The sequence below is a fragment of the Aplidium turbinatum genome, chromosome 4 (genome assembly GCF_918807975.1).
Source record: "Aplidium turbinatum chromosome 4, kaAplTurb1.1, whole genome shotgun sequence".
Taxonomy (NCBI): domain Eukaryota; kingdom Metazoa; phylum Chordata; class Ascidiacea; order Aplousobranchia; family Polyclinidae; genus Aplidium; species Aplidium turbinatum.
The window spans coordinates 20,204,882-20,349,060 of NC_137475.1; positions in this window are offsets into that span (position 1 = coordinate 20,204,882).

The following is a 144,179-nucleotide window of genomic DNA, read 5'->3' on the forward strand; positions in this document are numbered from 1 at the left end:
TAGACAATTTTTAATGACGTTAGTTCTAAACTAAAAGAATTAGATAGTTTCGCAAAAAAAATTATTTTTCACTGTATGAAATGTCTTAGAAAAAAATTTTTGAAAAATTTCGTTAAAAAGACATTTTTTTTCAATAATATTCACTTTTAGTACGTAAATAAACTTTCTTAGACAATTTTTAATGACGTTAGTTCCAAACTAAAAGAATTAGATAGTTTCGCAAAAAAAAATTATTTTTCACTGCATGAAATGTCTTGGAAAATTTTTGAAAACTTTTGAAAAAGACAATTTTTTTCAACAATGTTCACTTTTAGCACGTAAAAAAACTTTCTTAGACAATTTTTAATGACGTTAGTTCCAAACTAAAAGAATTAGATAGTTTCGCAAAAAAAAATTATTTTTCACTGTATGAATTGTCTTAGAAAAATTTTTGAAAAATTTTTTTTAAAACAAAATTTTTTTTCAATAATGTTCACTTTTAGTACGTAAAAAAACTTTCTTAGACAATTTTTAATGACGTTAGTTCCAAACTAAAAGAATTAGATAGTTTCGCAAAAAAAAATTATTTTCACTGTATGAAATGTTTTTGAAAATTTTTTTGAAAAGACAATTTTTTTTCAATAATGTTCACTTTTAGTACGTAAATAAACTTTCTTAGACAATTTTTAATGACGTTAGTTCCAAACTAAAAGAAGTAGATAGTTTCGCAAAAAAAAATTATTTTTCACAGTATGAAATGTCTTGGAAAAATGTTTTTGAAAAGACAATTTTTTTCAATAATGTTTACTTTTAGTACGTAAATAAACTTTCTTAGACAATTTTTAATGACGTTAGTTCCAAACTAAAAGAATTAGATAGTTTCGCAAAAAAAAATTATTTTTCACAGTATGAAATGTCTTGGAAAAATGTTTTTGAAATAACAATTTTTTTCAATAATGTTTACTTTTAGTACGTAAATAAACTTTCTTAGACAATTTTTAATGACGTTAGTTCCAAACTAAAAAAATTAGATAGTTTCGCAAAAAAAATTATTTTCACGGTATGAAATGTCTTAGAAAAACTTTTGAAAATTTTTTTGAAAAGACAATTTTTTTTCAATAATGTTCACTTTTAGTACATAAATAAACTTTCTTAGACAATTTTTAATGACGTTAGTTCCAAACTAAAAGAATTAGAGAGTTTTGCAAAAAAAAATTATTTTTTACTGCTTGAAATATCTTGGAAAAGTTTTTGAAAAACTTTTGAAAAAGACAATTTTTTTCAATAATGTTCACTTTTAGTACGTATAAAAACTTTCTTAGACAATTTTTAATGACGTTAGTTCCAAACTAAAAGAATTAGATAGTTTCGCAAAAAAAAAAAGTTTTTCACTGTATGAAATGTCTTGGAAAAATTTTTTTGAAAAAACAATTTGTTTTCAATAATGTTCACTTTTAGTACGTAAATAAACTTTCTTAGACAATTTTTAATGACGTTAGTTCCAAACTAAAAGAATTAGATAGTTTTGCAAAAAAAAATTATTTTTCACTGCATGAAATGTCTTGGAAAAGTTTTTGAATAACTTTTGAAAAAGACAATTGTTTTCAATAGTGTTCACTTTTAGTACGTAAAAAAACTTTCTTAGACAATTTTTAATGACGTTAGTTCCAAACTAAAAGAATTAGATAGTCTCGCAAAAAAAAAATATTTTTCACTGAATGAATTGTCTTGGAAAAGTTTTTGAAAAATTTGTTTGAAAACACAATTTTTTTTCAATAACGTTCACTTTTAGTACGTAAATAAACTTTCTTAGACAATTTTTAATGACGTTAGTTCCAAACTAAAAGAATTAGATAGTTTCGCAAAAAAAAATTATTTTTCACTGTATGAAATGTCTTAGAAAAATTTTTGAAAAATTTGTTTGAAAACACAATTTTTTTTCAATAATGTTCACTTTTAGTACGTAAATAAACTTTCTTAGACAATTTTTAATGACGTTAGTTCCAAACTAAAAGAATTAGATAGTTTCGCAAAAAAAAATTATTTTCACTGTATGAAATGTTTTTGAAAATTTTTTTGAAAAGACAATTTTTTTTCAATAATGTTCACTTTTAGTACGTAAAAAAACTTTCTTAGACAATTTTTAATGACGTTAGTTCCAAAATAAAAGAAGTAGATAGTTTCGCAAAAAAAAATTATTTTTCACAGTATGAAATGTCTTGGAAAAATGTTTTTGAAAAGACAATTTTTTTCAATAATGTTTACTTTTAGTACGTAAATAAACTTTCTTAGACAATTTTTAATGACGTTAGTTCCAAACTAAAAGAATTAGATAGTTTTGCAAAAAAAAATTATTTTTCACTGTATGAAATGTCTTAGAAAAATGTTTGAAAAATTTGTTTGAAAACAAAATTTTTTTTCAATAATGTTCACTTTTAGTACGTAAAAAAACTTTCTTAGACAATTTTTAATGACGTTAGTTCCAAACTAAAAGAATTAGATAGTTTTGCAAAAAAAAATTATTTTTCACTGTATGAAATGTCTTAGAAAAATGTTTGAAAAATTTGTTTGAAAACACAATTTTTTTTCAATAATGTTCACTTTTAGTACGTAAAAAAACTTTCTTAGACAATTTTTAATGACGTTAGTTCCAAACTATAAGAATTAGATAGTTTCGCAAAAAAAAATTATTTTTCACTGTATGAAATGTCTTGGAAAAATGTTTTTGAAAAGACAATTTGTTTTCAATAATGTTCACTTTTAGTACGTAAATAAACTTTCTTAGACAATTTTTAATGACGTTAGTTCTAAACTAAAAGAATTAGATAGTTTCGCAAAAAAAATTATTTTTCACTGTATGAAATGTCTTAGAAAAAAATTTTTGAAAAATTTCGTTAAAAAGACATTTTTTTTCAATAATATTCACTTTTAGTACGTAAATAAACTTTCTTAGACAATTTTTAATGACGTTAGTTCCAAACTAAAAGAATTAGATAGTTTCGCAAAAAAAAATTATTTTTCACTGCATGAAATGTCTTGGAAAATTTTTGAAAACTTTTGAAAAAGACAATTTTTTTCAACAATGTTCACTTTTAGCACGTAAAAAAACTTTCTTAGACAATTTTTAATGACGTTAGTTCCAAACTAAAAGAATTAGATAGTTTCGCAAAAAAAAATTATTTTTCACTGTATGAATTGTCTTAGAAAAATTTTTGAAAAATTTGTTTGAAAACAAAATTTTTTTTCAATAATGTTCACTTTTAGTACGTAAAAAAACTTTCTTAGACAATTTTTAATGACGTTAGTTCCAAACTAAAAGAATTAGATAGTTTCGCAAAAAAAAATTATTTTCACTGTATGAAATGTTTTTGAAAATTTTTTTGAAAAGACAATTTTTTTTCAATAATGTTCACTTTTAGTACGTAAATAAACTTTCTTAGACAATTTTTAATGACGTTAGTTCCAAACTAAAAGAAGTAGATAGTTTCGCAAAAAAAAATTATTTTTCACAGTATGAAATGTCTTGGAAAAATGTTTTTGAAAAGACAATTTTTTTCAATAATGTTTACTTTTAGTACGTAAATAAACTTTCTTAGACAATTTTTAATGACGTTAGTTCCAAACTAAAAGAATTAGATAGTTTCGCAAAAAAAAATTATTTTTCACAGTATGAAATGTCTTGGAAAAATGTTTTTGAAATAACAATTTTTTTCAATAATGTTTACTTTTAGTACGTAAATAAACTTTCTTAGACAATTTTTAATGACGTTAGTTCCAAACTAAAAAAATTAGATAGTTTCGCAAAAAAAAAAAGTTTTTCACTGTATGAAATGTCTTGGAAAAATTTTTTTGAAAAAACAATTTGTTTTCAATAATGTTCACTTTTAGTACGTAAATAAACTTTCTTAGACAATTTTTAATGACGTTAGTTCCAAACTAAAAGAATTAGATAGTTTTGCAAAAAAAAATTATTTTTCACTGCATGAAATGTCTTGGAAAAGTTTTTGAATAACTTTTGAAAAAGACAATTGTTTTCAATAGTGTTCACTTTTAGTACGTAAAAAAACTTTCTTAGACAATTTTTAATGACGTTAGTTCCAAACTAAAAGAATTAGATAGTCTCGCAAAAAAAAAATATTTTTCACTGTATGAATTGTCTTAGAAAAGTTTTTGAAAAATTTGTTTGAAAACACAATTTTTTTTCAATAACGTTCACTTTTAGTACGTAAATAAACTTTCTTAGACAATTTTTAATGACGTTAGTTCCAAACTAAAAGAATTAGATAGTTTCGCAAAAAAAAATTATTTTTCACTGTATGAAATGTCTTAGAAAAATTTTTGAAAAATTTGTTTGAAAACACAATTTTTTTTCAATAATGTTCACTTTTAGTACGTAAATAAACTTTCTTAGACAATTTTTAATGACGTTAGTTCCAAACTAAAAGAATTAGATAGTTTCGCAAAAAAAAATTATTTTCACTGTATGAAATGTTTTTGAAAATTTTTTTGAAAAGACAATTTTTTTTCAATAATGTTCACTTTTAGTACGTAAAAAAACTTTCTTAGACAATTTTTAATGACGTTAGTTCCAAAATAAAAGAAGTAGATAGTTTCGCAAAAAAAAATTATTTTTCACAGTATGAAATGTCTTGGAAAAATGTTTTTGAAAAGACAATTTTTTTCAATAATGTTTACTTTTAGTACGTAAATAAACTTTCTTAGACAATTTTTAATGACGTTAGTTCCAAACTAAAAGAATTAGATAGTTTCGCAAAAAAAAATTATTTTCACGGTATGAAATGTCTTAGAAAAACTTTTGAAAATTTTTTTTAAAAAGACAATTTTTTTTCAATAATGTTCACTTTTAGTACATAAATAAACTTTCTTAGACAATTTTTAATGACGTTAGTTCCAAACTAAAAGAATTAGATAGTTTTGCAAAAAAAATTATTTTTCACTGTATGAAATGTCTTAGAAAAGTTTTTGAAAAATTTTTTTGAAAAGACAATTTTTTTTCAATAATGTTCACTTTTGGTACGTAAAAAAACTTTCTTAGACAATTTTTAATGACATTAGTTCCAAACTAAAAGAATTAGATAGTTTCGCAAAAAAAAAAATTATTTTTTACTGTATGAAATGTCTTGGAAAAATTTTTTTGAAAAGACAATTTTTTTTCAATAATGTTCACTTTTAGTACGTAAAAAAACTTTCTTAGACAATTTTTAATGACGTTAGTTCCAAACTAAAAGAATTAGATAGTTTCGCAAAAAAAATTATTTTTCACGGTATGAAATGTCTTGGAAAAAGTTTTTTGAAAAGACAAGTTTTTTTCAATGATGTTCACTTTTAGTACGTAACAAAACTTTCTTAGACAATTTTTAATGACGTTAGTTCCAAACTAAAAGAATTAGATAGTTTCCTAAAAAAAAATTATTTTTTACTGTATGAAATGTCTTAGAAAAATTTTTGAAAAATTTTTTTGAAAAGACAATTTTTTTTCAATAATGTTCACTTTTAGTTCGTAAATAAACTTTCTTAGACAATTTTTAATGACGTTAGTTCCAAACTAAAAGAATTAGAGAGTTTTGCAAAAAAAATTATTTTTTACTGCATGAAATGTCTTGAAAAAGTTTTTGAGAAACTTTTGAAAAAGACAATTTTTTTCAATAATGTTCACTTTAGTACGTAAAAAAACTTTCTTAGACAATTTTTAATGACGTTAGTTTCAAACTAAAAGAATCAGATTGTTTCGCAGAAAAAAATTATTTTTCACTGTATGAAATGTCTTAGAAAAGTTTTTGAAAAATTTTTTTGAAAAGGCAATTTTTTTTTAATAATGTTCACTTTTAGTACGTAACAAAACTTCCTTAGATGATTTTTAATGACGTTAGTTCCAAACTAAAAGAATTAGATAGTTTCGCAAAAAAAAATTATTTTTCACTGTATGAAATGTCTTAGAAAAAACTTTGAAAAATTTGTTTGAAAACACAATTTTTTTTCGATAATGTTCACTTTTAGTACGTAAAAAAACTTTCTTAGACAATTTTTATTGACGTTAGTTCCAAACAAAAAGAATTAGATAGTTTCGCAAAAAAAAATTATTTTTCACTGCATGAAATGTCTTGGAAAAATTTTTTTAAAAAGACATTTTTTTTTTTTAATAATGTTCACTTTTAGTACGTAAAAAAACTTTCTTAGACAATTTTTAATGACGTCAATTCCAAACTAAAAGAATTAGATAGTTTCGCAAAAAAAATTAATTTTCACTGTATGAAATGTCTTAGAAAAATTTCTGAAAAATTTCTTTGATAAGACAACTTTTTTTCAATAATGTTCACTTTTAGTACGTAAAAAAACTTTCTTAGACAATTTTTAATGACGTTAGTTCCAAACTAAAAGAATTAGATAGTTTTCCAAAAAAAAAAAGTTTTTCACTGTATGAAATGGTTTTGAAAAATTTTTTTAAAAAGACAATTTTTTTTCAATAATGTTCACTTTTAGTACGTAACAAAACTTTCTTAGACAATTTTTAATGACGTTCGTTCCAAACTAAAAGAATTAGATAGTTTCGCAAAAAAAAATTATTTTTTACTGTATGAAATGTTTTTGAAAAATTTTTAAAAAATTTTTTTGAAAAGACAATTTTTTTTCAATAATGTTCACTTTTAGTACGTAAATAAACTTTCTTAGACAATTTTTAATGACGTTAGTTCCAAACTAAAAGAATTAGATAGTTTCGCAAAAAAAAATTATTTTTCACTGTATGAAATGTCTTAGAAAAACTTCTGAAAAATATCTTTGAAAAGACAATTTTTTTTCAATAATGTTCACTTTTAGTACGTAAATAAACTTTCTTAGACAATTTTTAATGACGTTAGTTCCAAACTAAAAGAATTAGATAGTTTCGCAAAAAAAAATTATTTTTCACTGTATGAAATGTCTTAGAAAAATTTCTGAAAAATTTCTTTGAAAAGACAATTTTTTTTCAATAATGTTCACTTTTAGTACGTAAATAAACTTTCTTAGACAATTTTTAATGACGTTAGTTCCAAACTAAACGAATTAGATAGATTCGCAAAAAAAAATTATTTTTCACTGTATGAAATGTCTTAGAAAAATTTCTGAAAAATTTCTTTGAAAAGACAATTTTTTTTCAATAATGTTCACTTTTAGTACGTTACAAGACTTCCTTAGACAATTTTTAATGACGTTAGTTCCAAACTAAAAGAATTAGATAGTTTCGCAAAAAAAAATTAATTTTCACTGTATGAAATGTCTTAGAAAAATTTCTGAAAAATTTCTTTGATAAGACAATTTTTTTTCAATAATGTTCACTTTTAGTACGTAAAAAAACTTTCTTAGACAATTTTTAATGACGTTAGTTCCAAACTAAAAGAATTAGATAGTTTTCCAAAAAAAAAAAGTTTTTCACTGTATGAAATGGTTTTGAAAAATTTTTTTAAAAAGACAATTTTTTTTCAATAATGTTCACTTTTAGTACGTAACAAAACTTTCTTAGACAATTTTTAATGACGTTCGTTCCAAACTAAAAGAATTAGATAGTTTCGCAAAAAAAAATTATTTTTTACTGTATGAAATGTTTTTGAAAAATTTTTGAAAATTTTTTTTGAAAAGACAATTTTTTTTCAATAATGTTCACTTTTAGTACGTAAATAAACTTTCTTAGACAATTTTTAATGACGTTAGTTCCAAACTAAAAGAATTAGATAGTTTCGCAAAAAAAAATTATTTTTCACTGTATGAAATGTCTTAGAAAAACTTCTGAAAAATTTCTTTGAAAAGACAATTTTTTTTCAATAATGTTCACTTTTAGTACGTAAATAAACTTTCTTAGACAATTTTTAATGACGTTAGTTCCAAACTAAAAGAATTAGATAGTTTCCCAAAAAAAAATTATTTTTCACGGTATGAAATGTCTTGGAAAAAGTTTTTTGAAAAGACAAGTTTTTTTCAATGATGTTCACTTTTAGTACGTAACAAAACTTTCTTAGACAATTTTTAATGACGTTAGTTCCAAACTAAAAGAATTAGATAGTTTCGCAAAAAAAAATTATTTTTCACTGTATGAAATGTCTTAGAAAAACTTCTGAAAAATTTCTTTGAAAAGACAATTTTTTTTCAATAATGTTCACTTTTAGTACGTAAATAAACTTTCTTAGACAATTTTTAATGACGTTAGTTCCAAACTAAAAGAATTAGATAGTTTCCCAAAAAAAAATTATTTTTCACTGTATGAAATGTCTTGGAAAAAGTTTTTTGAAAAGACAAGTTTTTTTCAATGATGTTCACTTTTAGTACGTAACAAAACTTTCTTAGACAATTTTTAATGACGTTAGTTCCAAACTAAAAGAATTAGATAGTTTCGCAAAAAAAAATTATTTTTCACTGTATGAAATGTCTTGGAAAAAGTTTTTTGAAAAGACAAGTTTTTTTCAATGATGTTCACTTTTAGTACGTAACAAAACTTTCTTAGACAATTTTTAATGACGTTAGTTCCAAACTAAAAGAATTAGATAGTTTCCTAAAAAAAAATTATTTTTTACTGTATGAAATGTCTTAGAAAAATTTTTGAAAAATTTTTTTGAAAAGACAATTTTTTTTCAATAATGTTCACTTTTAGTTCGTAAATAAACTTTCTTAGACAATTTTTAATGACGTTAGTTCCAAACTAAAAGAATTAGATAGTTTCGCAAAAAAAAATTATTTTTCACTGTATGAAATGTCTTAGAAAAATTTCTGAAAAATTTCTTTGAAAAGACAATTTTTTTTCAATAATGTTCACTTTTAGTACGTAAATAAACTTTCTTAGACAATTTTTAATGACGTTAGTTCCAAACTAAACGAATTAGATAGATTCGCAAAAAAAAATTATTTTTCACTGTATGAAATGTCTTAGAAAAATTTCTGAAAAATTTCTTTGAAAAGACAATTTTTTTTCAATAATGTTCACTTTTAGTACGTTACAAGACTTCCTTAGACAATTTTTAATGACGTTAGTTCCAAACTAAAAGAATTAGATAGTTTCGCAAAAAAAAATTAATTTTCACTGTATGAAATGTCTTAGAAAAATTTCTGAAAAATTTCTTTGATAAGACAATTTTTTTTCAATAATGTTCACTTTTAGTACGTAAAAAAACTTTCTTAGACAATTTTTAATGACGTTAGTTCCAAACTAAAAGAATTAGATAGTTTTCCAAAAAAAAAAAGTTTTTCACTGTATGAAATGGTTTTTAAAAATTTTTTTAAAAAGACAATTTTTTTTCAATAATGTTCACTTTTAGTACGTAACAAAACTTTCTTAGACAATTTTTAATGACGTTCGTTCCAAACTAAAAGAATTAGATAGTTTCGCAAAAAAAAATTATTTTTTACTGTATGAAATGTTTTTGAAAAATTTTTGAAAATTTTTTTTGAAAAGACAATTTTTTTTCAATAATGTTCACTTTTAGTACGTAAATAAACTTTCTTAGACAATTTTTAATGACGTTAGTTCCAAACTAAAAGAATTAGATAGTTTCGCAAAAAAAAATTATTTTTCACTGTATGAAATGTCTTAGAAAAACTTCTGAAAAATTTCTTTGAAAAGACAATTTTTTTTCAATAATGTTCACTTTTAGTACGTAAATAAACTTTCTTAGACAATTTTTAATGACGTTAGTTCCAAACTAAAAGAATTAGATAGTTTCCCAAAAAAAAATTATTTTTCACGGTATGAAATGTCTTGGAAAAAGTTTTTTGAAAAGACAAGTTTTTTTCAATGATGTTCACTTTTAGTACGTAACAAAACTTTCTTAGACAATTTTTAATGACGTTAGTTCCAAACTAAAAGAATTAGATAGTTTCGCAAAAAAAAATTATTTTTCACTGTATGAAATGTCTTAGAAAAACTTCTGAAAAATTTCTTTGAAAAGACAATTTTTTTTCAATAATGTTCACTTTTAGTACGTAAATAAACTTTCTTAGACAATTTTTAATGACGTTAGTTCCAAACTAAAAGAATTAGATAGTTTCCCAAAAAAAAATTATTTTTCACTGTATGAAATGTCTTGGAAAAAGTTTTTTGAAAAGACAAGTTTTTTTCAATGATGTTCACTTTTAGTACGTAACAAAACTTTCTTAGACAATTTTTAATGACGTTAGTTCCAAACTAAAAGAATTAGATAGTTTCGCAAAAAAAAATTATTTTTCACTGTATGAAATGTCTTGGAAAAAGTTTTTTGAAAAGACAAGTTTTTTTCAATGATGTTCACTTTTAGTACGTAACAAAACTTTCTTAGACAATTTTTAATGACGTTAGTTCCAAACTAAAAGAATTAGATAGTTTCCTAAAAAAAAATTATTTTTTACTGTATGAAATGTCTTAGAAAAATTTTTGAAAAATTTTTTTGAAAAGACAATTTTTTTTCAATAATGTTCACTTTTAGTTCGTAAATAAACTTTCTTAGACAATTTTTAATGACGTTAGTTCCAAACTAAAAGAATTAGATAGTTTCGCAAAAAAAAATTATTTTTCACTGTATGAAATGTCTTAGAAAAATTTCTGAAAAATTTCTTTGAAAAGACAATTTTTTTTCAATAATGTTCACTTTTAGTACGTAAATAAACTTTCTTAGACAATTTTTAATGACGTTAGTTCCAAACTAAAAGAATTAGATAGATTCGCAAAAAAAAATTATTTTTCACTGTATGAAATGTCTTGGAAAAATTTCTGAAAAATTTCTTTGAAAAGACAATTTTTTTTCAATAATGTTCACTTTTAGTACGTTACAAGACTTCCTTAGACAATTTTTAATGACGTTAGTTCCAAACTAAAAGAATTAGATAGTTTCGCAAAAAAAAATTAATTTTCACTGTATGAAATGTCTTAGAAAAATTTCTGAAAAATTTCTTTGATAAGACATTTTTTTTTCAATAATGTTCACTTTTAGTACGTAAAAAAACTTTCTTAGACAATTTTTAATGACGTTAGTTCCAAACTAAAAGAATTAGATAGATTCGCAAAAAAAAATTATTTTTCACTGTATGAAATGTCTTGGAAAAATTTCTGAAAAATTTCTTTGAAAAGACAATTTTTTTTCAATAATGTTCACTTTTAGTACGTTACAAGACTTCCTTAGACAATTTTTAATGACGTTAGTTCCAAACTAAAAGAATTAGATAGTTTCGCAAAAAAAAATTAATTTTCACTGTATGAAATGTCTTAGAAAAATTTCTGAAAAATTTCTTTGATAAGACATTTTTTTTTCAATAATGTTCACTTTTAGTACGTAAAAAAACTTTCTTAGACAATTTTTAATGACGTTAGTTCCAAACTAAAAGAATTAGATAGTTTTCCAAAAAAAAAAAGTTTTTCACTGTATGAAATGGTTTTGAAAAATTTTTTTAAAAAGACAATTTTTTTCAATAATGTTCACTTTTAGTACGTAAATAAACTTTCTTAGACAATTTTTAATGACGTTAGTTCCAAACTAAAAGAATTAGATAGTTTCCCAAAAAAAAATTATTTTTCACGGTATGAAATGTCTTGGAAAAAGTTTTTTGAAAAGACAAGTTTTTTTCAATGATGTTCACTTTTAGTACGTAACAAAACTTTCTTAGACAATTTTTAATGACGTTAGTTCCAAACTAAAAGAATTAGATAGTTTCCTAAAAAAAAATTATTCTTTACTGTATGAAATGTCTTAGAAAAATTTTTGAAAAATTTTTTTGAAAAGACAATTTTTTTTCAATAATGTTCACTTTTAGTTCGTAAATAAACTTTCTTAGACAATTTTTAATGACGTTAGTTCCAAACTAAAAGAATTAGAGAGTTTTGCAAAAAAAATTATTTTTTACTGCATGAAATGTCTTGAAAAAGTTTTTGAGAAACTTTTGAAAAAGACAATTTTTTTCAATAATGTTCACTTTTAGTACGTAAAAAAACTTTCTTAGACAATTTTTAATGACGTTAGTTCCAAACTAAAAGAATTAGATAGTTTCGCAAAAAAAAATTATTTTGCACAGTATGAAATGTCTTGGAAAAATTTTTTTGAAAAGACAATTTTTTTTCAATAATGTTCACTTTTAGTACGTAACAAAACTTCCTTAGATGATTTTTAATGACGTTAGTTCCAAACTAAAAGAATTAGATAGTTTCGCAAAAAAAAATTATTTTTCACTGTATGAAATGTTTTTGAAAAATTTTTGACAATTTTTTGACAAAAAAGACAATTTTTTTTCAATAATGTTCACTTTTAGTACGTAAATAAACTTTCTTAGACAATTTTTAATGACGTTAGTTCCAAACTAAAAGAATTAGATAGTTTCGCAAAAAAAAATTATTTTTCACTGTATGAAATGTCTTAGAAAAACTTCTGAAAAATATCTTTGAAAAGACAATTTTTTTTCAATAATGTTCACTTTTAGTACGTAAATAAACTTTCTTAGACAATTTTTAATGACGTTAGTTCCAAACTAAAAGAATTAGATAGTTTCGCAAAAAAAAATTTTTTTTCACTGTATGAAATGTCTTAGAAAAATTTCTGAAAAATTTCTTTGAAAAGACAATTTTTTTTCAATAATGTTCACTTTTAGTACGTTACAAGACTTCCTTAGACAATTTTTAATGACGTTAGTTCCAAACTAAAAAAATTAGATAGTTTCGCAAAAAAAAATTAATTTTCACTGTATGAAATGTCTTAGAAAAATTTCTGAAAAATTTCTTTGATAAGACAATTTTTTTTCAATAATGTTCACTTTTAGTACGTAAAAAAACTTTCTTAGACAACTTTTAATGACGTTAGTTCCAAACTAAAAGAATTAGATAGTTTTCCAAAAAAAAAAAGTTTTTCACTGTATGAAATGGTTTTGAAAAATTTTTTTAAAAAGACAATTTTTTTTCAATAATGTTCACTTTTAGTACGTAACAAAACTTTCTTAGACAATTTTTAATGACGTTCGTTCCAAACTAAAAGAATTAGATAGTTTCGCAAAAAAAAATTATTTTTTACTGTATGAAATGTTTTTGAAAAATTTTTGAAAAATTTTTTTGAAAAGACAATTTTTTTTCAATAATGTTCACTTTTAGTACGTAAATAAACTTTCTTAGACAATTTTTAATGACGTTAGTTCCAAACTAAAAGAATTAGATAGTTTCGCAAAAAAAAATTATTTTTCACTGTATGAAATGTCTTAGAAAAACTTCTGAAAAATTTCTTTGAAAAGACAATTTTTTTCAATAATGTTCACTTTTAGTACGTAAATAAACTTTCTTAGACAATTTTTAATGACGTTAGTTCCAAACTAAAAGAATTAGATAGTTTCCCAAAAAAAAAATTATTTTTCACGGTATGAAAAGTCTTAGAAAAACTTCTGAAAAATTTCTTTGAAAAGACAATTTTTTTTCAATAATGTTCACTTTTAGTACGTAAAAAAACTTTCTTAGACAATTTTTAATGACGTTAGTTCCAAACTAAAAGAATTAGATAGTTTTCCAAAAAAAAAAAGTTTTTCACTGTATGAAATGGTTTTGAAAAATTTTTTTAAAAAGACAATTTTTTTTCAATAATGTTCACTTTTAGTACGTAACAAAACTTTCTTAGACAATTTTTAATGACGTTCGTTCCAAACTAAAGGAATTAGATAGTTTCGCAAAAAAAAATTATTTTTTACTGTATGAAATGTTTTTGAAAAATTTTTGAAAAATTTTTTTGAAAAGACAATTTTTTTTCAATAATGTTCACTTTTAGTACGTAAATAAACTTTCTTAGACAATTTTTAATGACGTTAGTTCCAAACTAAAAGAATTAGATAGTTTCGCAAAAAAAAATTATTTTTCACTGTATGAAATGTCTTAGAAAAACTTCTGAAAATTTCTTTGAAAAGACAATTTTTTTTCAATAATGTTCACTTTTAGGACGTAAATAAACTTTCTTAGACAATTTTTAATGACGTTAGTTCCAAACTAAAAGAATTAGATAGTTTCCCAAAAAAAAATTATTTTTCACGGTATGAAATGTCTTGGAAAAAGTTTTTTGAAAAGACAAGTTTTTTTCAATGATGTTCACTTTTAGTACGTAACAAAACTTTCTTAGACAATTTTTAATGACGTTAGTTCCAAACTAAAAGAATTAGATAGTTTCCTAAAAAAAAATTATTTTTTACTGTATGAAATGTCTTAGAAAAATTTTTGAAAAATTTTTTGAAAAGACAATTTTTTTTCAATAATGTTCACTTTTAGTTCGTAAATAAACTTTCTTAGACAATTTTTAATGACGTTAGTTCCAAACTAAAAGAATTAGAGAGTTTTGCAAAAAAAATTATTTTTTACTGCATGAAATGTCTTGAAAAAGTTTTTGAGAAACTTTTGAAAAAGACAATTTTTTTCAATAATGTTCACTTTAGTACGTAAAAAAACTTTCTTAGACAATTTTTAATGACGTTAGTTTCAAACTAAAAGAATTAGATTGTTTCGCAAAAAAAAATTATTTTTTCACTGTATGAAATGTCTTAGAAAAGTTTTTGAAAAATTTTTTTGAAAAGTCAATTTTTTTTCAATAATGTTCACTTTTTGTACGTAAAAAAACTTTCTTAGACAATTTTTAATGACGTTAGTTCCAAACTAAAAGAATTAGATAGTTTCGCAAAAAAAATTATTTTGCACAGTATGAAATGTCTTGGAAAAATTTTTTGAAAAGACAATTTTTTTTCAATAATGTTCACTTTTAGTACGTAACAAAACTTCCTTAGATGATTTTTAATGACGTTAGTTCCAAACTAAAAGAATTAGATAGTTTCGCAAAAAAAAATTATTTTTCACTGTATGAAATGTTTTTTGAAAAATTTTTTGAAAAATTTTTTTGAAAAGACAATTTTTTTTTCAATAATGTTCACTTTTAGTACGTAAATAAACTTTCTTAGACAATTTTTAATGACGTTAGTCCCAAACTAAAAGAATTAGATAGTTTCGCAAAAAAAATTATTTTTCACTCTATGAAATATCTTAGAAAAACTTCTGAAAAATATCTTTGAAAAGACAATTTTTTTTCAATAATGTTCACTTTTAGTACGTAAATAAACTTTCTTAGACAATTTTTAATGACGTTAGTTCCAAACTAAAAGAATTAGATAGTTTCGCAAAAAAAAATTATTTTTCACTGTATGAAATGTCTTAGAAAAATTTCTGAAAAATTTCTTTGAAAAGACAATTTTTTTTTCAATAATGTTCACTTTTAGTACGTAAATAAACTTTCTTAGACAATTTTTAATGACGTTAGTTCCAAACTAAAAGAATTAGATAGATTCGCAAAAAAAAATTATTTTTCACTGTATGAAATGTCTTAGAAAAATTTCTGAAAAATTTCTTTGAAAAGACAATTTTTTTTCAATAATGTTCACTTTTAGTACGTTACAAGACTTCCTTAGACAATTTTTAATGACGTTAGTTCCAAACTAAAAGAATTAGATAGTTTCGCAAAAAAAATTATTTTTCACTGTATGAAATGTCTTAGAAAAATTTCTGAAAAATTTCTTTGATAAGACAATTTTTTTTCAATAATGTTCACTTTTAGTACGTAAAAAAACTTTCTTAGACAATTTTTAATGACGTTAGTTCCAAACTAAAAGAATTATATAGTTTTCCAAAAAAAAAAAGTTTTTCACTGTATGAAATGGTTTTGAAAAATTTTTTTAAAAAGACAATTTTTTTTCAATAATGTTCACTTTTAGTACGTAACAAAACTTTCTTAGACAATTTTTAATGACGTTCGTTCCAAACTAAAAGAATTAGATAGTTTCGCAAAAAAAAATTATTTTTTACTGTATGAAATGTTTTTGAAAAATTTTTGAAAAATTTTTTTGAAAAGACAATTTTTTTTCAATAATGTTCACTTTTAGTACGTAAATAAACTTTCTTAGACAATTTTTAATGACGTTAGTTCCAAACTAAAAGAATTAGATAGTTTCGCAAAAAAAAATTATTTTTCACTGTATGAAATGTATTAGAAAAACTTCTGAAAATTTCTTTGAAAAGACAATTTTATTTCAATAATGTTCACTTTTAGTACGTAAATAAACTTTCTTAGACAATTTTTAATGACGTTAGTTCCAAACTAAAAGAATTAGATAGTTTCCCAAAAAAAAATTATTTTTCACGGTATGAAATGTCTTGGAAAAAGTTTTTTGAAAAGACAAGTTTTTTTCAATGATGTTCACTTTTAGTACGTAACAAATCTTTCTTAGACAATTTTTAATGACGTTAGTTCCAAACTAAAAGAATTAGATAGTTTCCTAAAAAAAAATTATTTTTTACTGTATGAAATGTCTTAGAAAAATTTTTGAAAAATTTTTTTGAAAAGACAATTTTTTTTCAATAATGTTCACTTTTAGTTCGTAAATAAACTTTCTTAGACAATTTTTAATGACGTTAGTTCCAAACTAAAAGAATTAGAGAGTTTTGCAAAAAAAAATTATTTTTTACTGCATGAAATGTCTTGAAAAAGTTTTTGAGAAACTTTTGAAAAAGACAATTTTTTTCAATAATGTTCACTTTAGTACGTAAAAAAACTTTCTTAGACAATTTTTAATGACGTTAGTTTCAAACTAAAAGAATTAGATAGTTTCGCAAAAAAAAATTATTTTTCACTGTATGAAATGTCTTAGAAAAGTTTTTGAAAAATTTTTTTTGAAAAGGCAATTTTTTTTCAATAATGTTCACTTTTAGTACGTAAAAAAACTTTCTTAGACAATTTTTAATGACGTTAGTTCCAAACTAAAAGAATTAGATAGTTTCGCAAAAAAAAATTATTTTGCACAGTATGAAATGTCTTGGAAAAATTTTTTTGAAAAGACAATTTTTTTTCAATAATGTTCACTTTTAGTACGTAACAAAACTTCCTTAGATGATTTTTAATGACGTTAGTTCCAAACTAAAAGAATTAGATAGTTTCGCAAAAAAAAATTATTTTTCACTGTATGAAATGTTTTTGAAAAATTTTTGAAAAATTTTTTTGAAAAGACAATTTTTTTTCAATAATGTTCACTTTTAGTACGTAAATAAACTTTCTTAGACAATTTTTAATGACGTTAGTTCCAAACTAAAAGAATTAGATAGTTTCGCAAAAAAAAATTATTTTTCACTGTATGAAATGTCTTAGAAAAACTTCTGAAAAATATCTTTGAAAAGACAATTTTTTTTCAATAATGTTCACTTTTAGTACGTAAATAAACTTTCTTAGACAATTTTTAATGACGTTAGTTCCAAACTAAAAGAATTAGATAGTTTCGCAAAAAAAAATTATTTTTCACTGTATGAAATGTCTTAGAAGAATTTCTGAAAAATTTCTTTGAAAAGACAATTTTTTTTCAATAATGTTCACTTTTAGTACGTAAATAAACTTTCTTAGACAATTTTTAATGACGTTAGTTCCAAACTAAAAGAATTAGATAGATTCGCAAAAAAAAATTATTTTTCACTATATGAAATGTCTTAGAAAAATTTCTGAAAAATTTCTTTGAAAAGACAATTTTTTTTCAATAATGTTCACTTTTAGTACGTTACAAAACTTCCTTAGACAATTTTTAATGACGTTAGTTCCAAACTAAAAGAATTAGATAGTTTCGCAAAAAAAAATTAATTTTCACTGTATGAAATGTCTTAGAAAAATTTCTGAAAAATTTCTTTGATAAGACAATTTTTTTTCAATAATGTTCACTTTTAGTACGTAAAAAAACTTTCTTAGACAATTTTTAATGACGTTAGTTCCAAACTAAAAGAATTAGATAGTTTTCCAAAAAAAAAAAGTTTTTCACTGTATGAAATGGTTTTGAAAAATTTTTTTAAAAAGACAATTTTTTTTCAATAATGTTCACTTTTAGTACGTAACAAAACTTTCTTAGACAATTTTTAATGACGTTCGTTCCAAACTAAAAGAATTAGATAGTTTCGCAAAAAAAAATTATTTTTTACTGTATGAAATGTTTTTGAAAAATTTTTGAAAAATTTTTTTGAAAAGACAATTTTTTTTCAATAATGTTCACTTTTAGTACGTAAATAAACTTTCTTAGACAATTTTTAATGACATTAGTTTCAAACTAAAAGAATTAGATAGTTTCGCAAAAAAAAAATTATTTTTCACTGTATGAAATGTCTTAGAATAACTTCTGAAAAATTTCTTTGAAAAGACAATTTTTTTTCAATAATGTTCACTTTTAGTACGTAAATAAACTTTCTTAGACAATTTTTAATGACGTTAGTTCCAAACTAAAAGAATTAGATAGTTTCCCAAAAAAAAATTATTTTTCACGGTATGAAATGTCTTGGAAAAAGTTTTTTGAAAAGACAAGTTTTTTTCAATGATGTTCACTTTTAGTACGTAACAAAACTTTCTTAGACAATTTTTAATGACGTTTGTTCCAAACTAAAAGAATTAGATAGTTTCCTAAAAAAAAATTATTTTTTACTGTATGAAATGTCTTAGAAAAATTTTTGAAAAATTTTTTTGAAAAGACAATTTTTTTTCAATAATGTTCACTTTTAGTTCGTAAATAAACTTTCTTAGACAATTTTTAATGACGTTAGTTCCAAACTAAAAGAATTAGAGAGTTTTGCAAAAAAAATTATTTTTTACTGCATGAAATGTCTTGAAAAAGTTTTTGAGAAACTTTTGAAAAAGACAATTTTTTTCAATAATGTTCACTTTAGTACGTAAAAAAACTTTCTTAGACAATTTTTAATGACGTTAGTTTCAAACTAAAAGAATTAAATTGTTTCGCAAAAAAAAATTATTTTTCACTGTATGAAATGTCTTAGAAAAGTGTTTGAAAAATTTTTTTGAAAAGGCAATTTTTTTTCAATAATGTTCACTTTTAGTACGTAAAAAAACTTTCTTAGACAATTTTTAATGACGTTAGTTCCAAACTAAAAGAATTAGATAGTTTCGCAAAAAAAAATTATTTTGCACAGTATGAAATGTCTTGGAAAAATTTTTTTGAAAAGACAATTTTTTTTCAATAATGTTCACTTTTAGTACGTAACAAAACTTCCTTAGATGATTTTTAATGACGTTAGTTCCAAACTAAAAGAATTAGATAGTTTCGCAAAAAAAAATTATTTTTCACTGTATGAAATGTCTTAGAAAAAATTTTGAAAAATTTGTTTGAAAACACAATTTTTTTTCGATAATGTTCACTTTTAGTACGTAAAAAAACTTTCTTAGACAATTTTTAATGACGTTAGTTCCAAACAAAAAGAATTAGATAGTTTCGCAAAAAAAAATTATTTTTCACTGTATGAAATGTCTTAGAAAAAATTTTGAAAAATTTGTTTGAAAACACAATTTTTTTTCGATAATGTTCACTTTTAGTACGTAAAAAAACTTTCTTAGACAATTTTTAATGACGTTAGTTCCAAACAAAAAGAATTAGATAGTTTCGCAAAAAAAATTATTTTTCACTGTATGAAATGTCTTGGAAAAATTTTTTTAAAAAGACATTTTTTTTTTCAATAATGTTCACTTTTAGTACGTAAAAAAACTTTCTTAGACAATTTTTAATGACGTTAGTTCCAAACTAAAAGAATTAGATAGTTTTCCAAAAAAAAAAAGTTTTTCACTGTATGAAATGGTTTTGAAAAATTTTTTTAAAAAGACAATTTTTTTTCAATAATGTTCACTTTTAGTACGTAACAAAACTTTCTTAGACAATTTTTAATGACGTTCGTTCCAAACTAAAAGAATTAGATAGTTTCACAAAAAAAAATTATTTTTTACTGTATGAAATGTTTTTGAAAAATTTTTGAAAAATTTTTTTGAAAAGACAATTTTTTTTCAATAATGTTCAATTTTAGTACGTAAATAAACTTTCTTAGACAATTTTTAATGACGTTAGTTCCAAACTAAAAGAATGAGATAGTTTCGCAAAAAAAAGATTATTTTTCACTGTATGAAATGTCTTAGAAAAACTTCTGAAAAATTTCTTTGAAAAGACAATTTTTTTTCAATAATGTTCACTTTTAGTACGTAAATAAACTTTCTTAGACAATTTTTAATGACGTTAGTTCCAAACTAAAAGAATTAGATAGTTTCGCAAAAAAAAATTATTTTTCACTGTATGAAATGTCTTAGAAAAATTTCTGAAAAATTTCTTTGAAAAGACAATTTTTTTTCAATAATGTTCACTTTTAGTACGTAAATAAACTTTCTTAGACAATTTTTAATGACGTTAGTTCCAAACTAAAAGAATTAGATAGATTCGCAAAAAAAAATTATTTTTCACTGTATGAAATGTCTTAGAAAAATTTCTGAAAAATTTCTTTAAAAAGACAATTTTTTTTCAATAATGTTCACTTTTAGTACGTAAATAAACTTTCTTAGACAATTTTTAATGAGGTTAGTTCCAAACTAAAAGAATTAGATAGTTTCGCAAAAAAAAATTATTTTTCACTGTATGAAATGTCTTAGAAAAACTTTTGAAAAATGTTTTTGAAAACACAATTTTTTTTCGATAATGTTCACTTTTAGTACGTAAAAAAACTTTCTTAGACAATTTTTAATGACGTTAGTTCCAAACTAAAAGAATTACATAGTTTTGCAAAAAAAAAAAGTTTTTCACTGTATGAAATGTTTTTAAAAAATTTTTTTGAAAAGACAATTTTTTTTCAATAATGTTCACTTTTAGTACGTTACAAAACTTCCTTAGACAATTTTTAATGACGTTAGTTCCAAACTAAAAGAATTAGATAGTTTCGCAAAAAAAAATTATTTTTCACTGTATGAAATGTCCTTGAAAAATTTTTGAAAAATTTTTTTGAAAAGACAATTTTTTTTCAATAATGTTCACTTTTAGTACGTAAATAAACTTTCTTAGACACTTTTTAATGACGTTAGTTCCAAACTAAAAGAATTAGATAGTTTCGCAAAAAAAAATTAATTTTCACTGTATGAAATGTCTTAGAAAAATTTCTGAAAAATTTCTTTGATAAGACAATTTTTTTTCATTTAATGACGTTAGTTCTAAACTAAAAGAATTAGATAGTTTCGCAAAAAAAATTATTTTTCACTGTATGAAATGTCTTAGAAAAAAATTTTGAAAAATTTCGTTAAAAAGACAATTTTTTTTCAATAATGTTCACTTTTAGTACGTAAATAAACTTTCTTAGACAATTTTTAATGACGTTAGTTCCAAACTAAAAGAATTAGATAGTTTCGCAAAAAAAAATTATTTTTCACTGTATGAAATGTTTTACAAAAGTTTTTGAAAACTTTTGAAAAAGACAATTTTTTTCAATAATGTTCACTTTTAGTACGTAAAAAAACTTTCTTAGACAATTTTTAATGACGTTAGTTCCAAACTAAAAGAATTAGATAGTTTCGCAAAAAAAAATTATTTTTCACTGTATGAATTGTCTTAGAAAAATTTTTGAAAAATTTGTTGGAAAACACAATTTTTTTTCAATAATGTTCACTTTTAGTACGTAAAAAAACTTTCTTAGACAATTTTTAATGACGTTAGTTCCAAACTAAAAGAATTAGATAGTTTTGCAAAACAAAAAAGTTTTTCACTGTATGAAATGTTTTTGAAAAATTTTTTTGAAAAGACAATTTTTTTTCAATAATGTTCACTTTTAGTACGTAAATAAACTTCCTTAGACAATTTTTAATGACGTTAGTTCCAAACTAAAAGAATTAGATAGTTTTGCAAAAAAAAAAAGTTTTTCACTGTATGAAATGTTTTTGAAAAATTTTTTTGAAAAGACAATTTTTTTTCAATAATGTTCACTTTTAGTACGTAAATAAACTTCCTTAGACAATTTTTAATGACGTTAGTTCCAAACTAAAAGAATTAGATAGTTTTGCAAAAAAAAAAAGTTTTTCATTGTATGAAATGTTTTTGAAAAGTTTTTTTGAAAAGACAATTTTTTTTCAATAATGTTCACTTTTAGTACGTAAATAAACTTTCTTAGACAATTTTTAATGACGTTAGTTCCAAACTAAAAGAATTAGATAGTTTCGCAAAAAAAAATTATTTTTCACTGTATGAAATGTCTTGGAAAAATTTTTATGAAAAGACAATTTTTTTTCAATAATGTTCACTTTTAGTACGTAAATAAACTTTCTTAGACAATTTTTAATGACGTTAGTTCCAAACAAAAAGAATTGGATAGTTTCGCAAAAAAAAATTATTTTTCACTGTATGAAATGTCTTGGAAAAATTTTTTTAAAAAGACATTTTTTTTTTCAATAATGTTCACTTTTAGTACGTAAAAAAACTTTCTTAGACAATTTTTAATGACGTTAGTTCCAAACTAAAAGAATTAGATAGTTTTCCAAAAAAAAAAAGTTTTTCACTGTATGAAATGGTTTTGAAAAATTTTTTTAAAAAGACAATTTTTTTTCAATAATGTTCACTTTTAGTACGTAACAAAACTTTCTTAGACAATTTTTAATGACGTTCGTTCCAAACTAAAAGAATTAGATAGTTTCACAAAAAAAAATTATTTTTTACTGTATGAAATGTTTTTGAAAAATTTTTGAAAAATTTTTTTGAAAAGACAATTTTTTTTCAATAATGTTCAATTTTAGTACGTAAATAAACTTTCTTAGACAATTTTTAATGACGTTAGTTCCAAACTAAAAGAATTAGATAGTTTCGCAAAAAAAAATTATTTTTCACTGTATGAAATGTATTAGAAAAACTTCTGAAAAATTTCTTTGAAAAGACAATTTTATTTCAATAATGTTCACTTTTAGTACGTAAATAAACTTTCTTAGACAATTTTTAATGACGTTAGTTCCAAACTAAAAGAATTAGATAGTTTCCCAAAAAAAAATTATTTTTCACGGTATGAAATGTCTTGGAAAAAGTTTTTTGAAAAGACAAGTTTTTTTCAATGATGTTCACTTTTAGTACGTAACAAAACTTTCTTAGACAATTTTTAATGACGTTAGTTCCAAACTAAAAGAATTAGATAGTTTCCTAAAAAAAAATTATTTTTTACTGTATGAAATGTCTTAGAAAAATTTTTGAAAAATTTTTTTGAAAAGACAATTTTTTTTCAATAATGTTCACTTTTAGTTCGTAAATAAACTTTCTTAGACAATTTTTAATGACGTTAGTTCCAAACTAAAAGAATTAGAGAGTTTTGCAAAAAAAATTATTTTTTACTGCATGAAATGTCTTGAAAAAGTTTTTGAGAAACTTTTGAAAAAGACAATTTTTTTCAATAATGTTCACTTTAGTACGTAAAAAAACTTTCTTAGACAATTTTTAATGACGTTAGTTTCAAACTAAAAGAATTAGATAGTTTCGCAAAAAAAAATTATTTTTCACTGTATGAAATGTCTTAGAAAAGTTTTTGAAAAATTTTTTTGAAAAGGCAATTTTTTTTCAATAATGTTCACTTTTAGTACGTAAAAAAACTTTCTTAGACAATTTTTAATGACGTTAGTTCCAAACTAAAAGAATTAGATAGTTTCGCAAAAAAAAATTATTTTGCACAGTATGAAATGTCTTGGAAAAATTTTTTTGAAAAGACAATTTTTTTTCAATAATGTTCACTTTTAGTACGTAACAAAACTTCCTTAGATGATTTTTAATGACGTTAGTTCCAAACTAAAAGAATTAGATAGTTTCGCAAAAAAAAATTATTTTTCACTGTATGAAATGTTTTTGAAAAATTTTTGAAAAATTTTTTTGAAAAGACAATTTTTTTTCAATAATGTTCACTTTTAGTACGTAAATAAACTTTCTTAGACAATTTTTAATGACGTTAGTTCCAAACTAAAAGAATTAGATAGTTTCGCAAAAAAAAATTATTTTTCACTGTATGAAATGTCTTAGAAAAACTTCTGAAAAATATCTTTGAAAAGACAATTTTTTTTCAATAATGTTCACTTTTAGTACGTAAATAAACTTTCTTAGACAATTTTTAATGACGTTAGTTCCAAACTAAAAGAATTAGATAGTTTCGCAAAAAAAAATTATTTTTCACTGTATGAAATGTCTTAGAAGAATTTCTGAAAAATTTCTTTGAAAAGACAATTTTTTTTCAATAATGTTCACTTTTAGTACGTAAATAAACTTTCTTAGACAATTTTTAATGACGTTAGTTCCAAACTAAAAGAATTAGATAGATTCGCAAAAAAAAATTATTTTTCACTATATGAAATGTCTTAGAAAAATTTCTGAAAAATTTCTTTGAAAAGACAATTTTTTTTCAATAATGTTCACTTTTAGTACGTTACAAAACTTCCTTAGACAATTTTTAATGACGTTAGTTCCAAACTAAAAGAATTAGATAGTTTCGCAAAAAAAAATTAATTTTCACTGTATGAAATGTCTTAGAAAAATTTCTGAAAAATTTCTTTGATAAGACAATTTTTTTTCAATAATGTTCACTTTTAGTACGTAAAAAAACTTTCTTAGACAATTTTTAATGACGTTAGTTCCAAACTAAAAGAATTAGATAGTTTTCCAAAAAAAAAAAGTTTTTCACTGTATGAAATGGTTTTGAAAAATTTTTTTAAAAAGACAATTTTTTTTCAATAATGTTCACTTTTAGTACGTAACAAAACTTTCTTAGACAATTTTTAATGACGTTCGTTCCAAACTAAAAGAATTAGATAGTTTCGCAAAAAAAAATTATTTTTTACTGTATGAAATGTTTTTGAAAAATTTTTGAAAAATTTTTTTGAAAAGACAATTTTTTTTCAATAATGTTCACTTTTAGTACGTAAATAAACTTTCTTAGACAATTTTTAATGACATTAGTTCCAAACTAAAAGAATTAGATAGTTTCGCAAAAAAAAATTATTTTTCACTGTATGAAATGTCTTAGAAAAACTTCTGAAAAATTTCTTTGAAAAGACAATTTTTTTTCAATAATGTTCACTTTTAGTACGTAAATAAACTTTCTTAGACAATTTTTAATGACGTTAGTTCCAAACTAAAAGAATTAGATAGTTTCCCAAAAAAAAATTATTTTTCACGGTATGAAATGTCTTGGAAAAAGTTTTTTGAAAAGACAAGTTTTTTTCAATGATGTTCACTTTTAGTACGTAACAAAACTTTCTTAGACAATTTTTAATGACGTTAGTTCCAAACTAAAAGAATTAGATAGTTTCCTAAAAAAAAATTATTTTTTACTGTATGAAATGTCTTAGAAAAATTTTTGAAAAATTTTTTTGAAAAGACAATTTTTTTTCAATAATGTTCACTTTTAGTTCGTAAATAAACTTTCTTAGACAATTTTTAATGACGTTAGTTCCAAACTAAAAGAATTAGAGAGTTTTGCAAAAAAAATTATTTTTTACTGCATGAAATGTCTTGAAAAAGTTTTTGAGAAACTTTTGAAAAAGACAATTTTTTTCAATAATGTTCACTTTAGTGCGTAAAAAAACTTTCTTAGACAATTTTTAATGACGTTAGTTTCAAACTAAAAGAATTAGATTGTTTCGCAAAAAAAAATTATTTTTCACTGTATGAAATGTCTTAGAAAAGTTTTTGAAAAATTTTTTTGAAAAGGCAATTTTTTTTCAATAATGTTCACTTTTAGTACGTAAAAAAACTTTCTTAGACAATTTTTAATGACGTTAGTTCCAAACTAAAAGAATTAGATAGTTTCGCAAAAAAAAATTATTTTGCACAGTATGAAATGTCTTGGAAAAATTTTTTTGAAAAGACAATTTTTTTTCAATAATGTTCACTTTTAGTACGTAACAAAACTTCCTTAGATGATTTTTAATGACGTTAGTTCCAAACTAAAAGAATTAGATAGTTTCGCAAAAAAAAATTATTTTTCACTGTATGAAATGTCTTAGAAAAAATTTTGAAAAATTTGTTTGAAAACACAATTTTTTTTCGATAATGTTCACTTTTAGTACGTAAAAAAACTTTCTTAGACAATTTTTAATGACGTTAGTTCCAAACAAAAAGAATTAGATAGTTTCGCAAAAAAAAATTATTTTTCACTGTATGAAATGTCTTAGAAAAAATTTTGAAAAATTTGTTTGAAAACACAATTTTTTTTCGATAATGTTCACTTTTAGTACGTAAAAAAACTTTCTTAGACAATTTTTAATGACGTTAGTTCCAAACAAAAAGAATTAGATAGTTTCGCAAAAAAAATTATTTTTCACTGTATGAAATGTCTTGGAAAAATTTTTTTAAAAAGACATTTTTTTTTTCAATAATGTTCACTTTTAGTACGTAAAAAAACTTTCTTAGACAATTTTTAATGACGTTAGTTCCAAACTAAAAGAATTAGATAGTTTTCCAAAAAAAAAAAGTTTTTCACTGTATGAAATGGTTTTGAAAAATTTTTTTAAAAAGACAATTTTTTTTCAATAATGTTCACTTTTAGTACGTAACAAAACTTTCTTAGACAATTTTTAATGACGTTCGTTCCAAACTAAAAGAATTAGATAGTTTCACAAAAAAAAATTATTTTTTACTGTATGAAATGTTTTTGAAAAATTTTTGAAAATTTTTTTTGAAAAGACAATTTTTTTTCAATAATGTTCAATTTTAGTACGTAAATAAACTTTCTTAGACAATTTTTAATGAAGTTAGTTCCAAACTAAAAGAATGAGATAGTTTCGCAAAAAAAAGATTATTTTTCACTGTATGAAATGTCTTAGAAAAACTTCTGAAAAATTTCTTTGAAAAGACAATTTTTTTTCAATAATGTTCACTTTTAGTACGTAAATAAACTTTCTTAGACAATTTTTAATGACGTTAGTTCCAAACTAAAAGAATTAGATAGTTTCGCAAAAAAAAATTATTTTTCACTGTATGAAATGTCTTAGAAAAATTTCTGAAAAATTTCTTTGAAAAGACAATTTTTTTTCAATAATGTTCACTTTTAGTACGTAAATAAACTTTCTTAGACAATTTTTAATGACGTTAGTTCCAAACTAAAAGAATTAGATAGATTCGCAAAAAAAAATTATTTTTCACTGTATGAAATGTCTTAGAAAAATTTCTGAAAAATTTCTTTAAAAAGACAATTTTTTTTCAATAATGTTCACTTTTAGTACGTAAATAAACTTTCTTAGACAATTTTTAATGAGGTTAGTTCCAAACTAAAAGAATTAGATAGTTTCGCAAAAAAAAATTATTTTTCACTGTATGAAATGTCTTAGAAAAACTTTTGAAAAATGTTTTTGAAAACACAATTTTTTTTCGATAATGTTCACTTTTAGTACGTAAAAAAACTTTCTTAGACAATTTTTAATGACGTTAGTTCCAAACTAAAAGAATTACATAGTTTTGCAAAAAAAAAAAGTTTTTCACTGTATGAAATGTTTTTAAAAAATTTTTTTGAAAAGACAATTTTTTTTCAATAATGTTCACTTTTAGTACGTTACAAAACTTCCTTAGACAATTTTTAATGACGTTAGTTCCAAACTAAAAGAATTAGATAGTTTCGCAAAAAAAAATTATTTTTCACTGTATGAAATGTCCTTGAAAAATTTTTGAAAAATTTTTTTGAAAAGACAATTTTTTTTCAATAATGTTCACTTTTAGTACGTAAATAAACTTTCTTAGACAATTTTTAATGACGTTAGTTCCAAACTAAAAGAATTAGATAGTTTCGCAAAAAAAAATTAATTTTCACTGTATGAAATGTCTTAGAAAAATTTCTGAAAAATTTCTTTGATAAGACAATTTTTTTTCATTTAATGACGTTAGTTCTAAACTAAAAGAATTAGATAGTTTCGCAAAAAAAATTATTTTTCACTGTATGAAATGTCTTAGAAAAAAATTTTTGAAAAATTTCGTTAAAAAGACAATTTTTTTTCAATAATGTTCACTTTTAGTACGTAAATAAACTTTCTTAGACAATTTTTAATGACGTTAGTTCCAAACTAAAAGAATTAGATAGTTTCGCAAAAAAAAATTATTTTTCACTGTATGAAATGTTTTACAAAAGTTTTTGAAAACTTTTGAAAAAGACAATTTTTTTCAATAATGTTCACTTTTAGTACGTAAATAAACTTTCTTAGACAATTTTTAATGACGTTAGTTCCAAACTAAAAGAATTAGATAGTTTCGCAAAAAAAAATTATTTTTCACTGTATGAATTGTCTTGGAAAAATTTTTGAAAAATTTGTTGGAAAACACAATTTTTTTTCAATAATGTTCACTTTTAGTACGTAAAAAAACTTTCTTAGACAATTTTTAATGACGTTAGTTCCAAACTAAAAGAATTAGATAGTTTTGCAAAACAAAAAAGTTTTTCACTGTATGAAATGTTTTTGAAAAATTTTTTTGAAAAGACAATTTTTTTTCAATAATGTTCACTTTTAGTACGTAAATAAACTTCCTTAGACAATTTTTAATGACGTTAGTTCCAAACTAAAAGAATTAGATAGTTTTGCAAAAAAAAAAAGTTTTTCACTGTATGAAATGTTTTTGAAAAATTTTTTTGAAAAGACAATTTTTTTTCAATAATGTTCACTTTTAGTACGTAAATAAACTTCCTTAGACAATTTTTAATGACGTTAGTTCCAAACTAAAAGAATTAGATAGTTTTGCAAAAAAAAAAAGTTTTTCATTGTATGAAATGTTTTTGAAAAGTTTTTTTGAAAAGACAATTTTTTTTCAATAATGTTCACTTTTAGTACGTAAATAAACTTTCTTAGACAATTTTTAATGACGTTAGTTCCAAACTAAAAGAATTAGATAGTTTCGCAAAAAAAAATTATTTTTCACTGTATGAAATGTCTTGGAAAAATTTTTATGAAAAGACAATTTTTTTTCAATAATGTTCACTTTTAGTACGTAAATAAACTTTCTTAGACAATTTTTAATGACGTTAGTTCCAAACAAAAAGAATTGGATAGTTTCGCAAAAAAAAATTATTTTTCACTGTATGAAATGTCTTGGAAAAATTTTTTTAAAAAGACATTTTTTTTTTCAATAATGTTCACTTTTAGTACGTAAAAAAACTTTCTTAGACAATTTTTAATGACGTTAGTTCCAAACTAAAAGAATTAGATAGTTTTCCAAAAAAAAAAAGTTTTTCACTGTATGAAATGGTTTTGAAAATTTTTTTTAAAAAGACAATTTTTTTTCAATAATGTTCACTTTTAGTACGTAACAAAACTTTCTTAGACAATTTTTAATGACGTTCGTTCCAAACTAAAAGAATTAGATAGTTTCACAAAAAAAAATTATTTTTTACTGTATGAAATGTTTTTGAAAAATTTTTGAAAAATTTTTTTGAAAAGACAATTTTTTTTCAATAATGTTCAATTTTAGTACGTAAATAAACTTTCTTAGACAATTTTTAATGACGTTAGTTCCAAACTAAAAGAATGAGATAGTTTCGCAAAAAAAAGATTATTTTTCACTGTATGAAATGTCTTAGAAAAACATCTGAAAAATTTCTTTGAAAAGACAATTTTTTTTCAATAATGTTCACTTTTAGTACGTAAATAAACTTTCTTAGACAATTTTTAATGACGTTAGTTCCAAACTAAAAGAATTAGATAGTTTCGCAAAAAAAAATTATTTTTCACTGTATGAAATGTCTTAGAAAAAAATTTTTGAAAAATTTCGTTAAAAAGACAATTTTTTTTCAATAATGTTCACTTTTAGTACGTAAATAAACTTTCTTAGACAATTTTTAATGAAGTTAGTTCCAAACTAAAAGAATTAGATAGTTTCGCAAAAAAAAATTATTTTTCACTGAATGAAATGTCTTGGAAAAGTTTTTGAATAACTTTTGAAAAAGACAATTTTTTTCAATAATGTTCACTTTTAGTACGTAAAATAAATTTCTTAGACAATTTTTAATAACGTTAGTTCCAAACTAAAAGAATTAGATAGTTTCGTAAAAAAAAATTATTTTTCACTGTATGAATTGTCTTAGAAAAATTTTTGAAAAATTTGTTTGAAAACACAATTTTTTTTCAATAATGTTCACTTTTAGTACGTAAAAAAACTTTCTTAGACAATTTTTAATGACGTTAGTTCCAAACTAAAAGAATTAGATAGTTTCGCAAAAAAAAAGTTTTTCACTGTATGAAATGTTTTTGATAAATTTTTTTGAAAACACAATTTTTTTTCAATAATGTTCACTTTTAGTACGTAAATAAACTTTCTTAGACAATTTTTAATGACGTTAGTTCCAAACTAAAAGAATTAGATAGTTTCGCAAAAAAAAATTATTTTCACTGTATGAAATGTCTTGGAAAAATTTTTATGAAAAGACATTTTTTTTTCAATAATGTTCACTTTTAGTACGTAAATAAACTTTCTTAGACAATTTTTAATGACGTTAGTTCCAAACTAAAAGAATTAGATAGTTTCGCAAAAAAAATTATTTTTCACTGTATGAAATGTCTTTGAAAAAAATTTTTGAAAAATTTCGTTAAAAAGACAATTTTTTTTCAATAATGTTCACTTTTAGTACGTAAATAAACTTTCTTAGACAATTTTTAATGACGTTAGTTCCAAACTAAAAGAATTAGATAGTTTCGCAAAAAAAAATTATTTTTCACTGTATGAAATGTCTTAGAAAAATTTTTGAAAAATTTGTTTGAAAACACAATTTTTTTTCAATAATGTTCACTTTTAGTACGTAAATAAACTTTCTTAGACAATTTTTAATGACGTTAGTTCCAAACTAAAAGAATTAGATAGTTTTGTAAAAAAAAAAGTTTTTCACTGTATGAAAAATTTTTGAAAAATTTTTTTGAAAAGACAATTTTTTTTCAATAATGTTCACTTTTAGTACGTAAATAAACTTTCTTAGACAATTTTTAATGACGTTAGTTCCAAACTAAAAGAATTAGATAGTTTCGCAAAAAAAAATTATTTTTCACTGCATGAAATGTTTTGGAAAAGTTTTTGAAAACTTTTGAAAAAGACAATTTTTTTCAATAATGTTCACTTTTAGTACGTAAAAAAACTTTCTTTGACAATTTTTAATGACGTTAGTTCCAAACTAAAAGAATTAGATAGTTTCGCAAAAAAAAATTATTTTTCACTGTATGAATTGTCTTAGAAAAATTTTTGAAAAATTTGTTTGAAAACACAATTTTTTTTCAATAATGTTCACTTTTAGTACGTAAAATAACTTTCTTAGACAATTTTTAATGACGTTAGTTCCAAACTAAAAGAATTAGATAGTTTTGCAAAACAAAAAAGTTTTTCACTGTATGAAATGTTTTTGAAAAATTTTTTTGAAAAGACAATTTTTTTTCAATAATGTTCACTTTTAGTACGTAAATAAACTTCCTTAGACAATTTTTAATGACGTTAGTTCCAAACTAAAAGAATTAGATAGTTTTGCAAAAAAAAAAAGTTTTTCACTGTATGAAATGTTTTTGAAAAATTTTTTTGAAAAGACAATTTTTTTTCAATAATGTTCACTTTTAGTACGTAAATAAACTTCCTTAGACAATTTTTAATGACGTTAGTTCCAAACTAAAAGAATTAGATAGTTTTGCAAAAAAAAAAAGTTTTTCACTGTATGAAATGTTTTTGAAAAGTTTTTTTGAAAAGACAATTTTTTTTCAATAATGTTCACTTTTAGTACGTAAATAAACTTTCTTAGACAATTTTTAATGACGTTAGTTCCAAACTAAAAGAATTAGATAGTTTCGCAAAAAAAAATTATTTTTCACTGTATGAAATGTCTTGGAAAAATTTTTATGAAAAGACAATTTTTTTTCAATAATGTTCACTTTTAGTACGTAAATAAACTTTCTTAGACAATTTTTAATGACGTTAGTTCCAAACTAAAAGAATTAGATAGTTTCGCAAAAAAAAATTATTTTTCACTGTATGAAAAGTCTTAGAAAAAAATTTTTGAAAAATTTCGTTAAAAAGACAATTTTTTTTCAATAATGTTCACTTTTAGTACGTAAATAAACTTTCTTAGACAATTTTTAATGACGTTAGTTCCAAACTAAAAGAATTAGATAGTTTCGCAAAAAAAAATTATTTTTCACTGTATGAAATGTCCTGGAAAAGTTTTTGAAAACTTTTGAAAAAGACAATTTTTTTCAATAATGTTCACTTTTAGTACGTAAAATAACTTTCTTAGACAATTTTTAATAACGTTAGTTCCAAACTAAAAGAATTAGATAGTTTCGCAAAAAAAAATTATTTTTCACAGTATGAATTGTCTTAGAAAAATTTTTGAAAAATTTGTTTGAAAACACAATTTTTTTTCAATAATGTTCACTTTTGGTACGTAAATAAACTTTCTTAAACAATTTTTAATGACATTAGTTCCAAACTAAAAGAATTAGATAGTTTCGCAAAAAAAAATTATTTTCACTGTATGAAATGTCTTGGAAAAATTTTTATGAAAAGACAATTTTTTTTCAATAATGTTCACTTTTAGTACGTAAATAAACTTTCTTAGACAATTTTTAATGACGTTAGTTCCAAACTAAAAGAATTAGATAGTTTCGCAAAAAAAATTATTTTTCACTGTATGAAATGTCTTTGAAAAAAATTTTTGAAAAATTTCGTTAAAAAGACAATTTTTTTTCAATAATGTTCACTTTTAGTACGTAAATAAACTTTCTTAGACAATTTTTAATGACGTTAGTTCCAAACTAAAAGAATTAGATAGTTTCGCAAAAAAAAATTATTTTTCACTGTATGAAATGTCTTAGAAAAATTTTTGAAAAATTTGTTTGAAAACACAATTTTTTTTCAATAATGTTCACTTTTAGTACGTAAATAAACTTTCTTAGACAATTTTTAATGACGTTAGTTCCAAACTAAAAGAATTAGATAGTTTTGTAAAAAAAAAAGTTTTTCACTGTATGAAATGTTTTTGAAAAATTTTTTTGAAAAGACAATTTTTTTTCAATAATGTTCACTTTTAGTACGTAAATAAACTTTCTTAGACAATTTTTAATGACGTTAGTTCCAAACTAAAAGAATTGGATAGTTTTGCAAAAAAAAAAGTTTTTCACTGTATGAAAAATTTTTGAAAAATTTTTTTGAAAAGACAATTTTTTTTCAATAATGTTCACTTTTAGTACGTAAATAAACTTTCTTAGACAATTTTTAATGACGTTAGTTCCAAACTAAAAGAATTAGATAGTTTCGCAAAAAAAAATTATTTTCACTGTATGAAATGTCTTGGAAAAATTTTTATGAAAAGACAATTTTTTTTCAATAATGTTCACTTTTAGTACGTAAATAAACTTTCTTAGACAATTTTTAATGACGTTAGTTCCAAACTAAAAGAATTAGATAGTTTCGCAAAAAAAATTATTTTTCACTGTATGAAATGTCTTAGAAAAAAATTTTTGAAAAATTTCGTTAAAAAGACAATTTTTTTTCAATAATGTTCACTTTTAGTACGTAAATAAACTTTCTTAGACAATTTTTAATGAAGTTAGTTCCAAACTAAAAGAATTAGATAGTTTCGCAAAAAAAAATTATTTTTCACTGAATGAAATGTCTTGGAAAAGTTTTTGAATAACTTTTGAAAAAGACAATTTTTTTCAATAATGTTCACTTTTAGTACGTAAAATAAATTTCTTAGACAATTTTTAATAACGTTAGTTCCAAACTAAAAGAATTAGATAGTTTCGTAAAAAAAAATTATTTTTCACTGTATGAATTGTCTTAGAAAAATTTTTGAAAAATTTGTTTGAAAACACAATTTTTTTTCAATAATGTTCACTTTTAGTACGTAAAAAAACTTTCTTAGACAATTTTTAATGACGTTAGTTCCAAACTAAAAGAATTAGATAGTTTCGCAAAAAAAAAGTTTTTCACTGTATGAAATGTTTTTGATAAATTTTTTTGAAAACACAATTTTTTTTCAATAATGTTCACTTTTAGTACGTAAATAAACTTTCTTAGACAATTTTTAATGACGTTAGTTCCAAACTAAAAGAATTAGATAGTTTTGCAAAAAAAAAAGTTTTTCACTGTATGAAATGTTTTTGAAAAATTTTTTTGAAAAGACAATTTTTTTTCAATAATGTTCACTTTTAGTACGTAAATAAACTTTCTTAGACAATTTTTAATGACGTTAGTTCCAAACTAAAAGAATTAGATAGCTTCGCAAAAAAAAATTATTTTTCACTGTATGAATTGTCTTAGAAAAATTTTTGAAAAATTTGTTTGAAAACACAATTTTTTTTCAATAATGTTCACTTTTAGTACGTAAACAAACTTTCTTAGACAATTTTTAATGACGTTAGTTCCAAACTAAAAGAATTAGATAGTTTCGCAAAAAAAATTATTTTTCACTGTATGAAATGTCTTAGAAAAAAAATTTTTGAAAAATTTCGTTAAAAAGACAATTTTTTTTCAATAATGTTCACTTTTAGTACGTAAATAAACTTTCTTAGACAATTTTTAATGACGTTAGTTCCAAACTAAAAGAATTAGATAGTTTCGAAAAAACAATTATTTTTCACTGTAAGAAATGTCTTGGAAAAGTTTTTGAAAAACTTTTGAAAAAGACAATTGTTTTCAATAATGTTCACTTTTAGTACGTAAAAAAACTTTTTAGACAATTTTTAATGACGTTAGTTCCAAACTAAAAGAATTAGATAGTTTCGCAAAAAAAAATTATTTTTCACTGCATGAAATGTCTTGGAAAAGTTTTTGAATAACTTTTGAAAAAGACAAATTTTTTCAATAATGTTCACTTTTAGTACGTAAAAAAACTTTCTTAGACAATTTTTAATGACGTTAGTTCCAAACTTCTTCTTCTTCGTTTGAACCTTCTTCGCCATTCCAAGGGTCGAGGGGCTCTGCCTTTTACCACCCTTGGGCAGTGGCGGCGACGCGGTCTAGATGTTTGGGCAGGTATCGAGCAGCCATTCAATTGATTTGTCATCCAGTTCACGCAGACCACGCACACCATTTGGCGCATGGTAGATGGCGCAATTACAAATGGTGTGGTCTACGGTTTGTTCCTCCTTGCCACACTCACAAATCGCGGATGGAGCCATCCCCCATTTGTGCATGTTCGAGCGGAATAGTCCGACGCCAGTACGCAGGCGGTTGAGCCGCACCCAGGCCTTCCTTGGCAAATGCATTCCGGTTGGGTGGTTGCCGGTGTCGGAGATGAAACTTTGGAGTCTTGAAGAGTTCTTCTTCCACTCCGAGCTCCATTGGTGGTCCGCCCAGGTAGCCGCACTGATGGATTGGTCTTCAGCAGTTTTCATCAGGAGTTGTGCGGCACGTACAAATGGGTGTCTCGATTTCAGTCGCTGAGGTTTCTCGTTCACAGACTCATAGAGACTTGAGTAGAGCAAGTGGTTGGGGTTCGCAGCGCGACGAGAAAGAGACAGGATAGCTTCTTCGCGACGAAGCTCAGCTGGTTGGATGCCTGCAAGGACAGGGAGATTTTCCGATGGTGTAGGTCGCAGGCATCCTGTCACGATACGCAAGGCGTCATTTATGGCAGTGTCAATTTGATGGCAGTGGGCACTGCGACTCCAGACAGGTGCACAGTATTCTGCTGGAGCGTGAACTAGCGCGATGGTGGCAATGCGCAGGGTATCGACTCCGGCTCCCCAGCCTGAGCCGGCCAGACGCCTTAGCAAAGCTGTGCGTGTTGAGATCTTTTTGCGTAGTGACTCCAAATGTTGACGGTAAGTGAGCGACCTGTCCAGGACTACCCCTAGATATTTAGGGTTTGGGCAGAAGGGCAGGGTTTTTCCATCGGTGTTGATCTTGAGCTCACGCTTCGCTTCCCGGTTGTTTAAGTGGAAGGCTGTCGTCACTGTTTTGGTTTCGCTGAGCTTCAGTCTCCATCTCTGGAGGTATGCCGAAAGTGTCGACATGTCCTGGTTTAGAGTCTCTTCCAATGTATCCCATTGATTCGACAAGTGTAAAATTGCCAAATCATCGGCGTAGGCGGATTTTGCGGATACCGTGATTGGCAAGTCGTGGATGTAGATGTTAAACAGAAGGGGGGCCAGGACAGATCCCTGAGGGACGCCATTTTTAAGGCGTCGTAACCTGCTTGGTTTACCACTTCCGGTGGTGAGGGTAAAGCTTCTGTTGTAAACGAGCTCCATGATCATGCGGACCATGTGCCTGTCCGGGAGCAGGCGGAGAAGTTTGCAGGTGAGGCCTTGGTGCCATACGGTGTCGTATGCGGCTGTGAGGTCAAGGAACACAGCACCAGCCTTCTTCTTTGCCTCAAAGCAGTCTTCGATGTCTTGAGTCATGAGAGTGACTTGGTCTACAGTAGATCTTCCACGTCGAAAACCAGCTTGTTCCCGGGGCAAGAGTGGGTCTATAATTGGTTCGACTCTAGTGTAGATAAGACGTTCGAAGATTTTAAAAGGGATACAGAGAAGAGATATAGGTCGATAGCTCTTCGGATCCTCTTGTGGCTTATGAGGCTTAGGGATCGCGACTACTTTGGCTCGTCTCCAAATTTTGGGGACTTTGAGTTGGCATAAGCAGGAAGACAGAAATTTGCGCAGCCAAGACTTCATGGCGGTGCCAGCATGGAGTACAAGTTCGGGGCAGATGTTATCGGGACCAGGGGCCTTACGGGTCTTAGTTGATTGTAGGGCAGCGGTGAACTCATCGGACGTAAATTCACCAGAAATGCTTTCCTCATCTGGTGTTGGGATTTTCCAGAGATTTTAAACAGAGTTTTTAAGAGATTTTAAGAGATTTTTAAGAGATTTTAAGAGATTTTAAGAGATTTTCAGAGATTTTAAACAGAGTTCCAAACTAAAAGAATTAGATAGTTTCGCAAAAAAAAATTATTTTTCACTGTATGAATTGTCTTAGAAAAGTTTTTGAAAAATTTGTTTGAAAACACAATTTTTTTTCAATAACGTTCACTTTTAGTACGTAAAAAAACTTTCTTAGACAATTTTTAATGACGTTAGTTCCAAACTAAAAGAATTAGATAGTTTCGCAAAAAAAAATTATTTTTCACTGTATGAATTGTCTTAGAAAAGTTTATGAAAAATTTGTTTGAAAACACAATTTTTTTTCAATAACGTTCACTTTTAGTACGTAAAAAAACTTTCTTAGACAATTTTTAATGACGTTAGTTCCAAACTAAAAGAATTAGATAGTTTCGCAAAAAAAAATTATTTTTCATTGTATGAAATGTCTTAGAAAAGTTTTTGAAAAATTTGTTTGAAAACACAATTTTTTTTCAATAATGTTCACTTTTAGTACGTAAATAAACTTTCTTAGACAATTTTTAATGACGTTAGTTCCAAACTAAAAGAATTAGATAGTTTTGCAAAAAAAAAAGTTTTTCACTGTATGAAATGTTTTTGAAAAATTTTTTTGAAAAAGACAATTTTTTTTCAATAATGTTCACTTTTAGTACGTAAATAAACTTTCTTAGACAATTTTTAATGACGTTAGTTCCAAACTAAAAGAATTAGATAGTTTCGCAAAAAAAAATTATTTTTTACTGCATGAAATGTCTTGGAAAAGTTTTTGAAAAACTTTTGAAAAAGACAATTTTTTTCAATAATGTTCACTTTTAGTACGTAAATAAACTTTCTTAGACAATTTTTAATGACGTTAGTTCCAAACTAAAAGAATTAGATAGTTTCGCAAAAAAAAATTATTTTTCACTGTATGAATTGTCTTAGAAAAATTTTTGAAAAATTTGTTTGAAAACACAATCTTTTTTCAATAATGTTCACTTTTAGTACGTAAATAAACTTTCTTAGACAATTTTTAATGACGTTAGTTCCAAACTAAAAGAATTAGATAGTTTCGAAAAAAAAATTATTTTTCACTGTAAGAAATGTCTTGGAAAAGTTTTTGAAAAACTTTTGAAAAAGACAATTGTTTTCAATAATGTTCACTTTTAGTACGTAAAAAAACTTTTTAGACAATTTTTAATGACGTTAGTTCCAAACTAAAAGAATTAGATAGTTTCGCAAAAAAAAATTATTTTTCACTGTATGAAATGTCTTGGAAAAATGTTTTTGAAAAGACAATTTTTTTTCAATAATGTTCACTTTTGGTACGTAAATAAACTTTCTTAGACAACTTTTAATGACGTTAGTTCCAAACTAAAAGAATTAGATAGTTTCGCAAAAAAAAATTATTTTCACTGTATGAAATGTCTTGGAAAAATTTTTATGAAAAGACAATTTTTTTTCAATAATGTTCACTTTTAGTACGTAAATAAACTTTCTTAGACAATTTTTAATGACGTTAGTTCCAAACTAAAAGAATAAGATAGTTTCGCAAAAAAAATTATTTTTCACTGTATGAAATGTCTTTGAAAAAAAATTTTGAAAAATTTCGTTAAAAAGACAATTTTTTTTCAATAATGTTCAATTTTAGTACGTAAATAAACTTTCTTAGACAATTTTTAATGACGTTAGTTCCAAACTAAAAAAATTAGATAGTTTCGCAAAAAAAAATTATTTTTCACTGTATGAAAAGTCTTAGAAAAAAATTTTTGAAAAATTTGTTAAAAAGACAATTTTTTTTCAATAATGTTCACTTTTAGTACGTAAATAAACTTTCTTAGACAATTTTTAATGACGTTAGTTCCAAACTAAAAGAATTAGATAGTTTCGCAAAAAAAAATTATTTTTCACTGTATGAAATGTCCTGGAAAAGTTTTTGAAAACTTTTGAAAAAGACAATTTTTTTCAATAATGTTCACTTTTAGTACGTAAAATAACTTTCTTAGACAATTTTTAATAACGTTAGTTCCAAACTAAAAGAATTAGATAGTTTCGCAAAAAAAAATTATTTTTCACAGTATGAATTGTCTTAGAAAATTTTTTGAAAAATTTGTTTGAAAACACAATTTTTTTTCAATAATGTTCACTTTTGGTACGTAAATAAACTTTCTTAAACAATTTTTAATGACATTAGTTCCAAACTAAAAGAATTAGATAGTTTCGCAAAAAAAAATTATTTTCACTGTATGAAATGTCTTGGAAAAATTTTTATGAAAAGACAATTTTTTTTCAATAATGTTCACTTTTAGTACGTAAATAAACTTTCTTAGACAATTTTTAATGACGTTAGTTCCAAACTAAAAGAATTAGATAGTTTCGCAAAAAAAATTATTTTTCACTGTATGAAATGTCTTTGAAAAAAATTTTTGAAAAATTTCGTTAAAAAGACAATTTTTTTTCAATAATGTTCACTTTTAGTACGTAAATAAACTTTCTTAGACAATTTTTAATGACGTTAGTTCCAAACTAAAAGAATTAGATAGTTTCGCAAAAAAAAATTATTTTTCACTGTATGAAATGTCTTAGAAAAATTTTTGAAAAATTTGTTTGAAAACACAATTTTTTTTCAATAATGTTCACTTTTAGTACGTAAATAAACTTTCTTAGACAATTTTTAATGACGTTAGTTCCAAACTAAAAGAATTAGATAGTTTTGTAAAAAAAAAAGTTTTTCACTGTATGAAATGTTTTTGAAAAATTTTTTTGAAAAGACAATTTTTTTTCAATAATGTTCACTTTTAGTACGTAAATAAACTTTCTTAGACAATTTTTAATGACGTTAGTTCCAAACTAAAAGAATTGGATAGTTTTGCAAAAAAAAAAGTTTTTCACTGTATGAAAAATTTTTGAAAAATTTTTTTGAAAAGACAATTTTTTTTCAATAATGTTCACTTTTAGTACGTAAATAAACTTTCTTAGACAATTTTTAATGACGTTAGTTCCAAACTAAAAGAATTAGATAGTTTCGCAAAAAAAAATTATTTTCACTGTATGAAATGTCTTGGAAAAATTTTTATGAAAAGACAATTTTTTTTCAATAATGTTCACTTTTAGTACGTAAATAAACTTTCTTAGACAATTTTTAATGACGTTAGTTCCAAACTAAAAGAATTAGATAGTTTCGCAAAAAAAATTATTTTTCACTGTATGAAATGTCTTAGAAAAAAATTTTTGAAAAATTTCGTTAAAAAGACAATTTTTTTTCAATAATGTTCACTTTTAGTACGTAAATAAACTTTCTTAGACAATTTTTAATGAAGTTAGTTCCAAACTAAAAGAATTAGATAGTTTCGCAAAAAAAAATTATTTTTCATTGAATGAAATGTCTTGGAAAAGTTTTTGAATAACTTTTGAAAAAGACAATTTTTTTCAATAATGTTCACTTTTAGTACGTAAAATAAATTTCTTAGACAATTTTTAATAACGTTAGTTCCAAACTAAAAGAATTAGATAGTTTCGCAAAAAAAAATTATTTTTCACTGTATGAATTGTCTTAGAAAAATTTTTGAAAAATTTGTTTGAAAACACAATTTTTTTTCAATAATGTTCACTTTTAGTACGTAAAAAAACTTTCTTAGACAATTTTTAATGACGTTAGTTCCAAACTAAAAGAATTAGATAGTTTCGCAAAAAAAAAGTTTTTCACTGTATGAAATGTTTTTGATAAATTTTTTTGAAAACACAATTTTTTTTCAATAATGTTCACTTTTAGTACGTAAATAAACTTTCTTAGACAATTTTTAATGACGTTAGTTCCAAACTAAAAGAATTAGATAGTTTTGCAAAAAAAAAAGTTTTTCACTGTATGAAATGTTTTTGAAAAATTTTTTTGAAAAGACAATTTTTTTTCAATAATGTTCACTTTTAGTACGTAAATAAACTTTCTTAGACAATTTTTAATGACGTTAGTTCCAAACTAAAAGAATTAGATAGTTTCGCAAAAAAAAATTATTTTTTACTGCATGAAATGTCTTGTAAAAGTTTTTGAAAAACTTTTGAAAAACACAATTTTTTTCAATAATGTTCACTTTTAGTACGTAAAAAAACTTTCTTAGACAATTTTTAATGACGTTAGTTCCAAACTAAAAGAATTAGATAGCTTCGCAAAAAAAAATTGTTTTTCACTGTATGAATTGTCTTAGAAAAATTTTTGAAAAATTTGTTTGAAAACACAATTTTTTTTCAATAATGTTCACTTTTAGTACGTAAACAAACTTTCTTAGACAATTTTTAATGACGTTAGTTCCAAACTAAAAGAATTAGATAGTTTCGCAAAAAAAATTATTTTTCACTGTATGAAATGTCTTAGAAAAAAAATTTTTGAAAAATTTTGTTAAAAAGACAATTTTTTTTCAATAATGTTCACTTTTAGTACGTAAATAAACTTTCTTAGACAATTTTTAATGACGTTAGTTCCAAACTAAAAGAATTAGATAGTTTCGAAAAAACAATTATTTTTCACTGTAAGAAATGTCTTGGAAAAGTTTTTGAAAAACTTTTGAAAAAGACAATTGTTTTCAATAATGTTCACTTTTAGTACGTAAAAAAACTTTTTAGACAATTTTTAATGACGTTAGTTCCAAACTAAAAGAATTAGATAGTTTCGCAAAGAAAAATTATTTTTCACTGCATGAAATGTCTTGGAAAAGTTTTTGAATAACTTTTGAAAAAGACAAATTTTTTCAATAATGTTCACTTTTAGTACGTAAAAAAACTTTCTTAGACAATTTTTAATGACGTTAGTTCCAAACTAAAAGAATTAGATAGTTTCGCAAAAAAAAATTATTTTTCACTGTATGAATTGTCTTAGAAAAGTTTTTGAAAAATTTGTTTGAAAACACAATTTTTTTTCAATAACGTTCACTTTTAGTGCGTAAAAAAACTTTCTTAGACAATTTTTAATGACGTTAGTTCCAAACTAAAAGAATTAGATAGTTTCGCAAAAAAAAATTATTTTTCACTGTATGAAATGTCTTAGAAAAGTTTTTGAAAAATTTGTTTGAAAACACAATTTTTTTTCAATAATGTTCACTTTTAGTACGTAAATAAACTTTCTTAGACAATTTTTAATGACGTTAGTTCCAAACTAAAAGAATTAGATAGTTTTGCAAAAAAAAAAAGTTTTTCACTGTATGAAATGTTTTTGAAAAATTTTTTTGAAAAAGACAATTTTTTTTCAATAATGTTCACTTTTAGTACGTAAATAAACTTTCTTAGACAATTTTTAATGACGTTAGTTCCAAACTAAAAGAATTAGATAGTTTCGCAAAAAAAAATTATTTTTTACTGCATGAAATGTCTTGGAAAAGTTTTTGAAAAACTTTTGAAAAAGACAATTTTTTTCAATAATGTTCACTTTTAGTACGTAAATAAACTTTCTTAGACAATTTTTAATGACGTTAGTTCCAAACTAAAAGAATTAGATAGTTTCGCAAAAAAAAATTATTTTTCACTGTATGAATTGTCTTAGAAAAATTTTTGAAAAATTTGTTTGAAAACACAATCTTTTTTCAATAATGTTCACTTTTAGTACGTAAATAAACTTTCTTAGACAATTTTTAATGACGTTAGTTCCAAACTAAAAGAATTAGATAGTTTCGAAAAAAAAATTATTTTTCACTGTAAGAAATGTCTTGGAAAAGTTTTTGAAAAACTTTTGAAAAAGACAATTGTTTTCAATAATGTTCACTTTTAGTACGTAAAAAAACTTTTTAGACAATTTTTAATGACGTTAGTTCCAAACTAAAAGAATTAGATAGTTTCGCAAAAAAAAATTATTTTTCACTGTATGAAATGTCTTGGAAAAATGTTTTTGAAAAGACAATTTTTTTTCAATAATGTTCACTTTTGGTACGTAAATAAACTTTCTTAGACAATTTTTAATGACGTTAGTTCCAAACTAAAAGAATTAGATAGTTTCGCAAAAAAAAATTATTTTTACTGTATGAAATGTCTTGGAAAAATTTTTATGAAAAGACAATTTTTTTTCAATAATGTTCACTTTTAGTACGTAAATAAACTTTCTTAGACAATTTTTAATGACGTTAGTTCCAAACTAAAAGAATTAGATAGTTTCGCAAAAAAAATTATTTTTCACTGCATGAAATGTCTTTGAAAAAAATTTTTGAAAAATTTCGTTAAAAAGACAATTTTTTTTCAATAATGTTCACTTTTAGTACGTAAATAAACTTTCTTAGACAATTTTTAATGACGTTAGTTCCAAACTAAAAGAATTAGATAGTTTCGCAAAAAAAAATTATTTTTCACTGTATGAATTGTCTTAGAAAAGTTTTTGAAAAATTTGTTTGAAAACACAATTTTTTTTCAATAACGTTCACTTTTAGTACGTAAAAAAACTTTCTTAGACAATTTTTAATGACGTTAGTTCCAAACTAAAAGAATTAGATAGTTTCGCAAAAAAAAATTATTTTTCACTGTATGAAATGTCTTAGAAAAATTTTTGAAAAATTTGTTTGAAAACACAATTTTTTTTCAATAATGTTCACTTTTAGTACGTAAATAAACTTTCTTAGACAATTTTTAATGACGTTAGTTCCAAACTAAAAGAATTAGATAGTTTTGCAAAAAAAAATAGTTTTTCACTGTATGAAATGTTTTTGCAAAATTTTTTTGAAAAGACAATTTTTTTTCAATAATGTTCACTTTTAGTACGTAAATAAACTTTCTTAGACAATTTTTAATGACGTTAGTTCCAAACTAAAAGAATTAGATAGTTTCGCAAAAAAAATTATTTTTCACTGTATGAAATGTCTTAGAAAAAACTTTTTGAAATATTTCTTTAAAAAGACAATTTTTTTCAATAATGTTCACTTTTAGTACGTAAATAAACTTTCTTAGACAATTTTTAATGACGTTAGTTCCAAACTAAAAGAATTAGATAGTTTTGCAAAAAAAAGAGTTTTTTACTGTATGAAATGTTTTTGAAAAATTTTTTTGAAAAAACAATTTTTTTTCAATAATGTTCACTTTTAGTACATAAATAAACTTTCATAGACAATTTTTAATGACGTTAGTTCCAAACTAAAAGAATTAGATAGTTTCGCAAAAAAAATTATTTTTCACTGTATGAAATGTCTTAGAAAAAAAACTTTTGAAAAATTTCGTTAAAAAGACAATTTTTTTTCAATAATGTTCACTTTTAGTACGTAAATAAACTTTCTTAGACAATTTTTAATGACGTTAGTTCCAAACTAAAAGAATTAGATAGTTTCGCAAAAAAAAATTATTTTTCACTGCATGAAATGTCTTGGAAAAGTTTTTGAAAAACTTTTGAAAAAGACAATTTTTTTCAATAATGTTCACTTTTAGTACGTATAAAAACTTTCTTAGACAATTTTTAATGACGTTAGTTCCAAACTAAAAGAATTAGATAGTTTCGCAAAAAAAAAATTATTTTTCACTGTATGAAATGTCTTGGAAAAATTTTTTTGAAAAGGCAATTTTTTTTCAATAATGTTCAGTTTTAGTACGTAAATAAACTTTCTTAGACAATTTTTAATGACGTTAGTTCCAAACTAAAAGAATTAGATAGCTTCGCAAAAAAAAAAAATTATTTTCACTGTATGAAATATCTTGGAAAAGTTTTTATGAAAAGACAATTTTTTTTCAATAATGTTCACTTTTAGTACGTAAATAAACTTTCTTAGACAATTTTTAATGACGTTAGTTCTAAACTAAAAGAATTAGATTGTTTCGCAAAAAAAAATTATTTTTCACTGTATGAAATGTCTTGGAAAAATGTTTTTGAAAAGACAATTTTTTTTCAATAATGTTCACTTTTGGTACGTAAATAAACTTTCTTAGACAATTTTTAATGACGTTAGTTCCAAACTAAAAGAATTAGATAGTTTCGCAAAAAAAAATTATTTTTCACTGTATGAAATGTCTTAGAAAAAAAACTTTTGAAAAATTTCGTTAAAAAGACAATTTTTTTTCAATAATGTTCACTTTTAGTACGTAAATAAACTTTCTTAGACAATTTTTAATGGCGTTAGTTCCAAACTAAAAGAATTAGATAGTTTCGCAAAAAAAAATTATTTTTCACTGCATGAAATGTCTTGGAAAATTTTTGAAAAACTTTTGAAAAAGACAATTTTTTTCAATAATGTTCACTTTTAGTACGTAAAAAAACTTTCTTAGACAATTTTTAATGACGTTAGTTCCAAACTAAAAGAATTAGATAGTTTCGCAAAAAAAAATTATTTTTCACTGTATGAAATGTCTTGGAAAAATGTTTTTGAAAAGACAATTTTTTTTCAATAATGTTCACTTTTAGTACGTAAATAAACTTTCTTAGACAATTTTTAATGACGTTAGTTCCAAACTAAAAGAATTAGATAGCTTCGCAAAAAAATATTATTTTCACTGTATGAAATGTCTTGGAAAAATTTTTATGAAAAGACAATTTTTTTTCAATAATGTTCACTTTTAGTACGTAAGTAAACTTTCTTAGACAATTTTTAATGACGTTAGTTCTAAACTAAAAGAATTAGATAGTTTTGCAAAAAAAAATTATTTTTCACTGTATGAAATGTCTTGGAAAAATGTTTTTGAAAAGACAATTTTTTTTCAATAATGTTCAGTTTTGGTACGTAAATAAACTTTCTTAGACAATTTTTAATGACGTTAGTTCCAAACTAAAAGAATTAGATAGTTTCGCAAAAAAAAATTATTTTCACTGTATGAAATGTCTTGGAAAAATTTTTATGAAAAGACAATTTTTTTTCAATAATGTTCACTTTTAGTACGTAAATAAACTTTCTTAGACAATGTTTAATGACGTTAGTTCCAAACTAAAAGAATTAGATAGTTTCGCAAAAAAAAATTATTTTTCACTGTATGAAATGTCTTTGAAAAGAATTTTTGAAAAATTTCGTTAAAAAGACAATTTTTTTTCAATAATGTTCACTTTTAGTACGTAAATAAACTTTCTTAGACAATTTTTAATGACGTTAGTTCCAAACTAAAAGAATTAGATAGTTTCGCAAAAAAAAATTATTTTTTACTGCATGAAATGTCTTGGAAAAGTTTTTGAAAAACTTTTGAAAAAGACAATTTTTTTCAATAATGTTCACTTTTAGTACGTAAATAAACTTTCTTAGACAATTTTTAATGACGTTAGTTCCAAACTAAAAGAATTAGATAGTTTCGCAAAAAAAAATTATTTTTCACTGTATGAATTGTCTTAGAAAAATTTTTGAAAAATTTGTTTGAAAACACAATCTTTTTTCAATAATGTTCACTTTTAGTACGTAAATAAACTTTCTTAGACAATTTTTAATGACGTTAGTTCCAAACTAAAAGAATTAGATAGTTTCGAAAAAAAAATTATTTTTCACTGTAAGAAATGTCTTGGAAAAGTTTTTGAAAAACTTTTGAAAAAGACAATTGTTTTCAATAATGTTCACTTTTAGTACGTAAAAAAACTTTTTAGACAATTTTTAATGACGTTAGTTCCAAACTAAAAGAATTAGATAGTTTCGCAAAAAAAAATTATTTTTCACTGTATGAAATGTCTTGGAAAAATGTTTTTGAAAAGACAATTTTTTTTCAATAATGTTCACTTTTGGTACGTAAATAAACTTTCTTAGACAATTTTTAATGACGTTAGTTCCAAACTAAAAGAATTAGATAGTTTCGCAAAAAAAAATTATTTTTACTGTATGAAATGTCTTGGAAGAATTTTTATGAAAAGACAATTTTTTTTCAATAATGTTCACTTTTAGTACGTAAATAAACTTTCTTAGACAATTTTTAATGACGTTAGTTCCAAACTAAAAGAATTAGATAGTTTCGCAAAAAAAATTATTTTTCACTGCATGAAATGTCTTTGAAAAAAATTTTTGAAAAATTTCGTTAAAAAGACAATTTTTTTTCAATAATGTTCACTTTTAGTACGTAAATAAACTTTCTTAGACAATTTTTAATGACGTTAGTTCCAAACTAAAAGAATTAGATAGTTTCGCAAAAAAAAATTATTTTTCACTGTATGAATTGTCTTAGAAAAGTTTTTGAAAAATTTGTTTGAAAACACAATTTTTTTTCAATAACGTTCACTTTTAGTACGTAAAAAAACTTTCTTAGACAATTTTTAATGACGTTAGTTCCAAACTAAAAGAATTAGATAGTTTCGCAAAAAAAAATTATTTTTCACTGTATGAAATGTCTTAGAAAAATTTTTGAAAAATTTGTTTGAAAACACAATTTTTTTTCAATAATGTTCACTTTTAGTACGTAAATAAACTTTCTTAGACAATTTTTAATGACGTTAGTTCCAAACTAAAAGAATTAGATTGTTTTGCAAAAAAAAATAGTTTTTCACTGTATGAAATGTTTTTGCAAAATTTTTTTGAAAAGACAATTTTTTTCAATAATGTTCACTTTTAGTACGTAAATAAACTTTCTTAGACAATTTTTAATGACGTTAGTTCCAAACTAAAAGAATTAGATAGTTTCGCAAAAAAAATTATTTTTCACTGTATGAAATGTCTTAGAAAAAACTTTTTGAAATATTTCTTTAAAAAGACAATTTTTTTCAATAATGTTCACTTTTAGTACGTAAATAAACTTTCTTAGACAATTTTTAATGACGTTAGTTCCAAACTAAAAGAATTAGATAGTTTTGCAAAAAAAAGAGTTTTTTACTGTATGAAATGTTTTTGAAAAATTTTTTTGAAAAAACAATTTTTTTTCAATAATGTTCACTTTTAGTACATAAATAAACTTTCATAGACAATTTTTAATGACGTTAGTTCCAAACTAAAAGAATTAGATAGTTTCGCAAAAAAAATTATTTTTCACTGTATGAAATGTCTTAGAAAAAAAACTTTTGAAAAATTTCGTTAAAAAGACAATTTTTTTTCAATAATGTTCACTTTTAGTACGTAAATAAACTTTCTTAGACAATTTTTAATGACGTTAGTTCCAAACTAAAAGAATTAGATAGTTTCGCAAAAAAAAATTATTTTTCACTGCATGAAATGTCTTGGAAAAGTTTTTGAAAAACTTTTGAAAAAGACAATTTTTTTCAATAATGTTCACTTTTAGTACGTATAAAAACTTTCTTAGACAATTTTTAATGACGTTAGTTCCAAACTAAAAGAATTAGATAGTTTCGCAAAAAAAAATTATTTTTCACTGCATGAAATGTCTTGGAAAAGTTTTTGAAAAACTTTTGAAAAAGACAATTTTTTTCAATAATGTTCACTTTTAGTACGTATAAAAACTTTCTTAGACAATTTTTAATGACGTTAGTTCCAAACTAAAAGAATTAGATAGTTTCGCAAAAAAAAAATTATTTTTCACTGTATGAAATGTCTTGGAAAAATTTTTTTGAAAAGGCAATTTTTTTTCAATAATGTTCAGTTTTAGTACGTAAATAAACTTTCTTAGACAATTTTTAATGACGTTAGTTCCAATTTAAAAGAATTAGATAGCTTCGCAAAAAAAAATTATTTTCACTGTATGAAATATCTTGGAAAAGTTTTTATGAAAAGACAATTTTTTTTCAATAATGTTCACTTTTAGTACGTAAATAAACTTTCTTAGACAATTTTTAATGACGTTAGTTCTAAACTAAAAGAATTAGATTGTTTCGCAAAAAAAAATTATTTTTCACTGTATGAAATGTCTTGGAAAAATGTTTTTGAAAAGACAATTTTTTTTCAATAATGTTCACTTTTGGTACGTAAATAAACTTTCTTAGACAATTTTTAATGACGTTAGTTCCAAACTAAAAGAATTAGATAGTTTCGCAAAAAAAAATTATTTTTCACTGTATGAAATGTCTTAGAAAAAAAACTTTTGAAAAATTTCGTTAAAAAGACAATTTTTTTTCAATAATGTTCACTTTTAGTACGTAAATAAACTTTCTTAGACAATTTTTAATGGCGTTAGTTCCAAACTAAAAGAATTAGATAGTTTCGCAAAAAAAAATTATTTTTCACTGCATGAAATAACTTGGAAAAGTTTTTGAAAAACTTTTGAAAAAGACAATTTTTTTCAATAATGTTCACTTTTAGTACGTAAAAAAACTTTCTTAGACAATTTTTAATGACGTTAGTTCCAAACTAAAAGAATTAGATAGTTTCGCAAAAAAAAATTATTTTTCACTGTATGAAATGTCTTGGAAAAATGTTTTTGAAAAGACAATTTTTTTTCAATAATGTTCACTTTTAGTACGTAAATAAACTTTCTTAGACAATTTTTAATGACGTTAGTTCCAAACTAAAAGAATTAGATAGCTTCGCAAAAAAAAAATATTATTTTCACTGTATGAAATGTCTTGGAAAAATTTTTATGAAAAGACAATTTTTTTTCAATAATGTTCACTTTTAGTACGTAAGTAAACTTTCTTAGACAATTTTTAATGACGTTAGTTCTAAACTAAAAGAATTAGATAGTTTTGCAAAAAAAAATTATTTTTCACTGTATGAAATGTCTTGGAAAAATGTTTTTGAAAAGACAATTTTTTTTCAATAATGTTCAGTTTTGGTACGTAAATAAACTTTCTTAGACAATTTTTAATGACGTTAGTTCCAAACTAAAAGAATTAGATAGTTTCGCAAAAAAAAATTATTTTCACTGTATGAAATGTCTTGGAAAAATTTTTATGAAAAGACAATTTTTTTTCAATAATGTTCACTTTTAGTACGTAAATAAACTTTCTTAGACAATGTTTAATGACGTTAGTTCCAAACTAAAAGAATTAGATAGTTTCGCAAAAAAAAATTATTTTTCACTGTATGAAATGTCTTTGAAAAAAATTTTTGAAAAATTTCGTTAAAAAGACAATTTTTTTTCAATAATGTTCACTTTTAGTACGTAAATAAACTTTCTTAGACAATTTTTAATGACGTTAGTTCCAAACTAAAAGAATTAGATAGTTTCGCAAAAAAAAATTATTTTTTACTGCATGAAATGTCTTGGAAAAGTTTTTGAAAAACTTTTGAAAAAGACAATTTTTTTCAATAATGTTCACTTTTAGTACGTAAATAAACTTTCTTAGACAATTTTTAATGACGTTAGTTCCAAACTAAAAGAATTAGATAGTTTCGCAAAAAAAAATTATTTTTCACTGTATGAATTGTCTTAGAAAAATTTTTGAAAAATTTGTTTGAAAACACAATCTTTTTTCAATAATGTTCACTTTTAGTACGTAAATAAACTTTCTTAGACAATTTTTAATGACGTTAGTTCCAAACTAAAAGAATTAGATAGTTTCGAAAAAAAAATTATTTTTCACTGTAAGAAATGTCTTGGAAAAGTTTTTGAAAAACTTTTGAAAAAGACAATTGTTTTCAATAATGTTCACTTTTAGTACGTAAAAAAACTTTTTAGACAATTTTTAATGACGTTAGTTCCAAACTAAAAGAATTAGATAGTTTCGCAAAAAAAAATTATTTTTCACTGTATGAAATGTCTTGGAAAAATGTTTTTGAAAAGACAATTTTTTTTCAATAATGTTCACTTTTGGTACGTAAATAAACTTTCTTAGACAATTTTTAATGACGTTAGTTCCAAACTAAAAGAATTAGATAGTTTCGCAAAAAAAAATTATTTTTACTGTATGAAATGTCTTGGAAAAATTTTTATGAAAAGACAATTTTTTTTCAATAATGTTCACTTTTAGTACGTAAATAAACTTTCTTAGACAATTTTTAATGACGTTAGTTCCAAACTAAAAGAATTAGATAGTTTCGCAAAAAAAATTATTTTTCACTGCATGAAATGTCTTTGAAAAAAATTTTTGAAAAATTTCGTTAAAAAGACAATTTTTTTTCAATAATGTTCACTTTTAGTACGTAAATAAACTTTCTTAGACAATTTTTAATGACGTTAGTTCCAAACTAAAAGAATTAGATAGTTTCGCAAAAAAAAATTATTTTTCACTGTATGAATTGTCTTAGAAAAGTTTTTGAAAAATTTGTTTGAAAACACAATTTTTTTTCAATAACGTTCACTTTTAGTACGTAAAAAAACTTTCTTAGACAATTTTTAATGACGTTAGTTCCAAACTAAAAGAATTAGATAGTTTCGCAAAAAAAAATTATTTTTCACTGTATGAAATGTCTTAGAAAAATTTTTGAAAAATTTGTTTGAAAACACAATTTTTTTTCAATAATGTTCACTTTTAGTACGTAAATAAACTTTCTTAGACAATTTTTAATGACGTTAGTTCCAAACTAAAAGAATTAGATAGTTTTGCAAAAAAAAATAGTTTTTCACTGTATGAAATGTTTTTGCAAAATTTTTTTGAAAAGACAATTTTTTTTCAATAATGTTCACTTTTAGTACGTAAATAAACTTTCTTAGACAATTTTTAATGACGTTAGTTCCAAACTAAAAGAATTAGATAGTTTCGCAAAAAAAATTATTTTTCACTGTATGAAATGTCTTAGAAAAAACTTTTTGAAATATTTCTTTAAAAAGACAATTTTTTTCAATAATGTTCACTTTTAGTACGTAAATAAACTTTCTTAGACAATTTTTAATGACGTTAGTTCCAAACTAAAAGAATTAGATAGTTTTGCAAAAAAAAGAGTTTTTTACTGTATGAAATGTTTTTGAAAAATTTTTTTGAAAAAACAATTTTTTTTCAATAATGTTCACTTTTAGTACATAAATAAACTTTCATAGACAATTTTTAATGACGTTAGTTCCAAACTAAAAGAATTAGATAGTTTCGCAAAAAAAATTATTTTTCACTGTATGAAATGTCTTAGAAAAAAAACTTTTGAAAAATTTCGTTAAAAAGACAATTTTTTTTCAATAATGTTCACTTTTAGTACGTAAATAAACTTTCTTAGACAATTTTTAATGACGTTAGTTCCAAACTAAAAGAATTAGATAGTTTCGCAAAAAAAAATTATTTTTCACTGCATGAAATGTCTTGGAAAAGTTTTTGAAAAACTTTTGAAAAAGACAATTTTTTTCAATAATGTTCACTTTTAGTACGTATAAAAACTTTCTTAGACAATTTTTAATGACGTTAGTTCCAAACTAAAAGAATTAGATAGTTTCGCAAAAAAAAAATTATTTTTCACTGTATGAAATGTCTTGGAAAAATTTTTTTGAAAAGGCAATTTTTTTTCAATAATGTTCAGTTTTAGTACGTAAATAAACTTTCTTAGACAATTTTTAATGACGTTAGTTCCAAACTAAAAGAATTAGATAGCTTCGCAAAAAAAAATTATTTTCACTGTATGAAATATCTTGGAAAAGTTTTTATGAAAAGACAATTTTTTTTCAATAATGTTCACTTTTAGTACGTAAATAAACTTTCTTAGACAATTTTTAATGACGTTAGTTCTAAACTAAAAGAATTAGATTGTTTCGCAAAAAAAAATTATTTTTCACTGTATGAAATGTCTTGGAAAAATGTTTTTGAAAAGACAATTTTTTTTCAATAATGTTCACTTTTGGTACGTAAATAAACTTTCTTAGACAATTTTTAATGACGTTAGTTCCAAACTAAAAGAATTAGATAGTTTCGCAAAAAAAAATTATTTTTCACTGTATGAAATGTCTTAGAAAAAAAACTTTTGAAAAATTTCGTTAAAAAGACAATTTTTTTTCAATAATGTTCACTTTTAGTACGTAAATAAACTTTCTTAGACAATTTTTAATGGCGTTAGTTCCAAACTAAAAGAATTAGATAGTTTCGCAAAAAAAAATTATTTTTCACTGCATGAAATGTCTTGGAAAAGTTTTTGAAAAACTTTTGAAAAAGACAATTTTTTTCAATAATGTTCACTTTTAGTACGTAAAAAAACTTTCTTAGACAATTTTTAATGACGTTAGTTCCAAACTAAAAGAATTAGATAGTTTCGCAAAAAAAAATTATTTTTCACTGTATGAAATGTCTTGGAAAAATGTTTTTGAAAAGACAATTTTTTTTCAATAATGTTCACTTTTAGTACGTAAATAAACTTTCTTAGACAATTTTTAATGACGTTAGTTCCAAACTAAAAGAATTAGATAGCTTCGCAAAAAAATATTATTTTCACTGTATGAAATGTCTTGGAAAAATTTTTATGAAAAGACAATTTTTTTTCAATAATGTTCACTTTTAGTACGTAAGTAAACTTTCTTAGACAATTTTTAATGACGTTAGTTCTAAACTAAAAGAATTAGATAGTTTTGCAAAAAAAAATTATTTTTCACTGTATGAAATGTCTTGGAAAAATGTTTTTGAAAAGACAATTTTTTTTCAATAATGTTCAGTTTTGGTACGTAAATAAACTTTCTTAGACAATTTTTAATGACGTTAGTTCTAAACTAAAAGAATTAGATAGTTTCGCAAAAAAAAATTATTTTCACTGTATGAAATGTCTTGGAAAAATTTTTATGAAAAGACAATTTTTTTTCAATAATGTTCACTTTTAGTACGTAAATAAACTTTCTTAGACAATGTTTAATGACGTTAGTTCCAAACTAAAAGAATTAGATAGTTTCGCAAAAAAAAATTATTTTTCACTGTATGAAATGTCTTTGAAAAAAATTTTTGAAAAATTTCGTTAAAAAGACAATTTTTTTTCAATAATGTTCACTTTTAGTACGTAAAAAAACTTTCTTAGACAATTTTTAATGACGTTAGTTCCAAACTAAAAGAATTAGATAGTTTCGCAAAAAAAATTATTTTTCACTGTATGAAATGTCTTAGAAAAAACTTTTTGAAATATTTCTTTAAAAAGACAATTTTTTTCAATAATGTTCACTTTTAGTACGTAAATAAACTTTCTTAGACAATTTTTAATGACGTTAGTTCCAAACTAAAAGAATTAGATAGTTTTGCAAAAAAAAGAGTTTTTTACTGTATGAAATGTTTTTGAAAAATTTTTTTGAAAAAACAATTTTTTTTCAATAATGTTCACTTTTAGTACATAAATAAACTTTCTTAGACAATTTTTAATGACGTTAGTTCCAAACTAAAAGAATTAGATAGTTTCGCAAAAAAAATTATTTTTCACTGTATGAAATGTCTTAGAAAAAAAACTTTTGAAAAATTTCGTTAAAAAGACAATTTTTTTTCAATAATGTTCACTTTTAGTACGTAAATAAACTTTCTTAGACAATTTTTAATGACGTTAGTTCCAAACTAAAAGAATTAGATAGTTTCGCAAAAAAAAATTATTTTTCACTGCATGAAATGTCTTGGAAATGTTTTTGAAAAACTTTTGAAAAAGACAATTTTTTTCAATAATGTTCACTTTTAGTACGTATAAAAACTTTCTTAGACAATTTTTAATGACGTTAGTTCCAAACTAAAAGAATTAGATAGTTTCGCAAAAAAAAAATTATTTTTCACTGTATGAAATGTCTTGGAAAAATTTTTTTGAAAAGGCAATTTTTTTTCAATAATGTTCAGTTTTAGTACGTAAATAAACTTTCTTAGACAATTTTTAATGACGTTAGTTCCAAACTAAAAGAATTAGATAGCTTCGCAAAAAAAAATTATTTTCACTGTATGAAATATCTTGGAAAAGTTTTTATGAAAAGACAATTTTTTTTCAATAATGTTCACTTTTAGTACGTAAATAAACTTTCTTAGACAATTTTTAATGACGTTAGTTCTAAACTAAAAGAATTAGATTGTTTCGCAAAAAAAAATTATTTTTCACTGTATGAAATGTCTTGGAAAAATGTTTTTGAAAAGACAATTTTTTTTCAATAATGTTCACTTTTGGTACGTAAATAAACTTTCTTAGACAATTTTTAATGACGTTAGTTCCAAACTAAAAGAATTAGATAGTTTCGCAAAAAAAAATTATTTTTCACTGTATGAAATGTCTTAGAAAAAAAACTTTTGAAAAATTTCGTTAAAAAGACAATTTTTTTTCAATAATGTTCACTTTTAGTACGTAAATAAACTTTCTTAGACAATTTTTAATGGCGTTAGTTCCAAACTAAAAGAATTAGATAGTTTCGCAAAAAAAAATTATTTTTCACTGCATGAAATGTCTTGGAAAAGTTTTTGAAAAACTTTTGAAAAAGACAATTTTTTTCAATAATGTTCACTTTTAGTACGTAAAAAAACTTTCTTAGACAATTTTTAATGACGTTAGTTCCAAACTAAAAGAATTAGATAGTTTCGCAAAAAAAAATTATTTTTCACTGTATGAAATGTCTTGGAAAAATGTTTTTGAAAAGACAATTTTTTTTCAATAATGTTCACTTTTAGTACGTAAATAAACTTTCTTAGACAATTTTTAATGACGTTAGTTCCAAACTAAAAGAATTAGATAGCTTCGCAAAAAAATATTATTTTCACTGTATGAAATGTCTTGGAAAAATTTTTATGAAAAGACAATTTTTTTTCAATAATGTTCACTTTTAGTACGTAAGTAAACTTTCTTAGACAATTTTTAATGACGTTAGTTCTAAACTAAAAGAATTAGATAGTTTTGCAAAAAAAAATTATTTTTCACTGTATGAAATGTCTTGGAAAAATGTTTTTGAAAAGACAATTTTTTTTCAATAATGTTCAGTTTTGGTACGTAAATAAACTTTCTTAGACAATTTTTAATGACGTTAGTTCCAAACTAAAAGAATTAGATAGTTTCGCAAAAAAAAATAATTTTCACTGTATGAAATGTCTTGGAAAAATTTTTATGAAAAGACAATTTTTTTTCAATAATGTTCACTTTTAGTACGTAAATAAACTTTCTTAGACAATGTTTAATGACGTTAGTTCCAAACTAAAAGAATTAGATAGTTTCGCAAAAAAAAATTATTTTTCACTGTATGAAATGTCTTTGAAAAAAATTTTTGAAAAATTTCGTTAAAAAGACAATTTTTTTTCAATAATGTTCACTTTTAGTACGTAAATAAACTTTCTTAGACAATTTTTAATGACGTTAGTTCCAAACTAAAAGAATTAGATAGTTTCGCAAAAAAAAATTATTTTTCACTGCATGAAATGTCTTGGAAAAGCTTTTGAATAACTTTTGAAAACGACAATTTTTTTTCAATAATGTTCACTTTTAGTACGTAAAAAAACTTTCTTAGACAATTTTTAATGACGTTAGTTCCAAACTAAAAGAATTAGATAGTTTCGCAAAAAAAAATTATTTTTCACTGTATGAATTGTCTTAGAAAAGTTTTTGAAAAATTTGTTTGAAAACACAATTTTTTTTCAATAATGTTCACTTTTAGTACGTAAAAAAACTTTCTTAGACAATTTTTAATGACGTTAGTTCCAAACTAAAAGAATTAGATAGTTTCGCAAAAAAAAATTATTTTTCACTGTATGAAATGTCTTAGAAAAATTTTTGAAAAATTTGTTTGAAAACACAATTTTTTTTCAATAATGTTCACTTTTAGTACGTAAATAAACTTTCTTAGACAATTTTTAATGACGTTAGTTCCAAACTAAAAGAATTAGATAGTTTTGCAAAAAAAAAAAGTTTTTCACTGTATGAAATGTTTTTGAAAATTTTTTTGAAAAGACAATTTTTTTTCAATAATGTTCACTTTTAGTACGTAAAAAAACTTTCTTAGACAATTTTTAATGACGTTAGCTCCAAACTAAAAGATTTAGATAGTTTCGCAAAAAAAAATTATTTTTCACTGTATGAAATGTCTTAGAAAAATTTTTGAAAAATTTTTTTGAAAAGACAATTTTTTTTCAATAATGTTCACTTTTAGTACATAAATAAACTTTCTTAGACAATTTTTAATGACGTTAGTTCCAAACTAAAAGAATTAGAGAGTTTTGCAAAAAAAAATTATTTCTTACTGCATGAAATGTCTTGGAAAAGTTTTTGAAAAACTTTTGAAAAAGACAATTTTTTTCAATAATGTTCACTTTTAGTACGTAAAAAAACTTTCTTAGACAATTTTTAATGACGTTAGTTCCAAACTAAAAGAATTAGATTGCTTTGCAAAAAAAAATTATTTTTTACTCCATGAAATATCTTGGAAAAGTTTTTGAAAAACTTTTGAAAAAGACAATTTTTTTCAATAATGTTCACTTTTAGTACGTAAAAAAACTTTCTTAGACAATTTTTAATGACGTTAGTTCCAAACTAAAAGATTTAGATAGTTTCGCAAAAAAAAAAGTTTTTCACTGTATGAAATGTCTTGGAAAAATTTTTTTGAAAAGACAATTTTTTTTCAATGATGTTCACTTTTAGTACGTAAATAAACTTTCTTAGACAATTTTTAATGACGTTAGTTCCAAACTAAAAGAATTAGATAGTTTCCCAAAAAAATTATTTTTCACTGTATGAAATGTCTTGGAAAAATGTTTTTGAAAAGACAATTTTTTTTCAATAATGTTCACTTTTAGTACGTAAATAAACTTTCTTAGACAATTTTTAATGACGTTAGTTCCAAACTAAAAGAATTAGATAGTTTCGCAAAAAAAATTATTTTTCACTGTATGAAATGTCTTGGAAAAATTTTTATGAAAAGACAATTTTTTTTCAAGAATGTTCACTTTTAGTACGTAAATAAACTTTATTAGACAATTTTTAATGACGTTAGTTCCAAACTAAAAGAATTAGATAGTTTCGCAAAAAAAATTATTTTTCACTGTATGAAATGTCTTAGAAAAAAAACTTTTGAAAAATTTCGTTAAAAAGACAATTTTTTTTCAATAATGTTCACTTTTAGTACGTAAATAAACTTTCTTAGACAATTTTTAATGACGTTAGTTCCAAACTAAAAGAATTAGATAGTTTCGCAAAAAAAAATTATTTTTCACTGTATGAAATGTCTTCGAAAAATTTTTGAAAAATTTGTTTGAAAACACAATTTTTTTTCAATAATGTTCACTTTTAGTACGTAAATAAACTTTCTTAGACAATTTTTAATGACGTTAGTTCCAAACTAAAAGAATTAGATAGTTTTGCAAAAAAAAAAAGTTTTTCACTGTATGAAATGTTTTTGAAAATTTTTTTGAAAAGACAATTTTTTTTCAATAATGTTCACTTTTAGTACGTAAAAAAACTTTCTTAGACAATTTTTAATGACGTTAGCTCCAAACTAAAAGATTTAGATAGTTTCGCAAAAAAAAATTATTTTTCACTGTATGAAATGTCTTAGAAAAATTTTTGAAAAATTTTTTTGAAAAGACAATTTTTTTTCAATAATGTTCACTTTTAGTACATAAATAAACTTTCTTAGACAATTTTTAATGACGTTAGTTCCAAACTAAAAGAATTAGAGAGTTTTGCAAAAAAAAATTATTTCTTACTGCATGAAATGTCTTGGAAAAGTTTTTGAAAAACTTTTGAAAAAGACAATTTTTTTCAATAATGTTCACTTTTAGTACGTAAATAAACTTTCTTAGACAATTTTTAATGACGTTAGTTCCAAACTAAAAGAATTAGATTGCTTTGCAAAAAAAAATTATTTTTTACTCCATGAAATATCTTGGAAAAGTTTTTGAAAAACTTTTGAAAAAGACAATTTTTTTCAATAATGTTCACTTTTAGTACGTAAAAAAACTTTCTTAGACAATTTTTAATGACGTTAGTTCCAAACTAAAAGATTTAGATAGTTTCGCAATAAAAAAAGTTTTTCACTGTATGAAATGTCTTGGAAAAATTTTTTTGAAAAGACAATTTTTTTTCAATGATGTTCACTTTTAGTACGTAAATAAACTTTCTTAGACAATTTTTAATGACGTTAGTTCCAAACTAAAAGAATTAGATAGTTTCCCAAAAAAATTATTTTTCACTGTATGAAATGTCTTGGAAAAATGTTTTTGAAAAGACAATTTTTTTTCAATAATGTTCACTTTTTGTACGTAAATAAACTTTCTTAGACAATTTTTAATGACGTTAGTTCCAAACTAAAAGAATTAGATAGTTTCGCAAAAAAAATTATTTTTCACTGTATGAAATGTCTTGGAAAAATTTCGTTAAAAAGACAATTTTTTTTCAATAATGTTCACTTTTAGTACGTAAATAAACTTTCTTAGACAATTTTTAATGACGTTAGTTCCAAACTAAAAGAATTAGATAGTTTCGCAAAAAAAGAATTATTTTTCACTGCATGAAATGTCTTGGAAAAGTTTTTGAAAAACTTTTGAAAAAGACAATTTTTTTCAATAATGTTCACTTTTAGTACGTAAAAAAACTTTCTTAGACAATTTTTAATGACGTTAGTTCCAAACTAAAAGAATTAGAAAGTTTCGCAAAAAAAAATTATTTTTCACTGTATGAAATGTCTTGGAAAAATGTTTTTGAAAAGACAATTTTTTTTCAATAATGTTCACTTTTAGTACGTAAATAAACTTTCTTAGACAATTTTTAATGACGTTAGTTCCAAACTAAAAGAATTAGATAGTTTCGCAAAAAAAATTATTTTTCACTGTATGAAATGTCTTGGAAAAATTTTTATGAAAAGACAATTTTTTTTCAATAATGTTCACTTTTAGTACGTAAATAAACTTTCTTAGACAATTTTTAATGACGTTAGTTCCAAACTAAAAGAATTAGAGAGTTTTGCAAAAAAAAATTATTTCTTACTGCATGAAATGTCTTGGAAAAGTTTTTGAAAAACTTTTGAAAAAGACAATTTTTTTCAATAATGTTCACTTTTAGTACGTAAAAAAACTTTCTTAGACAATTTTTAATGACGTTAGTTCCAAACTAAAAGAATTAGATTGCTTTGCAAAAAAAAATTATTTTTTACTCCATGAAATATCTTGGAAAAGTTTTTGAAAAACTTTTGAAAAAGACAATTTTTTTCAATAATGTTCACTTTTAGTACGTAAAAAAACTTTCTTAGACAATTTTTAATGACGTTAGTTCCAAACTAAAAGAATTAGATAGTTTCGCAAAAAAAATTATTTTTCACTGTATGAAATGTCTTAGAAAAAAAACTTTTGAAAAATTTCGTTAAAAAGACAATTTTTTTTCAATAATGTTCACTTTTAGTACGTAAATAAACTTTCTTAGACAATTTTTAATGACGTTAGTTCCAAACTAAAAGAATTAGATAGTTTCGCAAAAAAAAATTATTTTTCACTGCATGAAATGTCTTGGAAATGTTTTTGAAAAACTTTTGAAAAAGAAAATTTTTTTCAATAATGTTCACTTTTAGTACGTATAAAAACTTTCTTAGACAATTTTTAATGACGTTAGTTCCAAACTAAAAGAATTAGATAGTTTCGCAAAAAAAAAATTATTTTTCACTGTATGAAATGTCTTGGAAAAATTTTTTTGAAAAGGCAATTTTTTTTCAATAATGTTCAGTTTTAGTACGTAAATAAACTTTCTTAGACAATTTTTAATGACGTTAGTTCCAAACTAAAAGAATTAGATAGCTTCGCAAAAAAAAATTATTTTCACTGTATGAAATATCTTGGAAAAGTTTTTATGAAAAGACAATTTTTTTTCAATAATGTTCACTTTTAGTACGTAAATAAACTTTCTTAGACAATTTTTAATGACGTTAGTTCTAAACTAAAAGAATTAGATTGTTTCGCAAAAAAAAATTATTTTTCACTGTATGAAATGTCTTGGAAAAATGTTTTTGAAAAGACAATTTTTTTTCAATAATGTTCACTTTTGGTACGTAAATAAACTTTCTTAGACAATTTTTAATGACGTTAGTTCCAAACTAAAAGAATTAGATAGTTTCGCAAAAAAAAATTATTTTTCACTGTATGAAATGTCTTAGAAAAAAAACTTTTGAAAAATTTCGTTAAAAAGACAATTTTTTTTCAATAATGTTCACTTTTAGTACGTAAATAAACTTTCTTAGACAATTTTTAATGGCGTTAGTTCCAAACTAAAAGAATTAGATAGTTTCGCAAAAAAAAATTATTTTTCACTGCATGAAATGTCTTGGAAAAGTTTTTGAAAAACTTTTGAAAAAGACAATTTTTTTCAATAATGTTCACTTTTAGTACGTAAAAAAACTTTCTTAGACAATTTTTAATGACGTTAGTTCCAAACTAAAAGAATTAGATAGTTTCGCAAAAAAAAATTATTTTTCACTGTATGAAATGTCTTGGAAAAATGTTTTTGAAAAGACAATTTTTTTTCAATAATGTTCACTTTTAGTACGTAAATAAACTTTCTTAGACAATTTTTAATGACGTTAGTTCCAAACTAAAAGAATTAGATAGCTTCGCAAAAAAATATTATTTTCACTGTATGAAATGTCTTGGAAAAATTTTTATGAAAAGACAATTTTTTTTCAATAATGTTCACTTTTAGTACGTAAGTAAACTTTCTTAGACAATTTTTAATGACGTTAGTTCTAAACTAAAAGAATTAGATAGTTTTGCAAAAAAAAATTATTTTTCACTGTATGAAATGTCTTGGAAAAATGTTTTTGAAAAGACAATTTTTTTTCAATAATGTTCAGTTTTGGTACGTAAATAAACTTTCTTAGACAATTTTTAATGACGTTAGTTCCAAACTAAAAGAATTAGATAGTTTCGCAAAAAAAAATTATTTTCACTGTATGAAATGTCTTGGAAAAATTTTTATGAAAAGACAATTTTTTTTCAATAATGTTCACTTTTAGTACGTAAATAAACTTTCTTAGACAATGTTTAATGACGTTAGTTCCAAACTAAAAGAATTAGATAGTTTCGCAAAAAAAAATTATTTTTCACTGTATGAAATGTCTTTGAAAAAAATTTTTGAAAAATTTCGTTAAAAAGACAATTTTTTTTCAATAATGTTCACTTTTAGTACGTAAATAAACTTTCTTAGACAATTTTTAATGACGTTAGTTCCAAACTAAAAGAATTAGATAGTTTCGCAAAAAAAAATTATTTTTCACTGCATGAAATGTCTTGGAAAAGCTTTTGAATAACTTTTGAAAAAGACAATTTTTTTCAATAATGTTCACTTTTAGTACGTAAAAAAACTTTCTTAGACAATTTTTAATGACGTTAGTTCCAAACTAAAAGAATTAGATAGTTTCGCAAAAAAAAATTATTTTTCACTGTATGAATTGTCTTAGAAAAGTTTTTGAAAAATTTGTTTGAAAACACAATTTTTTTTCAATAATGTTCACTTTTAGTACGTAAAAAAACTTTCTTAGACAATTTTTAATGACGTTAGTTCCAAACTAAAAGAATTAGATAGTTTCGCAAAAAAAAATTATTTTTCACTGTATGAAATGTCTTAGAAAAATTTTTGAAAAATTTGTTTGAAAACACAATTTTTTTTCAATAATGTTCACTTTTAGTACGTAAATAAACTTTCTTAGACAATTTTTAATGACGTTAGTTCCAAACTAAAAGAATTAGATAGTTTTGCAAAAAAAAAAAGTTTTTCACTGTATGAAATGTTTTTGAAAATTTTTTTGAAAAGACAATTTTTTTTCAATAATGTTCACTTTTAGTACGTAAAAAAACTTTCTTAGACAATTTTTAATGACGTTAGCTCCAAACTAAAAGATTTAGATAGTTTCGCAAAAAAAAATTATTTTTCACTGTATGAAATGTCTTAGAAAAATTTTTGAAAAATTTTTTTGAAAAGACAATTTTTTTTCAATAATGTTCACTTTTAGTACATAAATAAACTTTCTTAGACAATTTTTAATGACGTTAGTTCCAAACTAAAAGAATTAGAGAGTTTTGCAAAAAAAAATTATTTCTTACTGCATGAAATGTCTTGGAAAAGTTTTTGAAAAACTTTTGAAAAAGACAATTTTTTTCAATAATGTTCACTTTTAGTACGTAAAAAAACTTTCTTAGACAATTTTTAATGACGTTAGTTCCAAACTAAAAGAATTAGATTGCTTTGCAAAAAAAAATTATTTTTTACTCCATGAAATATCTTGGAAAAGTTTTTGAAAAACTTTTGAAAAAGACAATTTTTTTCAATAATGTTCACTTTTAGTACGTAAAAAAACTTTCTTAGACAATTTGTAATGACGTTAGTTCCAAACTAAAAGATTTAGATAGTTTCGCAAAAAAAAAAGTTTTTCACTGTATGAAATGTCTTGGAAAAATTTTTTTGAAAAGACAATTTTTTTTCAATGATGTTCACTTTTAGTACGTAAATAAACTTTCTTAGACAATTTTTAATGACGTTAGTTCCAAACTAAAAGAATTAGATAGTTTCCCAAAAAAATTATTTTTCACTGTATGAAATGTCTTGGAAAAATGTTTTTGAAAAGACAATTTTTTTTCAATAATGTTCACTTTTAGTACGTAAATAAACTTTCTTAGACAATTTTTAATGACGTTAGTTCCAAACTAAAAGAATTAGATAGTTTCGCAAAAAAAATTATTTTTCACTGTATGAAATGTCTTGGAAAAATTTTTATGAAAAGACAATTTTTTTTCAAGAATGTTCACTTTTAGTACGTAAATAAACTTTATTAGACAATTTTTAATGACGTTAGTTCCAAACTAAAAGAATTAGATAGTTTCGCAAAAAAAATTATTTTTCACTGTATGAAATGTCTTAGAAAAAAAACTTTTGAAAAATTTCGTTAAAAAGACAATTTTTTTTCAATAATGTTCACTTTTAGTACGTAAATAAACTTTCTTAGACAATTTTTAATGACGTTAGTTCCAAACTAAAAGAATTAGATAGTTTCGCAAAAAAAAATTATTTTTCACTGTATGAAATGTCTTCGAAAAATTTTTGAAAAATTTGTTTGAAAACACAATTTTTTTTCAATAATGTTCACTTTTAGTACGTAAATAAACTTTCTTAGACAATTTTTAATGACGTTAGTTCCAAACTAAAAGAATTAGATAGTTTTGCAAAAAAAAAAAGTTTTTCACTGTATGAAATGTTTTTGAAAATTTTTTTGAAAAGACAATTTTTTTTCAATAATGTTCACTTTTAGTACGTAAAAAAACTTTCTTAGACAATTTTTAATGACGTTAGCTCCAAACTAAAAGATTTAGATAGTTTCGCAAAAAAAAATTATTTTTCACTGTATGAAATGTCTTAGAAAAATTTTTGAAAAATTTTTTTGAAAAGACAATTTTTTTTCAATAATGTTCACTTTTAGTACATAAATAAACTTTCTTAGACAATTTTTAATGACGTTAGTTCCAAACTAAAAGAATTAGAGAGTTTTGCAAAAAAAAATTATTTCTTACTGCATGAAATGTCTTGGAAAAGTTTTTGAAAAACTTTTGAAAAAGACAATTTTTTTCAATAATGTTCACTTTTAGTACGTAAATAAACTTTCTTAGACAATTTTTAATGACGTTAGTTCCAAACTAAAAGAATTAGATTGCTTTGCAAAAAAAAATTATTTTTTACTCCATGAAATATCTTGGAAAAGTTTTTGAAAAACTTTTGAAAAAGACAATTTTTTTCAATAATGTTCACTTTTAGTACGTAAAAAAACTTTCTTAGACAATTTTTAATGACGTTAGTTCCAAACTAAAAGATTTAGATAGTTTCGCAATAAAAAAAGTTTTTCACTGTATGAAATGTCTTGGAAAAATTTTTTTGAAAAGACAATTTTTTTTCAATGATGTTCACTTTTAGTACGTAAATAAACTTTCTTAGACAATTTTTAATGACGTTAGTTCCAAACTAAAAGAATTAGATAGTTTCCCAAAAAAATTATTTTTCACTGTATGAAATGTCTTGGAAAAATGTTTTTGAAAAGACAATTTTTTTTCAATAATGTTCACTTTTTGTACGTAAATAAACTTTCTTAGACAATTTTTAATGACGTTAGTTCCAAACTAAAAGAATTAGATAGTTTCGCAAAAAAAATTATTTTTCACTGTATGAAATGTCTTGGAAAAATTTCGTTAAAAAGACAATTTTTTTTCAATAATGTTCACTTTTAGTACGTAAATAAACTTTCTTAGACAATTTTTAATGACGTTAGTTCCAAACTAAAAGAATTAGATAGTTTCGCAAAAAAAGAATTATTTTTCACTGCATGAAATGTCTTGGAAAAGTTTTTGAAAAACTTTTGAAAAAGACAATTTTTTTCAATAATGTTCACTTTTAGTACGTAAAAAAACTTTCTTAGACAATTTTTAATGACGTTAGTTCCAAACTAAAAGAATTAGAAAGTTTCGCAAAAAAAAATTATTTTTCACTGTATGAAATGTCTTGGAAAAATGTTTTTGAAAAGACAATTTTTTTTCAATAATGTTCACTTTTAGTACGTAAATAAACTTTCTTAGACAATTTTTAATGACGTTAGTTCCAAACTAAAAGAATTAGATAGTTTCGCAAAAAAAATTATTTTTCACTGTATGAAATGTCTTGGAAAAATTTTTATGAAAAGACAATTTTTTTTCAATAATGTTCACTTTTAGTACGTAAATAAACTTTCTTAGACAATTTTTAATGACGTTAGTTCCAAACTAAAAGAATTAGATAGTTTCGCAAAAAAATTATTTTTCACTGTATGAAATGTCTTAGAAAAAAATTTTTGAAAAATTTCTTTAAAAAGACAATTTTTTTCAATAATGTTCACTTTTAGTACGTAAATAAGCTTTCTTAGACAATTTTTAATGACGTTAGTTCCAAACTAAAAGAATTAGATAGTTTCGCAAAAAAAAATTATTTTTCACTGTATGAAATGTCTTAGAAAAATTTTTGAAAAATTTGTTTGAAAACACAATTTTTTTTCAATAATGTTCACTTTTAGTACGTAAATAAACTTTCTTAGACAATTTTTAATGACGTTAGTTCCAAACTAAAAGAATTAGATAGTTTCGCAAAAAAAAATTATTTTCACTGTATGAAATGTCTTGGAAAAATTTTTATGAAAAGACAATTTTTTTTCAATAATGTTCACTTTTAGTACGTAAATAAACTTTCTTAGACAATTTTTAATGACGTTAGTTCTAAACTAAAAGAATTAGATAGTTTCGCAAAAAAAATTATTTTTCACTGTATGAAATGTCTTAGAAAAAAATTTTTGAAAAATTTCGTTAAAAAGACAATTTCTTTTCAATAATGTTCACTTTTAGTACGTAAATAAACTTTCTTAGACAATTTTTAATGACGTTAGTTCCAAACTAAAAGAATTAGATAGTTTCGCAAAAAAAAATTATTTTTCACTGCATGAAATGTCTTGGAAAAGTTTTTAAAAACTTTTGAAAAAGACAATTTTTTTCAATAATGTTCACTTTTAGTACGTAAAAAAACTTTCTTAGACAATTTTTAATGACGTTAGTTCCAAACTAAAAGAATTAGATAGTTTCGCAAAAAAAAATTATTTTTCCTTGTATGAATTGTCTTAGAAAAATTTTTGAAAAATTTGTTTGAAAACACAATTTTTTTTCAATAATGTTCACTTTTAGTACGTAAAAAAACTTTCTTAGACAATTTTTAATGACGTTAGTTCCAAACTAAAAGAATTAGATAGTTTAGCAAAAAAAAATTATTTTTCACTGTATGAAATGTCTTAGAAAAATGTTTGAAAAATTTGTTTGAAAACACAATTTTTTTTCAATAATGTTCACTTTTAGTACGTAAATAAACTTTCTTAGACAATTTTTAATGACGTTAGTTCCAAACTAAAAGAATTAAATAGTTTCGCAAAGAAAAATTATTTTCACTGTATGAAATGTCTTGGAAAAATTTTTATGAAAAGACAATTTTTTTTCAATAATGTTCACTTTTAGTACGTAAATAAACTTTCTTAGACAATTTTTAATGACGTTAGTTCCAAACTAAAAGAATTAGATAGTTTCGCAAAAAAAATTATTTTTCACTGTATGAAATGTCTTAGAAAAAAATTTTTGAAATATTTCGTTAAAAAGACAATTTTTTTTCAATAATGTTCACTTTTAGTACGTAAATAAACTTTCTTAGACAATTTTTAATGACGTTAGTTCCAAACTAAAAGAATTAGATAGTTTCGCAAAAAAAATTATTTTTCACTGTATGAAATGTCTTGGAAAAATTTTTATGAAAAGACAATTTTTTTTCAATAATGTTCACTTTTAGTACGTAAATAAACTTTCTTAGACAATTTTTAATGACGTTAGTTCCAAACTAAAAGAATTAGATAGTTTCGCAAAACAATTATTTTTCACTGTATGAAATGTCTTAGAAAAAAATTTTTGAAAAATTTCTTTAAAAAGACAATTTTTTTCAATAATGTTCACTTTTAGTACGTAAATAAGCTTTCTTAGACAATTTTTAATGACGTTAGTTCCAAACTAAAAGAATTAGATAGTTTCGCAAAAAAAAATTATTTTTCACAGTATGAAATGTCTTAGAAAAAGTTTTGAAAAATGTTTTTGAAAACACAATTTTTTTCAATAATGTTCACTTTTAGTACGTAAATAAACTTTCTTAGACAATTTTTAATGACGTTAGTTCCAAACTAAAAGAATTAGATAGTTTCGCAAAAAAAAATTATTTTTCACTGTATGAATTGTCTTAGAACAATTTTTGAAAAATTTGTTTGAAAACACAATTTTTTTTCAATAATGTTCACTTTTAGTACGTAAATAAACTTTCTTAGACAATTTTTAATGACGTTAGTTCCAAACTAAAAGAATTAGATAGTTTTGCAAAAAAAAAAAGTTTTTCACTGTATGAAATGTTTTTGAAAATTTTTTTGAAAAGACAATTTTTTTTCAATAATGTTCACTTTTAGTACGTAAAAAAACTTTCTTAGACAATTTTTAATGACGTTAGCTCCAAACTAAAAGATTTAGATAGTTTCGCAAAAAAAAATTATTTTTCACTGTATGAAATGTCTTAGAAAAATTTTTGAAAAATTTTTTTGAAAAGACAATTTTTTTTCAATAATGTTCACTTTTAGTACATAAATAAACTTTCTTAGACAATTTTTAATGACGTTAGTTCCAAACTAAAAGAATTAGAGAGTTTTGCAAAAAAAAATTATTTCTTACTGCATGAAATGTCTTGGAAAAGTTTTTGAAAAACTTTTGAAAAAGACAATTTTTTTCAATAATGTTCACTTTTAGTACGTAAATAAACTTTCTTAGACAATTTTTAATGACGTTAGTTCCAAACTAAAAGAATTAGATTGCTTTGCAAAAAAAAATTATTTTTTACTCCATGAAATATCTTGGAAAAGTTTTTGAAAAACTTTTGAAAAAGACAATTTTTTTCAATAATGTTCACTTTTAGTACGTAAAAAAACTTTCTTAGACAATTTTTAATGACGTTAGTTCCAAACTAAAAGATTTAGATAGTTTCGCAAAAAAAAAAGTTTTTCACTGTATGAAATGTCTTGGAAAAATTTTTTTGAAAAGACAATTTTTTTTCAATGATGTTCACTTTTAGTACGTAAATAAACTTTCTTAGACAATTTTTAATGACGTTAGTTCCAAACTAAAAGAATTAGATAGTTTCCCAAAAAAATTATTTTTCACTGTATGAAATGTCTTGGAAAAATGTTTTTGAAAAGACAATTTTTTTTCAATAATGTTCACTTTTAGTACGTAAATAAACTTTCTTAGACAATTTTTAATGACGTTAGTTCCAAACTAAAAGAATTAGATAGTTTCGCAAAAAAAATTATTTTTCACTGTATGAAATGTCTTGGAAAAATTTTTATGAAAAGACAATTTTTTTTCAAGAATGTTCACTTTTAGTACGTAAATAAACTTTATTAGACAATTTTTAATGACGTTAGTTCCAAACTAAAAGAATTAGATAGTTTCGCAAAAAAAATTATTTTTCACTGTATGAAATGTCTTAGAAAAAAAACTTTTGAAAAATTTCGTTAAAAAGACAATTTTTTTTCAATAATGTTCACTTTTAGTACGTAAATAAACTTTCTTAGACAATTTTTAATGACGTTAGTTCCAAACTAAAAGAATTAGATAGTTTCGCAAAAAAAAATTATTTTTCACTGTATGAAATGTCTTCGAAAAATTTTTGAAAAATTTGTTTGAAAACACAATTTTTTTTCAATAATGTTCACTTTTAGTACGTAAATAAACTTTCTTAGACAATTTTTAATGACGTTAGTTCCAAACTAAAAGAATTAGATAGTTTTGCAAAAAAAAAAAGTTTTTCACTGTATGAAATGTTTTTGAAAATTTTTTTGAAAAGACAATTTTTTTTCAATAATGTTCACTTTTAGTACGTAAAAAAACTTTCTTAGACAATTTTTAATGACGTTAGCTCCAAACTAAAAGATTTAGATAGTTTCGCAAAAAAAAATTATTTTTCACTGTATGAAATGTCTTAGAAAAATTTTTGAAAAATTTTTTTGAAAACACAATTTTTTTTCAATAATGTTCACTTTTAGTACATAAATAAACTTTCTTAGACAATTTTTAATGACGTTAGTTCCAAACTAAAAGAATTAGAGAGTTTTGCAAAAAAAAATCATTTCTTACTGCATGAAATGTCTTGGAAAAGTTTTTGAAAAACTTTTGAAAAAGACAATTTTTTTCAATAATGTTCACTTTTAGTACGTAAAAAAACTTTCTTAGACAATTTTTAATGACGTTAGTTCCAAACTAAAAGAATTAGATTGCTTTGCAAAAAAAAATTATTTTTTACTCCATGAAATATCTTGGAAAAGTTTTTGAAAAACTTTTGAAAAAGACAATTTTTTTCAATAATGTTCACTTTTAGTACGTAAAAAAACTTTCTTAGACAATTTTTAATGACGTTAGTTCCAAACTAAAAGATTTAGATAGTTTCGCAAAAAAAAAAAGTTTTTCACTGTATGAAATGTCTTGGAAAAATTTTTTTGAAAAGACAATTTTTTTTCAATGATGTTCACTTTTAGTACGTAAATAAACTTTCTTAGACAATTTTTAATGACGTTAGTTCCAAACTAAAAGAATTAGATAGTTTCCCAAAAAAATTATTTTTCACTGTATGAAATGTCTTGGAAAAATGTTTTTGAAAAGACAATTTTTTTTCAATAATGTTCACTTTTAGTACGTAAATAAACTTTCTTAGACAATTTTTAATGACGTTAGTTCCAAACTAAAAGAATTAGATAGTTTCGCAAAAAAAATTATTTTTCACTGTATGAAATGTCTTGGAAAAATTTCGTTAAAAAGACAATTTTTTTTCAATAATGTTCACTTTTAGTACGTAAATAAACTTTCTTAGACAATTTTTAATGACGTTAGTTCCAAACTAAAAGAATTAGATAGTTTCGCAAAAAAAGAATTATTTTTCACTGCATGAAATGTCTTGGAAAAGTTTTTGAAAAACTTTTGAAAAAGACAATTTTTTTCAATAATGTTCACTTTTAGTACGTAAAAAAACTTTCTTAGACAATTTTTAATGACGTTAGTTCCAAACTAAAAGAATTAGAAAGTTTCGCAAAAAAAAATTATTTTTCACTGTATGAAATGTCTTGGAAAAATGTTTTTGAAAAGACAATTTTTTTTCAATAATATTCACTTTTAGTACGTAAATAAACTTTCTTAGACAATTTTTAATGACGTTAGTTCCAAACTAAAAGAATTAGATAGTTTCGCAAAAAAAATTATTTTTCACTGTATGAAATGTCTTGGAAAAATTTTTATGAAAAGACAATTTTTTTTCAATAATGTTCACTTTTAGTACGTAAATAAACTTTCTTAGACAATTTTTAATGACGTTAGTTCCAAACTAAAAGAATTAGATAGTTTCGCAAAAAAATTATTTTTCACTGTATGAAATGTCTTAGAAAAAAATTTTTGAAAAATTTCTTTAAAAAGACAATTTTTTTCAATAATGTTCACTTTTAGTACGTAAATAAGCTTTCTTAGACAATTTTTAATGACGTTAGTTCCAAACTAAAAGAATTAGATAGTTTCGCAAAAAAAATTATTTTTCACTGTATGAAATGTCTTAGAAAAATTTTTGAAAAATTTGTTTGAAAACACAATTTTTTTTCAATAATGTTCACTTTTAGTACGTAAATAAACTTTCTTAGACAATTTTTAATGACGTTAGTTCCAAACTAAAAGAATTAGATAGTTTCGCAAAAAAAAAATATTTTCACTGTATGAAATGTCTTGGAAAAATTTTTATGAAAAGACAATTTTTTTTCAATAATGTTCACTTTTAGTACGTAAATAAACTTTCTTAGACAATTTTTAATGACGTTAGTTCTAAACTAAAAGAATTAGATAGTTTCGCAAAAAAAATTATTTTTCACTGTATGAAATGTCTTAGAAAAAAATTTTTGAAAAATTTCGTTAAAAAGACAATTTCTTTTCAATAATGTTCACTTTTAGTACGTAAATAAACTTTCTTAGACAATTTTTAATGACGTTAGTTCCAAACTAAAAGAATTAGATAGTTTCGCAAAAAAAAATTATTTTTCACTGCATGAAATGTCTTGGAAAAGTTTTTGAAAACTTTTGAAAAAGACAATTTTTTTCAATAATGTTCACTTTTAGTACGTAAAAAAACTTTCTTAGACAATTTTTAATGACGTTAGTTCCAAACTAAAAGAATTAGATAGTTTCGCAAAAAAAAAATTATTTTTCCTTGTATGAATTGTCTTAGAAAAATTTTTGAAAAATTTGTTTGAAAACACAATTTTTTTTCAATAATGTTCACTTTTAGTACGTAAAAAAACTTTCTTAGACAATTTATAATGACGTTAGTTCCAAACTAAAAGAATTAGATAGTTTTGCAAAAAAAAATTATTTTTCACTGTATGAAATGTCTTAGAAAAATGTTTGAAAAATTTGTTTGAAAACACAATTTTTTTTCAATAATGTTCACTTTTAGTACGTAAATAAACTTTCTTAGACAATTTTTAATGACGTTAGTTCCAAACTAAAAGAATTAAATAGTTTCGCAAAAAAAAATTATTTTCACTGTATGAAATGTCTTGGAAAAACTTTTATGAAAAGACAATTTTTTTTCAATAATGTTCACTTTTAGTACGTAAATAAACTTTCTTAGACAATTTTTAATGACGTTAGTTCCAAACTAAAAGAATTAGATAGTTTCGCAAAAAAAATTATTTTTCACTGTATGAAATGTCTTAGAAAAAAATTTTTGAAATATTTCGTTAAAAAGACAATTTTTTTTCAATAATGTTCACTTTTAGTACGTAAATAAACTTTCTTAGACAATTTTTAATGACGTTAGTTCCAAACTAAAAGAATTAGATAGTTTCGCAAAAAAAATTATTTTTCACTGTATGAAATGTCTTGGAAAAATTTTTATGAAAAGACAATTTTTTTTCAATAATGTTCACTTTTAGTACGTAAATAAACTTTCTTAGACAATTTTTAATGACGTTAGTTCCAAACTAAAAGAATTAGATAGTTTCGCAAAACAATTATTTTTCACTGTATGAAATGTCTTAGAAAAAAATTTTTGAAAAATTTCTTTAAAAAGACAATTTTTTTCAATAATGTTCACTTTTAGTACGTAAATAAGCTTTCTTAGACAATTTTTAATGACGTTAGTTCCAAACTAAAAGAATTAGATAGTTTCGCAAAAAAAAATTATTTTTCACAGTATGAAATGTCTTAGAAAAAGTTTTGAAAAATGTTTTTGAAAACACAATTTTTTTCAATAATGTTCACTTTTAGTACGTAAATAAACTTTCTTAGACAATTTTTAATGACGTTAGTTCCAAACTAAAAGAATTAGATAGTTTCGCAAAAAAAAATTATTTTTCACTGTATGAATTGTCTTAGAACAATTTTTGAAAAATTTGTTTGAAAACACAATTTTTTTTCAATAATGTTCACTTTTAGTACGTAAAAAAACTTTCTTAGACAATTTTTAATGACGTTAGTTCCAAACTAAAAGAATTAGATAGTTTTGCAAAAAAAAATTATTTTTCACTGTATGAAATGTCTTAGAAAAGTGTTTGAAAAATTTGTTGGAAAACACAATTTTTTTTCAATAATGTTCACTTTTAGTACGTAAATAAACTTTCTTAGACAATTTTTAATGACGTTAGTTCCAAACTAAAAGAATTAGATAGTTTCGCAAAAAAAAAGTTATTTTCACTGTATGAAATGTTTTTGAAAAATTTTTTTGAAAACACAATTTTTTTTCAATAATGTTCACTTTTGGTACGTAAATAAACTTTCTTAGACAATTTCTAATGACGTTAGTTCCAAACTAAAAGAATTAGATAGTTTTGCAAAAAAAAAAAAGTTTTTCACTGTATGAAATGTTTTTGAAAAATTTTTATGAAAAGACAATTTTTTTTCAATAATGTTCACTTTTAGTACGTAAATAAACTTTCTTAGACAATTTTTAATGACGTTAGTTCCAAACTAAAAGAATTAGAGAGTTTTGCAAAAAAAAATTATTTTTTACTGCATGAAATGTCTTGGAAAAGTTTTTGGAAAACTTTTGAAAAAGACAATTTTTTTCAATAATGTTCACTTTTAGTACGTAAATAAACTTTCTTAGACAATTTTTAATGACGTTAGTTCCAAACTAAAAGAATTAGATAGTTTCGCAAAAAAAAATTATTTTTCACTGTATGAAATGTCTTGGAAAAATTTTTATGAAAAGACAATTTTTTTTCAATAATGTTCACTTTTAGTACGTAAATAAACTTTCTTAGACAATTTTTAATGACGTTAGTTCCAAACTAAAAGAATTAGATAGTTTCGCAAAAAAATTATTTTTCACTGTATGAAATGTCTTAGAAAAAAATTTTTGAAAAATTTCTTTAAAAAGACAATTTTTTTCAATAATGTTCACTTTTAGTACGTAAATAAGCTTTCTTAGACAATTTTTAATGACGTTGGTTCCAAACTAAAAGAATTAGATAGTTTCGCAAAAAAAAATTATTTTTCACTGTATGAAATGTCTTAGAAAAAGTTTTGAAAAATGTTTTTGAAAACACAATTTTTTTTCAATAATGTTCACTTTTAGTACGTAAATAAACTTTCTTAGACAATTTTTAATGGCGTTAGTTCCAAACTAAAAGAATTAGATAGTTTCGCAAAAAAAAATTATTTTCACTGTATGAAATGTCTTGGAAAAATTTTTATGAAAAGACAATTTTTTTTCAATAATGTTCACTTTTAGTACGTAAATAAACTTTCTTAGACAATTTTTAATGACGTTAGTTCTAAACTAAAAGAATTAGATAGTTTCGCAAAAAAAATTATTTTTCACTGTATGAAATGTCTTAGAAAAAAATTTTTGAAAAATTTCGTTAAAAAGACAATTTTTTTTCAATAATGTTCACTTTTAGTACGTAAATAAACTTTGTTAGACAATTTTTAATGACGTTAGTTCCAAACTAAAAGAATTAGATAGTTTCGCAAAAAAAAATTATTTTTCACTGCATGAAATGTCTTGGAAAAGTTTTTGAAAACTTTTGAAAAAGACAATTTTTTTCAATAATGTTCACTTTTAGTACGTAAAAAAAACTTTCTTAGACAATTTTTAATGACGTTAGTTCCAAACTAAAAGAATTAGATAGTTTCGCAAAAAAAAATTATTTTTCACTGTATGAATTGTCTTAGAAAAATTTTTGAAAAATTTGTTTGAAAACACAATTTTTTTTCAATAATGTTCACTTTTAGTACGTAAAAAAACTTTCTTAGACAATTTTTAATGACGTTAGTTCCAAACTAAAAGAATTAGATAGTTTTGCAAAAAAAAATTATTTTTCACTGTATGAAATGTCTTAGAAAAATGTTTGAAAAATTTGTTTGAAAACACAATTTTTTTTCAATAATGTTCACTTTTAGTACGTAAATAAACTTTCTTAGACAATTTTTAATGACGTTAGTTCCAAACTAAAAGAATTAGATAGTTTCGCAAAAAAAAATTATTTTCACTGTATGAAATGTCTTGGAAAAATTTTTATGAAAAGACAATTTTTTTTCAATAATGTTCACTTTTAGTACGTAAATAAACTTTCTTAGACAATTTTTAATGACGTTAGTTCTAAACTAAAAGAATTAGATAGTTTCGCAAAAAAAATTATTTTTCACTGTATGAAATGTCTTAGAAAAAAATTTTTGAAACATTTCGTTAAAAGACAATTTTTTTTCAATAATGTTCACTTTTAGTACGTAAATAAACTTTCTTAGACAATTTTTAATGACGTTAGTTCCAAACTAAAAGAATTAGATAGTTTCGCAAAAAAAATTATTTTTCACTGTATGAAATGTCTTGGAAAAATTTTTATGAAAAGACAATTTTTTTTCAATAATGTTCACTTTTAGTACGTAAATAAACTTTCTTAGACAATTTTTAATGACGTTAGTTCTAAACTAAAAGAATTAGATAGTTTCGCAAAAAAAATTATTTTTCACTGTATGAAATGTCTTAGAAAAAAATTTTTGAAACATTTCGTTAAAAGACAATTTTTTTTCAATAATGTTCACTTTTAGTACGTAAATAAACTTTCTTAGACAATTTTTAATGACGTTAGTTCCAAACTAAAAGAATTAGATAGTTTCGCAAAAAAAATTATTTTTCACTGTATGAAATGTCTTGGAAAAATTTTTATGAAAAGACAATTTTTTTTCAATAATGTTCACTTTTAGTACGTAAATAAACTTTCTTAGACAATTTTTAATGACGTTAGTTCCAAACTAAAAGAATTAGATAGTTTCGCAAAAAAATTATTTTTCACTGTATGAAATGTCTTAGAAAAAGTTTTGAAAAATGTTTTTGAAAACACAATTTTTTTTCAATAATGTTCACTTTTAGTACGTAAATAAACTTTCTTAGACAATTTTTAATGGCGTTAGTTCCAAACTAAAAGAATTAGATAGTTTCGCAAAAAAAAATTATTTTCACTGTATGAAATGTCTTGGAAAAATTTTTATGAAAAGACAATTTTTTTTCAATAATGTTCACTTTTAGTACGTAAATAAACTTTCTTAGACAATTTTTAATGACGTTAGTTCTAAACTAAAAGAATTAGATAGTTTCGCAAAAAAAATTATTTTTCACTGTATGAAATGTCTTAGAAAAAAATTTTTGAAAAATTTCGTTAAAAAGACAATTTTTTTTCAATAATGTTCACTTTTAGTACGTAAATAAACTTTGTTAGACAATTTTTAATGACGTTAGTTCCAAACTAAAAGAATTAGATAGTTTCGCAAAAAAAAATTATTTTTCACTGCATGAAATGTCTTGGAAAAGTTTTTGAAAACTTTTGAAAAAGACAATTTTTTTCAATAATGTTCACTTTTAGTACGTAAAAAAAACTTTCTTAGACAATTTTTAATGACGTTAGTTCCAAACTAAAAGAATTAGATAGTTTCGCAAAAAAAAATTATTTTTCACTGTATGAATTGTCTTAGAAAAATTTTTGAAAAATTTGTTTGAAAACACAATTTTTTTTCAATAATGTTCACTTTTAGTACGTAAAAAAACTTTCTTAGACAATTTTTAATGACGTTAGTTCCAAACTAAAAGAATTAGATAGTTTTGCAAAAAAAAATTATTTTTCACTGTATGAAATGTCTTAGAAAAATGTTTGAAAAATTTGTTTGAAAACACAATTTTTTTTCAATAATGTTCACTTTTAGTACGTAAATAAACTTTCTTAGACAATTTTTAATGACGTTAGTTCCAAACTAAAAGAATTAGATAGTTTCGCAAAAAAAAATTATTTTCACTGTATGAAATGTCTTGGAAAAATTTTTATGAAAAGACAATTTTTTTTCAATAATGTTCACTTTTAGTACGTAAATAAACTTTCTTAGACAATTTTTAATGACGTTAGTTCTAAACTAAAAGAATTAGATAGTTTCGCAAAAAAAATTATTTTTCACTGTATGAAATGTCTTAGAAAAAAATTTTTGAAACATTTCGTTAAAAGACAATTTTTTTTCAATAATGTTCACTTTTAGTACGTAAATAAACTTTCTTAGACAATTTTTAATGACGTTAGTTCCAAACTAAAAGAATTAGATAGTTTCGCAAAAAAAATTATTTTTCACTGTATGAAATGTCTTGGAAAAATTTTTATGAAAAGACAATTTTTTTTCAATAATGTTCACTTTTAGTACGTAAATAAACTTTCTTAGACAATTTTTAATGACGTTAGTTCTAAACTAAAAGAATTAGATAGTTTCGCAAAAAAAATTATTTTTCACTGTATGAAATGTCTTAGAAAAAAATTTTTGAAACATTTCGTTAAAAGACAATTTTTTTTCAATAATGTTCACTTTTAGTACGTAAATAAACTTTCTTAGACAATTTTTAATGACGTTAGTTCCAAACTAAAAGAATTAGATAGTTTCGCAAAAAAAATTATTTTTCACTGTATGAAATGTCTTGGAAAAATTTTTATGAAAAGACAATTTTTTTTCAATAATGTTCACTTTTAGTACGTAAATAAACTTTCTTAGACAATTTTTAATGACGTTAGTTCCAAACTAAAAGAATTAGATAGTTTCGCAAAAAAATTATTTTTCACTGTATGAAATGTCTTAGAAAAAATTTTTGAAAAACTTCTTTAAAAAGACAATTTTTTTCAATAATGTTCACTTTTAGTACGTAAATAAGCTTTCTTAGACAATTTTTAATGACGTTAGTTCCAAACTAAAAGAATTAGATAGTTTCGCAAAAAAAAATTATTTTTCACTGTATGAAATGTCTTAGAAAAAGTTTTGAATAATGTTTTTGAAAACACAATTTTTTTCAATAATGTTCACTTTTAGTACGTAAATAAACTTTCTTAGACAATTTTTAATGACGTTAGTTCCAAACTAAAAGAATTAGATAGTTTCGCAAAAAAAAATTATTTTCACTGTATGAAATGTCTTGGAAAAATTTTTATGAAAAGACAATTTTTTTTCAATAATGTTCACTTTTAGTACGTAAATAAACTTTCTTAGACAATTTTTAATGACGTTAGTTCTAAACTAAAAGAATTAGATAGTTTCGCAAAAAAAATTATTTTTCACTGTATGAAATGTCTTAGAAAAAAATTTTTGAAAAATTTCGTTAAAAAGACAATTTTTTTTCAATAATGTTCACTTTTAGTACGTAAATAAACTTTCTTAGACAATTTTTAATGACGTTAGTTCCAAACTAAAAGAATTAGATAGTTTCGCAAAAAAAAATTATTTTTCACTGCATGAAATGTCTTGGAAAAGTTTTTGAAAACTTTTGAAAAAGACAATTTTTTTCAATAATGTTCACTTTTAGTACGTAAAAAAACTTTCTTAGACAATTTTTAATGACGTTAGTTCCAAACTAAAAGAATTAGATAGTTTCGCAAAAAAAAATTATTTTTCACTGTATGAATTGTCTTAGAAAAATTTTTGAAAAATTTGTTTGAAAACACAATTTTTTTTCAATAATGTTCACTTTTAGTACGTAAAAAAATTTTCTTAGACAATTTTTAATGACGTTAGTTCCAAACTAAAAGAATTAGATAGTTTTGCAAAAAAAAATTATTTTTCACTGTATGAAATGTCTTAGAAAAATGTTTGAAAAATTTGTTTGAAAACACAATTTTTTTTCAATAATGTTCACTTTTAGTACGTAAATAAACTTTCTTAGACAATTTTTAATGACGTTAGTTCCAAACTAAAAGAATTAGATAGTTTACAAAAAAAAAATTATTTTCACTGTATGAAATGTTTTTGAAAAATTTTTTTAAAAACACAATTTTTTTTCAATAATGTTCACTTTTAGTACGTAAATAAACTTTCTTAGACAATTTCTAATGACGTTAGTTCCAAACTAAAAGAATTAGATAGTTTTGCAAAAAAAAAAAAGTTTTTCACTGTATGAAATGTTTTTGAAAAATTTTTTTGAAAAGACAATTTTTTTTCAATAATGTTCACTTTTAGTACGTAAATAAACTTTCTTAGACAATTTTTAATGACGTTAGTTCCAAACTAAAAGAATTAGACAGTTTCGCAAAAAAAAATTATTTTTTACTGCATGAAATGTCTTGGAAAAGTTTTTGAAAAACTTTTGAAAAAGACAATTTTTTTCAATAATGTTCACTTTTAGTACGTAAAAAAACTTTCTTAGACAATTTTTAATGACGTTAGTTCCAAACTAAAAGAATTAGACAGTTTCTCAAAAAAAAATTATTTTTCACTGTATGAATTGTCTTAGAAAAATTTTTGAAAAATTTGTTTGAAAAGACAATTTTTTTTCAATAATGTTCACTTTTAGTACGTAAAAAAACTTTCTTAGACAATTTTTAATGACGTTAGTTCCAAACTAAAAGAATTAGATAGTTTCGCAAAAAAAATTATTTTTCACTGTATGAAATGTCTTAGAAAAAAAATTTTTGAAAAATTTCGTTAAAAAGACAATTTTTTTTCAATGATGTTCACTTTTAGTACGTAAATAAACTTTCTTAGACAATTTTTAATGACATTAGTTCCAAACTAAAAGAATTAGATAGTTTCGCAAAAAAAATTATTTTTCACTGTATGAAATGTCTTGGAAAAATTTTTATGAAAAGACAATTTTTTTTCAATAATGTTCACTTTTAGTACGTAAATAAACTTTCTTAGACAATTTTTAATGACGTTAGTTCCAAACTAAAAGAATTAGATAGTTTCGCAAAAAAATTATTTTTCACTGTATGAAATGTCTTAGAAAAAATTTTTGAAAAACTTCTTTAAAAAGACAATTTTTTTCAATAATGTTCACTTTTAGTACGTAAATAAGCTTTCTTAGACAATTTTTAATGACGTTAGTTCCAAACTAAAAGAATTAGATAGTTTCGCAAAAAAAAATTATTTTTCACTGTATGAAATGTCTTAGAAAAAGTTTTGAATAATGTTTTTGAAAACACAATTTTTTTCAATAATGTTCACTTTTAGTACGTAAATAAACTTTCTTAGACAATTTTTAATGACGTTAGTTCCAAACTAAAAGAATTAGATAGTTTCGCAAAAAAAAATTATTTTCACTGTATGAAATGTCTTGGAAAAATTTTTATGAAAAGACAATTTTTTTTCAATAATGTTCACTTTTAGTACGTAAATAAACTTTCTTAGACAATTTTTAATGACGTTAGTTCTAAACTAAAAGAATTAGATAGTTTCGCAAAAAAAATTATTTTTCACTGTATGAAATGTCTTAGAAAAAAATTTTTGAAAAATTTCGTTAAAAAGACAATTTTTTTTCAATAATGTTCACTTTTAGTACGTAAATAAACTTTCTTAGACAATTTTTAATGACGTTAGTTCCAAACTAAAAGAATTAGATAGTTTCGCAAAAAAAAATTATTTTTCACTGCATGAAATGTCTTGGAAAAGTTTTTGAAAACTTTTGAAAAAGACAATTTTTTTCAATAATGTTCACTTTTAGTACGTAAAAAAACTTTCTTAGACAATTTTTAATGACGTTAGTTCCAAACTAAAAAAATTAGATAGTTTCGCAAAAAAAAATTATTTTTCACTGTATGAATTGTCTTAGAAAAATTTTTGAAAAATTTGTTTGAAAACACAATTTTTTTTCAATAATGTTCACTTTTAGTACGTAAAAAAATTTTCTTAGACAATTTTTAATGACGTTAGTTCCAAACTAAAAGAATTAGATAGTTTTGCAAAAAAAAATTATTTTTCACTGTATGAAATGTCTTAGAAAAATGTTTGAAAAATTTGTTTGAAAACACAATTTTTTTTCAATAATGTTCACTTTTAGTACGTAAATAAACTTTCTTAGACAATTTTTAATGACGTTAGTTCCAAACTAAAAGAATTAGATAGTTTACAAAAAAAAAATTATTTTCACTGTATGAAATGTTTTTGAAAAATTTTTTTAAAAACACAATTTTTTTTCAATAATGTTCACTTTTAGTACGTAAATAAACTTTCTTAGACAATTTCTAATGACGTTAGTTCCAAACTAAAAGAATTAGATAGTTTTGCAAAAAAAAAAAAGTTTTTCACTGTATGAAATGTTTTTGAAAAATTTTTTTGAAAAGACAATTTTTTTTCAATAATGTTCACTTTTAGTACGTAAATAAACTTTCTTAGACAATTTTTAATGACGTTAGTTCCAAACTAAAAGAATTAGACAGTTTCGCAAAAAAAAATTATTTTTTACTGCATGAAATGTCTTGGAAAAGTTTTTGAAAAACTTTTGAAAAAGACAATTTTTTTCAATAATGTTCACTTTTAGTACGTAAAAAAACTTTCTTAGACAATTTTTAATGACGTTAGTTCCAAACTAAAAGAATTAGACAGTTTCTCAAAAAAAAATTATTTTTCACTGTATGAATTGTCTTAGAAAAATTTTTGAAAAATTTGTTTGAAAAGACAATTTTTTTTCAATAATGTTCACTTTTAGTACGTAAAAAAACTTTCTTAGACAATTTTTAATGACGTTAGTTCCAAACTAAAAGAATTAGATAGTTTCGCAAAAAAAATTATTTTTCACTGTATGAAATGTCTTAGAAAAAAAATTTTTGAAAAATTTCGTTAAAAAGACAATTTTTTTTCAATGATGTTCACTTTTAGTACGTAAATAAACTTTCTTAGACAATTTTTAATGACATTAGTTCCAAACTAAAAGAATTAGATAGTTTCGAAAAAAAAATTATTTTTCACGGCATCAAATGTCTTGGAAAAGTTTTTGAAAAACTTTGAAAAAGACAATTTTTTTCAATAATGTTCACTTTTAGTACGTAAAATAACTTTCTTAGACAATTTTTAATGACGTTAGTTCCAAACTAAAAGAAGTAGATAGTTTCGCAAAAAAAAATTATTTTTCACAGTATGAAATGTCTTGGAAAAATGTTTTTGAAAAGACAATTTTTTTCAATAATGTTCACTTTTAGTACGTAAATAAACTTTCTTAGACAATTTTTAATGACGTTAGTTCCAAACTAAAAGAATTAGATAGTTTCGCAAAAAAAAATTATTTTCACTTTATGAAATGTCTTAGAAAAACTTTTGAAAAATTTTTTTGAAAAGACAATTTTTTTTCAATAATGTTCACTTTTAGTACATAAATAAACTTTCTTGGACAATTTTTAATTACGTTAGTTCCAAACTAAAAGAATTAGAGAGTTTTGCAAAAAAAAATTATTTTTTACTGCATGAAATGTCTTGGAAAAGTTTTTGAAAAACTTTTGAAAAAGACAATTTTTTTCAATAATGTTCACTTTTAGTACGTAAAAAAACTTTCTTAGACAATTTTTAATGACGTTAGTTCCAAACTAAAAGAATTAGACAGTTTCGCAAAAAAAAATTATTTTTCACTGTATGAATTGTCTTAGAAAAATTTTTGAAAAATTTGTTTGAAAACACAATTTTTTTTCAATAATGTTCACTTTTAGTACGTAAAAAAACTTTCTTAGACAACTTTTAATGACGTTAGTTCCAAACTAAAAGAATTAGATAGTTTCGCAAAAAAAAATTATTTTTCACTGTATGAAATGTCTTGGAAAAATTTTTGATAAATTTGTTTGAAAACACAATTTTTTTTCAATAATGTTCACTTTTAGTACGTAAATAAACTTTCTTAGACAATTTTTAATGACGTTAGTTCCAAACTAAAAGAATTAGATAGTTTCGCAAAAAAAAAGTTTTTCACTGTATGAAATGTTTTTGAAAAATTTTTTTGAAAACACAATTTTTTTTCAATAATGTTCACTTTTAGTACGTAAATAAACTTTCTTAGACAATTTTTAATGACGTTAGTTCCAAACTAAAAGAATTAGATAGTTTTGCAAAAAAAAAAAGTTTTTCACTGTATGAAATATTTTTGAAAAATTTTTTTGAAAAGACAATTTTTTTCAATAATGTTCACTTTTAGTACGTAAATAAACTTTCTTAGACAATTTTTAATGACGTTAGTTCCAAACTAAAAGAATTAGATAGTTTCGCAAAAAAAATTTAGTTTTTACTGCATGAAATGTCTTGGAAAAGTTTTTGAAAAACTTTTGAAAAAGACAATTTTTTTCAATAATGTTCACTTTTAGTACGTAAAAAAACTTTCTTAGACAATTTTTAATGACGTTAGTTCCAAACTAAAAGAATTAGATAGTTTCGCAAAAAAAAATTATTTTTCACTGTATGAATTGTCTTAGAAAAATTTTTGAAAAATTTGTTTGAAAACACAATTTTTTTCAATAATGTTCACTTTTAGTACGTAAACAAACTTTCTTAGACAATTTTTAATGACGTTAGTTCCAAACTAAAAGAATTAGATAGTTTCGCAAAAAAAATTATTTTTCAATGTATGAAATGTCTTAGAAAAAAAATTTTTGAAAAATTTCGTTAAAAAGACAATTTTTTTTCAATAATGTTCACTTTTAGTACGTAAATAAACTTTCTTAGACAATTTTTAATGACGTTAGTTCCAAACTAAAAGAATTAGATAGTTTCGAAAAAAAAATTATTTTTCACTGTAAGAAATGTCTTTGAAAAGTTTTTGAAAAACTTTTGAAAAAGACAATTGTTTTCAATAATGTTCACTTTTAGTACGTAAAAAAACTTTTTAGACAATTTTTAATGACGTTAGTTCCAAACTAAAAGAATTAGATTGTTTCGCAAAAAAAAATTATTTTTCACTGTATGAAATGTCTTGGAAAAATGTTTTTGAAAAGACAATTTTTTTTCAATAATGTTCACTTTTGGTACGTAAATAAACTTTCTTAGACAATTTTTAATGACGTTAGTTCCAAACTAAAAGAATTAGATAGTTTCGTAAAAAAAAATTATTTTCACTGTATGAAATGTCTTTGAAAAAAATTTTTGAAAAATTTCGTTAAAAAGACAATTTTTTTTCAATAATGTTCACTTTTAGTACGTAAATAAACTTTCTTAGACAATTTTTAATGACGTTAGTTCCATACTAAAAGAATTAGATAGTTTCGCAAAAAAAAATTATTTTTCACTGCATGAAATGTCTTGGAAAAGTTTTTGAATAACTTTTGAAAAAGACAATTTTTTTCAATAATGTTCACTTTTAGTACATAAAAAAACTTTCTTAGACAATTTTTAATGACGTTAGTTCCAAACTAAAAGAATTAGATAGTTTCGCAAAAAAAAATTATTTTTCATTGTATGAATTGTCTTAGAAAAATTTTTGAAAAATTTGTTTGAAAACACAATTTTTTTTCAATAATGTTCACTTTTAGTACGTAAAAAAACTTTCTTAGACAATTTTTAATGACGTTAGTTCCAAACTAAAAGAATTAGATAGTTTTGCAAAAAAAAATTATTTTTCACTGTATGAAATGTCTTGGAAAAATTTTTGATAAATTTGTTTGAAAACACAATTTTTTTTCAATAATGTTCACTTTTAGTACGTAAATAAACTTTCTTAGGCAATTTTTAATGACGTTAGTTCCAAACTAAAAGAATTAGATAGTTTCGCAAAAAAAAAGTTTTTCACTGTATGAAATGTTTTTGAAACATTTTTTTGAAAACACAATTTCTTTTCAATAATGTTCACTTTTAGTACGTAAATAAACTTTCTTAGACAATTTTTAATGACGTTAGTTCCAAACTAAAAGAATTAGATAGTTTCGCAAAAAAAATTATTTTTCACTGTATGAAATGTCTTAGAAAAAAATTTTTTGAAAAATTTCGTTAAAAAGACAATTTTTTTTCAATAATGTTCACTTTTAGTACGTAAATAAACTTTCTTAGACAATTTTTAATGACGTTAGTTCCAAACTAAAAGAATTAGATAGTTTCGAAAAAAAAATTATTTTTCACTGTAAGAAATGTCTTGGAAAAGTTTTTGAAAAACTTTTGAAAAAGACAATTGTTTTCAATAATGTTCACTTTTAGTACGTAAAAAAACTTTTTAGACAATTTTTAATGACGTTAGTTCCAAACTAAAAGAATTAGATTGTTTCGCAAAAAAAAATTATTTTTCACTGTATGAAATGTCTTGGAAAAATGTTTTTGAAAAGACAATTTTTTTTCAATAATGTTCACTTTTGGTACGTAAATAAACTTTCTTAGACAATTTTTAATGACGTTAGTTCCAAACTAAAAGAATTAGATAGTTTCGCAAAAAAAAATTATTTTCACTGTATGAAATGTCTTGGAAAAATTTTTATGAAAAGACAACTTTTTTTCAATAATGTTCACTTTTAGTACGTAAATAAACTTTCTTAGACAATTTTTAATGACGTTAGTTCCAAACTAAAAGAATTAGATAGTTTCGCAAAAAAAATTATTTTTCACTGTATGAAATGTCTTTGAAAAAAATTTTTGAAAAATTTCGTTAAAAAGACAATTTTTTTTCAATAATGTTCACTTTTAGTACGTAAATAAACTTTCTTAGACAATTTTTAATGACGTTAGTTCCAAACTAAAAGAATTAGATAGTTTTGCAAAAAAAAATTATTTTTCACTGCATGAAATGTCTTGGAAAAGTTTTTGAATAACTTTTGAAAAAGACAATTGTTTTCAATAATGTTCACTTTTAGTACGTAAAAAACTTTCTTAGACAATTTTTAATGACGTTAGTTCCAAACTAAAAGAATTAGATAGTTTCGCAAAAAAAAATTATTTTTCACTGTATGAATTGTCTTAGAAAAGTTTTTGAAATATTTGTTTGAAAACACAATTTTTTTTCAATAACGTTCAATTTTAGTACGTAAATAAACTTTCTTAGACAATTTTTAATGACGTTAGTTCCAAACTAAAAGAATTAGATAGTTTCGCAAAAAAAAAATATTTTTCACTGTATGAAATGTCTTAGAAAAGTTTTTGAAAAATTTGTTTGAAAACACAATTTTTTTTCAATAATGTTCACTTTTAGTACGTAAATAAACTTTCTTAGACAATTTTTAATGACGTTAGTTCCAAACTAAAAGAATTAGATAGTTTTGCAAAAAAAAAATTATTTTTCACTGTATGAAATGTTTTTGAAAAATTTTTTTGAAAAGACAATTTTTTTTCAATAATGTTCACTTTTAGTACGTAAAAAAACTTTCTTAGACAATTTTTAATGACGTTAGTTCCAAACTAAAAGAATTAGATAGTTTCGCAAAAAAAAATTATTTTTCACTGTATGAAATGTCTTAGAAAAAGTTTTGAAAAATGTTTTTGAAAACACAATTTTTTTTCAATAATGTTCACTTTTAGTACGTAAATAAACTTTCTTAGACAATTTTTAATGACGTTAGTTCCAAACTAAAAGAATTAGATAGTTTTGCAAAAAAAAAAAGTTTTTCACTGTATGAAATGTTTTTGAAAAATTTTTTTGAAAACACAATTTTTTTTCAATAATGTTCACTTTTGGTACGTAAATAAACTTTCTTAGACAATTTTTAATGACGTTAGTTCCAAACTAAAAGAATTAGATAGTTTTGCAAAAAAAAAGTTTTTCACTGTATGAAATGTTTTTGAAAAATTTTTTTGAAAAGACAATTTTTTTTCAATAATGTTCACTTTTAGTACATAAACAAACTTTCTTAGACAATTTTTAATGACGTTAGTTCCAAACTAAAAGAATTAGATAGTTTCGCAAAAAAAATTATTTTTCACTGTATGAAATGTCTTAGAAAAAAAATTTTTGAAAAATTTCGTTAAAAAGACAATTTGTTTTCAATAATGTTCACTTTTAGTACGTAAATAAACTTTCTTAGACAATTTTTAATGACGTTCGTTCCAAACTAAAAGAATTAGATAGTTTCGCAAAAAAAAATTATTTTTCACTGCATGAAATGTCTTGGAAAAGTTTTTGAAAAACTTTTGAAAAAGACAATTGTTTTCAATAATGTTCAATTTTAGTACGTAAAAAAACTTTCTTAGACAATTTTTAATGACGTTAGTTCCAAACTATAAGAATTAGATAGTTTCGCAAAAAAAAATTATTTTTCACTGTATGAAATGTCTTGGAAAAATGTTTTTGAAAAGACAATTTTTTTTCAATAATGTTCACTTTTAGTACGTAAATAAACTTTCTTAGACAATTTTTAATGACGTTAGTTCCAAACTAAAAGAATTAGATAGTTTCGCAAAAAAAAATTATTTTCACTGTATGAAATGTCTTGGAAAAATTTTTATGAAAAGACAATTTTTTTTCAATAATGTTCACTTTTAGTACGTAAATAAACTTTCTTAGACAATTTTTAATGACGTTAGTTCCAAACTAAAAGAATTAGATAGTTTCGCAAAAAAAATTATTTTTCACTGTATGAAATGTCTTTGAAAAAAATTTTTGAAAAATTTCGTTAAAAAGACAATTTTTTTTCAATAATGTTCACTTTTAGTACGTAAATAAACTTTCTTAGACAATTTTTAATGACGTTAGTTCCAAACTAAAAGAATTAGATAGTTTTGCAAAAAAAAATTATTTTTCACTGCATGAAATGTCTTGGAAAAGTTTTTGAATAACTTTTGAAAAAGACAATTGTTTTCAATAATGTTCACTTTTAGTACGTAAAAAACTTTCTTAGACAATTTTTAATGACGTTAGTTCCAAACTAAAAGAATTAGATAGTTTCGCAAAAAAAAATTATTTTTCACTGTATGAATTGTCTTAGAAAAGTTTTTGAAATATTTGTTTGAAAACACAATTTTTTTTCAATAACGTTCAATTTTAGTACGTAAATAAACTTTCTTAGACAATTTTTAATGACGTTAGTTCCAAACTAAAAGAATTAGATAGTTTCGCAAAAAAAAAATATTTTTCACTGTATGAAATGTCTTAGAAAAATTTTTGAAAAATTTGTTTGAAAACACAATTTTTTTTCAATAATGTTCACTTTTAGTACGTAAATAAACTTTCTTAGACAATTTTTAATGACGTTAGTTCGAAACTAAAAGAATTAGATAGTTTTGCAAAAAAAAAATTATTTTTCACTGTATGAAATGTTTTTGAAAAATTTTTTTGAAAAGACAATTTTTTTTCAATAATGTTCACTTTTAGTACGTAAAAAAACTTTCTTAGACAATTTTTAATGACGTTAGTTCCAAACTAAAAGAATTAGATAGTTTCGCAAAAAAAAATTATTTTTCACTGTATGAAATGTCTTAGAAAAAGTTTCGAAAAATGTTTTTGAAAACACAATTTTTTTTCAATAATGTTCACTTTTAGTACGTAAATAAACTTTCTTAGACAATTTTTAATGACGTTAGTTCCAAACTAAAAGAATTAGATAGTTTTGCAAAAAAAAAAAGTTTTTCACAGTATGAAATGTTTTTGAAAAATTTTTTTGAAAACACAATTTTTTTTCAATAATGTTCACTTTTGGTACGTAAATAAACTTTCTTAGACAATTTTTAATGACGTTAGTTCCAAACTAAAAGAATTAGATAGTTTTGCAAAAAAAAAGTTTTTCACTGTATGAAATGTTTTTGAAAAATTTTTTTGAAAAGACAATTTTTTTTCAATAATGTTCACTTTTAGTACATAAACAAACTTTCTTAGACAATTTTTAATGACGTTAGTTCCAAACTAAAAGAATTAGATAGTTTCGCAAAAAAAATTATTTTTCACTGTATGAAATGTCTTAGAAAAAAAATTTTTGAAAAATTTCGTTAAAAAGACAATTTGTTTTCAATAATGTTCACTTTTAGTACGTAAATAAAGTTTCTTAGACAATTTTTAATGACGTTAGTTCCAAACTAAAAGAATTAGATAGTTTCGCAAAAAAAAAATTATTTTTCACTGCATGAAATGTCTTGGAAAAGTTTTTGAAAAACTTTTGAAAAAGACAATTGTTTTCAATAATGTTCAATTTTAGTACGTAAAAAAACTTTCTTAGACAATTTTTAATGACGTTAGTTCCAAACTATAAGAATTAGATAGTTTCGCAAAAAAAAATTATTTTTCACTGTATGAAATGTCTTGGAAAAATGTTTTTGAAAAGACAATTTTTTTTCAATAATGTTCACTTTTAGTACGTAAATAAACTTTCTTAGACAATTTTTAATGACGTTAGTTCCAAACTAAAAGAATTAGATAGTTTCGCAAAAAAAAATTATTTTCACTGTATGAAATGTCTTGGAAAAATTTTTATGAAAGGACAATTTTTTTTCAATAATGGGCACTTTTAGTACGTAAATAAACTTTCTTAGACAATTTTTAATGACGTTAGTTCTAAACTAAAAGAATTAGATAGTTTCGCAAAAAAAATTATTTTTCACTGTATGAAATGTCTTAGAAAAAAATTTTTGAAAAACTTCGTTAAAAAGACATTCTTTTTCAATAATATTCACTTTTAGTACGTAAATAAACTTTCTTAGACAATTTTTAATGACGTTAGTTCCAAACTAAAAGAATTAGATAGTTTCGCAAAAAAAAATTATTTTTCACTGCATGAAATGTCTTGGAAAATTTTTGAAAACTTTTGAAAAAGACAATTTTTTTCAATAATGTTCACTTTTAGTACGTAAAAAAACTTTCTTAGACAATTTTTAATGACGTTAGTTCCAAACTAAAAGAATTAGATAGTTTCGCAAAAAAAAATTATTTTTCACTGTATGAATTGTCTTTGAAAAATTTTTGAAAAATTTGTTTGAAAACACAATTTTTTTTCAATAATGTTCACTTTTAGTACGTAAAAAAACTTTCTTAGACAATTTTTAATGACGTTAGTTCCAAACTAAAAGAATTAGATAGTTTTGCAAAAAAAAAATTATTTTTCACTGTATGAAATGTCTTAGAAAAATGTTTGAAAAATTTGTTTGAAAACACAATTTTTTTTCAATAATGTTCACTTTTAGTACGTAAATAAACTTTCTTAGACAATTTTTAATGACGTTAGTTCCAAACTAAAAGAATTAGATAGTTTCGCAAAAAAAAATTATTTTCACTGTATGAAATGTTTTTGAAAATTTTTTTGAAAAGACAATTTTTTTTCAATAATGTTCACTTTTAGTACGTAAATAAACTTTCTTAGACAATTTTTAATGACGTTAGTTCCAAACTAAAAGAAGTAGATAGTTTCGCAAAAAAAAAATATTTTTCACAGTATGAAATGTCTTGGAAAAATGTTTTTGAAAAGACAATTTTTTTCAATAATGTTTACTTTTAGTACGTAACAAAACTTCCTTAGACAATTTTTAATGACGTTAGTTCCAAACTAAAAGAATTAGATAGTTTCGCAAAAAAAAATTATTTTCACGGTATGAAATGTCTTAGAAAAACTTTTGAAAATTTTTTTTGAAAAGACAATTTTTTTTCAATAATGTTCACTTTTAGTACATAAATAAAATTTCTTAGACAATTTTTAATGACGTTAGTTCCAAACTAAAAGAATTAGAGAGTTTTGCAAAAAAAAATTATTTTTTACTGCTTGAAATGTCTTGGAAAAGTTTTTGAAAAACTTTTGAAAAAGACAACTTTTTTTCAATAATGTTCACTTTTAGTACGTAAAAAAACTTTCTTAGACAATTTTTAATGACGTTAGTTCCAAACTAAAAGAATTAGATTGCTTTGCAAAAAAAAATTATTTTTTACTCCATGAAATATCTTGGAAAAGTTTTTGAAAAACTTTTGAAAAAGACAATTTTTTTCAATAATGTTCACTTTTAGTACGTAAAAAAACTTTCTTAGACAATTTTTAATGACGTTAGTTGCAAACTAAAAGAATTAGATAGTTTCGCAAAAAAAAAAAGTTTTTCACTGTATGAAATGTCTTGGAAAAATTTTTTTGAAAAAACAATTTGTTTTCAATAATGTTCACTTTTAGTACGTAAATAAACTTTCTTAGACAATTTTTAATGACGTTAGTTCCAAACTAAAAGAATTAGATAGTTTCGCAAAAAAAAATTATTTTTCACTGTATGAAATGTCTTGGAAAAATTTTTATGAAAAGACAATTTTTTTTCAATAATGTTCACTTTTAGTACGTAAATAAACTTTCTTAGACAATTTTTAATGACGTTAGTTCCAAACTAAAAGAATTAGATAGTTTCGCAAAAAAAAATTATTTTTCACTGCATGAAATGTCTTGGAAAAGTTTTTGAAAAACTTTTGAAAAAGACAATTTTTTTCAATAATGTTCACTTTTAGTACGTAAAAAAACTTTCTTAGACAATTTTTAATGACGTTAGTTCCAAACTAAAAGAATTAGATAGTTTCGCAAAAAAAAATTATTTTTCACTGTATGAAATGTCTTGGAAAAATGTTTTTGAAAAGACAATTTTTTTTCAATAATGTTCACTTTTAGTACGTAAATAAACTTTCTTAGACAATTTTTAATGACGTTAGTTCCAAACTAAAAGAATTAGATAGTTTCGCAAAAAAAAATTATTTTTCACTGTATGAAATGTCTTAGAAAAATTTTTGAAAAATTTGTTTGAAAACACAATTTTTTTTCAATAATGTTCACTTTTAGTACGTAAATAAACTTTCTTAGACAATTTTTAATGACGTTAGTTCCAAACTAAAAGAATTAGATAGTTTTGCAAAAAAAAAATTATTTTTCACTGTATGAAATGTCTTAGAAAAAAATTTTTGAAAAATTTCGTTAAAAAGACAATTTTTTTTCAATAATGTTCACTTTTAGTACGTAAATAAACTTTCTTAGACAATTTTTAATGACGTTAGTTCCAAACTAAAAGAATTAGACAGTTTCGCAAAAAAAAATTATTTTTCACTGCATGAAATGTCTTGGAAAAGTTTTTGAAAACTTTTGAAAAAGACAATTTTTTTCAATAATCCCAGCTAGAAACCTACGTATATTACACGTTGATTTTTGGTTGATTTTAGGTAGTATGGTATCTTAGGTAGAATTCAGGTGTTATTAAGGAGTTTGTGTACACCAACAAAAATTTACTTGTTTAAAAAAACATTTTTTTAGAGACATATTTTAGCTATCATTTACTATGACTAGTGTGTAAATATGATTCTAGAAGTTTTATAAGGGATTATTTTGTGAATATAACTCTTGCAAAAATAACACGTGTTTTCCACGTATATTACACGTGCTCAAAATCCTATGATTATTTGACTAATTTTTAAGGTATATAAGGTAAAATCACACCCAGAAGAGGGCATACAAAAGAGAAAAAATGTTTACCCGAGCAGAAGGATGTTTTACCGGAATTTTTTGTATGTTGATTATATGTTGTTTCCACGTGTATTGCACGTTTCCATCTGTTGAAAAGTAACACGTGTTTTCCACGTATATTAAACGTGTTGAAGTTCTTTCGTTCATTTGGGCAATTTTTAATCTGTGTTAGGTAAAACTACCTCCCAAGGACAGTATAAACAGAAAGAATTCTCCACTCAAGTGGATTGGTGTCAACCACGCTCCTCCGCATTTTTTAGGATATAAGTTAGATTATGTGTTTTTGTAGGTGTCTTTACACGTTTTTATTACGTTATGTAAAAAGGAAACTTCATGACATTTTTAGTCGCAAATTAATGTGATCTTTTAACGATAGTTCTTAATGTAAATTTAAGTGGTCTCGCTTACTGATATTAAACAATTACTTACTAAGGTTTGGTACGGTAGCCACTTTAACAAGTCGAAATTCTGCCACTAAAAATGACTAGAATGAAACCGCCAACCAATCATAAGCTCCGGTTTAAGTGACGTAAAAATGGGGAAAAGAAGATGATAGAAAGCAAATTAAGTGATGGATTTTTTGTCAGCTGGTTGGCTTAGGGGTTAAGGTTAGGGCTAGAAAGTAGTCATTTCATTGACGCGGGTTCGATTCCCACCACTGCTATTGCTCTTTTTCTTCTCTAATTCCAAATAAAGTTCAAAACAAGCATTAACTCTCCGAATGAGTGCTAGAAGGGTCACAATTGGACAGTAGCCTCTTATAACAATATGTGTTAAATAAATACAAATGTGTTAAATTGTTGATTTCAGATACGGTAGAATGTGGGTGTAAAAACACGTAAAATCCACCACCACTTATACGTGTATTATACGTGAAAATTAACCTATAATACACGACCCAAGGAACGTAGAATCTACGTGTCAGATACGAGGAAATTAGGTGTAATGCGGGTGTAAAACACGTAAAATCCACCACCAAATTTACGTGTAATACACGTGAAAAAAGTGTCGACACATATGCGTGTATTATACGTGAAAATTAACGTATAATACACGACCCAAGGAACGTAGAATCTACGTGTCAGATACGAGGAAATTAGGTGTAATGCGGGTGTAAAACACGTAAAATCCACCACCAAATATACGTGTAATACACGTGAAATAGTGTCGACACATATGCGTGTATTATACGTGAAAATTAACGTATAATACACGAACCAAGGTACATAGAATCTACGTGTCAGATACGAGGAAATTAGGTGTAATGCGGGTGTAAAACACGTAAAATCCACCACCAAATATACGTGGAAAACACGTGTATTAGTGTTGTCAGATACGAGGAAATTAGGTGTAATGCGGGCGTAAAACACGTAAAATCCACCACCAAATATAGGTGTAATACACGTGAAATAGTGTCGACACATATGCGTGTATTATACGTGAAAATTAACGTATAATACACGACCCAAGGTACGTAGAATCTACGTGTAATACACGTGAAATTTCTAGCTGGGATGTTCACTTTTAGTACGTAAAAAAACTTTCTTAGACAATTTTTAATGACGTTAGTTCCAAACTAAAAGAATTAGATAGTTTCGCAAAAAAAAAATTATTTTTCACTGTATGAATTGTCTTAGAAAAATTTTTGAAAAATTTGTTTGAAAACACAATTTTTTTTCAATAATGTTCACTTTTAGTACGTAAAAAAACTTTCTTAGACAATTTTTAATGACGTTAGTTCCAAACTAAAAGAATTAGATAGTTTTGCAAAAAAAAATTATTTTTTACTGTATGAAATGTCTTAGAAAAATGTTTGAAAAATTTGTTTGAAAACACAATTTTTTTTCAATAATGTTCACTTTTAGTACGTAAATAAACTTTCTTAGACAATTTTTAATGACGTTAGTTCCAAACTAAAAGAATTAGATAGTTTGGCAAAAAAAATTATTTTTCACTGTATGAAATGTCTTAGAAAAAAATTTTTGAAACATTTCGTTAAAAAGACAATTTTTTTTCAATAATGTTCACTTTTAGTACGTAAATAAACTTTCTTAGACAATTTTTAATGACGTTAGTTCCAAACTAAATAAATTAGATAGTTTCGCAAAAAAAAATATTTTTCACTGTATGAAATGTCTTGGAAAAATTTTTATGAAAAGACAATTTTTTTTCAATAATGTTCACTTTTAGTACGTAAATAAACTTTCTTAGACAATTTTTAATGACGTTAGTTCCAAACTAAAAGAATTAGATAGTTTCGCAAAAAAAATTATTTTTCACTGTATGAAATGTCTTTGAAAAAAATTTTTGAAAAATTTCGTTAAAAAGACAATTTTTTTTCAAAAATGTTCACTTTTAGTACGTAAATAAACTTTCTTAGACAATTTTTAATGACGTTAGTTCCAAACTAAAAGAATTAGATAGTTTTGCAAAAAAAAATTATTTTTCACTGCATGAAATGTCTTGGAAAAGTTTTTGAATAACTTTTGAAAAAGACAATTGTTTTCAATAGTGTTCACTTTTAGTACGTAAAAAAACTTTCTTAGACAATTTTTAATGACGTTAGTTCCAAACTAAAAGAATTAGATAGTTTCGCAAAAAAAAACTATTTTTCACTGTATGAATTGTCTTAGAAAAGTTTTTGAAAAATTTGTTTGAAAACACAATTTTTTTTCAATAACGTTCACTTCTAGTACGTAAATAAACTTTCTTAGACAATTTTTAATGACGTTAGTTCCAAACTAAAAGAATTAGATAGTTTCGCAAAAAAAAATTATTTTTCACTGTATGAAATGTCTTAGAAAAATTTTTGAAAAATTTGTTTGAAAACACAATTGTTTTTCAATAATGTTCACTTTTAGTACGTAAATAAACTTTCTTAGACAATTTTTAATGACGTTAGTTCCAAACTAAAAGAATTAGATAGTTTTGCAAAAAAAAAATTATTTTTCACTGTATGAAATGTTTTTGAAAAATTTTTTTGAAAAGACAATTTTTTTTCAATAATGTTCACTTTTAGTACGTAAAAAAACTTTCTTAGACAATTTTTAATGACGTTAGTTCCAAACTAAAAGAATTAGATAGTTTCGCAAAAAAAATTATTTTTCACTGTATGAAATGTCTTAGAAAAAAATTTTTGAAAAATTTCGTTAAAAAGACATTTTTTTTCAATAATATTCACTTTTAGTACGTAAATAAACTTTCTTAGACAATTTTTAATGACGTTAGTTCCAAACTAAAAGAATTAGATAGTTTTGCAAAAAAAAAGTTTTTCACTGTATGAAATGTTTTTGAAAAATTTTTTTGAAAAGACAATTTTTTTTCAATAATGTTCACTTTTAGTACATAAACAAACTTTCTTAGACAATTTTTAATGACGTTAGTTCCAAACTAAAAGAATTAGATAGTTTCGCAAAAAAAATTATTTTTCACTGTATGAAATGTCTTAGAAAAAAAATTTTTGAAAAATTTCGTTAAAAAGACAATTTGTTTTCAATAATGTTCACTTTTAGTACGTAAATAAACTTTCTTAGACAATTTTTAATGACGTTAGTTCCAAACTAAAAGAATTAGATAGTTTCGCAAAAAAAAATTATTTTTCACTGCATGAAATGTCTTGGAAAAGTTTTTGAAAAACTTTTGAAAAAGACAATTGTTTTCAATAATGTTCAATTTTAGTACGTAAAAAAACTTTCTTAGACAATTTTTAATGACGTTAGTTCCAAACTATAAGAATTAGATAGTTTCGCAAAAAAAAATTATTTTTCACTGTATGAAATGTCTTGGAAAAATGTTTTTGAAAAGACAATTTTTTTTCAATAATGTTCACTTTTAGTACGTAAATAAACTTTCTTAGACAATTTTTAATGACGTTAGTTCCAAACTAAAAGAATTAGATAGTTTCGCAAAAAAAAATTATTTTCACTGTATGAAATGTCTTGGAAAAATTTTTATGAAAAGACAATTTTTTTTCAATAATGTTCACTTTTAGTACGTAAATAAACTTTCTTAGACAATTTTTAATGACGTTAGTTCTAAACTAAAAGAATTAGATAGTTTCGCAATAAAAATTATTTTTCACTGTATGAAATGTCTTAGAAAAAAATTTTTGAAAAACTTCGTTAAAAAGACATTCTTTTTCAATAATATTCACTTTTAGTACGTAAATAAACTTTCTTAGACAATTTTTAATGACGTTAGTTCCAAACTAAAAGAATTAGATAGTTTCGCAAAAAAAAATTATTTTTCACTGCATGAAATGTCTTGGAAAATTTTTGAAAACTTTTGAAAAAGACAATTTTTTTCAATAATGTTCACTTTTAGTACGTAAAAAAACTTTCTTAGACAATTTTTAATGACGTTAGTTCCAAACTAAAAGAATTAGATAGTTTCGCAAAAAAAAATTATTTTTCACTGTATGAATTGTCTTTGAAAAATTTTTGAAAAATTTGTTTGAAAACACAATTTTTTTTCAATAATGTTCACTTTTAGTACGTAAAAAAACTTTCTTAGACAATTTTTAATGACGTTAGTTCCAAACTAAAAGAATTAGATAGTTTTGCAAAAAAAAAATTATTTTTCACTGTATGAAATGTCTTAGAAAAATGTTTGAAAAATTTGTTTGAAAACACAATTTTTTTTCAATAATGTTCACTTTTAGTACGTAAATAAACTTTCTTAGACAATTTTTAATGACGTTAGTTCCAAACTAAAAGAATTAGATAGTTTCGCAAAAAAAAATTATTTTCACTGTATGAAATGTTTTTGAAAATTTTTTTGAAAAGACAATTTTTTTTCAATAATGTTCACTTTTAGTACGTAAATAAACTTTCTTAGACAATTTTTAATGACGTTAGTTCCAAACTAAAAGAAGTAGATAGTTTCGCAAAAAAAAAATATTTTTCACAGTATGAAATGTCTTGGAAAAATGTTTTTGAAAAGACAATTTTTTTCAATAATGTTTACTTTTAGTACGTAACAAAACTTCCTTAGACAATTTTTAATGACGTTAGTTCCAAACTAAAAGAATTAGATAGTTTCGCAAAAAAAAATTATTTTCACGGTATGAAATGTCTTAGAAAAACTTTTGAAAATTTTTTTTGAAAAGACAATTTTTTTTCAATAATGTTCACTTTTAGTACATAAATAAAATTTCTTAGACAATTTTTAATGACGTTAGTTCCAAACTAAAAGAATTAGAGAGTTTTGCAAAAAAAAATTATTTTTTACTGCTTGAAATGTCTTGGAAAAGTTTTTGAAAAACTTTTGAAAAAGACAACTTTTTTTCAATAATGTTCACTTTTAGTACGTAAAAAAACTTTCTTAGACAATTTTTAATGACGTTAGTTCCAAACTAAAAGAATTAGATTGCTTTGCAAAAAAAAATTATTTTTTACTCCATGAAATATCTTGGAAAAGTTTTTGAAAAACTTTTGAAAAAGACAATTTTTTTCAATAATGTTCACTTTTAGTACGTAAAAAAACTTTCTTAGACAATTTTTAATGACGTTAGTTGCAAACTAAAAGAATTAGATAGTTTCGCAAAAAAAAAAAGTTTTTCACTGTATGAAATGTCTTGGAAAAATTTTTTTGAAAAAACAATTTGTTTTCAATAATGTTCACTTTTAGTACGTAAATAAACTTTCTTAGACAATTTTTAATGACGTTAGTTCCAAACTAAAAGAATTAGATAGTTTCGCAAAAAAAAATTATTTTTCACTGTATGAAATGTCTTGGAAAAATTTTTATGAAAAGACAATTTTTTTTCAATAATGTTCACTTTTAGTACGTAAACAAACTTTCTTAGACAATTTTTAATGACGTTAGTTCCAAACTAAAAGAATTAGATAGTTTCGCAAAAAAAAATTATTTTTCACTGCATGAAATGTCTTGGAAAAGTTTTTGAAAAACTTTTGAAAAAGACAATTTTTTTCAATAATGTTCACTTTTAGTACGTAAAAAAACTTTCTTAGACAATTTTTAATGACGTTAGTTCCAAACTAAAAGAATTAGATAGTTTCGCAAAAAAAAATTATTTTTCACTGTATGAAATGTCTTGGAAAAATGTTTTTGAAAAGACAATTTTTTTTCAATAATGTTCACTTTTAGTACGTAAATAAACTTTCTTAGACAATTTTTAATGACGTTAGTTCCAAACTAAAAGAATTAGATAGTTTCGCAAAAAAAAATTATTTTTCACTGTATGAAATGTCTTAGAAAAATTTTTGAAAAATTTGTTTGAAAACACAATTTTTTTTCAATAATGTTCACTTTTAGTACGTAAATAAACTTTCTTAGACAATTTTTAATGACGTTAGTTCCAAACTAAAAGAATTAGATAGTTTTGCAAAAAAAAAATTATTTTTCACTGTATGAAATGTCTTAGAAAAAAATTTTTGAAAAATTTCGTTAAAAAGACAATTTTTTTTCAATAATGTTCACTTTTAGTACGTAAATAAACTTTCTTAGACAATTTTTAATGACGTTAGTTCCAAACTAAAAGAATTAGACAGTTTCGCAAAAAAAAATTATTTTTCACTGCATGAAATGTCTTGGAAAAGTTTTTGAAAACTTTTGAAAAAGACAATTTTTTTCAATAATGTTCACTTTTAGTACGTAAAAAAACTTTCTTAGACAATTTTTAATGACGTTAGTTCCAAACTAAAAGAATTAGATAGTTTTGCAAAAAAAAATTATTTTTTACTGTATGAAATGTCTTAGAAAAATGTTTGAAAAATTTGTTTGAAAACACAATTTTTTTTCAATAATGTTCACTTTTAGTACGTAAATAAACTTTCTTAGACAATTTTTAATGACGTTAGTTCCAAACTAAAAGAATTAGATAGTTTGGCAAAAAAAATTATTTTTCACTGTATGAAATGTCTTAGAAAATAATTTTTGAAACATTTCGTTAAAAAGACAATTTTTTTTCAATAATGTTCACTTTTAGTACGTAAATAAACTTTCTTAGACAATTTTTAATGACGTTAGTTCCAAACTAAATAAATTAGATAGTTTCGCAAAAAAAAATATTTTTCACTGTATGAAATGTCTTGGAAAAATTTTTATGAAAAGACAATTTTTTTTCAATAATGTTCACTTTTAGTACGTAAATAAACTTTCTTAGACAATTTTTAATGACGTTAGTTCCAAACTAAAAGAATTAGATAGTTTCGCAAAAAAAATTATTTTTCACTGTATGAAATGTCTTTGAAAAAAATTTTTGAAAAATTTCGTTAAAAAGACAATTTTTTTTCAAAAATGTTCACTTTTAGTACGTAAATAAACTTTCTTAGACAATTTTTAATGACGTTAGTTCCAAACTAAAAGAATTAGATAGTTTTGCAAAAAAAAATTATTTTTCACTGCATGAAATGTTTTGGAAAAGTTTTTGAATAACTTTTGAAAAAGACAATTGTTTTCAATAGTGTTCACTTTTAGTACGTAAAAAAACTTTCTTAGACAATTTTTAATGACGTTAGTTCCAAACTAAAAGAATTAGATAGTTTCGCAAAAAAAAACTATTTTTCACTGTATGAATTGTCTTAGAAAAGTTTTTGAAAAATTTGTTTGAAAACACAATTTTTTTTCAATAACGTTCACTTTTAGTACGTAAATAAACTTTCTTAGACAATTTTTAATGACGTTAGTTCCAAACTAAAAGAATTAGATAGTTTCGCAAAAAAAAATTATTTTTCACTGTATGAAATGTCTTAGAAAAATTTTTGAAAAATTTGTTTGAAAACACAATTGTTTTTCAATAATGTTCACTTTTAGTACGTAAATAAACTTTCTTAGACAATTTTTAATGACGTTAGTTCCAAACTAAAAGAATTAGATAGTTTTGCAAAAAAAAAATTATTTTTCACTGTATGAAATGTTTTTGAAAAATTTTTTTGAAAAGACAATTTTTTTTCAATAATGTTCACTTTTAGTACGTAAAAAAACTTTCTTAGACAATTTTTAATGACGTTAGTTCCAAACTAAAAGAATTAGATAGTTTCGCAAAAAAAATTATTTTTCACTGTATGAAATGTCTTAGAAAAAAATTTTTGAAAAATTTCGTTAAAAAGACATTTTTTTTCAATAATATTCACTTTTAGTACGTAAATAAACTTTCTTAGACAATTTTTAATGACGTTAGTTCCAAACTAAAAGAATTAGATAGTTTCGCAAAAAAAAATTATTTTTCACCGCATGAAATGTCTTGGAAAATTTTTGAAAACTTTTGAAAAAGACAATTTTTTTCAATAATGTTCACTTTTAGCACGTAAAAAAACTTTCTTAGACAATTTTTAATGACCTTAGTTCCAAACTAAAAGAATTAGATAGTTTCGCAAAAAAAAATTATTTTTCACTGTATGAATTGTCTTAGAAAAATTTTTGAAAAATTTGTTTGAAAACAAAATTTTTTTTCAATAATGTTCACTTTTAGTACGTAAAAAAACTTTCTTAGACAATTTTTAATGACGTTAGTTCCAAACTAAAAGAATTAGATAGTTTCGCATAAAAAAATTATTTTTCACTGTATGAAATGTCTTAGAAAAATGTTTGAAAAATTTGTTTGAAAAGACAATTTTTTTCAATAATGTTCACTTTTAGTACGTAAATAAACTTTCTTAGACAATTTTTAATGACGTTAGTTCCAAACTAAAAGAATTAGATAGTTTCGCAAAAAAAAATTATTTTCACTGTATGAAATGTTTTTGAAAATTTTTTTGAAAAGACAATTTTTTTTCAATAATGTTCACTTTTAGTACGTAAATAAACTTTCTTAGACAATTTTTAATGACGTTAGTTCCAAACTAAAAGAAGTAGATAGTTTCGCAAAAAAAAATTATTTTTCACAGTATGAAATGTCTTGGAAAAATGTTTTTGAAAAGACAATTTTTTTCAATAATGTTTACTTTTAGTACGTAAATAAACTTTCTTAGACAATTTTTAATGACGTTAGTTCCAAACTAAAAGAATTAGATAGTTTCGCAAAAAAAAATTATTTTCACGGTATGAAATGTCTTAGAAAAACTTTTGAAAATTTTTTTTGAAAAGACAATTTTTTTTCAATAATGTTCACTTTTAGTACATAAATAAACTTTCTTAGACAATTTTTAATGACGTTAGTTCCAAACTAAAAGAATTAGAGAGTTTTGCAAAAAAAAATTATTTTTTACTGTTTGAAATATCTTGGAAAAGTTTTTGAAAAACTTTTGAAAAAGACAATTTTTTTCAATAATGTTCACTTTCAGTACGTATAAAAACTTTCTTAGACAATTTTTAATGACGTTAGTTCCAAACTAAAAGAATTAGATAGTTTCGCAAAAAAAAAAAGTTTTTCACTGTATGAAATGTTTTTGAAACATTTTTTTGAAAACACAATTTTTTTTCAATAATGTTCACTTTTAGTACGTAAATAAACTTTCTTAGACAATTTTTAATGACGTTAGTTCCAAACTAAAAGAATTAGATAGTTTCGCAAAAAAAAATTATTTTTCACTGTAAGAAATGTCTTGGAAAAGTTTTTGAAAAACTTTTGAAAAAGACAATTGTTTTCAATAATGTTCACTTTTAGTACGTAAAAAAACTTTTTAGACAATTTTTAATGACGTTAGTTCCAAACTAAAAGAATTAGATTGTTTCGCAAAAAAAAATTATTTTTCACTGTATGAAATGTCTTGGAAAAATGTTTTTGAAAAGACAATTTCTTTTCAATAATGTTCACTTTTGGTACGTAAATAAACTTTCTTAGATAATTTTTAATGACGTTAGTTCCAAACTAAAAGAATTAGATAGTTTCGCAAAAAAAAATTATTTTCGCTGTATGAAATGTCTTGGAAAAATTTTCATGAAAAGACAATTTTTTTTCAATAATGTTCACTTTTAGTACGTAAATAAACTTTCTTAGACAATTTTTAATGACGTTAGTTCCAAACTAAAAGAATTAGATAGTTTCGCAAAAAAAAATTATTTTTCACTGTATGAATTGTCTTAGAAAAGTTTTTGAAAAATTTGTTTGAAAACACAATTTTTTTTCAATAACGTTCACTTTTAGTACGTAAATAAACTTTCTTAGACAATTTTTAATGACGTTAGTTCCAAACTAAAAGAATTAGATAGTTTCGCAAAAAAAAATTATTTTTCACTGTATGAAATGTCTTAGAAAAATTTTTGAAAAATTTGTTTGAAAACACAATTTTTTTTCAATAATGTTCACTTTTAGTACGTAAATAAACTTTCTTAGACAATTTTTAATGACGTTAGTTCCAAACTAAAAGAATTAGATAGTTTTGCAAAAAAAAAATTATTTTTCACTGTATGAAATGTTTTTGAAAAAATTTTTTGAAAAGACAATTTTTTTTCAATAATGTTCACTTTTAGTACGTAAAAAAACTTTCTTAGACAATTTTTAATGACGTTAGTTCCAAACTAAAAGAATTAGATAGTTTCGCAAAAAAAATTATTTTTCACTGTATGAAATGTCTTAGAAAAAAATTTTTGAAAAATTTCGTTAAAAAGACATTTTTTTTCAATAATATTCACTTTTAGTACGTAAATAAACTTTCTTAGACAATTTTTAATGACGTTAGTTCCAAACTAAAAGAATTAGATAGTTTTGCAAAAAAAAATTATTTTTCACTGCATGAAATGTCTTGGAAAAGTTTTTGAATAACTTTTGAAAAAGACAATTGTTTTCAATAGTGTTCACTTTTAGTACGTAAAAAAACTTTCTTAGACAATTTTTAATGACGTTAGTTCCAAACTAAAAGAATTAGATAGTTTCGCAAAAAAAAATTATTTTTCACTGTATGAATTGTCTTAGAAAAGTTTTTGAAAAATTTGTTTGAAAACACAATTTTTTTTCAATAACGTTCACTTTTAGTACGTAAATAAACTTTCTTAGACAATTTTTAATGACGTTAGTTCCAAACTAAAAGAATTAGATAGTTTCGCAAAAAAAAATTATTTTTCACTGCATGAAATGTCTTGGAAAATTTTTGAAAACTTTTGAAAAAGACAATTTTTTTCAATAATGTTCACTTTTAGCACGTAAAAAAACTTTCTTAGACAATTTTTAATGACGTTAGTTCCAAACTAAAAGAATTAGATAGTTTCGCAAAAAAAAATTATTTTTCACTGTATGAATTGTCTTAGAAAAATTTTTGAAAAATTTGTTTGAAAACACAATTTTTTTTCAATAATGTTCACTTTTAGTACGTAAAAAAACTTTCTTAGACAATTTTTAATGACGTTAGTTCCAAACTAAAAGAATTAGATAGTTTCGCAAAAAAAAATTATTTTTCACTGTATGAAATGTCTTAGAAAAATGTTTGAAAAATTTGTTTGAAAACACAATTTTTTTTCAATAATGTTCACTTTTAGTACGTAAATAAACTTTCTTAGACAATTTTTAATGACGTTAGTTCCAAACTAAAAGAATTAGATAGTTTCGCAAAAAAAAATTATTTTCACTGTATGAAATGTTTTTGAAAATTTTTTTGAAAAGACAATTTTTTTTCAATAATGTTCACTTTTAGTACGTAAATAAACTTTCTTAGACAATTTTTAATGACGTTAGTTCCAAACTAAAAGAAGTAGATAGTTTCGCAAAAAAAAATTATTTTTCACAGTATGAAATGTCTTGGAAAAATGTTTTTGAAAAGACAATTTTTTTCAATAATGTTTACTTTTAGTACGTAAAAAAACTTTCTTAGACAATTTTTAATGACGTTAGTTCCAAACTAAAAGAATTAGATAGTTTCGCAAAAAAAAATTATTTTCACGGTATGAAATGTCTTAGAAAAACTTTTGAAAATTTTTTTTGAAAAGACAATTTTTTTTCAATAATGTTCACTTTTAGTACATAAATAAATTTTCTTAGACAATTTTTAATGACGTTAGTTCCAAACTAAAAGAATTAGAGAGTTTTGCAAAAAAAAATTATTTTTTACTGCTTGAAATATCTTGGAAAAGTTTTTGAAAAACTTTTGAAAAAGACAATTTTTTTCAATAATGTTCACTTTCAGTACGTATAAAAACTTTCTTAGACAATTTTTAATGACGTTAGTTCCAAACTAAAAGAATTAGATAGTTTCGCAAAAAAAAAAAGTTTTTCACTGTATGAAATGTTTTTGAAACATTTTTTTGAAAACACAATTTTTTTTCAATAATGTTCACTTTTAGTACGTAAATAAACTTTCTTAGACAATTTTTAATGACGTTAGTTCCAAACTAAAAGAATTAGATAGTTTCGCAAAAAAAATTATTTTTTACTGTATGAAATGTCTTAGAAAAAAAATTTTTGAAAAATTTCGTTAAAAAGACAATTTTTTTTCAATAATGTTCACTTTTAGTACGTAAATAAACTTTCTTAGACAATTTTTAATGACGTTAGTTCCAAACTAAAAGAATTAGATAGTTTCGCAAAAAAAAATTATTTTTCACAGTAAGAAATGTCTTGGAAAAGTTTTTGAAAAACTTTTGAAAAAGACAATTGTTTTCAATAATGTTCACTTTTAGTACGTAAAAAAACTTTTTAGACAATTTTTAATGACGTTAGTTCCAAACTAAAAGAATTAGATTGTTTCGCAAAAAAAAATTATTTTTCACTGTATGAAATGTCTTGGAAAAATGTTTTTGAAAAGACAATTTTTTTTCAATAATGTTCACTTTTAGTACGTAAATAAACTTTCTTAGATAATTTTTAATGACGTTAGTTCCAAACTAAAAGAATTAGATAGTTTCGCAAAAAAAAATTATTTTCGCTGTATGAAATGTCTTGGAAAAATTTTCATGAAAAGACAATTTTTTTTCAATAATGTTCACTTTTAGTACGTAAATAAACTTTCTTAGACAATTTTTAATGACGTTAGTTCCAAACTAAAAGAATTAGATAGTTTCGCAAAAAAAAATTATTTTTCACTGTATGAATTGTCTTAGAAAAGTTTTTGAAAAATTTGTTTGAAAACACAATTTTTTTTCAATAACGTTCACTTTTAGTACGTAAATAAACTTTCTTAGACAATTTTTAATGACGTTAGTTCCAAACTAAAAGAATTAGATAGTTTCGCAAAAAAAAATTATTTTTCACTGTATGAAATGTCTTAGAAAAATTTTTGAAAAATTTGTTTGAAAACACAATTTTTTTTCAATAATGTTCACTTTTAGTACGTAAATAAACTTTCTTAGACAATTTTTAATGACGTTAGTTCCAAACTAAAAGAATTAGATAGTTTTGCAAAAAAAAAATTATTTTTCACTGTATGAAATGTTTTTGAAAAATTTTTTTGAAAAGACAATTTTTTTTCAATAATGTTCACTTTTAGTACGTAAAAAAACTTTCTTAGACAATTTTTAATGACGTTAGTTCCAAACTAAAAGAATTAGATAGTTTCGCAAAAAAAATTATTTTTCACTGTATGAAATGTCTTAGAAAAAAATTTTTGAAAAATTTCGTTAAAAAGACATTTTTTTTCAATAATATTCACTTTTAGTACGTAAATAAACTTTCTTAGACAATTTTTAATGACGTTAGTTCCAAACTAAAAGAATTAGATAGTTTTGCAAAAAAAAATTATTTTTCACTGCATGAAATGTCTTGGAAAAGTTTTTGAATAACTTTTGAAAAAGACAATTGTTTTCAATAGTGTTCACTTTTAGTACGTAAAAAAACTTTCTTAGACAATTTTTAATGACGTTAGTTCCAAACTAAAAGAATTAGATAGTTTCGCAAAAAAAAATTATTTTTCACTGTATGAATTGTCTTAGAAAAGTTTTTGAAAAATTTGTTTGAAAACACAATTTTTTTTCAATAACGTTCACTTTTAGTACGTAAATAAACTTTCTTAGACAATTTTTAATGACGTTAGTTCCAAACTAAAAGAATTAGATAGTTTCGCAAAAAAAAATTATTTTTCACTGTATGAAATGTCTTAGAAAAATTTTTGAAAAATTTGTTTGAAAACACAATTTTTTTTCAATAATGTTCACTTTTAGTACGTAAATAAACTTTCTTAGACATTTTTTAATGACGTTAGTTCCAAACTAAAAGAATTAGATAGTTTTGCAAAAAAAAAATTATTTTTCACTGTATGAAATGTTTTTGAAAAATTTTTTTGAAAAGACAATTTTTTTTCAATAATGTTCACTTTTAGTACGTAAAAAAACTTTCTTAGACAATTTTTAATGACGTTAGTTCCAAACTAAAAGAATTAGATAGTTTCGCAAAAAAAATTATTTTTCACTGTATGAAATGTCTTAGAAAAAAATTTTTGAAAAATTTCGTTAAAAAGACATTTTTTTTCAATAATATTCACTTTTAGTACGTAAATAAACTTTCTTAGACAATTTTTAATGACGTTAGTTCCGAACTAAAAGAATTAGATAGTTTCGCAAAAAAAAATTATTTTTCACTGCATGAAATGTCTTGGAAAATTTTTGAAAACTTTTGAAAAAGACAATTTTTTTCAATAATGTTCACTTTTAGCACGTAAAAAAACTTTCTTAGACAATTTTTAATGACGTTAGTTCCAAACTAAAAGAATTAGATAGTTTCGCAAAAAAAAATTATTTTTCACGGTATGAATTGTCTTAGAAAAATTTTTGAAAAATTTGTTTGAAAACAAAATTTTTTTTCAATAATGTTCACTTTTAGTACGTAAAAAAACTTTCTTAGACAATTTTTAATGACGTTAGTTCCAAACTAAAAGAATTAGATAGTTTTGCAAAAAAAAATTATTTTTCACTGTATGAAATGTCTTAGAAAAATGTTTGAAAAATTTGTTTGAAAACACAATTTTTTTTCAATAATGTTCACTTTTAGTACGTAAATAAACTTTCTTAGACAATTTTTAATGACGTTAGTTCCAAACTAAAAGAATTAGATAGTTTCGCAAAAAAAAATTATTTTCACTGTATGAAATGTTTTTGAAAATTTTTTTGAAAAGACAATTTTTTTTCAATAATGTTCACTTTTAGTACGTAAATAAACTTTCTTAGACAATTTTTAATGACGTTAGTTCCAAACTAAAAGAAGTAGATAGTTTCGCAAAAAAAAATTATTTTTCACAGTATGAAATGTCTTGGAAAAATGTTTTTGAAAAGACAATTTTTTTCAATAATGTTTACTTTTAGTACGTAAATAAACTTTCTTAGACAATTTTTAATGACGTTAGTTCCAAACTAAAAGAATTAGATAGTTTCGCAAAAAAAAATTATTTTCACGGTATGAAATGTCATAGAAAAACTTTTGAAAATTTTTTTTGAAAAGACAATTTTTTTTCAATAATGTTCACTTTTAGTACATAAATAAACTTTCTTAGACAATTTTTAATGACGTTAGTTCCAAACTAAAAGAATTAGATAGTTTCGCAAAAAAAATTATTTTTCACTGTATGAAATGTCTAAGAAAAAAAAATTTTGAAAAATTTCGTTAAAAAGACAATTTTTTTTCAATAATGTTCACTTTTAGTACGTAAATAAACTTTCTTAGACAATTTTTAATGACGTTAGTTCCAAACTAAAAGAATTGGATAGTTTCGAAAAAAAAATTATTTTTCACTGTAAGAAATGTCTTGGAAAAGTTTTTGAAAAACTTTTGAAAAAGACAATTGTTTTCAATAATGTTCACTTTTAGTACGTAAAAAAACTTTTTAGACAATTTTTAATGACGTTAGTTCCAAACTAAAAGAATTAGATTGTTTCGCAAAAAAAAATTATTTTTCACTGTATGAAATGTCTTGGAAAAATGTTTTTGAAAAGACAATTTTTTTTCAATAATGTTCACTTTTGGTACGTAAATAAACTTTCTTAGACAATTTTTAATGACGTTAGTTCCAAACTAAAAGAATTAGATAGTTTCGCAAAAAAAAATTATTTTCGCTGTATGAAATGTCTTGGAAAAATTTTTATGAAAAGACAATTTTTTTTCAATAATGTTCACTTTTAGTACGTAAATAAACTTTCTTAGACATCTTTTAATGACGTTAGTTCCAAACTAAAAGAATTAGATAGTTTCGCAAAAAAAATTATTTTTCACTGTATGAAATGTCTTTGAAAAAAATTTTTGAAAAATTTCGTTAAAAAGACAATTTTTTTTCAAAAATGTTCACTTTTAGTACGTAAATAAACTTTCTTAGACAATTTTTAATGACGTTAGTTCCAAACTAAAAGAATTAGATAGTTTTGCAAAAAAAAATTATTTTTCACTGCATGAAATGTCTTGGAAAAGTTTTTGAATAACTTTTGAAAAAGACAATTGTTTTCAATAGTGTTCACTTTTAGTACGTAAAAAAACTTTCTTAGACAATTTTTAATGACGTTAGTTCCAAACTAAAAGAATTAGATAGTTTCGCAAAAAAAAATTATTTTTCACTGTATGAATTGTCTTAGAAAAATTTTTGAAAAATTTGTTTGAAAACACAATTTTTTTTCAATAACGTTCACTTTTAGTACGTAAATAAACTTTCTTAGACAATTTTTAATGACGTTAGTTCCCAACTAAAAGAATTAGATAGTTTCGCAAAAAAAAATTATTTTTCACTGTATGAAATGTTTTTGAAAATTTTTTTGAAAAGACAATTTTTTTTCAATAATGTTCACTTTTAGTACGTAAATAAACTTTCTTAGACAATTTTTAATGACGTTAGTTCCAAACTAAAAGAAGTAGATAGTTTCGCAAAAAAAAATTATTTTTCACTGTATGAAATGTCTTGGAAAAATGTTTTTGAAAAGACAATTTTTTTCAATAATGTTTACTTTTAGTACGTAAATAAACTTTCTTAGACAATTTTTAATGACGTTAGTTCCAAACTAAAAGAATTAGATAGTTTCGCAAAAAAAAATTATTTTCACGGTATGAAATGTCATAGAAAAACTTTTGAAAATTTTTTTTGAAAAGACAATTTTTTTTCAATAATGTTCACTTTTAGTACATAAATAAACTTTCTTAGACAATTTTTAATGACGTTAGTTCCAAACTAAAAGAATTAGATAGTTTCGCAAAAAAAATTATTTTTCACTGTATGAAATGTCTTAGAAAAAAAAATTTTGAAAAATTTCGTTAAAAAGACAATTTTTTTTCAATAATGTTCACTTTTAGTACGTAAATAAACTTTCTTAGACAATTTTTAATGACGTTAGTTCCAAACTAAAAGAATTGGATAGTTTCGAAAAAAAAATTATTTTTCACTGTAAGAAATGTCTTGGAAAAGTTTTTGAAAAACTTTTGAAAAAGACAATTGTTTTCAATAATGTTCACTTTTAGTACGTAAAAAAACTTTTTAGACAATTTTTAATGACGTTAGTTCCAAACTAAAAGAATTAGATTGTTTCGCAAAAAAAAATTATTTTTCACTGTATGAAATGTCTTGGAAAAATGTTTTTGAAAAGACAATTTTTTTTCAATAATGTTCACTTTTGGTACGTAAATAAACTTTCTTAGATAATTTTTAATGACGTTAGTTCCAAACTAAAAGAATTAGATAGTTTCGCAAAAAAAAATTATTTTCGCTGTATGAAATGTCTTGGAAAAATTTTTATGAAAAGACAATTTTTTTTCAATAATGTTCACTTTTAGTACGTAAATAAACTTTCTTAGACATCTTTTAATGACGTTAGTTCCAAACTAAAAGAATTAGATAGTTTCGCAAAAAAAATTATTTTTCACTGTATGAAATGTCTTTGAAAAAAATTTTTGAAAAATTTCGTTAAAAAGAAAATTTTTTTTCAAAAATGTTCACTTTTAGTACGTAAATAAACTTTCTTAGACAATTTTTAATGACGTTAGTTCCAAACTAAAAGAATTAGATAGTTTTGCAAAAAAAAATTATTTTTCACTGCATGAAATGTCTTGGAAAAGTTTTTGAATAACTTTTGAAAAAGACAATTGTTTTCAATAGTGTTCACTTTTAGTACGTAAAAAAACTTTCTTAGACAATTTTTAATGACGTTAGTTCCAAACTAAAAGAATTAGATAGTTTCGCAAAAAAAAATTATTTTTCACTGTATGAATTGTCTTAGAAAAGTTTTTGAAAAATTTGTTTGAAAACACAATTTTTTTTCAATAACGTTCACTTTTAGTACGTAAATAAACTTTCTTAGACAATTTTTAATGACGTTAGTTCCCAACTAAAAGAATTAGATAGTTTCGCAAAAAAAAATTATTTTTCACTGTATGAAATGTCTTAGAAAAATTGTTGAAAAATTTGTTTGAAAACACAATTTTTTTTCAATAATGTTCACTTTTAGTACGTAAATAAACTTTCTTAGACAATTTTTAATGACGTTAGTTCCAAACTAAAAGAATTAGATAGTTTTGCAAAAAAAAAATTATTTTTCACTGTATGAAATGTTTTTGAAAAATTTTTTTGAAAAGACAATTTTTTTTCAATAATGTTCACTTTTAGTACGTAAAAAAACTTTCTTAGACAATTTTTAATGACGTTAGTTCCAAACTAAAAGAATTAGATAGTTTCGCAAAAAAAATTATTTTTCACTGTATGAAATGTCTTAGAAAAAAATTTTTGAAAAATTTCGTTAAAAAGACATTTTTTTTCAATAATATTCACTTTTAGTACGTAAATAAACTTTCTTAGACAATTTTTAATGACGTTAGTTCCAAACTAAAAGAATTAGATAGTTTCGCAAAAAAAAATTATTTTTCACTGCATGAAATGTCTTGGAAAAACTTTTGAAAATTTTTTTTGAAAAGACAATTTTTTTTCAATAATGTTCACTTTTAGTACATAAATAAACTTTCTTAGACAATTTTTAATGACGTTAGTTCCAAACTAAAAGAATTAGAGAGTTTTGCAAAAAAAAATTATTTTTTACTGCTTGAAATATCTTGGAAAAGTTTTTGAAAAACTTTTGAAAAAGACAATTTTTTTCAATAATGTTCACTTTTAGTACGTATAAAAACTTTCTTAGACAATTTTTAATGACGTTAGTTCCAAACTAAAAGAATTAGATAGTTTCGCAAAAAAAAAAAGTTTTTCACTGTATGAAATGTTTTTGAAACATTTTTTTGAAAAGACAATTTTTTTTCAATAATGTTCACTTTTAGTACGTAAATAAACTTTCTTAGACAATTTTTAATGACGTTAGTTCCAAACTAAAAGAAGTAGATAGTTTCGCAAAAAAAAATTATTTTTCACTGTATGAAATGTCTTGGAAAAATGTTTTTGAAAAGACAATTTTTTTCAATAATGTTTACTTTTAGTACGTAAATAAACTTTCTTAGACAATTTTTAATGACGTTAGTTCCAAACTAAAAGAATTAGATAGTTTCGCAAAAAAAAATTATTTTCACGGTATGAAATGTCATAGAAAAACTTTTGAAAATTTTTTTTGAAAAGACAATTTTTTTTCAATAATGTTCACTTTTAGTACATAAATAAACTTTCTTAGACAATTTTTAATGACGTTAGTTCCAAACTAAAAGAATTAGATAGTTTCGCAAAAAAAATTATTTTTCACTGTATGAAATGTCTTAGAAAAAAAAATTTTGAAAAATTTCGTTAAAAAGACAATTTTTTTTCAATAATGTTCACTTTTAGTACGTAAATAAACTTTCTTAGACAATTTTTAATGACGTTAGTTCCAAACTAAAAGAATTGGATAGTTTCGAAAAAAAAATTATTTTTCACTGTAAGAAATGTCTTGGAAAAGTTTTTGAAAAACTTTTGAAAAAGACAATTGTTTTCAATAATGTTCACTTTTAGTACGTAAAAAAACTTTTTAGACAATTTTTAATGACGTTAGTTCCAAACTAAAAGAATTAGATTGTTTCGCAAAAAAAAATTATTTTTCACTGTATGAAATGTCTTGGAAAAATGTTTTTGAAAAGACAATTTTTTTTCAATAATGTTCACTTTTGGTACGTAAATAAACTTTCTTAGATAATTTTTAATGACGTTAGTTCCAAACTAAAAGAATTAGATAGTTTCGCAAAAAAAAATTATTTTCGCTGTATGAAATGTCTTGGAAAAATTTTTATGAAAAGACAATTTTTTTTCAATAATGTTCACTTTTAGTACGTAAATAAACTTTCTTAGACATCTTTTAATGACGTTAGTTCCAAACTAAAAGAATTAGATAGTTTCGCAAAAAAAATTATTTTTCACTGTATGAAATGTCTTTGAAAAAAATTTTTGAAAAATTTCGTTAAAAAGAAAATTTTTTTTCAAAAATGTTCACTTTTAGTACGTAAATAAACTTTCTTAGACAATTTTTAATGACGTTAGTTCCAAACTAAAAGAATTAGATAGTTTTGCAAAAAAAAATTATTTTTCACTGCATGAAATGTCTTGGAAAAGTTTTTGAATAACTTTTGAAAAAGACAATTGTTTTCAATAGTGTTCACTTTTAGTACGTAAAAAAACTTTCTTAGACAATTTTTAATGACGTTAGTTCCAAACTAAAAGAATTAGATAGTTTCGCAAAAAAAAATTATTTTTCACTGTACGAATTGTCTTAGAAAAATTTTTGAAAAATTTGTTTGAAAACACAATTTTTTTTCAATAACGTTCACTTTTAGTACGTAAATAAACTTTCTTAGACAATTTTTAATGACGTTAGTTCCCAACTAAAAGAATTAGATAGTTTCGCAAAAAAAAATTATTTTTCACTGTATGAAATGTCTTAGAAAAATTGTTGAAAAATTTGTTTGAAAACACAATTTTTTTTCAATAATGTTCACTTTTAGTACGTAAAAAAACTTTCTTAGACAATTTTTAATGACGTTAGTTCCAAACTAAAAGAATTAGATAGTTTCGCAAAAAAAATTATTTTTCACTGTATGAAATGTCTTAGAAAAAAATTTTTGAAAAATTTCGTTAAAAAGACATTTTTTTTCAATAATATTCACTTTTAGTACGTAAATAAACTTTCTTAGACAATTTTTAATGACGTTAGTTCCAAACTAAAAGAATTAGATAGTTTCGCAAAAAAAAATTATTTTTCACTGCATGAAATGTCTTGGAAAAACTTTTGAAAATTTTTTTTGAAAAGACAATTTTTTTTCAATAATGTTCACTTTTAGTACATAAATAAACTTTCTTAGACAATTTTTAATGACGTTAGTTCCAAACTAAAAGAATTAGAGAGTTTTGCAAAAAAAAATTATTTTTTACTGCTTGAAATATCTTGGAAAAGTTTTTGAAAAACTTTTGAAAAAGACAATTTTTTTCAATAATGTTCACTTTTAGTACGTATAAAAACTTTCTTAGACAATTTTTAATGACGTTAGTTCCAAACTAAAAGAATTAGATAGTTTCGCAAAAAAAAAAAGTTTTTCACTGTATGAAATGTTTTTGAAACATTTTTTTGAAAACACAATTTTTTTTCAATAATGCTCACTTTTAGTACGTAAATAAACTTTCTTAGACAATTTTTAATGACGTTAGTTCCAAACTAAAAGAATTAGATAGTTTCGCAAAAAAAATTATTTTTTACTGTATGAAATGTCTTAGAAAAAAAATTTTTGAAAAATTTCGTTAAAAAGACAATTTTTTTTCAATAATGTTCACTTTTAGTACGTAAATAAACTTTCTTAGACAATTTTTAATGACGTTAGTTCCAAACTAAAAGAATTAGATAGTTTCGAAAAAAAAATTATTTTTCACTGTAAGAAATGTCTTGGAAAAGTTTTTGAAAAACTTTTGAAAAAGACAATTGTTTTCAATAATGTTCACTTTTAGTACGTAAAAAAACTTTTTAGACAATTTTTAATGACGTTAGTTCCAAACTAAAAGAATTAGATTGTTTCGCAAAAAAAAATTATTTTTCACTGTATGAAATGTCTTGGAAAAATGTTTTTGAAAAGACAATTTTTTTTCAATAATGTTCACTTTTGGTACGTAAATAAACTTTCTTAGATAATTTTTAATGACGTTAGTTCCAAACTAAAAGAATTAGATTGTTTCGCAAAAAAAAATTATTTTTGCTGTATGAAATGTCTTGGAAAAATTTTTATGAAAAGACAATTTTTTTTCAATAATGTTCACTTTTAGTACGTAAATAAACTTTCTTAGACAATTTTTAATGACGTTAGTTCCAAACTAAAAGAATTAGATAGTTTCGCAAAAAAAATTATTTTTCACTGTATGAAATGTCTTTGAAAAAAATTTTTGAAAAATTTCGTTAAAAAGACAATTTTTTTTCAAAAATGTTCACTTTTAGTACGTAAATAAACTTTCTTAGACAATTTTTAATGACGTTAGTTCCAAACTAAAAGAATTAGATAGTTTTGCAAAAAAAAATTATTTTTCACTGCATGAAATGTCTTGGAAAAGTTTTTGAATAACTTTTGAAAAAGACAATTGTTTTCAATAGTGTTCACTTTTAGTACGTAAAAAAACTTTCTTAGACAATTTTTAATGACGTTAGTTCCAAACTAAAAGAATTAGATAGTTTCGCAAAAAAAAATTATTTTTCACTGTATGAATTGTCTTAGAAAAGTTTTTGAAAAATTTGTTTGAAAACACAATTTTTTTTCAATAACGTTCACTTTTAGTACGTAAATAAACTTTCTTAGACAATTTTTAATGACGTTAGTTCCAAACTAAAAGAATTAGATAGTTTCGCAAAAAAAAATTATTTTTCACTGTATGAAATGTCTTAGAAAAATTTTTGAAAAATTTGTTTGAAAACACAATTTTTTTTCAATAATGTTCACTTTTAGTACGTAAATAAACTTTCTTAGACAATTTTTAATGACGTTAGTTCCAAACTAAAAGAATTAGATAGTTTTGCAAAAAAAAAATTATTTTTCACTGTATGAAATGTTTTTGAAAAATTTTTTTGAAAAGACAATTTTTTTTCAATAATGTTCACTTTTAGTACGTAAAAAAACTTTCTTAGACAATTTTTAATGACGTTAGTTCCAAACTAAAAGAATTAGATAGTTTCGCTAAAAAAATTATTTTTCACTGTATGAAATGTCTTAGAAAAAAATTTTTGAAAAATTTCGTTAAAAAGACATTTTTTTTCAATAATATTCTTTTTTAGTACGTAAATAAACTTTCTTAGACAATTTTTAATGACGTTAGTTCCAAACTAAAAGAATTAGATAGTTTCGCAAAAAAAAATTATTTTTCACTGCATGAAATGTCTTGGAAAGTTTTTGAAAACTTTTGAAAAAGACAATTTTTTTCAATAATGTTCACTTTTAGCACGTAAAAAAACTTTCTTAGACAATTTTTAATGACGTTAGTTCCAAACTAAAAGAATTAGATAGTTTCGCAAAAAAAAATTATTTTTCACTGTATGAATTGTCTTAGAAAAATTTTTGAAAAATTTGTTTGAAAACAAAATTTTTTTTCAATAATGTTCACTTTTAGTACGTAAAAAAACTTTCTTAGACAATTTTTAATGACGTTAGTTCCAAACTAAAAGAATTAGATAGTTTTGCAAAAAAAAATTATTTTTCACTGTATGAAATGTCTTAGAAAAATGTTTGAAAAATTTGTTTGAAAACACAATTTTTTTTCAATAATGTTCACTTTTAGTACGTAAATAAACTTTCTTAGACAATTTTTAATGACGTTAGTTCCAAACTAAAAGAATTAGATAGTTTCGCAAAAAAAAATTATTTTCACTGTATGAAATGTTTTTGAAAATTTTTTTGAAAAGACAATTTTTTTTCAATAATGTTCACTTTTAGTACGTAAATAAACTTTCTTAGACAATTTTTAATGACGTTAGTTCCAAACTAAAAGAAGTAGATAGTTTCGCAAAAAAAAATTATTTTTCACAGTATGAAATGTCTTGGAAAAATGTTTTTGAAAAGACAATATTTTTCAATAATGTTTACTTTTAGTACGTAAATAAACTTTCTTAGACAATTTTTAATGACGTTAGTTCCAAACTAAAAGAATTAGATAGTTTCGCAAAAAAAAATTATTTTCACGGTATGAAATGTCTTAGAAAAACTTTTGAAAATTTTTTTTGAAAAGACAATTTTTTTTCAATAATGTTCACTTTTAGTACATAAATAAACTTTCTTAGACAATTTTTAATGACGTTAGTTCCAAACTAAAAGAATTAGAGAGTTTTGCAAAAAAAAATTATTTTTTACTGCTTGAAATATCTTGGAAAAGTTTTTGAAAAACTTTTGAAAAAGACAATTTTTTTCAATAATGTTCACTTTTAGTACGTATAAAAACTTTCTTAGACAATTTTTAATGACGTTAGTTCCAAACTAAAAGAATTAGATAGTTTCGCAAAAAAAAAAAGTTTTTCACTGTATGAAATGTTTTTGAAACATTTTTTTGAAAAGACAATTTTTTTTCAATAATGTTCACTTTTAGTACGTAAATTAACTTTCTTAGACAATTTTTAATGACGTTAGTTCCAAACTAAAAGAATTAGATAGTTTCGCAAAAAAAATTATTTTTCACTGTATGAAATGTCTTAGAAAAAAAATTTTTGAAAAATTTCGTTAAAAAGACAATTTTTTTTCAATAATGTTCACTTTTAGTACGTAAATAAACTTTCTTAGACAATTTTTAATGACGTTAGTTCCAAACTAAAAGAATTAGATAGTTTCGAAAAAAAAATTATTTTTCACTGTAAGAAATGTCTTGGAAAAGTTTTTGAAAAACTTTTGAAAAAGACAATTGTTTTCAATAATGTTCACTTTTAGTACGTAAATAAACTTTTTAGACAATTTTTAATGACGTTAGTTCCAAACTAAAAGAATTAGATTGTTTCGCAAAAAAAAATTATTTTTCACTGTATGAAATGTCTTGGAAAAATGTTTTTGAAAAGACAATTTTTTTTCAATAATGTTCACTTTTGGTACGTAAATAAACTTTCTTAGATAATTTTTAATGACGTTAGTTCCAAACTAAAAGAATTAGATAGTTTCGCAAAAAAAAATTATTTTTCACTGCATGAAATGTCTTGGAAAGTTTTTGAAAACTTTTGAAAAAGACAATTTTTTTCAATAATGTTCACTTTTAGCACGTAAAAAAACTTTCTTAGACAATTTTTAATGACGTTAGTTCCAAACTAAAAGAATTAGATAGTTTCGCAAAAAAAAATTATTTTTCACTGTATGAATTGTCTTAGAAAAATTTTTGAAAAATTTGTTTGAAAACAAAATTTTTTTTCAATAATGTTCACTTTTAGTACGTAAAAAAACTTTCTTAGACAATTTTTAATGACGTTAGTTCCAAACTAAAAGAATTAGATAGTTTTGCAAAAAAAAATTATTTTTCACTGTATGAAATGTCTTAGAAAAATGTTTGAAAAATTTGTTTGAAAACACAATTTTTTTTCAATAATGTTCACTTTTAGTACGTAAATAAACTTTCTTAGACAATTTTTAATGACGTTAGTTCCAAACTAAAAGAATTAGATAGTTTCGCAAAAAAAAATTATTTTCACTGTATGAAATGTTTTTGAAAATTTTTTTGAAAAGACAATTTTTTTTCAATAATGTTCACTTTTAGTACGTAAATAAACTTTCTTAGACAATTTTTAATGACGTTAGTTCCAAACTAAAAGAAGTAGATAGTTTCGCAAAAAAAAATTATTTTTCACAGTATGAAATGTCTTGGAAAAATGTTTTTGAAAAGACAATATTTTTCAATAATGTTTACTTTTAGTACGTAAATAAACTTTCTTAGACAATTTTTAATGACGTTAGTTCCAAACTAAAAGAATTAGATAGTTTCGCAAAAAAAAATTATTTTCACGGTATGAAATGTCTTAGAAAAACTTTTGAAAATTTTTTTTGAAAAGACAATTTTTTTTCAATAATGTTCACTTTTAGTACATAAATAAACTTTCTTAGACAATTTTTAATGACGTTAGTTCCAAACTAAAAGAATTAGAGAGTTTTGCAAAAAAAAATTATTTTTTACTGCTTGAAATATCTTGGAAAAGTTTTTGAAAAACTTTTGAAAAAGACAATTTTTTTCAATAATGTTCACTTTTAGTACGTATAAAAACTTTCTTAGACAATTTTTAATGACGTTAGTTCCAAACTAAAAGAATTAGATAGTTTCGCAAAAAAAAAAAGTTTTTCACTGTATGAAATGTTTTTGAAACATTTTTTTGAAAAGACAATTTTTTTTCAATAATGTTCACTTTTAGTACGTAAATAAACTTTCTTAGACAATTTTTAATGACGTTAGTTCCAAACTAAAAGAATTAGATAGTTTCGCAAAAAAAATTATTTTTCACTGTATGAAATGTCTTAGAAAAAAAATTTTTGAAAAATTTCGTTAAAAAGACAATTTTTTTTCAATAATGTTCACTTTTAGTACGTAAATAAACTTTCTTAGACAATTTTTAATGACGTTAGTTCCAAACTAAAAGAATTAGATAGTTTCGAAAAAAAAATTATTTTTCACTGTAAGAAATGTCTTGGAAAAGTTTTTGAAAAACTTTTGAAAAAGACAATTGTTTTCAATAATGTTCACTTTTAGTACGTAAATAAACTTTTTAGACAATTTTTAATGACGTTAGTTCCAAACTAAAAGAATTAGATTGTTTCGCAAAAAAAAATTATTTTTCACTGTATGAAATGTCTTGGAAAAATGTTTTTGAAAAGACAATTTTTTTTCAATAATGTTCACTTTTGGTACGTAAATAAACTTTCTTAGATAATTTTTAATGACGTTAGTTCCAAACTAAAAGAATTAGATAGTTTCGCAAAAAAAAATTATTTTCGCTGTATGAAATGTCTTGGAAAAATTTTTATGAAAAGACAATTTTTTTTCAATAATGTTCACTTTTAGTACGTAAATAAACTTTCTTAGACAATTTTTAATGACGTTAGTTCCAAACTAAAAGAATTAGATAGTTTCGCAAAAAAAATTATTTTTCACTGTATGAAATGTCTTTGAAAAAAATTTTTGAAAAATTTCGTTAAAAAGACAATTTTTTTTCAAAAGTGTTCACTTTTAGTACGTAAATAAACTTTCTTAGACAATTTTTAATGACGTTAGTTCCAAACTAAAAGAATTAGATAGTTTTGCAAAAAAAAATTATTTTTCACTGCATGAAATGTCTTGGAAAAGTTTTTGAATAACTTTTGAAAAAGACAATTGTTTTCAATAGTGTTCACTTTTAGTACGTAAAAAAACTTTCTTAGACAATTTTTAATGACGTTAGTTCCAAACTAAAAGAATTAGATAGTTTTGCAAAAAAAAATTATTTTTCACTGTATGAAATGTCTTAGAAAAATGTTTGAAAAATTTGTTTGAAAACACAATTTTTTTTCAATAATGTTCACTTTTAGTACGTAAATAAACTTTCTTAGACAATTTTTAATGACGTTAGTTCCAAACTAAAAGAATTAGATAGTTTCGCAAAAAAAAATTATTTTCACTGTATGAAATGTTTTTGAAAATTTTTTTGAAAAGACAATTTTTTTTCAATAATGTTCACTTTTAGTACGTAAATAAACTTTCTTAGACAATTTTTAATGACGTTAGTTCCAAACTAAAAGAAGTAGATAGTTTCGCAAAAAAAAATTATTTTTCACAGTATGAAATGTCTTGGAAAAATGTTTTTGAAAAGACAATATTTTTCAATAATGTTTACTTTTAGTACGTAAATAAACTTTCTTAGACAATTTTTAATGACGTTAGTTCCAAACTAAAAGAATTAGATAGTTTCGCAAAAAAAAATTATTTTCACGGTATGAAATGTCTTAGAAAAACTTTTGAAAATTTTTTTTGAAAAGACAATTTTTTTTCAATAATGTTCACTTTTAGTACATAAATAAACTTTCTTAGACAATTTTTAATGACGTTAGTTCCAAACTAAAAGAATTAGAGAGTTTTGCAAAAAAAAATTATTTTTTACTGCTTGAAATATCTTGGAAAAGTTTTTGAAAAACTTTTGAAAAAGACAATTTTTTTCAATAATGTTCACTTTTAGTACGTATAAAAACTTTCTTAGACAATTTTTAATGACGTTAGTTCCAAACTAAAAGAATTAGATAGTTTCGCAAAAAAAAAAAGTTTTTCACTGTATGAAATGTTTTTGAAACATTTTTTTGAAAAGACAATTTTTTTTCAATAATGTTCACTTTTAGTACGTAAATAAACTTTCTTAGACAATTTTTAATGACGTTAGTTCCAAACTAAAAGAATTAGATAGTTTCGCAAAAAAAATTATTTTTCACTGTATGAAATGTCTTAGAAAAAAAATTTTTGAAAAATTTCGTTAAAAAGACAATTTTTTTTCAATAATGTTCACTTTTAGTACGTAAATAAACTTTCTTAGACAATTTTTAATGACGTTAGTTCCAAACTAAAAGAATTAGATAGTTTCGAAAAAAAAATTATTTTTCACTGTAAGAAATGTCTTGGAAAAGTTTTTGAAAAACTTTTGAAAAAGACAATTGTTTTCAATAATGTTCACTTTTAGTACGTAAATAAACTTTTTAGACAATTTTTAATGACGTTAGTTCCAAACTAAAAGAATTAGATTGTTTCGCAAAAAAAAATTATTTTTCACTGTATGAAATGTCTTGGAAAAATGTTTTTGAAAAGACAATTTTTTTTCAATAATGTTCACTTTTGGTACGTAAATAAACTTTCTTAGATAATTTTTAATGACGTTAGTTCCAAACTAAAAGAATTAGATAGTTTCGCAAAAAAAAATTATTTTCGCTGTATGAAATGTCTTGGAAAAATTTTTATGAAAAGACAATTTTTTTTCAATAATGTTCACTTTTAGTACGTAAATAAACTTTCTTAGACAATTTTTAATGACGTTAGTTCCAAACTAAAAGAATTAGATAGTTTCGCAAAAAAAATTATTTTTCACTGTATGAAATGTCTTTGAAAAAAATTTTTGAAAAATTTCGTTAAAAAGACAATTTTTTTTCAAAAGTGTTCACTTTTAGTACGTAAATAAACTTTCTTAGACAATTTTTAATGACGTTAGTTCCAAACTAAAAGAATTAGATAGTTTTGCAAAAAAAAATTATTTTTCACTGCATGAAATGTCTTGGAAAAGTTTTTGAATAACTTTTGAAAAAGACAATTGTTTTCAATAGTGTTCACTTTTAGTACGTAAAAAAACTTTCTTAGACAATTTTTAATGACGTTAGTTCCAAACTAAAAAAATTAGATAGTTTCGCAAAAAAAAATTATTTTTCACTGTATGAAATGTCTTAGAAAAATTTTTGAAAAATTTGTTTGAAAACACAATTTTTTTTCAATAATGTTCACTTTTAGTACGTAAATAAACTTTCTTAGACAATTTTTAATGACGTTAGTTCCAAACTAAAAGAATTAGATAGTTTTGCAAAAAAAAAATTATTTTTCACTGTATGAAATGTTTTTGAAAAATTTTTTTGAAAAGACAATTTTTTTTCAATAATGTTCACTTTTAGTACGTAAAAAAACTTTCTTAGACAATTTTTAATGACGTTAGTTCCAAACTAAAAGAATTAGATAGTTTCGCAAAAAAAATTATTTTTCACTGTATGAAATGTCTTAGAAAAAAATTTTTGAAAATTTTCGTTAAAAAGACATTTTTTTTCAATAATATTCACTTTTAGTACGTAAATAAACTTTCTTAGACAATTTTTAATGACGTTAGTTCCAAACTAAAAGAATTAGATAGTTTCGCAAAAAAAAATTATTTTTTAATGCATGAAATGTCTAGGAAAATTTTTGAAAACTTTTGAAAAAGACAATTTTTTTCAATAATGTTCACTTTTAGCACGTAAAAAAACTTTCTTAGACAATTTTTAATGACGTTAGTTCCAAACTAAAAGAATTAGATAGTTTCGCAAAAAAAAATTATTTTTCACTGTATGAATTGTCTTAGAAAAATTTTTGAAAAATTTGTTTGAAAACAAAATTTTTTTTCAATAATGTTCACTTTTAGTACGTAAAAAAACTTTCTTAGACAATTTTTAATGACGTTAGTTCCAAACTAAAAGAATTAGATAGTTTTGCAAAAAAAAATTATTTTTCACTGTATGAAATGTCTTAGAAAAATGTTTGAAAAATTTGTTTGAAAACACAATTTTTTTTCAATAATGTTCACTTTTAGTACGTAAAAAAACTTTCTTAGACAATTTTTAATGACGTTAGTTCCAAACTATAAGAATTAGATAGTTTCGCAAAAAAAAATTATTTTTCACTGTATGAAATGTCTTGGAAAAATGTTTTTGAAAAGACAATTTTTTTTCAATAATGTTCACTTTTAGTACGTAAAAAAACTTTCTTAGACAATTTTTAATGACGTTAGTTCCAAACTAAAAGAATTAGATAGTTTCGCAAAAAAAATTATTTTTCACTGTATGAAATGTCTTAGAAAAAAAATTTTTGAAAAATTTCGTTAAAAAGACAATTTTTTTTCAATAATGTTCACTTTTAGTACGTAAATAAACTTTCTTAGACAATTTTTAATGACGTTAGTTCCAAACTAAAAGAATTAGATAGTTTCGAAAAAAAAATTATTTTTCACTGTAAGAAATGTCTTGGAAAAGTTTTTGAATAACTTTTGAAAAAGACAATTGTTTTCAATAGTGTTCACTTTTAGTACGTAAAAAAACTTTCTTAGACAATTTTTAATGACGTTAGTTCCAAACTAAAAAAATTAGATAGTTTCGCAAAAAAAAATAGTTTTTCACTGTATGAATTGTCTTAGAAAAGTTTTTGAAAAATTTGTTTGAAAACACAATTTTTTTTCAATAACGTTCACTTTTAGTACGTAAATAAACTTTCTTAGACAATTTTTAATGACGTTAGTTCCAAACTAAAAGAATTAGATAGTTTCGCAAAAAAAAATTATTTTTCACTGTATGAAATGTCTTAGAAAAATTTTTGAAAAATTTGTTTGAAAACACAATTTTTTTTCAATAATGTTCACTTTTAGTACGTAAATAAACTTTCTTAGACAATTTTTAATGACGTTAGTTCCAAACTAAAAGAATTAGATAGTTTTGCAAAAAAAAAATTATTTTTCACTGTATGAAATGTTTTTGAAAAAGTTTTTTGAAAAGACAATTTTTTTTCAATAATGTTCACTTTTAGTACGTAAAAAAACTTTCTTAGACAATTTTTAATGACGTTAGTTCCAAACTAAAAGAATTAGATAGTTTCGCAAAAAAAATTATTTTTCACTGTATGAAATGTCTTAGAAAAAAATTTTTGAAAATTTTCGTTAAAAAGACATTTTTTTTCAATAATATTCACTTTTAGTACGTAAATAAACTTTCTTAGACAATTTTTAATGACGTTAGTTCCAAACTAAAAGAATTAGATAGTTTCGCAAAAAAAAATTATTTTTCACTGCATGAAATGTCTAGGAAAATTTTTGAAAACTTTTGAAAAAGACATTTTTTTTCAATAATGTTCACTTTTAGCACGTAAAAAACTTTCTTAGACAATTTTTAATGACGTTAGTTCCAAACTAAAAGAATTAGATAGTTTCGCAAAAAAAAATTATTTTTCACTGTATGAATTGTCTTAGAAAAATTTTTGAAAAATTTGTTTGAAAACAAAATTTTTTTTCAATAATGTTCACTTTTAGTACGTAAAAAAACTTTCTTAGACAATTTTTAATGACGTTAGTTCCAAACTAAAAGAATTAGATAGTTTTGCAAAAAAAAATTATTTTTCACTGTATGAAATGTCTTAGAAAAATGTTTGAAAAATTTGTTTGAAAACACAATTTTTTTTCAATAATGTTCACTTTTAGTACGTAAAAAAACTTTCTTAGACAATTTTTAATGACGTTAGTTCCAAACTATAAGAATTAGATAGTTTCGCAAAAAAAAATTATTTTTCACTGTATGAAATGTCTTGGAAAAATGTTTTTGAAAAGACAATTTTTTTTCAATAATGTTCACTTTTAGTACGTAAATAAACTTTCTTAGACAATTTTTAATGACGTTAGTTCTAAACTAAAAGAATTAGATAGTTTCGCAAAAAAAATTATTTTTCACTGTATGAAATGTCTTAGAAAAAAATTTTTGAAAAATTTCGTTAAAAAGACATTTTTTTTCAATAATATTCACTTTTAGTAAGTAAATAAACTTTCTTAGACAATTTTTAATGACGTTAGTTCCAAACTAAAAGAATTAGATAGTTTCGCAAAAAAAAATTATTTTTCACTGCATGAAATGTCTTGGAAAATTTTTGAAAACTTTTGAAAAAGACAATTTTTTTCAACAATGTTCACTTTTAGCACGTAAAAAAACTTTCTTAGACAATTTTTAATGACGTTAGTTCCAAACTAAAAGAATTAGATAGTTTCGCAAAAAAAAATTATTTTTCACTGTATGAATTGTCTTAGAAAAATTTTTGAAAAATTTGTTTGAAAACAAAATTTTTTTTCAATAATGTTCACTTTTAGTACGTAAAAAAACTTTCTTAGACAATTTTTAATGACGTTAGTTCCAAACTAAAAGAATTAGATAGTTTCGCAAAAAAAAATTATTTTCACTGTATGAAATGTTTTTGAAAATTTTTTTGAAAAGACAATTTTTTTTCAATAATGTTCACTTTTAGTACGTAAATAAACTTTCTTAGACAATTTTTAATGACGTTAGTTCCAAACTAAAAGAAGTAGATAGTTTCGCAAAAAAAAATTATTTTTCACAGTATGAAATGTCTTGGAAAAATGTTTTTGAAAAGACAATTTTTTTCAATAATGTTTACTTTTAGTACGTAAATAAACTTTCTTAGACAATTTTTAATGACGTTAGTTCCAAACTAAAAGAATTAGATAGTTTCGCAAAAAAAAATTATTTTTCACAGTATGAAATGTCTTGGAAAAATGTTTTTGAAATAACAATTTTTTTCAATAATGTTTACTTTTAGTACGTAAATAAACTTTCTTAGACAATTTTTAATGACGTTAGTTCCAAACTAAAAAAATTAGATAGTTTCGCAAAAAAAAATTATTTTCACGGTATGAAATGTCTTAGAAAAACTTTTGAAAATTTTTTTGAAAAGACAATTTTTTTTCAATAATGTTCACTTTTAGTACATAAATAAACTTTCTTAGACAATTTTTAATGACGTTAGTTCCAAACTAAAAGAAGTAGATAGTTTCGCAAAAAAAAATTATTTTTCACAGTATGAAATGTCTTGGAAAAATGTTTTTGAAAAGACAATTTTTTTCAATAATGTTTACTTTTAGTACGTAAATAAACTTTCTTAGACAATTTTTAATGACGTTAGTTCCAAACTAAAAGAATTAGATAGTTTTGCAAAAAAAAATTATTTTTCACTGCATGAAATGTCTTGGAAAAGTTTTTGAATAACTTTTGAAAAAGACAATTGTTTTCAATAGTGTTCACTTTTAGTACGTAAAAAAACTTTCTTAGACAATTTTTAATGACGTTAGTTCTAAACTAAAAGAATTACATAGTCTCGCAAAAAAAAAATATTTTTCACTGTATGAATTGTCTTAGAAAAGTTTTTGAAAAATTTGTTTGAAAACACAATTTTTTTTCAATAACGTTCACTTTTAGTACGTAAATAAACTTTCTTAGACAATTTTTAATGACGTTAGTTCCAAACTAAAAGAATTAGATAGTTTCGCAAAAAAAAATTATTTTTCACTGTATGAAATGTCTTAGAAAAATTTTTGAAAAATTTGTTTGAAAACACAATTTTTTTTCAATAATGTTCACTTTTAGTACGTAAATAAACTTTCTTAGACAATTTTTAATGACGTTAGTTCCAAACTAAAAGAATTAGATAGTTTCGCAAAAAAAAATTATTTTCACTGTATGAAATGTTTTTGAAAATTTTTTTGAAAAGACAATTTTTTTTCAATAATGTTCACTTTTAGTACGTAAAAAAACTTTCTTAGACAATTTTTAATGACGTTAGTTCCAAAATAAAAGAAGTAGATAGTTTCGCAAAAAAAAATTATTTTTCACAGTATGAAATGTCTTGGAAAAATGTTTTTGAAAAGACAATTTTTTTCAATAATGTTTACTTTTAGTACGTAAATAAACTTTCTTAGACAATTTTTAATGACGTTAGTTCCAAACTAAAAGAATTAGATAGTTTTGCAAAAAAAAATTATTTTTCACTGTATGAAATGTCTTAGAAAAATGTTTGAAAAATTTGTTTGAAAACAAAATTTTTTTTCAATAATGTTCACTTTTAGTACGTAAAAAAACTTTCTTAGACAATTTTTAATGACGTTAGTTCCAAACTAAAAGAATTAGATAGTTTTGCAAAAAAAAATTATTTTTCACTGTATGAAATGTCTTAGAAAAATGTTTGAAAAATTTGTTTGAAAACACAATTTTTTTTCAATAATGTTCACTTTTAGTACGTAAAAAAACTTTCTTAGACAATTTTTAATGACGTTAGTTCCAAACTATAAGAATTAGATAGTTTCGCAAAAAAAAATTATTTTTCACTGTATGAAATGTCTTGGAAAAATGTTTTTGAAAAGACAATTTTTTTTCAATAATGTTCACTTTTAGTACGTAAATAAACTTTCTTAGACAATTTTTAATGACGTTAGTTCTAAACTAAAAGAATTAGATAGTTTCGCAAAAAAAATTATTTTTCACTGTATGAAATGTCTTAGAAAAAAATTTTTGAAAAATTTCGTTAAAAAGACATTTTTTTTCAATAATATTCACTTTTAGTACGTAAATAAACTTTCTTAGACAATTTTTAATGACGTTAGTTCCAAACTAAAAGAATTAGATAGTTTCGCAAAAAAAAATTATTTTTCACTGCATGAAATGTCTTGGAAAATTTTTGAAAACTTTTGAAAAAGACAATTTTTTTCAACAATGTTCACTTTTAGCACGTAAAAAAACTTTCTTAGACAATTTTTAATGACGTTAGTTCCAAACTAAAAGAATTAGATAGTTTCGCAAAAAAAAATTATTTTTCACTGTATGAATTGTCTTAGAAAAATTTTTGAAAAATTTGTTTGAAAACAAAATTTTTTTTCAATAATGTTCACTTTTAGTACGTAAAAAAACTTTCTTAGACAATTTTTAATGACGTTAGTTCCAAACTAAAAGAATTAGATAGTTTCGCAAAAAAAAACTATTTTCACTGTATGAAATGTTTTTGAAAATTTTTTTGAAAAGACAATTTTTTTTCAATAATGTTCACTTTTAGTACGTAAATAAACTTTCTTAGACAATTTTTAATGACGTTAGTTCCAAACTAAAAGAAGTAGATAGTTTCGCAAAAAAAAATTATTTTTCACAGTATGAAATGTCTTGGAAAAATGTTTTTGAAAAGACAATTTTTTTCAATAATGTTTACTTTTAGTACGTAAATAAACTTTCTTAGACAATTTTTAATGACGTTAGTTCCAAACTAAAAGAATTAGATAGTTTCGCAAAAAAAAATTATTTTTCACAGTATGAAATGTCTTGGAAAAATGTTTTTGAAATAACAATTTTTTTCAATAATGTTTACTTTTAGTACGTAAATAAACTTTCTTAGACAATTTTTAATGACGTTAGTTCCAAACTAAAAAAATTAGATAGTTTCGCAAAAAAAAATTATTTTCACGGTATGAAATGTCTTAGAAAAACTTTTGAAAATTTTTTTGAAAAGACAATTTTTTTTCAATAATGTTCACTTTTAGTACATAAATAAACTTTCTTAGACAATTTTTAATGACGTTAGTTCCAAACTAAAAGAATTAGAGAGTTTTGCAAAAAAAAATTATTTTTTACTGCTTGAAATATCTTGGAAAAGTTTTTGAAAAACTTTTGAAAAAGACAATTTTTTTCAATAATGTTCACTTTTAGTACGTATAAAAACTTTCTTAGACAATTTTTAATGACGTTAGTTCCAAACTAAAAGAATTAGATAGTTTCGCAAAAAAAAAAAGTTTTTCACTGTATGAAATGTCTTGGAAAAATTTTTTTGAAAAAACAATTTGTTTTCAATAATGTTCACTTTTAGTACGTAAATAAACTTTCTTAGACAATTTTTAATGACGTTAGTTCCAAACTAAAAGAATTAGATAGTTTTGCAAAAAAAAATTATTTTTCACTGCATGAAATGTCTTGGAAAAGTTTTTGAATAACTTTTGAAAAAGACAATTGTTTTCAATAGTGTTCACTTTTAGTACGTAAAAAAACTTTCTTAGACAATTTTTAATGACGTTAGTTCCAAACTAAAAGAATTAGATAGTCTCGCAAAAAAAAAAAATTTTTCACTGTATGAATTGTCTTAGAAAAGTTTTTGAAAAATTTGTTTGAAAACACAATTTTTTTTCAATAACGTTCACTTTTAGTACGTAAATAAACTTTCTTAGACAATTTTTAATGACGTTAGTTCCAAACTAAAAGAATTAGATAGTTTCGCAAAAAAAAATTATTTTTCACTGTATGAAATGTCTTAGAAAAATTTTTGAAAAATTTGTTTGAAAACACAATTTTTCTTCAATAATGTTCACTTTTAGTACGTAAATAAACTTTCTTAGACAATTTTTAATGACGTTAGTTCCAAACTAAAAGAATTAGATAGTTTCGCAAAAAAAAATTATTTTCACTGTATGAAATGTTTTTGAAAATTTTTTTGAAAAGACAATTTTTTTTCAATAATGTTCACTTTTAGTACGTAAAAAAACTTTCTTAGACAATTTTTAATGACGTTAGTTCCAAAATAAAAGAAGTAGATAGTTTCGCAAAAAAAAATTATTTTTCACAGTATGAAATGTCTTGGAAAAATGTTTTTGAAAAGACAATTTTTTTCAATAATGTTTACTTTTAGTACGTAAATAAACTTTCTTAGACAATTTTTAATGACGTTAGTTCCAAACTAAAAGAATTAGATAGTTTCGCAAAAAAAAATTATTTTCACGGTATGAAATGTCTTAGAAAAACTTTTGAAAATTTTTTTTAAAAAGACAATTTTTTTTCAATAATGTTCACTTTTAGTACATAAATAAACTTTCTTAGACAATTTTTAATGACGTTAGTTCCAAACTAAAAGAATTAGAGAGTTTTGCAAAAAAAAATTATTTTTTACTGCTTGAAATATCTTGGAAAAGTTTTTGAAAAACTTTTGAAAAAGACAATTTTTTTCAATAATGTTCACTTTTAGTACGTATAAAAACTTTCTTAGACAATTTTTAATGACGTTAGTTCCAAACTAAAAGAATTAGATAGTTTCGCAAAAAAAAAAAGTTTTTCACTGTATGAAATGTCTTGGAAAAATTTTTTTGAAAAAACAATTTGTTTTCAATAATGTTCACTTTTAGTACGTAAATAAACTTTCTTAGACAATTTTTAATGACGTTAGTTCCAAACTAAAAGAATTAGATAGTTTCGCAAAAAAAAATTATTTTTCACTGTATGAAATGTCTTGGAAAAATTTTTATGAAAAGACAATTTTTTTTCAATAATGTTCACTTTTAGTACGTAAATAAACTTTCTTAGACAATTTTTAATGACGTTAGTTCCAAACTAAAAGAATTAGATAGTTTCGCAAAAAAAAATCATTTTTCACTGCATGAAATGTCTTGGAAAAGTTTTTGAAAAACTTTTGAAAAAGACAATTTTTTTCAATAATGTTCAATTTTAGTACGTAAAAAAACTTTCTTAGACAATTTTTAATGACGTTAGTTCCAAACTATAAGAATTAGATAGTTTCGCAAAAAAAAATTATTTTTCACTGCATGAAATGTCTTGGAAAAATGTTTTTGAAAAGACAATTTTTTTTCAATAATGTTCACTTTTAGTACGTAAATAAACTTTCTTAGACAATTTTTAATGACGTTAGTTCTAAACTAAAAGAATTAGATAGTTTCGCAAAAAAAATTATTTTTCACTGTATGAAATGACTTAGAAAAAAATTTTTGAAAAATTTCGTTAAAAAGACATTTTTTTTCAATAATATTCACTTTTAGTACGTAAATAAACTTTCTTAGACAATTTTTAATGACGTTAGTTCCAAACTAAAAGAATTAGATAGTTTCGCAAAAAAAATTATTTTTCACTGCATGAAATGTCTTGGAAATTTTTTGAAAACTTTTGAAAAAGACAATTTTTTTCAATAATGTTCACTTTTAGCACGTAAAAAAACTTTCTTAGACAATTTTTAATGACGTTAGTTCCAAACTAAAAGAATTAGATAGTTTCGCAAAAAAAAATTATTTTTCACTGTATGAATTGTCTTAGAAAAATTTTTGAAAAATTTGTTTGAAAACACAATTTTTTTTCAATAATGTTCACTTTTAGTACGTAAAAAAACTTTCTTAGACAATTTTTAATGACGTTAGTTCCAAACTAAAAGAGTTAGATAGTTTTGCAAAAAAAAATTATTTTTCACTGTATGAAATGTCTTAGAAAAATGTTTGAAAAATTTGTTTGAAAACACAATTTTTTTTCAATAATGTTCACTTTTAGTACGTAAATAAACTTTCTTAGACAATTTTTAATGACGTTAGTTCCAAACTAAAAGAATTAGATAGTTTCGCAAAAAAAAATTATTTTCACTGTATGAAATGTTTTTGAAAATTTTTTTGAAAAGACAATTTTTTTTCAATAATGTTCACTTTTAGTACGTAAATAAACTTTCTTAGACAATTTTTAATGACGTTTGTTCCAAACTAAAAGAAGTAGATAGTTTCGCAAAAAAAAATTATTTTTCACAGTATGAAATGTCTTGGAAAAATGTTTTTGAAAAGACAATTTTTTTCAATAATGTTTACTTTTAGTACGTAAATAAACTTTCTTAGACAATTTTTAATGACGTTAGTTCCAAACTAAAAGAATTAGATAGTTTCGCAAAAAAAAATTATTTTCACGGTATGAAATGTCTTAGAAAAACTTTTGAAAATTTTTTTTGAAAAGACAATTTTTTTTCAATAATGTTCACTTTTAGTACATAAATAAACTTTCTTAGACAATTTTTAATGACGTTAGTTCCAAACTAAAAGAATTAGAGAGTTTTGCAAAAAAAAATTATTTTTTACTGCTTGAAATATCTTGGAAAAGTTTTTGAAAAACTTTTGAAAAAGACAATTTTTTTCAATAATGTTCACTTTTAGTACGTATAAAAACTTTCTTAGACAATTTTTAATGACGTTAGTTCCAAACTAAAAGAATTAGATAGTTTCGCAAAAAAAAAAAGTTTTTCACTGTATGAAATGTCTTGGAAAAATTTTTTTGAAAAAACAATTTGTTTTCAATAATGTTCACTTTTAGTACGTAAATAAACTTTCTTAGACAATTTTTAATGACGTTAGTTCCAAACTAAAAGAATTAGATAGTTTCGCAAAAAAAAATTATTTTTCACTGTATGAAATGTCTTGGAAAAATTTTTATGAAAAGACAATTTTTTTTCAATAATGTTCACTTTTAGTACGTAAATAAACTTTCTTAGACAATTTTTAATGACGTTAGTTCCAAACTAAAAGAATTAGATAGTTTCGCAAAAAAAAATCATTTTTCACTGCATGAAATGTCTTGGAAAAGTTTTTGAAAAACTTTTGAAAAAGACAATTTTTTTCAATAATGTTCAATTTTAGTACGTAAAAAAACTTTCTTAGACAATTTTTAATGACGTTAGTTCCAAACTATAAGAATTAGATAGTTTCGCAAAAAAAAATTATTTTTCACTGTATGAAATGTCTTGGAAAAATGTTTTTGAAAAGACAATTTTTTTTCAATAATGTTCACTTTTAGTACGTAAATAAACTTTCTTAGACAATTTTTAATGACGTTAGTTCTAAACTAAAAGAATTAGATAGTTTCGCAAAAAAAATTATTTTTCACCGTATGAAATGTCTTAGAAAAAAATTTTTGAAAAATTTCGTTAAAAAGACATTTTTTTTCAATAATATTCACTTTTAGTACGTAAATAAACTTTCTTAGACAATTTTTAATGACGTTAGTTCCAAACTAAAAGAATTAGATAGTTTCGCAAAAAAAAATTATTTTTCACTGCATGAAATGTCTTGGAAAATTTTTGAAAACTTTTGAAAAAGACAATTTTTTTCAATAATGTTCACTTTTAGCACGTAAAAAAACTTTCTTAGACAATTTTTAATGACGTTAGTTCCAAACTAAAAGAATTAGATAGTTTCGCAAAAAAAAATTATTTTTCACTGTATGAATTGTCTTAGAAAAATTTTTGAAAAATTTGTTTGAAAACAAAATTTTTTTTCAATAATGTTCACTTTTAGTACGTAAAAAAACTTTCTTAGACAATTTTTAATGACGTTAGTTCCAAACTAAAAGAATTAGATAGTTTCGCAAAAAAAAATTATTTTCACTGTATGAAATGTTTTTGAAAATTTTTTTGAAAAGACAATTTTTTTTCAATAATGTTCACTTTTAGTACGTAAATAAACTTTCTTAGACAATTTTTAATGACGTTAGTTCCAAACTAAAAGAAGTAGATAGTTTCGCAAAAAAAAATTATTTTTCACAGTATGAAATGTCTTGGAAAAATGTTTTTGAAAAGACAATTTTTTTCAATAATGTTTACTTTTAGTACGTAAATAAACTTTCTTAGACAATTTTTAATGACGTTAGTTCCAAACTAAAAGAATTAGATAGTTTCGCAAAAAAAAATTATTTTTCACAGTATGAAATGTCTTGGAAAAATGTTTTTGAAAAGACAATTTTTTTCAATAATGTTTACTTTTAGTACGTAAATAAACTTTCTTAGACAATTTTTAATGACGTTAGTTCCAAACTAAAAGAATTAGATAGTTTCGCAAAAAAAAATTATTTTCACGGTATGAAATGTCTTAGAAAAACTTTTTAAAATTTTTTTGAAAAGACAATTTTTTTTCAATAATGTTCACTTTTAGTACATAAATAAACTTTCTTAGACAATTTTTAATGACGTTAGTTCCAAACTAAAAGAATTAGAGAGTTTTGCAAAAAAAAATTATTTTTTACTGCTTGAAATATCTTGGAAAAGTTTTTGAAAAACTTTTGAAAAAGACAATTTTTTTCAATAATGTTCACTTTTAGTACGTATAAAAACTTTCTTAGACAATTTTTAATGACGTTAGTTCCAAACTAAAAGAATTAGATAGTTTCGCAAAAAAAAAAATTTTTTCACTGTATGAAATGTCTTGGAAAAATTTTTTTGAAAAAACAATTTGTTTTCAATAATGTTCACTTTTAGTACGTAAATAAACTTTCTTAGACAATTTTTAATGACGTTAGTTCCAAACTAAAAGAATTAGATAGTTTTGCAAAAAAAAATTATTTTTCACTGCATGAAATGTCTTGGAAAAGTTTTTGAATAACTTTTGAAAAAGACAATTGTTTTCAATAGTGTTCACTTTTAGTACGTAAAAAAACTTTCTTAGACAATTTTTAATGACGTTAGTTCCAAACTAAAAGAATTAGATAGTCTCGCAAAAAAAAAATATTTTTCACTGTATGAATTGTCTTATAAAAGTTTTTGAAAAATTTGTTTGAAAACACAATTTTTTTTCAATAACGTTCACTTTTAGTACGTAAATAAACTTTCTTAGACAATTTTTAATGACGTTAGTTCCAAACTAAAAGAATTAGATAGTTTCGCAAAAAAAAATTATTTTTCACTGTATGAAATGTCTTAGAAAAATTTTTGAAAAATTTGTTTGAAAACACAATTTTTTTTCAATAATGTTCACTTTTAGTACGTAAATAAACTTTCTTAGACAATTTTTAATGACGTTAGTTCCAAACTAAAAGAATTAGATAGTTTCGCAAAAAAAAATTATTTTCACTGTATGAAATGTTTTTGAAAATTTTTTTGAAAAGACAATTTTTTTTCAATAATGTTCACTTTTAGTACGTAAATAAACTTTCTTAGACAATTTTTAATGACGTTAGTTCCAAACTAAAAGAAGTAGATAGTTTCGCAAAAAAAAATTATTTTTCACAGTATGAAATGTCTTGGAAAAATGTTTTTGAAAAGACAATTTTTTTCAATAATGTTTACTTTTAGTACGTAAATAAACTTTCTTAGACAATTTTTAATGACGTTAGTTCCAAACTAAAAGAATTAGATAGTTTCGCAAAAAAAAATTATTTTCACGGTATGAAATGTCTTAGAAAAACTTTTGAAAATTTTTTTTAAAAAGACAATTTTTTTTCAATAATGTTCACTTTTAGTACATAAATAAACTTTCTTAGACAATTTTTAATGACGTTAGTTCCAAACTAAAAGAATTAGAGAGTTTTGCAAAAAAAAATTATTTTTTACTGCTTGAAATATCTTGGAAAAGTTTTTGAAAAACTTTTGAAAAAGACAATTTTTTTCAATAATGTTCACTTTTAGTACGTATAAAAACTTTCTTAGACAATTTTTAATGACGTTAGTTCCAAACTAAAAGAATTAGATAGTTTCGCAAAAAAAAAAAGTTTTTCACTGTATGAAATGTCTTGGAAAAATTTTTTTGAAAAAACAATTTGTTTTCAATAATGTTCACTTTTAGTACGTAAATAAACTTTCTTAGACAATTTTTAATGACGTTAGTTCCAAACTAAAAGAATTAGATAGTTTCGCAAAAAAAAATTATTTTTCACTGTATGAAATGTCTTGGAAAAATTTTTATGAAAAGACAATTTTTTTTCAATAATGTTCACTTTTAGTACGTAAATAAACTTTCTTAGACAATTTTTAATGACGTTAGTTCCAAACTAAAAGAATTAGATAGTTTCGCAAAAAAAAATCATTTTTCACTGCATGAAATGTCTTGGAAAAGTTTTTGAAAAACTTTTGAAAAAGACAATTTTTTTCAATAATGTTCAATTTTAGTACGTAAAAAAACTTTCTTAGACAATTTTTAATGACGTTAGTTCCAAACTATAAGAATTAGATAGTTTCGCAAAAAAAAATTATTTTTCACTGCATGAAATGTCTTGGAAAAATGTTTTTGAAAAGACAATTTTTTTTCAATAATGTTCACTTTTAGTACGTAAATAAACTTTCTTAGACAATTTTTAATGACGTTAGTTCTAAACTAAAAGAATTAGATAGTTTCGCAAAAAAAATTATTTTTCACTGTATGAAATGTCTTAGAAAAAATTTTTTTAAAAATTTCGTTAAAAAGACATTTTTTTTCAATAATATTCACTTTTAGTACGTAAATAAACTTTCTTAGACAATTTTTAATGACGTTAGTTCCAAACTAAAAGAATTAGATAGTTTCGCAAAAAAAAATTATTTTTCACTGCATGAAATGTCTTGGAAATTTTTTGAAAACTTTTGAAAAAGACAATTTTTTTCAATAATGTTCACTTTTAGCACGTAAAAAAACTTTCTTAGACAATTTTTAATGACGTTAGTTCCAAACTAAAAGAATTAGATAGTTTCGCAAAAAAAAATTATTTTTCACTGTATGAATTGTCTTAGAAAAATTTTTGAAAAATTTGTTTGAAAACACAATTTTTTTTCAATAATGTTCACTTTTAGTACGTAAAAAAACTTTCTTAGACAATTTTTAATGACGTTAGTTCCAAACTAAAAGAGTTAGATAGTTTTGCAAAAAAAAATTATTTTTCACTGTATGAAATGTCTTAGAAAAATGTTTGAAAAATTTGTTTGAAAACACAATTTTTTTTCAATAATGTTCACTTTTAGTACGTAAATAAACTTTCTTAGACAATTTTTAATGACGTTAGTTCCAAACTAAAAGAATTAGATAGTTTCGCAAAAAAAAATTATTTTCACTGTATGAAATGTTTTTGAAAATTTTTTTGAAAAGACAATTTTTTTTCAATAATGTTCACTTTTAGTACGTAAATAAACTTTCTTAGACAATTTTTAATGACGTTAGTTCCAAACTAAAAGAAGTAGATAGTTTCGCAAAAAAAAATTATTTTTCACAGTATGAAATGTCTTGGAAAAATGTTTTTGAAAAGACAATTTTTTTCAATAATGTTTACTTTTAATACGTAAATAAACTTTCTTAGATAATTTTTAATGACGTTAGTTCCAAACTAAAAGAATTAGATAGTTTCGCAAAAAAAAATTATTTTTCACAGTATGAAATGTCTTGGAAAAATGTTTTTGAAAAGACAATTTTTTTCAATAATGTTTACTTTTAGTACGTAAATAAACTTTCTTAGACAATTTTTAATGACGATAGTTCCAAACTAAAAGAATTAGATAGTTTCGCAAAAAAAAATTATTTTCACGGTATGAAATGTCTTAGAAAAACTTTTGAAAATTTTTTTTGAAAAGACAATTTTTTTTCAATAATGTTCACTTTTAGTACATAAATAAACTTTCTTAGACAATTTTTAATGACGTTAGTTCCAAACTAAAAGAATTAGAGAGTTTTGCAAAAAAAAATTATTTTTTACTGCTTGAAATATCTTGGAAAAGTTTTTGAAAAACTTTTGAAAAAGACAATTTTTTTCAATAATGTTCACTTTTAGTACGTATAAAAACTTTCTTAGACAATTTTTAATGACGTTAGTTCCAAACTAAAAGAATTAGATAGTTTCGCAAAAAAAAAAAGTTTTTCACTGTATGAAATGTCTTGGAAAAATTTTTTTGAAAAAACAATTTGTTTTCAATAATGTTCACTTTTAGTACGTAAATAAACTTTCTTAGACAATTTTTAATGACGTTAGTTCCAAACTAAAAGAATTAGATAGTTTCGCAAAAAAAAATTATTTTTCACTGCATGAAATGTCTTGGAAAAGTTTTTGAAAAACTTTTGAAAAAGACAATTTTTTTCAATAATGTTCAATTTTAGTACGTAAAAAAACTTTCTTAGACAATTTTTAATGACGTTAGTTCCAAACTATAAGAATTAGATAGTTTCGCAAAAAAAAATTATTTTTCACTGTATGAAATGTCTTGGAAAAATGTTTTTGAAAAGACAATTTTTTTTCAATAATGTTCACTTTTAGTACGTAAATAAACTTTCTTAGACAATTTTTAATGACGTTAGTTCCAAACTAAAAGAATTAGATAGTTTCGCAAAAAAAAATTATTTTCACTGTATGAAATGTCTTGGAAAAATTTTTATGAAAAGACAATTTTTTTTCAATAATGTTCACTTTTAGTACGTAAATAAACTTTCTTAGACAATTTTTAATGACGTTAGTTCTAAACTAAAAGAATTAGATAGTTTCGCAAAAAAAATTATTTTTCACTGTATGAAATGTCTTAGAAAAAAGTTTTTTAAAAATTTCGTTAAAAAGACATTTTTTTTCAATAATATTCACTTTTAGTACGTAAATAAACTTTCTTAGACAATTTTTAATGACGTTAGTTCCAAACTAAAAGAATTAGATAGTTTCGCAAAAAAAAATTATTTTTCACTGCATGAAATGTCTTGGAAAATTTTTGAAAACTTTTGAAAAATACAATTTTTTTCAATAATGTTCACTTTTAGCACGTAAAAAAACTTTCTTAGACAATTTTTAATGACGTTAGTTCCAAACTAAAAGAATTAGATAGTTTCGCAAAAAAAAATTATTTTTCACTGTATGAATTGTCTTAGAAAAATTTTTGAAAAATTTGTTTGAAAACAAAATTTTTTTTCAATAATGTTCACTTTTAGTACGTAAAAAAACTTTCTTAGACAATTTTTAATGACGTTAGTTCCAAACTAAAAGAATTAGATAGTTTCGCAAAAAAAAATTATTTTCACTGTATGAAATGTTTTTGAAAATTTTTTTGAAAAGACAATTTTTTTTCAATAATGTTCACTTTTAGTACGTAAATAAACTTTCTTAGACAATTTTTAATGACGTTAGTTCCAAACTAAAAGAAGTAGATAGTTTCGCAAAAAAAAATTATTTTTCACAGTATGAAATGTCTTGGAAAAATGTTTTTGAAAAGACAACTTTTTTCAATAATGTTTACTTTTAGTACGTAAATAAACTTTCTTAGACAATTTTTAATGACGTTAGTTCCAAACTAAAAGAATTAGATAGTTTCGCAAAAAAAAATTATTTTCACGATATGAAATGTCTTAGAAAAACTTTTGAAAATTTTTTTTGAAAAGACAATTTTTTTTCAATAATGTTTACTTTTAGTACATAAATAAACTTTCTTAGACAATTTTTAATGACGTTAGTTCCAAACTAAAAGAATTAGATAGTTTCGCAAAAAAAAATTATTTTCACGATATGAAATGTCTTAGAAAAACTTTTGAAAATTTTTTTTGAAAAGACAATTTTTTTTCAATAATGTTCACTTTTAGTACATAAATAAACTTTCTTAGACAATTTTTAATGACGTTAGTTCCAAACTAAAAGAATTAGAGAGTTTTGCAAAAAAAAATTATTTTTTACTGCTTGAAATGTCTTGGAAAAGTTTTTGAAAAACTTTTGAAAAAGACAATTTTTTTTCAATAATGTTCACTTTTAGTACGTAAAAAAACTTTCTTAGACAATTTTTAATGACGTTAGTTCCAAACTAAAAGAATTAGATTGCTTTGCAAAAAAAAATTATTTTTTACTCCATGAAATATCTTGGAAAAGTTTTTGAAAAACTTTTGAAAAAGACAATTTTTTTCAATAATGTTCACTTTTAGTACGTATAAAAACTTTCTTAGACAATTTTTAATGACGTTAGTTCCAAACTAAAAGAATTAGATAGTTTCGCAAAAAAAAAAAGTTTTTCACTGTATGAAATGTCTTGGAAAAATTTTTTTGAAAAAACAATTTGTTTTCAATAATGTTCACTTTTAGTACGTAAATAAACTTTCTTAGACAATTTTTAATGACGTTAGTTCCAAACTAAAAGAATTAGATAGTTTCGCAAAAAAAAATTATTTTTCACTGTATGAAATGTCTTGGAAAATCTTTTATGAAAAGACAATTTTTTTTCAATAATGTTCACTTTTAGTACGTAAATAAACTTTCTTAGACAATTTTTAATGACGTTAGTTCCAAACTAAAAGAATTAGATAGTTTCGCAAAAAAAAATTATTTTTCACTGCATGAAATGTCTTGGAAAAGTTTTTGAAAAACTTTTGAAAAAGACAATTTTTTTCAATAATGTTCACTTTTAATACGTAAAAAAACTTTTTTAGACAATTTTTAATGACGTTAGTTCCAAACTAAAAGAATTAGATAGTTTCGCAAAAAAAAATTATTTTTCACTGTATGAAATGTCTTGGAAAAATGTTTTTGAAAAGACAATTTTTTTTCAATAATGTTCACTTTTAGTACGTAAATAAACTTTCTTAGACAATTTTTAATGACGTTAGTTCCAAACTAAAAGAATTAGATAGTTTCGCAAAAAAAAATTATTTTCACTGTATGAAATGTCTTGGAAAAATTTTTATGAAAAGACAATTTTTTTTCAATAATGTTCACTTTTAGTACGTAAATAAACTTTCTTAGACAATTTTTAATGACGTTAGTTCTAAACTAAAAGAATTAGATAGTTTCGCAAAAAAAATTATTTTTCACTGTATGAAATGTCTTAGAAAAAAATTTTTGAAAAATTTCTTTAAAAAGACAATTTTTTTTCAATAATATTCACTTTTAGTACGTAAATAAACTTTCTTAGACAATTTTTAATGACGTTAGTTCCAAACTAAAAGAATTAGATAGTTTCGCAAAAAAAAATTATTTTTCACTGCATGAAATGTCTTAGAAAAATTTTTGAAATATTGGTTTGAAAACACAATTTTTTTTCAATAATGTTCACTTTTAGTACGTAAAAAAACTTTCTTAGACAATTTTTAATGACGTTAGTTCCAAACTAAAAGAATTAGATAGTTTTGCAAAAAAAAATTATTTTTCACTGTATGAAATGTCTTAGAAAAATGTTTGAAAAATTTGTTTGAAAACACAATTTTTTTTCAATAATGTTCACTTTTAGTACGTAAATAAACTTTCTTAGACAATTTTTAATGACGTTAGTTCCAAACTAAAAGAATTAGGTAGTTTCGCAAAAAAAAATTATTTTCATTGTATGAAATGTTTTTGAAAATTTTTTTGAAAAGACAATTTTTTTTCAATAATGTTCACTTTTAGTACGTAAATAAACTTTCTTAGACAATTTTTAATGACGTTAGTTCCAAACTAAAAGAATTAGATAGTTTCGCAAAAAAAAATTATTTTCACTGTATGAAATGTTTTTGAAAATTTTTTTGAAAAGACAATTTTTTTTCAATAATGTTCACTTTTAGTACGTAAATAAACTTTCTTAGACAATTTTTAATGACGTTAGTTCCAAACTAAAAGAAGTAGATAGTTTCGCAAAAAAAAATTATTTTTCACAGTATGAAATGTCTTGGAAAAATGTTTTTGAAAAGACAATTTTTTTCAATAATGTTTACTTTTAGTACGTAAATAAACTTTCTTAGACAATTTTTAATGACGTTAGTTCCAAACTAAAAGAATTAGATAGTTTCGCAAAAAAAAATTATTTTCACTGTATGAAATGTCTTAGAAAAACTTTTGAAAATTTTTTTTGAAAAGACAATTTTTTTTCAATAATGTTCACTTTTAGTACATAAATAAACTTTCTTAGACAATTTTTAATGACGTTAGTTCCAAACTAAAAGAATTAGAGAGTTTTGCAAAAAAAAATTATTTTTTACTGCTTGAAATGTCTTGGAAAAGTTTTTGAAAAACTTTTGAAAAAGACAATTTTTTTTCAATAATGTTCACTTTTAGTACGTAAAAAAACTTTCTTAGACAATTTTTAATGACGTTAGTTCCAAACTAAAAGGATTAGATTGCTTTGCAAAAAAAAATTATTTTTTACTCCATGAAATATCTTGGAAAAGTTTTTGAAAAACTTTTGAAAAAGACAATTTTTTTCAATAATGTTCACTTTTAGTACGTATAAAAACTTTCTTAGACAATTTTTAATGACGTTAGTTCCAAACTAAAAGAATTAGATAGTTTCGCAAAAAAAAATTATTTTTCACTGTATGAAATGTCTTGGAAAAATTTTTATGAAAAGACAATTTTTTTTCAATAATGTTCACTTTTAGTACGTAAATAAACTTTCTTAGACAATTTTTAATGACGTTAGTTCCAAACTAAAAGAATTAGATAGTTTCGCAAAAAAAAATTATTTTTCACTGTATGAAATGTCTTGGAAAAATTTTTATGAAAAGACAATTTTTTTTCAATAATGTTCACTTTTAGTACGTAAATAAACTTTCTTAGACAATTTTTAATGACGTTAGTTCCAAACTAAAAGAATTAGATAGTTTCGCAAAAAAAAATTATTTTTCACTGCATGAAATGTCTTGGAAAAGTTTTTGAAAAACTTTTGAAAAAGACAATTTTTTTCAATAATGTTCACTTTTAGTACGTAAAAAAACTTTCTTAGACAATTTTTAATGACGTTAGTTCCAAACTAAAAGAATTAGATAGTTTCGCAAAAAAAAATTATTTTTCACTGTATGAAATGTCTTGGAAAAATGTTTTTGAAAAGACAATTTTTTTTCAATAATGTTCACTTTTAGTACGTAAATAAACTTTCTTAGACAATTTTTAATGACGTTAGTTCCAAACTAAAAGAATTAGATAGTTTCGCAAAAAAAAATTATTTTTCACTGCATGAAATGTCTTAGAAAAATTTTTGAAAAATTTGTTTGAAAACACAATTTTTTTTCAATAATGTTCACTTTTAGTACGTAAAAAAACTTTCTTAGACAATTTTTAATGACGTTAGTTCCAAACTAAAAGAATTAGAGAGTTTTGCAAAAAAAAATTATTTTTTACTGCTTGAAATATCTTGGAAAAGTTTTTGAAAAACTTTTGAAAAAGACAATTTTTTTCAATAATGTTCACTTTTAGTACGTATAAAAACTTTCTTAGACAATTTTTAATGACGTTAGTTCCAAACTAAAAGAATTAGATAGTTTCGCAAAAAAAAAAAGTTTTTCACTGTATGAAATGTCTTGGAAAAATTTTTTTGAAAAAACAATTTGTTTTCAATAATGTTCACTTTTAGTACGTAAATAAACTTTCTTAGACAATTTTTAATGACGTTAGTTCCAAACTAAAAGAATTAGATAGTTTCGCAAAAAAAAATTATTTTTCACTGCATGAAATGTCTTGGAAAAGTTTTTGAAAAACTTTTGAAAAAGACAATTTTTTTCAATAATGTTCAATTTTAGTACGTAAAAAAACTTTCTTAGACAATTTTTAATGACGTTAGTTCCAAACTATAAGAATTAGATAGTTTCGCAAAAAAAAATTATTTTTCACTGTATGAAATGTCTTGGAAAAATGTTTTTGAAAAGACAATTTTTTTTCAATAATGTTCACTTTTAGTACGTAAATAAACTTTCTTAGACAATTTTTAATGACGTTAGTTCCAAACTAAAAGAATTAGATAGTTTCGCAAAAAAAAATTATTTTCACTGTATGAAATGTCTTGGAAAAATTTTTATGAAAAGACAATTTTTTTTCAATAATGTTCACTTTTAGTACGTAAATAAACTTTCTTAGACAATTTTTAATGACGTTAGTTCTAAACTAAAAGAATTAGATAGTTTCGCAAAAAAAATTATTTTTCACTGTATGAAATGTCTTAGAAAAAAGTTTTTTAAAAATTTCGTTAAAAAGACATTTTTTTTCAATAATATTCACTTTTAGTACGTAAATAAACTTTCTTAGACAATTTTTAATGACGTTAGTTCCAAACTAAAAGAATTAGATAGTTTCGCAAAAAAAAATTATTTTTCACTGCATGAAATGTCTTGGAAAATTTTTGAAAACTTTTGAAAAATACAATTTTTTTCAATAATGTTCACTTTTAGCACGTAAAAAAACTTTCTTAGACAATTTTTAATGACGTTAGTTCCAAACTAAAAGAATTAGATAGTTTCGCAAAAAAAAATTATTTTTCACTGTATGAATTGTCTTAGAAAAATTTTTGAAAAATTTGTTTGAAAACAAAATTTTTTTTCAATAATGTTCACTTTTAGTACGTAAAAAAACTTTCTTAGACAATTTTTAATGACGTTAGTTCCAAACTAAAAGAATTAGATAGTTTCGCAAAAAAAAATTATTTTCACTGTATGAAATGTTTTTGAAAATTTTTTTGAAAAGACAATTTTTTTTCAATAATGTTCACTTTTAGTACGTAAATAAACTTTCTTAGACAATTTTTAATGACGTTAGTTCCAAACTAAAAGAAGTAGATAGTTTCGCAAAAAAAAATTATTTTTCACAGTATGAAATGTCTTGGAAAAATGTTTTTGAAAAGACAACTTTTTTCAATAATGTTTACTTTTAGTACGTAAATAAACTTTCTTAGACAATTTTTAATGACGTTAGTTCCAAACTAAAAGAATTAGATAGTTTCGCAAAAAAAAATTATTTTCACGATATGAAATGTCTTAGAAAAACTTTTGAAAATTTTTTTTGAAAAGACAATTTTTTTTCAATAATGTTTACTTTTAGTACATAAATAAACTTTCTTAGACAATTTTTAATGACGTTAGTTCCAAACTAAAAGAATTAGATAGTTTCGCAAAAAAAAATTATTTTCACGATATGAAATGTCTTAGAAAAACTTTTGAAAATTTTTTTTGAAAAGACAATTTTTTTTCAATAATGTTCACTTTTAGTACATAAATAAACTTTCTTAGACAATTTTTAATGACGTTAGTTCCAAACTAAAAGAATTAGAGAGTTTTGCAAAAAAAAATTATTTTTTACTGCTTGAAATGTCTTGGAAAAGTTTTTGAAAAACTTTTGAAAAAGACAATTTTTTTTCAATAATGTTCACTTTTAGTACGTAAAAAAACTTTCTTAGACAATTTTTAATGACGTTAGTTCCAAACTAAAAGAATTAGATTGCTTTGCAAAAAAAAATTATTTTTTACTCCATGAAATATCTTGGAAAAGTTTTTGAAAAACTTTTGAAAAAGACAATTTTTTTCAATAATGTTCACTTTTAGTACGTATAAAAACTTTCTTAGACAATTTTTAATGACGTTAGTTCCAAACTAAAAGAATTAGATAGTTTCGCAAAAAAAAAAAGTTTTTCACTGTATGAAATGTCTTGGAAAAATTTTTTTGAAAAAACAATTTGTTTTCAATAATGTTCACTTTTAGTACGTAAATAAACTTTCTTAGACAATTTTTAATGACGTTAGTTCCAAACTAAAAGAATTAGATAGTTTCGCAAAAAAAAATTATTTTTCACTGCATGAAATGTCTTGGAAAAGTTTTTGAAAAACTTTTGAAAAAGACAATTTTTTTCAATAATGTTCACTTTTAATACGTAAAAAAACTTTTTTAGACAATTTTTAATGACGTTAGTTCCAAACTAAAAGAATTAGATAGTTTCGCAAAAAAAAATTATTTTTCACTGTATGAAATGTCTTGGAAAAATGTTTTTGAAAAGACAATTTTTTTTCAATAATGTTCACTTTTAGTACGTAAATAAACTTTCTTAGACAATTTTTAATGACGTTAGTTCCAAACTAAAAGAATTAGATAGTTTCGCAAAAAAAAATTATTTTCACTGTATGAAATGTCTTGGAAAAATTTTTATGAAAAGACAATTTTTTTTCAATAATGTTCACTTTTAGTACGTAAATAAACTTTCTTAGACAATTTTTAATGACGTTAGTTCTAAACTAAAAGAATTAGATAGTTTCGCAAAAAAAATTATTTTTCACTGTATGAAATGTCTTAGAAAAAAATTTTTGAAAAATTTCTTTAAAAAGACAATTTTTTTTCAATAATATTCACTTTTAGTACGTAAATAAACTTTCTTAGACAATTTTTAATGACGTTAGTTCCAAACTAAAAGAATTAGATAGTTTCGCAAAAAAAAATTATTTTTCACTGCATGAAATGTCTTAGAAAAATTTTTGAAATATTGGTTTGAAAACACAATTTTTTTTCAATAATGTTCACTTTTAGTACGT